This window comes from Sphaerodactylus townsendi, linkage group LG01 (genome assembly GCF_021028975.2).
Source record: "Sphaerodactylus townsendi isolate TG3544 linkage group LG01, MPM_Stown_v2.3, whole genome shotgun sequence".
Taxonomy (NCBI): domain Eukaryota; kingdom Metazoa; phylum Chordata; class Lepidosauria; order Squamata; family Sphaerodactylidae; genus Sphaerodactylus; species Sphaerodactylus townsendi.
The window spans coordinates 89,579,022-89,723,200 of record NC_059425.1 but is presented as its reverse complement, the minus strand read 5'-3'; the positions used below and the strand labels follow the sequence as shown (position 1 = coordinate 89,723,200).

Here is a 144,179-nt window from a genome sequence, read left to right as displayed (position 1 = left end):
GCATATCTCATTCTTAAAACGTGACTGGCTTGGTGTGAGACATAAATGAACTACTAATTGTGTATTGTGTATTTTCTATAAAGAGGCTGCAAGTGGACAAGCTGAACAGACAAATTTCAAAAACGATACCTTGAAACAATTTATCACCCCCGCCCTTTTTTTTGTGTTGGACATCCAAACTGAGGAAGAGTATGAAACCTTGCACACTGCTTGGTCCTAATAAAAGGAATTATATAACTGTGGTTTTTTTTTTAAATTTTCCATTCTTTATTTCAAGATATTTAAGTAGATGAAAGTCACGTAACATGTAAATTATTGGAAGTTTTGCCTTCCAAAATGGACAACAAAAATTATAGCAAAAATGTTTTTGCTTTAATATCTTCAGTCAGGACATGATTCAGCCATTCTAAAACCCACAGATATAATTAGTATCTTCAGAGTTTTAAAAACTCTAACTGTACTTGGAGTTCATCAACTGACCACCCTACTTGAACTTTTTGGTAGAGTACATGGATAAGCGTCTGTACAACTGTGTCCTTTTGCAACATTGTTGCCTGCATAGTAGTAAAAAATGTTCCCAAAGTACAGCCAGGTACCATTTACAATTGACTTTTTGTAAACAAAAAAGGATCCAGAGTGGAAAACCACCCCAATTATTTCCCCCCACCAACTTGGATAGGTTTAAAATTCCATATTACAGTAAAAAAAGGTAAAAGGCTATGCAAGCTCCATGAGGTAACATCGCATCATGATGCTTACTAGGCAGATTATGTTTTGAGGTGGTTTGCCATTGCCTTCCCCAGTAAAAGGGGTAGAAAATACTCAAGTTAAAAATGTTAAAAATTATACATTTTAAATATTTCCCTTTAGAATTCATGAACATGCCTTAGTTGTTTAATACCTTATGTCCCAAATATAGCTTTGGCTGTTTCCAAATTTTTAAAAAAAGCTTTGTGAAGTAGCCATTCTGGTTTGAGTTATTCAGTATGCAAAAGGGGAGAGTTGAATTTACACTGAAGAAACATTCTGCCTAGGCCCATGGTGGAGAACCTGTGGCACTCCAGATGTTCATGAACTACAATTCCCACCAGCCCCTGCCAGCATGGCCAATTGGCCATGCTGGCAGGGGCTGGTGGGAATTGCAGTCCATGAACATCTGGAGTGCCACAGGTTCACCACCATGGGCTTATGTTTTCCGCTTGTAAGTGTGGAAATGCCTGGAGATTTGGGGGTAAAGCTAGGTGAGGTCATGATTTGGGAATGAGAGGGACCTCAGTGGGGTGTAATGCCATAGACTCTGCCTTGGAGATAAAGCCTTGGGAAGGCGGGGTTTGGGCAAGGGAGAGACCTCAGCAGGGTATAATGCCATAAGGCCCACCATCCAAAGCAGCCATTTTCTCCAGAGAAACTGTTCTTGGTCACCTGGAAACAGAGGCGTACTGGCATAAAACTGCGCTCAGGGACAAGGCCTTGTTTTTCTGTCCCCTGACCCCTGATAGAGGTGCGGGGCACAAAAACAAGGCCTTGCCCACGTCAGGCTCCCGGCTCAATACTGGCTGTTGCCAGCCCCCCCATCTCTATCGGAGGTTGTGCCTGCTCGCGATCTCTGATAGAGGTGGGGGTGGCAGCAGCTGGCCCGGTCCAGAAGCTTGCCAGGTGCTCCTGGCCTGACGCCAGCTGCTACCGGGCTGGCCCTCCCACCTCCATTGTACTCTGCAAGCAGTTGTGGCCTCTGGTGGGGGCAGCTCCCACCAGGCTTGGTGAGAGCTTCTCCACCTCTGCTCACCCCGAAGCTCCCTGGGCTGTGGGGCAGGGAAGCTCTCGCCAGGCTCTTGGTGGCCTGGCGAGCTTCAGGGTGAGTGGAGGTGGGAAGCTCTCACTGAGTCTGGCAGGAGCTGCCCCCACTCCACCCCCTCCAAGCTCCCCAGCCCACAGAAGGCACAGAGAAAGCACCCCCATCCCAACTCAAGCCAGGCCAAGTCCGGCAAGAGCTTTCACACCCCGTCCCCTTCAAGCTCGCTGGGCTGCAGGGCAGGGAAGCTCTTGTCAGGCTCTCGGCGGCCCAACAAGCTTGAAGAGGGACAGGGTGGGAAAGCTCTTGCCAGGCTCTCCATGACCCATTGATTTTTGGAAATTTAAGGGGGGGGGATGCTTTTTCCAGGCCTTCTGCTGCCTGGAGAGCTTCAGGGTGGGAGATGGCAGGGCTGGGGTGGCTGTTTCTGGGCCATATGTGGCCCGGCTTGAGTTGGGGCTGTTGGGAGTGTGTATGGATGGGGGGAGGAGGGGTGTGGGGGTGATTTTGTGCCCCCACATGACAAAACGGCTGGCACTCAGGGTCATCTGACTCCCCACGTCCCTGTGGGCGGTACACCCCTGCCTGGAGAGAAATTGCAATAGCAGATCTCTGGGTGCCACGTGGAGAGTGGCAATCCTACTTGTAATTCTGTGAGATCACTAGGTCCCACTTGGAGGCTGGCAACCCTCATTTTATCTCATGCCCAAGAGTATTTTTAAGCTCTGAATGCTTTGGTACCATGAAACACAATGTTATTTGGTACCACACACATTTCTGATTTTGAAGGATTTTTTCTACCCAAATAAACACTGGTATTTGGCTTGGGGTAGAAATGTGTCCCAAATGTAATATATGAACAGTTTTTTCAGAGATCGGTTAAAGGGTTAAGCATTCATAAAGTTGTTATAATTGTGACTGAAGGGAGCCTACCACGAGAATTATGTTCACTGAACCTGTACAAGGGTTATGTAATTCACTTCTGGATCTGGAAAAAGATTACTTTTGAGTCCTTGCCAAAAAAGGATCTTCCCAAATATGATCACATAAAATCTGCATCTTCTTGTGGTGCTCCCCATCCCACATTATTTTTTTGTGAAACTTAGATGAGGTCAGGTCTGCACGTACATTCATTTTTGCTTACTCCAGAAACAAATAGGGCAGCTTTTTCAGTTTTCTATTTCCATGTTTACTGGAATACACTTTAGGTGAATCTACACTGGACTATACATTTCAGTTCAAGAATGTTGTTATGTACACTCTTGTACCAAGATATTAAGGTGTTTTGTTCTGTGACCCTACAAGGCAAGAGATGTTGGGAGGCAGTTTGCCTTTGCCCCTGAAGGCTGAAAATGTGTGACTGTCACCCAGCAAGATTCCAATGAGGTGCAGTGGTTAAGAGCAGTGGACTCTAATCTGCAGAGCTGGGTTTGACTTCCTGCTCTTCCACAAGAAGCCTGCTAGGTGACCTTGGATTAATCACAGTTCTCTCTCACTCCTACTTCACAAGGTGTCTGTTGTGGGTAGAGATAGTTATTCTGATTGTAAGCTGCTTTGAGACTCCTTAAGTTAGAGAAAAGTGGGGTATAAAAACAACTCTTTTTCTTCTATGGTGTGAGTAGAGAGTAGGTTCTAGTCCAACTCCTTAACCATTACACCCCACTGGCTCTCTCAAAATACTAATGAAGCCAGTTGCAATGCTGGGAGATTTATTGTTATGTAACAACAGCCATACAGTACCCTATTCCCAGATCAAGGACCTTGTACTGACGAAAAAGGGGTTTAGCCCTTCCCTTTGCACATTTTTTTTAAAATTAAGATTGCTCCCTTGACTGTTTTAGCTCTGAAAAGGGAGGGCACTCTTTCTTCTCTTGTCTTTTGTCCTTTTAATAATGGTTTTGACTGGCAGAACAATTGAGGGGGAACTCCTCTGCACTGCAGATGCAGACCAAATTGGGGTCCATTTGATGCAGTGGCCATAGCTAATGAAAATCAGTCAGGTTTGGGAAGTGCCTAGTTGACTTTTGTGAAATCAAAGTATTGTCTGTCAACTGATGGTTCTGTTCCTAATGCTGAGGAAAGTGACTTATAGCTTCACGGTTCTCATTAGAATTGTCTTAAGCTATCTGATATAAAGCATATGTTTTATTTTCTCAAAATTTAAATAATATTGTGGACAAAGATTATTTTTATACAGATTTCAGAGCAAAAGAATGCAGTATCTTTTATTGAGATTATTTCTCATTGTGTAGAAGCATGCAAGGTTCTAAGATTTAACTAATTGCAAGTGTGAATATTTAGGCACTATGTGGTTTGCAGTTGTATGGAGGACACTCTCAGATAGACTACTAGTGAAAACAGTAGGAGTTTTATATCAGAACCAATGTGATTAGTTCAAATGTTTTTGCTTTACTCCTTATGGTTCATAGTTAAACTGACTTTCTAGTCTATCTGAACAAGCAGTGATTTCTCTACTCTTACGTTAACAGAGATCACCCTAATGAAAGAAATTACCTGATTTTACTGGCCATCCTATTAGTTCAGGGCACTTGAACCAGGGTAAAAGTAAAAGCTTGTTGGAAATACTGTAGCGCTGACTTTCAAGTAAGGATGGGGATGACCATCACATAATCCATATAGTGCTATCCCATGTGGAATTATACCATTCTACGTTCACTGAAGATAACAAGTTTACAAGAACTGAACTGGCAGTGTGCATGCTAGTTGTGGAGAGGCTCTGCAGAGAGGCATGGGTACTTACAGATGGAAGCTGAATTCATCCTAGGCCCATTGTAACTTTATTTATATGCAGGACTTCTAATAAACATATGTGGTGAATCAGTGACCCTGAGGAGCCCAGGAAATCTACCCCCTACTTAGCCATGCTGACTGGTAGTTCTTGACAGGTTTTGCTTAATTTACCTCATAATAAGTTTTGCAGCCTGCAGCCTTTTATTGACTGTAAGCCTTTATGTTGGTTTGACAGAGCCTAAACATTTAGCTTCAATGAGGAACCTTCAATTTCCTATTTGACTCAGTAGTTTTTTCTCTCTAAATTCAAATCTGCTTTCTGTTATGAAGCCAAAAGAATCATTTGTACCTTAGCCCAGACTAATCACTGTTTATCAAGTCTCCTTAGAATAGTTCCTTACCCACCTGGATCTAATTTTATGAATAGAATATCTTTTCAATGGAACTGTAAGGCACCCCACTGTTGCTGACAGTCTTGCTGCTATATTGCTATCTTTTCCCCATTAGTTAATGTGTGGGTATGTGGTCAGTTCTTCCTCTGCAGTGAAAAAATGGGCTACTTAATGTAAACAGACAGTGACAGTTATGGCCCTTTGTATGGAACAACAATGGGATGGGGGGGGGGGACACCAGAGGGCATGGCAGTACACGTGGCGCCAGAAATTAGCGTGCCCCCTACAAAGGAGCTTCTTACACTAGCCCTGTTCAGATAACACTGTAAGGGAAAAGGGAAAGAGAAACTCTCCCCTTGAAAACCAGTTATCACCTTCAGTTGCAAGGATTCTGCTACTGAAACATTTCTTCCTTAACAACCTTTAAAACTTGAGCTAATGACAACATCCTTTTAAAAATGCAAAGGAGCCAGATAGCTGTTTACAACAGTAAATCATAACAACATTTATTGAGCCTGCATTAATCAGTGATATGGAGCTACTATATTCTCGCAGTGTCTGTAGTTTTCCTTCTTCAAAAAATGTACTCCACCTTTAATATAAAACATTACATTTGTTACTGTCAGGGTTGAATCTTATTTAGCCTCTTGAATTTAAGTGGAAAATAGTATCAGCATCTTCCTTTGAGTTGAAAGTATTTTCTGACTCTCAGCTTCAAATATAAACATCATATCTCAAAGAAATCAGTTATCTGGCAGGATATGGCTATGATGGAACTAGGGAGTGATTTTTACTGGGTAAGCAATATTAAAATGGATCAGCAGCAGAGAGTAACTGATTTCTTAAGTGAGCTGTGACATGTATTGAGTAATTCTCAATCTGACTCTGATGGGAGCTTCCAGAAAAATGGCTGCAGCCCCACCTTCAGTAGATAAATCCTTCCCTCCCGCACATTTTGTAAAATCTTCCCTAACGGAAGGTTACATATCTTCCCCACATGTGTATCAGACAGGACCTGGTTAAGCAGGCCACTTCAGCTACATACTTTGATTTTATCAGAATGTAATGCCACACCAAACACACACAAACGGATTTACAAAACAGAAAGAAGAAATGAGCACTAGGATCCTTTATACAGGCATTAGCAAAAGAAAAGGTATCCTGCCTTGAAATCTAAGGGTTTAATCACATTAAGTTTAACAAAGTCTTTAAGTATGTATCCTTTGTTTTGCAAAGGAAGGCAAAGCCAGCTAATAAAACAGATGTTTTCTCTTCCTCAAACCATGGTCATCACTTTCAGGGAGGCGGGTTGGAATCTCCTAATCTTCTTCTTGAGGGCCTTTGAAGCTTTGATGCGACAGAGTTTGGGCATTGGTGGAAGAGGCCTGGAAGAGGTTTGAACAACTGATGATTGCCTGACAGAAGGATTGGGCCAAACCAACTCATGCTCCTCATCTTCATCATCATAGTCAAGGGTCAGGCTACTACAGTTACTGCTGCCTTCTGAACTGCTTTCACTGGACTCACTATCTCCAAAACGATTAGCAGTATAATCACTGACCTCTCCTTCACTTGTCTCAGCAATGGTGGAGTGAAAGAGTGAAGCACATTCTGCAGAGTATTCAGAATGGTCGGATTCGCTTTTAGCATAAGTTCCAGGACGAAATGGGCAGTGCTGCTTTGAGCGAGACCTCATGCTTACAGCACGCAAGAGCCCAACTCTCTTTGTCTGGAGTCTTGGTGGGACCAAGGCAAAGCCACTAGAAAGAGTGGCAGTTTGGGTCTTTGCTGAGATTTCCACTGTGGACTGCCATTTGCGTTGTTTTCTCTTGGCAGCTGTGTCTATGTAAGCTGCTTCAAAAGAATACATGGAATTAGAAGATGCTTGGTATAATTCAGGTCCAGTGGGTACCTGAGGCACTCTAAATGGCACGTGATATAGACTGGATTCCGAGCAAGACCTTCCAGTAGCTTCCCCAGCAAAACTAGGCCTCCTAACAAGGTTCTTTCCTCTGTGCTGCCTCTGAGGGAGATTCCACTCAATAGGCAGTCTGGTGGCAACATGGTGAACACCCCTTGTCTTTTCTGCATGAAAGATCTGCTTCCCAGACCTCAACACCTTCTCGCTGTTTCTTCGCTTTGCCTTCACAGGTTTCAATTTAGAATTAGCAAACCTCACTCTGACTTGCTGGGATTCTGCAGGGACAAACTTAGCATGAACAAATTCCCCCTGAGGTAATAATTCATGACCTCCTACCTTCAGAGCACTAAGGCTGGTAGATTTCTTGTGAGATTTCTTGGCTGGGGCAACACTTGTATTGGGGGGGCTCAGGCTAGAATCATCAGTTGCTAGCTGCAAACTAGAAGAGCTGTTCTCCAAGCTGCTTTCTCCTGCCTCTGTCAGAAGAGAGTCTCTTATAGACAAATTGGCAGGAAAGCAGCTTTTCACAGCCGATGATGACTCCGCTTGAAGCATGGTAGCTGTCTGCTCTATATTCACACAGTGTACAATCCCCTGCTGTTCACCACATTCCCCCTCAGGCATTGCCCTTTGCAGCTTCTCTTCAGCTTTGTTATGATGTAGTGAGCCCCCTTGTTGTTCCAGCTGGCTGCCACTCCGGTTAATTTTCACTCCACCAGCACTAGGGATTATAATGAGTCTCTGGTGCATTGTAGATGGCTGGTTCTTTGTTGAACCCCTCTCACCAGCATCAACGTGATTGTTTCCCCTGTAGTGAGTCAGCTGGAGCAGTTTGTTGATATAACTCCCTGGCCTGGGCTCCTTGACTGGCCGACTCCTAATCAAACTGGGTCCAACTGCATTAGGCGCCACACTGTTAGGGAAAGGATGGGTTTTTGTTTCTGGTGGTGGTTCTGCCAGAGAAAAAAGTGGACTCTGTAAAGCTACAGCATGAAGTGGGCTGGGATAAGGGTACACATCATTCCCACTCTTGGAGACCAAGTCACTTTGGTATTTGGGGTCCACACAATAGTTGCGGATTGCTCCTTCTGGACAAAGCAACAGGGACTTGGGGTCAATCACTCTGGGGAATCCAGCATCTGCTGTCAGTCTTTCAAGGTCACCTGGTTGGAAAACAGAATGTTTTGAAAGTAAAGAAAAAAGGACTTAAATAACAAACATAAAGCTGTCAACATGGTGAGACCAAAACTGTTCTCATTTTACTCTTCACAATCTTACTGAAAAATGTAGGACTTTTCAAATGTTACTGCAGTGAGACTCACAGGATTACATTTTATTTTATTTATTGAAAGCATCCTGATTTTCCAAGCTGGCTGATCAAGAAGATCTTATTGGCCCGTTATAGACATGTTTCAGATCTGCTCTCTTTGAGGAAAGCAATCAAATATGAGGTAGGAGAGCAATTCCAGAGGTTTCTGGATGACTAATTTGCCCTTGACCTTTCTCAGATCTGTCCTCAGAACTGGCTATGGCATAGACACAGCTTCAACTGTTCTGGTGGGCAGCCTCCACCTTCAAGTTGATAAGAAAAACTTACGAAATCTGAATTTTATACAGTTAATATTGGAATTTCATTAAGATACCTGGAGTATGGAGTTGGCATTAAAGTTTCTGTGCTTATAGACCGAGCAACTAATGTGCCAGTTCTAAATTTGACATTTCTTGTGTGGAGACTCACAGGTTTATCTTATTGTCTATGATACCTAAGATCTATGTGAAGTCAATGAGATCCTCCAAAGCTCTCGAGTGCTTTGTCATCAAAGTGCTGATAACCAGCTATACATCACTTGAAGTAAAGCTCCAGTTGCAGCCAACTCTATGTTTGGTAAGTGTTTATAAACTGAGGTCAAGGTTACATGTGGATGCTTAATCTCGACAGGTAAGGAAATTTGAGATCTTGGAGAAAGTTGTCCTGGCCAATTTGGGTAGCATCACTTTAATGCAACCAGTCTGGTATACTATACTTTATTATTGATTAATATTGATTGCTATTGACTTTTATTGTTATTAACCACTTGAACAATTTGGTGCAGAGGCTGTATATAAATATTTTAGTTAAAATATAAAACATACAACTGAGGGTTTTTAAAACATGTTATTGGTACTGCTGCCATCCACTGGAGTTATTTCCATTTCTATCAAGTTTCATCAGGATGTTAGAATAATTACCTGTGGAAACAGGTCTTTGTCTGAACCTGGTAGGAGTCCCTGAAATATCTGGGCATGCCTTGATTTGGCATCCATCAGTAGAATAGGTTCCTTGCCTCTCGAACTGGTTGTGCACTGTGGTTTCATCTGCAGATTTGGGACGGTAATCAAAGATGCTGATACAGCTTTTGAGGTGCTGAGAACTGGGCAGCAGACTGGCATGAGAAGAGGAATTGGATTCACTGAAGACAGATGTACAGGAGTTCGATAAAGAGCAGGAGCCACCATCACTCAATTCATAGAAACCTGCAGGATTAAAAGAAACAGAAAGCCCCCAACCGGGTTCCATGTCATGCATGGGGTAGTGTTTAGGTCGTTTAGGTGGATTCTGCATGAGCCAAAAACAGTGGTGTGAAAACAGTGTGAAAACGGTGTAAAAGGATGTAAAAGGGTTTACACTGTTTTCACACCGTTTTCACATTGCTGTTTTTGGCCCATGCGGAATCCACCAAAAATACAGGTTTGGCAGTTACAATCCATATACAACCCCCAACAAACAAATCTGCCCCATTTACCTGAGCTGGGTCTGCTGTCACTGTCAAGGTAGTCAATGGAGGTCTTGCCAACATCCAACTTTAGTTCGCTAATTTGTTGGTCCAGCTGATCCAAGTGGCTTTTCAGTCCAACATCTTGTCTTCTCAGACGTGACTGTTAGCAATGGGAGAGGGCGGAGAGGGACAATTTAAGATTTAAAGACCAGCTGGTGGGTTTTGTTCATTTGAAACAATCTTTGAAGGAATGGCACATTCAAAAGATTGTCCAGTGCCCAGACAATCTAGAGGCCTTGGATATAATCAACTCAAAGGAAATAATCATCCTAGACAGAAAGTTCTCAGAGGTGGAACAGAAACCCACTTATCTGACACTTCCATATAGCAATGCTCTATTTTCTATTCTTTCACAGTTCATCCCTTTTCTTTGAATTCTACTGGTTGTTAAATATCCATAACATCCAATAATACAAAACATGCAATACAACACTCAGCATCAAGAAGAAATCATGTGGCACTTAAGAGTCACACTCCAAGTCTTCCCTGGTGGAAAAGCTCAGTTGGTGCAGTTTGGGGCTGATGTGCCCAATGAATATGCTGATGACACCCAGCTCATTCTGTTGATAGAGGGTGGGCCGGACGCTGCCCCTGCAGCTCTATAGCATTGATTGGAGTTGGTTGCTGGTTGGTTGAAACAAAGCAGGTTGAAACTGAATCCATCTAAGATGGAGGTCTTGTAGGTGGGTCATGGGGGGGGGGGGCAGAGATTTCCAGTTGCCATTGCTTCAGGGGGTTGCATTATCACCAGCCTCCTCAGCCTGGAGCTTGGGGGTTTACCTGGACTCGTCTCTATCTATGGAGGCCCAAGTGGTCAACATAGCCCGGGTGGCTTTTTTCCATCTTTGCCAGGTGAGGCGGCTGGCCCCCTACCTCTCTCAGGCTGACCTGGCCAAAATGATCCACACTATGGTCACCTCTAAGTTAGACTTTTGCAACTCGCTCTTTTTGGGCCTTCCCTTGTGGTTGCTCCGGAAACTGAAACTGGTCCAACATGCAGCAGCATGGTTGCTCACAGGGGATTCTATTAGAGAGCATATTTCCCCCGTGTCACACCGATTGCACTGGCTCCCAGTGAAATATCGGATCACCTTCAAGGTGTTGGTATTGACCTTTAGGGCCATTCGCGGCTTGGGACCCTCATACCTCCAGGATTGTTTTTCCCCTTATATTCCCATTCGGCCTCTGTGTTTGAAAGAGGGAAATCTTCTGCTGGTCCCTGACCCCTCTATGATTTGGACTCAACCTGAGTCAAAGCTTTTACTGCCTTGGCCCGCCTGGTGGAACGCTCTGCCTCCAGCTATTTGGGCCATGTGGGATTTGGAACAGATCCGTAGGGCCAGCAAAACAGAGCTGTTCCACAGGGCTTTTGGGGAGGCTGGCCATTGAGGTGCCATTCCTTGTGTGCTCTGACACCTGTATACAGGCATGCCATATGTTATCATCTGACTATTGCCATCATGGCCCAATCCCCTCCCAGGAATGTATGGAAGTGGCTGTATTAGTCACGGGTTGTCATCTGTTGTCCTTTTAATTGTTGAATTGGTTATGTTGATTGTTATGTTTTTAACTTCGATATTGGTATTTATTGGGGTTTTATAGTGTTCTATGCTAATTTATTTTGTACACTGCCCAGAGCCATTCAGGGGTAGGTGGTATTTAAAGCCCAATAAATAAGAATAAGAAGAATAAGAAAATAATCATCATTTTTTAAAATATTTAAAACTCGAAATATTTTAATTTAATACTTGGGTATTACCTTGTAGAATTTTCTGTGTTTCTGAATGGTAGATGGTGTGTGTGTGTGGTGGGGGGGGGGGGAGTACTATATTTCCCTTAGTCTAAATCATTCAGGAAGTCCCAAAGTTTTGTTTTCTTGCCTGGAATTAATTGCTTAATGATTAATGTTTTGCCAGCCAATCCCTTCTTTGTGGTTTCTGATTAATGGCAAAGAGGCCACAAAGTGTTCAACAAGGCTCCCAGGTATTCAAAGATAATTTATTACACCTCCAGGATGTCTGTGATTTTTACAGCATTTTAACCAACATTTACACCAGCCTTGTTAACCCTTTCCCTGTCCACACTGTCTCCTATCATGGGAACAGAGGTGGTTTCTGGGAATCACCAAACTTCTCATTAACTTCTGAAGACCAAACATGGCTAGTATTCATTCATCTGAATCTTGGATATTCTCAAGGATAACCCTTAAATCAGAGGTTAAGTATGATTTTGAGAAAGTCTGAGGTCTTTTTATTTCACCTGGGTAGCCCCAGACTGACCTGCTCTCATCAGATCTCAGAAGCTAACATTTTATTTGTGTGTTTATTCATTTTGTATCTGTCCTCTCCCTTTTTGGGATTTGGGTGGCTACCAACAATTAAAAGCTAATTTTACAATAAAATGTATATGCAAAGTAGAATCATAGAGTTGGAAGAGACCACAAGGGCCATCAAGTCTAACCCCCCTGCCATGCAGGAACACATAATCAAAGCACTCCTGACAAGGTGGCCATCCCGCCTCTGCTTAAAAACGTCCAAAGAAGGAGACTCCACCACATTCCGAGGTAGTGCATTCCACTGTCAAACAGCCCTTACTGTCAGGAAGTTTCCCTTGATGTTTAGGTGGAATCTTTTTTCCTTCACCTTGAACCCATTACTCCTGGTCCTAGTCTCCAGAGCAGCAGAAAACAAGCTTGCTCCTTCACCAACATGTCATCACTTCAAATATCTAAACAGGGTTATCATGTTCACATCCTACATGTGAGCTCCCAAAGGCACCTGGTGGGCCACTGCGAGTAGCAGAGAGCTGGACTAGATGGACTTTGGTCTGATCCAGCTGGCTTGTTCTTATGTTCTTATGTCACCTCTTAACCTTCTCTTCACCAAACTAAACATACCCAGCTCCCTAAGTCTCTCCTTGTAGGGCATGGATTCCAGACCTTTTACCATTTTGGTGGCCCTCCTCTGGACCCGTTCCAGCTTGTCAATATCCTTCTTGAATTGCGGTGCCCAGAACTGTACACAGTTTTCCAGGTGAGGTTAACCAATGCAGAATAGAGAGGTACAATTTCATCCCTTGATCTAGACACTATACTCCTATTGCATTGCATTGGCTTTCTTGGCCACCACATCACACAACTGACTCATGTTCAGCTTGTGGCCTACTAAGACTTCTAAATCACTTTCGCATGTAGTGTTGTCAAGCTAGGTGTCACCCATCCTATATCTGTGCATTTCATTTCTTTTTCCTAAGTGTAGTATCTTACATTTATCTGTGTTGAAATTCATTTAGTTTGTTTTGGCCCAACTCTCTAGTCTGTCCAGGTCATTTTGAATTCTGACTCAGTCCTCTGGGGTATTAGCTACCCCCTCCTATTTTGCTGTCATCTGCAAATTTGATTAGCATGCCTTCTATTCCATCATCCAAGTTGTTGATAAAAATATTGAATAGCACTAGACCCAGGACAGAACCCTGTGGCATCCCATTAGTCACTTCTCTCCAGGATGAAAATGAGCCATTGATGAGCACCCTTTGAATTTGGTCAGTCAACCAATTACAAATCCATCTAATAGTAGCATTGTCTAGTCCACATTTCACTAGTTTACTTGCAAGAATATTATGAGGCACCTTGTCAAAAGCTTTACTAAAATCAAGGTTTGTGCTGTCCACAGCATTCCCTTCATCTACCAAGCTTGTCACTCTATCAAAAAAAGAGATAAGATTAGTCTAGCGTGACTTGTTTTTCAGATACCCATGCTGACTTTTTTGTGATCACAGTATTCCCTTCTAAGTGCTGGCAGACCATCTATTTAATGATCTGCTTCAGAATCTTCCCTGGTATTGATGTCAGGCTGACTGAAAGGTAATTATTGGGGTTCTCCTTTTTCCCCTTTATGAAGATGGGGATAACATTAGCCCCCCTCCAGTCCACTGGGACTTCTCCTGTTTGCCAGGAGTTCTCAAAGTATGGCCTCTACAACTAAGCCATGGACATACCCTTAGTTAACTGACAAAGGCAGCTGTGACCTGGAAAGCCCCGGCTAAACCAATCTTGTCTGATCTCAGAAGCTAAGCAGAATCGATCCTGGCAAGTATGTAGATGGGAGACCTCCAAAAAAAAATCAGGATTGAAACCAAAGGCAGGCAAAGGCAAACCATCCTCCCTGAACATCTCTTGCCACGTCTCTTGCCATAAGTTGGCTGTGACTTGATGGCAAAAAAAAGGAGAGAGAGATGACCTTATGAAGTTGTCTTACCAATTAGACTATTGATCTATCTTGCAGAGTATTATCTTCTCACTGGTAGCAGTTCACTAGGTCTCAGGATGAGAAAGATCTTTCCCAAACACCTGCTGCTTGGGAACCTTTAACTGGAGATGCCACAAAATGAGCAGGCATACAAACATGTTTTCTCTGCCATTGAGTTCTGATTGGTCTCTCATTTTGTACTTCAGTTTTAGAGTGTTGAAAAATGTAGAATTTAGTACTGATTGTATACTTACATTTTATTTATTGTAGTAAACTGTTATTGTGAGCCGCCCTTAATGTGTTTTAAAGTGAAAAGTGGGCTATAAATCCAATAAATAAATACAACCAAAATTTATATACTCTCACTGAGTCTCAGGCTGATTATGCACAAGTTTCCACTGCCCAATGGTTGCGAATGTCCGTCTTGGCAAGATTTCTTGTACAGACATATTTCCTCATGCCCTGCTTTTACTTTCCATTCTTGCAGCAGGAAAAACCACTGCTAACATGATTTTAATTTGCTTTGCCGCCAGAATGGGACAGATGTGCCAGTGGGCACAGATATCCTGGGACATCTTGTCAAAAGCACAGATGTGCCAGTGGGCACAGATATCCTGGGACATCTTCCCTCTGTCCATGGCCAGCCTTCTGACTCCCTCGCACTGCCACTCATGCCTTCTCCTTTACCCCCCCCCCCTTACCGGCTGCTTCAAGTCACAGAAAAGAAACACACTCACATGAGTTTAGCCAAAACACACTGACCTCTAATTCCCCTATTGATAACTCAAGATATCAATATAATAATAACAGAGGGTGCTTGGAAATCACAAGCCTCTCTGTCTTCTGGTGTCAGCAGCAGCAGGAAGTGTGTCTGGGGGGTAGAGGGAGAACATATCAGCTCTAGGATGGTCTTCTTTAGCAGCCTGCAATCCAAGGAACTGCTTTGCCTCCTTCATTTAAGGGGGGAATTATTTTTGAAACAATCATACTGAAATAAGTGCAATTGAAAGGGCTAAGATGGCAATCTGGACTACTGGTTGTAATGACATCTGTATATTAAAGGATTACTTGATGGGTAGAGTTAAGGGAACCAGGCCTGAGAGAATCTTCTGCACAAAAGATCAGTGGAAGGAGTGCCTCCTCGTGTGCAAACAGTGAAACATGAGGAGAGCCCACTACAAGCCCATTGCATAGAAAAGAGCCTGTGCATAATGGGCTTCAGTGAGGAAGGTGGACTATATATTAAGTAGATAAATTAAGGGAGTAGATAAATTCTGGTTTTTAATATACAGATGATACTGGATGGAATTATTAAGACAATTACTACTCAACTACAAGCATCTATACTTGGGGATTTCTGAATTCATTAGGATACAGTTCATACTACTGTTTTAGGTCATCAGAGTTTTGTATCTAGCAAGTGAGGTAAGGATGGTGTTAAGGTTTCCATTTTCCCATCCCCATCCCTGAAGTCCCACACTCAAGGAAACCAGGAGTGGGAGAATAAATGGTAAAAAGTTGACCTCCAAAAAATGGTGTTCTAGGAATTCACCTTCCTAGTCTATATGCTGAAGAATCCATGGTAGGAGTGATGGTCTGAAGTGTTGCTACTGAATCCATCTTGCTATGTCCTTCATTTTAATTTCCCACTTTATTAATGCTATTTCTCTTCCCACACTTGGCTTTCTGGTTTTCATACCCTCCTTCTTCCAATCAGTCAAAAGCTGCCAGTGCAAATCTTTTCCCCACCTGCATATGCAAGTGAGGCACCCAAGTTAGCATATATAGAGATACTGGCAGGCAAAGACTGTTTTGAAATAGGAGGGAGAGGTGAGAAATCAGTGCAAGATCTGAAGTTCCCCCAAATATTAGGTAGAGGGGGAATGTCCTTTAAATTGTTTCCTCTGCTTGTGGCTTGCCTTTTTAAAACCAATTACCCAAACAGCAAGTTAAGTGTTAGGCACTATATTGAAACCTGGTCACATGATCACCTTAAGAGGATAACCAGTCAATCAAAATCAGGTTTGTCTCCTCTGAATGGTAACAGCGTCTTGGATTAAGGTCTTACACATCCTTCTGCTTAACTGGAGAAGCCAGGGATTGAACATGTGGCCTTCTGCATGAAAACTAGGTGCTTTACCAGTCGGGCTGGTGTTTGCTCTAACTGGTAGCAGATCTCCACACTCTCGAGTAAGAAATCTTTCACATCAACTACTCTCTGCTCCTAGTAACTAAAAATGCTGGGGATTGAAGCTGGGATGTTCTGCATCCAAAGAAGATGCTCTACCACTGAGCCACTGCCCCTTCCCAATTAGATGCTGTACAGTACCGTGTTTCCCTGAAAATAAGACAGTGTCTTATATTAATTTTGCTCCCAAAGATGCGCTATGTCTTATTTTCAGGGGATGTCTTATTTTTCTGTGTTCTGTTCGTCGGGCATGCTTCCAAACAAAAACTTTGCTACGTCTTACTTTCAGGGGATGCCTTATATTTCGCACTTCAGCAAAACCTCTACTACGTCTTATTTTCAGGGGATATCTTATATTCAGGGAAACAGGGTATTTTGAAATTACACAAACCTTACCGAGAACAAAGCGTAGACAGATGGCTGGGACAAAGGTGAGAAGAAATGAAAAGGAGAACTGGTGGTTGTTAATTGTATAGCATCATCAGTGGCACTTAAAAGAACACCTTACATTTTAAAAAGGAACCTGCCTTAAAGATAAGCATCAAATATTGGGGAAAAAAGGATGACTATCAATGGATGCAGAGTGACATTATAGGCTTCATCTCTTTCATGAAGGACAAGAGAGAGTTAGGATCACCATTTGGGTTAGACTGCAGGTTTGACTCAATATGGGGATGTATGTGCACAGCTTTTTTAGGAGAAGTGGGTTGTGACAGTGGAAGGTTCCAGATCAACCCAAATGGTCAAGGAGTAGGAGCACTTTTCCTAAAAGGAACACTGAAGCATTTGAAGGGTTTTAAGTGTGGAAGAAAGACAATTCAGAGTGGGCATGTGAGATTTATAAAATTATTGCAGTGTGGAACAAGTAATACAAGGGAGAGCTAGTGTGAGGTAGTGGTTAAAGTGTCAGACCAGGATTTGAACATCCCATTTTAGAATCCCACTTTAGCCGTGAAACTTTCTGGTTATATTTGGGCCACTCAGCCTGCCACTCAGGGTTGTGGTGATAATAAATGGATGAGGGAAGAGCAGCATACATTGTCCTCAGCCCCTTAGACAAAGACAGGATAAAAATGTGCTTAACAAAGAGAACTTTTCCTCCCATAATGCTCAAGGACTCAAGAACCATCAATGAAGTTAAACAGCAGCAGATGCAGGACAGGCAAAAGTATTATTTCACACAGAACAAATTTATGGGACTTGCTGCCACAAAGTATAATGAAAAGTACTTGCTTAGATGGCTTTATTAGGGGATGATGTCCATCAATGGCAGATTGAAGGCACAGAGGCAGTGTTTCTCTAATCAGGGTTTTTATTGGTGAGGTAACAATAGAACAAGTTGTTACACACCTGATTGATCACTGTGGGAAAAAGGATGTTCCACTGGACAGACCTGTGGTATATTGATATCGTTCCTTCAAGTACAACTCCCGAGGCTCTCTAGAATGGAGAATTTTAAGTCTTGTGATCTTAACTGGAGGAGGAATCACAGTTACTGAGGCCTAGCTGTGGCCTGGTTAATTAGTTGGCTATGGTGTTCCAAAAAACACAGCTCTTAACTACAACTGTCTGCAGAACTAATCCTTTCCCTCCATAAAGGCATAACAAGACCAACCCTGGTTCTAATGCAGCAGGGCTGTACCTACATTCAGATACAGACCTGGCATCTCCAGTGAATAGATCTCATGCACGATGCTCATGGGTGACATGGAGCCCATCAAACATTTCCTGGTGCCTGCCAAGTGGCTTTAGAAAGTGGGTGGAATCATGCAGAGCTTTAGCCCTGCAAATCTTTTGATTGGCTGTAGGAGATTTAATTGATGGAAATTTACCGTATATACTCACGTATAAGTTGACCCGCATATAAGTCGAGGCACCTAATTTTACCACAAAAAACTGGGAAAACTTATTGACTCGCGTATAAGTCGAGGGTGGGAAATGCAGCAGCTGCTGGTAAATTTCAAAAATAAAAATAGATGCCAATAAAATTACATCAATTGAGGCATCAGTAGGTTAAATGTTTTTGAATATTTATTTCAAAGAAAAACAGTAAACTGGCTCTGTAAGTGGAAAAGAGGGTCAACAAGAACAATATGGTATCAACAATAACTTTAAAAGTACAAAAACCTTAGCTCAACCAGCAACCAAGCTAAAACCAAGCTATGTCCAAATGTAACCCAACTTAGATTTTAAGAGGGATATTATCAGAAATGGAAAATCTACTATTAGCTTCCATTGTAAACAATGGGGGATGGGGCATCCCGTTTGGGGGTCAATAACTTTGGATCCCCTGACCCAAACTTCACCAAACCTGGCTGGTATCATAAAGAGACTCTCCTGATGAGACCAGCCAGGTTTGGTGAAGTTTGGTTCAGAAGGTCCAAAGTTATGGACCCTCAAAAGGGTAGCCCCATCTACTAATAGCTCCCATTGAAAACAATGGGGAATGGGGGAACCTCCTTTGGGGGTCCATAACTTTGGACCCCCTGAACCAAACTTTACCAAACTTGGCTGGTATCATCAGGAGTGTCTTCTGAGGGTACCCTGAAATTTTGGTGCCGCTAGCATAAAAACTGCGCCCCCTGCTAGCCGGCAAAGTAAAAACACACAAAAAAATTTAATGACCCGCATATAAGTCGAGGGGAGCTTTTTCAGCATTAAAAATGTGCTAAAAATTCGACTTATACATGAGTATATACGGTAATTGATTTAATTGAGGAAATGAAATGCAACAGGTGTGGGTTGTGATGTTTTTATGACTGCAAAATGGGCTCATTTGACCAGGTTGCATCATAGAACTGGTTTGTCAGGCCTAAAACAAAGATTTAAACACAAAAAGGACACACAAAATACTACTACTACTGTGGGCAGGTCAGAGTTTCTACAAATAATAGAAAGCAGTCTTTATGCTGTTGTCTTCACCACTGCACCCATGGCGTAATTATCACCCACAGGCAATACCATTCTAACAGTGAAATGAGTACATACATTTCGTATGACTCAAGTAGAAATCTTCGTAATTTCCAGTAAAAATAAGAACAAAGTGAGCAAAATTTTCCTACCCTGCCTGATCTTGATAAGATAATCTCCTATTCTGAAGTCTTATTTGGAACAAAATACACATATAGATGAGGCACTGCAGGTGTCAAATAGGAATGGATTGCTTTGGTCAGAGGTCACTGGGTGTTCCTGTTAACCCATTGGCCTTGAGCAAGCAGTAAATATCTTCAATCATATTCTACTTTGAGTTAAATAAAATAAAGTGGAGTCATTAGTTAAAATTATCAACGACAGGTAATCAAGTGGTTGGCAGTACACTTGTGCTGGCATTTGGATTCTAATCAAGATATGCAGTGTCTCACAAGCTTAAGCATCCCCTGAAGGTTAAAGCCAATTTTCACTTGGAGATGATTTCTGATAAAATGACCTACTGTTCGTGGAATAGCCTTTGTGTTTTCACGCATGATTGATAACTGATGGCCAAGTCTGACACCAGTAAGGGGGAGGAGAGAGTTCTGAATTAACTTGGTGTTTACTGAAGTGCGTAATTGCTAGCACTGGAGAGTCTATAACATTTTGATTGCATTATTTTTTTCAGGAATGAATTCCAGTCTTAATATAAGAGATGGATCATGAGGTTCCTTCCACAAAATGTACAGAAGTTAAGAAAAGTAAACCAATGCCACACAAATTCCATCATTTTTTCTCCTTTAAGTATGCATTTTATACCAACAGCAAAATATGTAAGAGTTGCCAGCTACAGTTTGCCTTAATCTTTTTAAATGTATGAGTAATACATACAATTATAAACATTTTACATGCACGTTCATTCATGCTACAAGTAACGTGTTAGATGTATGTTTCTCAATGCATATTATCGTTTATGGACAGACACATACATACAATATTTGACAGCTAGTGTGGTGCAATGGCTAAAAGTATAAGTTAAGACTCAGAAAAAACACTACTGAAATATTAACTCAGTCATAACTTAAATTATCTTTGACAAACCACTGAACCCTAGCATCAACATAATAAAATGGGGAAAATAATACTGACTTTTCTACATATTTGTTGGAATGCCAAGATAAAGGATAAAAAAATTTTTTTGCCCTTTATTCTGCAAACCTATGGTATTTGCAGGTAGCAACTCTAAATAGCTGGATGACTGATATGTAGCCTATCAATCCTAAAATCCACAAGAAAACAGTTCAGTTGTACAACTGCAGATAATCCCTAATATGGAAATCGCAGATGAATTTTCAGAGAAGAATTAACAACCACTTTAAATGTTCCAGAGAGTATAAGATGGCTTTCGGAAAGGCTTAACAGCTGGACCAGTTCTGGGTCTGACTCATCATTCTGTTTGGGTACAGAATAGGACATCTGCTTCATAGGGAATATGACTGCCTCTCTTCATACATAGCACTGACATTTGTTTCATTTGTGTATTTTTAACATTTAAGCATTTGTGTGACCTGTCCCTCTTTCCAGAAGCTCAAAATGATGTTTTGGCTTCAGAAAAACCCTACAAGGTGGGTTGAGCTTGCTAAAGTGAGCTCATGAGCTCCACAGCTGACAATTTCACACATTTTGTAGCAGCAGACTGAGGTTTGTCAATGAATACCATATATACCGGCGTTTAAGACGACTTTTTAACACAGGAAAATCTTTTCAAAAGTCGGGGGTCGTCTTATACGCCAGGTGCTAAAACACTTTGCTGTGAAATTGAGCTGCATATGGGGGGAGGGGGAGCTCAAAAACGGCCATGGCCGCATCCCTGCCATATGCGGCAACCATTTGCAGCTTCCTCCCTCCTTGTGTAGTCCCGCTGGCACAAGCCGAGTCTACCCCACGTGCACTTCTATCGGGCTAGTGTTGCACAAAACAAAACTTTCCAAAGCCCTTCCTTGTACTTCATTGGAGGCTTACTCCCAAGTAAGCCTGCTCCGGACCCGCCTCCCACACTTCTTCCCCCACCCCGCTTGCATTTTGCACCTCCGGCTCCGGATGGAGTCCAAAGCCCTTCCTTCCCCCACCCCGCTTGCATTTTGCACCTCCGGCTCCGGATGGAGTCCAAAGCCCTTCCTTGTACTTCATTGGGGGCTTACTCCCGAGTAAGCCCGCTCCGGGCCCGCCTCCCACACTTCTTCCCCCACCCCGCTTGCACCTCCGGCTCTGGATGGAGTTCCAGCTGGAGGAGAGCAGCCGCCAGGCAGCTCAGCTCCCAGGGGCAGGGCTCCGTCTGCAGCAGTTGCAGAAAGGAACTCTGCGCTGGGGCTCTCCCCCGGAGTGGGCTTACTCGGGAGTAAGCCACCAATGAAGTACAAGGAAGCGCTTTGGAAAGTTTTGTTTCGTGCAAAGCAGGCACGCGGGGGTAGTCTGCATTTGCACAGTTTTTTTAAAAACTTGCAATTGGCTACCGTTTCTTTTGTTCCTTTGGCACCAAGGATGGAAATTTCTCACATTTGGCTGAGGCTCCACATTTGAAGTTAAGGGTATGTCTGAATGGAACGTGACTGGGGTGCAAGCAGAGGGGGGGGGGTCCACATGTCACTGCCTTTTCTCAAAATTGGGAGGTTGGAGCCCCTTTCCTAGGAAAGCAGGAAGGGCTTTGGAAAGTTTTGTTTCGTGCAACGGCATGATGGAAATGCACGCTGGGTAGTCTGTGTTCGCACAGTTTTTTTTAAAACTTGCAATCGGTTTCTTTAAAGGACAGGGTTTGATCTTTTTCAGCTGCTCTGTCCCGCCCCGCAACAATCGGCATTTTATAGCTTTTTAAATAGAGAAGGTGGGATCTACATTGTTAGCGTAATAGTTAATTCATTATTGACCAAAACTCCTCCCCCTTCTAAAAATGTCTTTAAATAAATTGTTATTCTATCATTTTTTATGCCAGAAAAAAACAATGTGTATATTCTTTTAGTTGAAAATGTGGTATTTAATTTTTATTCAAATATTTCTGACAGCTGCACTAAAGGGAGGAGACGTCAGCAGTTTACATCAATATCAGAAGGATTAGGAGAAAAACTTTCCAGTATCCAGAGTGAAATATATGTAGTGAAAGGATTTTAAAATGTATCTCCTAATTATTTATAGGAAGTAATATTTTAATTTTTATTTGGTGTGCATTGGAAGAGGGGTAGTCTTGTACGGCAAGTATATCCCAAACTCTATATTTTAACTGGAAAAGTGGGGGGGTCGTCTAATACGCCCAGTCGTCTTATACGCCGGTATATACGGTATACTTCTGGCAGGGACAGCTGCCCAATCACAATATAATGATGAATTCACCTTACAGAATGTGTCTGTTTCTTTTACTTTTTAAATTATCTGGTATGCTCATAAAACATCTTAGGGGTAAACCCTGAAAAAGTCTTACATGATATATAATTGAACCCGGGCAGACTAGCTACTAAACATAACACTCTAGCCATTCTTTCGAAAATTTATTTAAGCTGTTCTGATATTTGACATTGCGATTTTGTGGATCTGTATTCCAAATGTTGAGTTTTTCCTCCCAGCCTTACCAAAGAGAGTCCTATTAGATAAACTCAATGGCCTATCTAATCCAGCATCCTGTTCCCAAATGTGGCCAGCCAGTTTCCTCCAAGAACACAACAATGCTTACAGGAAACAGTCCAAGTACTTCCTATTCCCTTGCTATTCAGAGATATCCTCCATTTTAATGTTGGGGCTCTATTTAGCTATCATGGCTAATAATGATGGCTAATAATGATTGCTGTTGTGCAGCAATCTCAGTCAGTGTCCATTCCAAAATTTTGTAGCAGTGAATTAAGTTAATGTGACATGGTACCAAGAAGACCATGATTTTGCTTGACCTAAAATTTTCTCTTAATCTACTTCAGTGTGTGAGTTCCAAAGCTGCAGATGGAATGAAACAACACTGACTATGTACACTCAAAACTATGCATTGCGAGGCATGGAGTGCACATTAATAAGTGAACATGCAAGTTAACAATAGTTATATGTGTTTTTACCTTCTTTGGATGAAATGGTCATCCTAGAACAGCTGATACTCACTGGTGAGTCAGTATAGATAATCTCTAATCCCCTCTCTGTTATACCATTTTTATTCTATCGCTGTAGTTTAATCCAAATATTTGTCAGTAGTTGGAATACTGAGGAGTGGAAAAAACAAGAGTTCCATCAGGATGTATCCCTTAGAACAGGGGTCTGCAACCTGCGGCTCTCCAGATGTTCTTGGACTACAATTCTCATCAGCCCCTGCCAGCATTGCCAATTGGCAGGGGCTGATGGGAATTGTAGTCCAAGAACATCTGGAGAGCCGCAGGTTGCGGACCCCTGCCTTAGAAGCACTCAGCAATGCTTAGTGCATAGTGTACATCCATTACATCAATCCATTTATATTTACAATTGATTCAACCTAATGGAGGTACAATATACTCATATGATGTAGTGACCTCTGCCTTATATCTATTTATACTTAAATGAATTCTGTTCAAATATAAAGTATCATGGGTCTCCTGTTTCATTTTGCTACTACAGACTACCATGGCTACCCATCTGGAATGAATATTCTGCAAGTCCATCGCTGATACACCGGATGGCAAAGCTCACAGCATGCCTTTGCCCTAGTCCTTCTCTAAAATTAAATGGCAAAGGATGCCATTTGCAGCTGTTACTATTCTAATGGAGGTCTGCTGTGGTGTGCATTGAACCCCAAATTATCCAGTTATGAGGAAGCCATGCTCCAAACATATTTTACACAAACAAGGCATCTAAAAATGCGCTAAAAAGAAGCCAAACCCTGAAACAATAAAAAATCAGTTAAAGGGTATATTTGTGACACCTCAAAAATGCTTAAAGTTGAATTTTCATTTTGTATACTAATCTGCTACTTAATTATTTTAATTTCAACATAATAGAAAACTACATTACTAGTCTGAAGGCTCATAGTCTCTTTTTATTCACAGAAGCCACCAGTTTGCATAGGAGACAAAAATAGCTCTCATATTTATACACACACATATACCTCCAAACATAATGTTTTGATTTAAGGCAGCTAGCAGTAGAACTGTTACAAGACTGAAAAGTATGCATTTGCTATAGTACTCAGAGGAGCAGCCCCATTGCTTCTTTTTGCTAGCTTCAACCATTTCTTCAGAAACAACAAATGAAGCTTCCTTTCATCTCCTCTCTCCTCCACAGACACTATAATTTGTTCCTCAAACATGCTAGAAATCCTATCCCCAACTTCTGATAACTTTACAGCATCTAAACTTGTGTAGATAAGGAGACTACAAGAGCTCACCATAGAGGTTCTAATATGCCTGAAATATGGAAATTTCCAGGAATCCCAAAATGGAAAATGTTATCTGCAGCATATGAATACTCAAAAATAAGTCTTCTTAAATGAGTCTTCTTAATTCTTAATTCTTAATTCAATAGAAAATCTCTAAGAATGCAGTTTTCTCAGTTCAATAATTTCTTCCAAGGATCATATTGTAAAAATGCTCGCAATTTCTGTTTAAATATTGTTGTAAGATTAGGAAGAATAAAACAAACAAACAAACAAACAACCTCCCCCCCCTTTTTTTTCTGTCCAGGACCAAAGAAAGGATATTTGGGGAACTGCATAGCTGCACCACTGACCTTACTGGAATCTCCACTGGACAATTTTTTGAGATTTGCAGAAGCCAAAGTGAAGATGATGTTTTAAAATGATCTGACACTTAAAAAAAATCAAACACTGACTTCAACCAGATCAAAGGCAATATGTTAGACCAGATGCAAGGCACAGTATGTAGCCACTAATGCAAATAAATTACTACACGGGGTGAGAGCTGCTTCACATTCTTTCTGCACAGAAAGCCATGTCTGCATGACAGCCACACACGTCAGCATTGTAAACTGTAACTGGGAAAAGTGTCATGACAGTGTCACCTTCTAAGGCAGAAGAATATATATATATATATATTAAAGGACTTGCGGTAAAGAGATTTATTGTGGCATAAACTTCCCTGGACTGGAGCCCACTCTATCAGATCCTGGGCTCTAGTCCACCAAAGCTTATAGCCCAATAAATCTTTGAGGAGTCACAAGATTCTCTACTGTTTTTGCTTCAGCAGACCATTGCTCCTTGTTAAAAGAAACGCCTCTTAACTCACACACAACTATTTCACTTAATTCCTTGGTTTTAACACACACTTCACACACTACCCTTCTCTGAACTGCTGCCAACTTCGCATTTTTTTCAGCAGAGGAGTCCTGTTTTGCAAAACCAGACAACCTTCCTCTTTCCCCAGATCTTAACGTGTGTGCTCGCTGTCTGAACTCTTCAGAGACAAAGGCGACCAAAAGATCATTAGATGATAAGCATACTTAACTTCGTACAAAGCGGGATATAAGTAGCAAGTCTCGGATTACAGGATACTTCTGTAATCGAGCAGCTAACAAAATCTTGAAATAGCTGATGTCTTATTTCTCAATAACAGCTATGGGGCGGGGGGGTTCACCAGGATTCACCAGAAAATGAAGCGAGTGGCTTCCAGACTGGAGACACTGTAGGGTACCGAGTCGAAACAGGCAGGAGAGGAGATATCGGGTTCGCGTCAGCCCATCCCCGTCCCGATTGGGAGACGCAGACCCGGACAACCCACTCGCCTTACCAGTTGCTCCTTCAAGGCAGCCAAGGTGGTTTCCAGCCGCTGCTCTTTGCTCCGCGCCTGGCTGCCCTCTGCCGATGGCTGCACGGCCAGGGCCCCGCTCACGAGCGCCCGCTGCCTCTCGCGTAGCACCTGGAGCTCCTGGAGGCCGGCCAGGGCGGCTTGCAACCTTTCGCTGATCCTGCAACGGTTCCAGCCGCCTGGCCGCCGCTGCCCGGCCGGGAGCATCTTCCGAAGAGCCTCGCCCGCGCTGCTCAAACCCAGGCCATGGGAGCCGCCGCAGACCGCCTCTTCCAAAGGGAATGGAGCAGAGGAGCCACTGCGGCTGGGAAGGAGACGGCGGTGCAGTGCTCGTCTCGGCACGGGGCAGCCCCGGGCTGCTGCCACTGCCAAAGCCGCCGCCGCCGAGCCAACCAGCACGCGGCCTCATTCATCGCCTCCCGGAATCCCCGCCCCCTTGTTGGGAAGGTTCATCCAGGGGCTGGGGGGTGAGCGCCGCTTTGATTGACAGCAGCAGAACGCCTAGTCGTCCAAATAGAAAGGGCGGCAATCCTAAATATTTCTGCTAGCAAGGAAGCCCCTAAGTTCAGGAGTTAAGCATGCTCAGGATGGCATTGCAAGTAAAGCCCCTCCAGCGATCCTGGTTAAGTTTTGCTCGCCTTTGCTGCACCGACGACTTGCAGCAGAATCCTGATCATAGTGTTTACTCCAGACTGGGACATCTGGATGCCCCCTCACCTTGCCCACAAGAACCTCTGGTCAGAATATTATCTGGGAAATCGTTGAATAAATATGTCATTTATGAAACAAATATGTTATTGAAGAAAGATTTCAGTAGGAGCACATCCCAGGAATGTGTTAAGGCAAAAACGTATGGGAATACATGAAGTTGCAAATTCAGAGCCTCCACAAACAGGGGCGTAGCTAGGGAAAATGTAGCCTGGGACGAAATCTGAGTTTTGCCCCCCCCCCCCCCAATATGGGCAGCTGCCCTCCACCACTACTACCAATGAATGATTTTTTGCACCAGGTCATCTCAAAGTCACCATCTCATTATAGAACATGTCCTAACTCACAAATCTGAACAGAACACAGCAATGGGCCATGCCACACAGCAGAAATAAAAAATGTTGAAAACATTCTCAAAATGCTTTCAAAATGTTTTATTACTGCTATGAAAATGTTTTATGGTGTTATATCCAGCACCCCCAGTTGCCCCCCAGCATTAGAAATACAGTACAGGAAGGAAAGGAAGGAGGGAAAGGGGCAAATTTTAACAATAACAATGTAAGGCACTTACTAACATGAATTCACAGTCTTTAGAAATAACGTGACTTAGAAAACTTGGAATAGCTTAAAATAAATTATTCTTTATAAAATAACTTAACTTGAAATAAAATACAAATATTTCTGTACAATACATTGGAATTAGTCTTCCATGGTATAGATTTGTTACAGTCACATGCCTTTATTATCTTTATACTGTGGGAACTACTCTTGGAATCATAAACATTTCAGTAAAAACACCAAGAGTTCCCATCTTGAGGATTCTCTCACAACATACTGCATAATACAGATACTAAACTCTAGTATCCATTTTTCAAGGTCCTGTCTCCACACTCAAGTCCATCTTTCAAGGACCTCTCTTCACAAATTGAGATCACAGGATCAAGACCTGGCTGGGGCTGCCCTCGGCTGCTCTGGGGGTGTTCGGCGCACTCCATGTCCGGCAGGGCCTTCTGCAAGGATTTTTCTCCTGTAAGAGAGCCTGCAAGAAAGTCTCCAGTTCTCTTACAGGAGAAAAATCCTTGCAAAAGGCCCTGCCGGACATGGAGCGCATCAAACACCTCCAGAGCAGCCCTGGGGAGGAAGAGAGTCGCCCAGGCCACCCCCACCCTCCCAAACAGCAGGTCGCCGCCTCCCCCACCCCCTCGGATCAAGACCTGGCTGGGGCTGCCCTCGGCTGCTCTGGGGGTGTTTGGCGCGCTCCATGGCCAGCAGGGCCTTTTGCAAGGATTTTTCTCCTGTAAGAGAGTTGGAGACTTTCTTGCAGGCTCTTTTACAGGAGAAAAATCCTTGCAAAAGGCCCTGCCGGCCAGGGAGCGCGCCAAACATCCCAGAGCAGCCGAGGGGAGGAAGAAAGTCGCCCAGGCCACCCTCCACCCTCCCAAACAGCGGGTAGTCGTTGCCCCCCCCCTGCCCGCCCGGCCGGATCAATCCAAGGCCAGTCTGGCTGCCTGCCAGCCAGTGCCTACTGCTTACCTGACCTGTTGTTCGTTTTCAGGCTCCGGCAGGCAGGCGCTTGGGGACTTCTGGTGGCTCACAGAAGTGGAAAGGGCTCCAGTTACAGCAGCCTTTCCGTTGCTCCTCTTCAGGCCGTATGCTAGCCACAGGTCACATGTGGTGCCTGTTCAAGCTGTGGGCCTGCCCCCTCAAACTCCCTGCCCCTCAGCCAGCCTCAGCACGCCCACGAGGAGGCCTGCTTTTGCTGCAGGTCCGCCCCAGTAAGGCCAGGCACGCCCAGCTGCCCAGCTACAGCTGGCAGTCGACGCTGCCGCCCCCCACGTGACCTGGCAGGAGTCCGCCCGGGGCGGACCGCCCCGGATGTCCCCGTTGGAGCTACGCCAGTGTCCACAAATAAGGGCTATCTTTTCCGTGGCACAACAACAGCCCATCACTCTTGAGTACAGAATTCCTCAGGTTCAGTCTCAGGCATCTCCAGTTTAAAAAGGGATGAATGAAGGCAAAGATATTAGGAGAGCTGCTGCCTCAGTAAACATACTGAACTCGCTGGGTAGTGCAAGAATCTGATTCAGTATAAGGTAGCCTCATGTGTGTTCCCAAGGGGATTGTACCCTAGGGGCTAACTCTTCTCAGGCCCCACCGTGAAATTCATGATCCCGCCAATATTTAACCTCAGATTCCATATCCATTCACAGCACTGCTCTACTGCATTACACACACACTTTCCCACTGAAACATGAACTATGCAGATTTAGGATTGCAGTCTGGATCTGTAAAATGTGAGCGAAAGAGAGAATCTGCAAAAAGCATATCTACTTTCCCCCTTAAAACTATTTTCTGTGAAGAGATCTTAAAACCAGCAAGTATCCTTGCTGTATCTTTCTGACACCTCTGAACAAGGAGTACAAAATTTCTCATTATTCTGATAAAATAGAAGGCCATTGGCACTTTAAAGGCTGACATTAAATACAGCATGAGCTTCTGTGAGTCACTTCATCAGAAGACTCCAGACAATTTATGCTGGAATACATTTTGTTAGTCTGTAGGATGCCATTAGAGTCCTGCTGTATTTGCTACAGAGTAACACGTTTACCCATCTGGAATTACAATTATTTTGAGACAGCTCCACCCCACCCCCACCCCCATCCCCATCCCCACTCCCACCCCTTGCCCTTGTCCTTGTCTAAAACAAATAAAATCCTTTTCTCCAAATGCTAAATGAAATATCCTATATAAATAGAAGCAGCAGTACAGCTGAGCTCTTAAAATACTCTGGAAGGAGGACATTTTTAAGCATTCTGAACATCTGACTCTTTTATTAAAGGGTGGACATAATCATTCAGATGAACTGCTGCAAAGTATTAAAACATAGTAATGAGGGAATTCTCTACACACCAGGTTTCAACAGATTACAGAGGAAGACCAATTTTCTCCTTGGATGCTGCTTGCATATAGAGCCTGAGTGTGCAATCATTTGTGATAGACCCACATGTGTCTGTTTTGTCATGTGTGATTCATGTATGCATAGAAAATAGTATTTGCATAAGGTGGCCATACGTCTGAGGGCCAATTCAGATAAGCATATGCACCACTCACTTCCAGCTTCCACCTCTATTAAAAAGACCACCAGAAGAAGGGCAGGCACCCTTGAATTAAGCACTGCTGAGAAAGCCCTTCCCAAGTTACAGGCTGTATTGTTATCAACTTTTGATTCCTTTGAGCTAAACCAATTTTAATCTGCAAAACAGGACAAAAGATAAAAAAAGACAGACAACTACTGATTAGTAATTTGTTCTTGAATGTGTACAGTTTGAAGACATACCAAAGTGAAATGAAATGAAAACTTGTTGTTGCACATATCTAAATTGCCCCTTAATATCGCAGTCACTGAAGGCAATATTAAATGTCAACTATTCTGTGACTGGAACACTAAATAGCTGTGTTGTTGACCTTAAATAGCAACCAAGAGGGTGGGGCACAAATTGGAGGATGGTGCTGGGAAGGCTGAGTTTAGCTTTTTCTCCCTACCACCTCCCATCTTGGGCTGTTTTTAGCCCCCGTTTTTATGGCAATGGAAAAGACCCATTTTGACTGATCTTTCTTCCATATTGGGGCTTAATACAACAGTGAGGGGAATAGTACAGGGTGATGGGCTAACATTCACTTTTCCATATCCATTTCCCAAATTCAGATCACCTATCTACGCACGTACACACCAGCTTCTTTTTAAAACTAAAACACATATTTGAGATTCTAGTCACAGAATAGCATGTGTAATTTGACCTTGTGTGTGGAACATGAATGCTTGAACTCAACCACAGGTTCATTCTGATTAAAAAGTTGTACAAGGGGTCTGGTATGAAATGGTCAGTAATAAGACTCAAGAGGTAGATTCAAGAGCTGGCTATTCAGAGCTACTGTGTCCAATGGCTTCGCCAGATAGCTTTGTAAACTGAGGTTTGGCTCTCTGGCCCCCAGTATATACCTGTAAGTTAGAGTTTGACTTATCCCAGAATCCCCCCTCCCTCGCATTACCATAATATCAGCATGTGAAAGGACAGTGAGAAAGAGACATTGTTTTTGGGACAGGCAGGCTACTCCTTCAGGAAGGCAGATAAGAAGTAGCCGTTAAGCACTATTGCTAGTTACTTTGCGAGCAAATGAAAGAGTCCCCATGGCCTTGGGTGATGATAATAATTGGGCCATCTGCTCCAAGGCTGTGTACGTGCGAGCTGCCAGCCAAGCATGGTGCAGGCCTGACAGATTGGCTTTCAGTGTCTTCATTGTAATTTTTCTTTATTATATAACATTTATATTAAAATCATTCCACAGAATAATTGGGTGTGGTACCACACCAGTTAACTGTGGCATAATTGCCATCAATCATAGGTTGATTCCCCACTTGCTGAATCGACCTAGGTTTGACCTGGGCTCGACCTTGGTACTCCCCACAGCCACTGAGTTCGACGCGGGTTCGTCCCAGCTTTGTCCCCTCTAACTGTCAAATTTCCAACTCCACCAGGGAGGTACAACTTTTTCTTTTCAGGTGAACCCTTAGGCCGAATCCTCCGAGGTCGGGAAGCAGGCTAGTAAGATGGCAGGAGATCGAATCTTCTCTTGCCACGACTCTCCCATTCAGCCAATCACAGTTCAGTGTTTTATGCATACGCAGAACAGGAGACTCGCAGCAGGGAAAGCGCACCTTTTAAAAAACATTTTCCTTCTTGTATACGAAGCGACAGCCATACATATAAACAGCGCACTTTTACATCCTGCTTTTAGCTACGTAGAGCACTGCTTTTTGGCTACATTGCCATTACATAAAAAAGCAAAAACAAAAAAGGGACGCACATTCATGTTTCCTGCTGTAGAACAGCAGCCAATCGAGAACGAGCAGCGAAGAGGCAATGAGGTGATCCCGTCCTCTGAGCTCGGCTCTGGCGGAATGACCTCGGCTGCTGTGGGGAGTAACAACGGAGTCGACCTAGCTCAATATTGTTCAGGGACCCAGGTTGAACCTAGGTCAATTCTCAAGTGCGGAATCGACCATACTGTTATAAGCCAGTTTAAAAAGGCATCAGTAACAGTTCTCATAATATTTCTTCCCTGTTATACTCCTAACTTTTCCAAGAGCTGATGCGTTGCATTCCCCCCTAGTGCTGTAAAACAAAAGCACAATTTCTGTGATGCTGTGGATCTTTGCACTTCCATTTGCAGTGCAGAAACAATAGCCACAACTGCTGCTACTTCTTTCTCTCTTTTTAAACACTCAACTGCTACTATAATACCATTGAGAATCAGGTCAGTTTTTGAACATATAGTTTTTGAGGGAAAATAAATCTGAGGATAGCTCAAAAGTTTCAAGCTAGCTGCAGTTAATCAAAATGAGTGTGCAACTTTATGGGTGAAATGGCTGCACGTTTGCTGCCTGGGAAATGAATGAAGAATTAGCAGGTTTGCTGCTTAATAGAAGTGAGGGAGATGGGGGACATGATACTAACAACAGCTAAAATTGGATTGCTTTTCAAAAGGAATGTCATGCAGGAATACCTCTGCTAATGTCAGTGAACAATGTAAGGCAAAGTACCAGAACAAGAATAGCCTCTATATAGGTGGGAAAATTCAAGACAGCAATGATTATTTCAATGGTGCAAATATCCACTAACATTTGGCTCTTCCCTTTTAATTTTGCATGCCAGTATAACTGGGAACAATGTTGACTGGTTTGTGAAGAACAGACTCAAGGTGGAAATGACAGTCCATCAGTGTGTCTTCTTCCTCTGATATGATCTATCTGTCCATCCATCCATCTGTCTGTCTAACTGCACACATCTCCTCCAGGAAAAGGGGGAAGGAAATGAAGACCGTTTATTACTAAAGCATGTCTAGGCTGAATAAATCCAGCAGAAAAAGTGATTACAGAAGGCTTCAGCTGCTTTAATCTCAGGAAGTTTCATTTAAAATACAGTAAAACCCTCCAAAGTAGAAGCCAAGAAAATAGTGGAAAAGGAGGGCAGCTGATCTACGAGGTTCATATTTTTTCAGTTTGTAGCTTTCTAGATAAGCTAATATTTTTCTGGGATGAACATCTGCTGAGTGGGTTAAAATGAAATACTAATATGAAGCGCATTTGTGGAGCCACTGAGGTTGGGATTTTTCAAGTGTCTGTCACAACTCAATCATAAAAGGGTTAACTGTTTGTGTGTAAAGCTGCTGAAGTCACTGTTTATGATCTGGTCTATTGATTAGCTATTGGTCAGTCAGACAGCCATTGCTTACATGTTAGTGAGCACATACATCTCAAGTTATAAAGTTAACTCTGTTTCTTTGTTGGGCAGATCCGACACCAGAGAGGAGACACGAGGTAGAGGACGTCATGTGAGACAGCAGTTAGGTAGTAAGATGTAACCAACCATAGTAATGTAGATGTGTAACAGGAAAGAAGGGATTTCTTATTTTATCTCCATGTAACCTTCCCTTTATGTAGTTACATTTAATAAAAACAGTTCTTTTGAATTGGAGCTTGTTTAAAGGAGAGCATGAGTCTGCTCAAGGGGAGTGCAAAGAATATAATTTCAGGGTGGAATGCAGAGCCGGTATCATCGCAATGGTAGTCTGAGTACTTTGGAGGCCACTTGATTAAACATAGCTTTCTAGCCTACTGAGAGGGCCTGATTAGTTTGCTGTTTTTATCCAGGAAAGGGGGAGCTACATTGCTAGGGGGCTGTACTCAATGTGTTGAGCCACACGTTGAGCAGGAGACACCAGACTCATGACTCCAGGCTGCCTATCTGTGTTTTGGTCCACAGTAAATGACAAGCTGGATTTGTCCTCCTCAGTACATCTCATGACACATAATCATAGTGTACTTCATTAAAAATGAGGCCCATTCCAAGTTAGGGGGTAGGATTAGAGTTGCCAACTATGGCTGTTGACAGGTTTGGAGAAAAATGTCCCATTCCTTCAGTATAGGTTTCATAGAATGTTATTTACCAGATGATGTTATTTACTCCCATGCCGTGAAAACTCTATTAACAAGTGTACGATATTTGTCTCTTTTGGCCAGCTGGCAATCCTAACAGTTTTTCTCCTTTCCTTACTCCTTTAATTGACTTACTTTTCTGGCTGCTTCCCTTGTGACCTTTGTACTATGTGTTGGTGAGATGGAATGAAGCAGGCTTAGTGGCATGACAGGAACCTACATCCCAGCTGGGAATGGGAGAGAGAGAAAAGAGGAGAGGAGGAAGAACCATACAGGATCAAGGATTGTAGGCAAGACCAGGATTCTGTCTTCCCTCCTGCTTCTGTGCAGGCACTGGAACTAATTTTCCTTCCCTCCTCTGCCCCTCTCACTTAATAAACAGCATGGCAAGACATGCATGTCCTTTCTATGCTCTCACAGAGGTTTGGCTGCAACCCAAAATGGTGGCTGAACTCTTTCAGGAGAAAGAAATCTTGTTAGAGCTTGGGAAACTCTGTTGTAGGCCATGTGTGGCTTGATATGTGGTTTGTTGAAAAGGCTTGGGGGAGAGGGCCAGGAGGGGAAAAACTAGCTAGAGAAAGTTGAACCTAATTCCTCCCTGTTAATTTACAAACTGACTCTGGCAACTAATGTAATAAAAAGCCAGCCTGGCTATCAAATGTAACCATGGGCATAGTGTATATTTATGACTTTTCTCTCACTGATTGCGCTCTAGAAATGACCAGCCACTGGCTTAATGGGGGTGGGGCAAGCCAGAACTGGTGCCCTGGAAGCCAGTTGACTGGGAGCACTTGGAGGCATCCTGGCTGTCCCTTCTCAGACAGCAGCAGCTCTTGAGCAGGACGTGGTTGCAGGGCCAGGGAACATTGGAACAAAGTGTGGAAGGAGCAGGCCGGGATGCACTGGAACAGAAAGTGGGGCTGGTTCCTGAGGGTGTGCAGGAACAGAGCATGGGAGTTGGGCTGGGGTGCACCCAGGGTGGAATGAAGAGCAGGGCAGCTTTAAGCTGATTTGAGTGCATGGTTTAAGGGGTGGGGGTGGCAGAGAGGAAGGGGTAGGTGCACATGTCATGTTGGAGCTTTTCCCTCTCTCCTCAAGCCAATCTACCTGAAAGAGCAAGAAAGGCCAGGCTAGCTCCTCTTCACCTTCTTCACCTCATCCTTAAAACTAAGCCATATCGTAATCCAGTGAAAATGAGAGGTAGTGAGGGACTTCTCCCTTTTCCTCTTCCAAAAGTGTCAGTTTTCTTCTTCAATTTTATTTTCATCACATCAAGAGAGTACCACCTTGAGCTTTAGGGCATTAGAAAAATTAGAGCTGTAATTAAGGTATTGCCTTTGCATACACAAGAGTAACAGGGTAAAGGATGAAAGGATACAGTGGAAATAGTGACTCAGTAGTCTATGGCAAATAAGAATGATCTCTTGATAGCTGGCTGAGAAACTTTTGTAAACTGGAAAAAAGTTAGAAGATACCTTTTCTTTCAAACCACTGATATATAGTGATTGACTCAGTGCAATACCAAACAAAGTTACTCTCTTCTGAAATGTCAGCTGGCTTAGAAGAGTGTAACTATGCTTACAATTGCACTGCAGTTTAAGTATTTTTTGGCAGGTGAGCATTTTTTTTTACTTCTTTGGAATACTGATCCCATTTCAAAGAAAAGTTGCTGTTGCTTGGCATGTAATCCAGAGACCAGCACTTTGCACAATGCTGAGAATATTAGTAGAGTACTAAGACAGGAATGGAATTCATATCCAAATACAAAGGAAGCACCACTGAGAGACTGTTCTGGCTCTGACCTTCATCATGGAGCAAATTTATGACGTATATAAAAATGTACCTTCTCAGAAAAGCTTGAAGGTTTGTGTTCACTGGTGTACAGAGACCTAAAACATAATGAGTTGTGTAAGGGAGTAAGTGCCCATGTTTTATCCTCCACCCCTTGAGCAAGCTGCTCCCCACATCAAGCAAATAAATCAAAGATCTGTAGCATATTGGTTTTAGAGTTCTTGACAACTGTTTCAGAAGGTTAGCAGGAAGGAAACTACATGAACAGGAGAAAGGAATATGCTGGGTGACTCTGGTTAGGCCTGATTCAGATATAGGTGTGCATTTTTGAAAAACTAGGCATGTAGTTAGCTTTCCTATACCATGTCATTTAATTCTTAGCCACAGGTACACCCCAGTAACACTACAGGTTCATACAGTAAACAAGTAATACAATCAGAGAATCTCTGCTTCCTTTTTAATCTTTGTATTAAAGGATAATTATTGCATACATTAAATCATTAAACATGCATTAATCTGCAAAACCTTGTACAATCTATCCACACAGTTACATGGAGGAGAGCAATTATGTGAGTCCATATAACTTTCTCACCTGCTATAGTATGTAGATCATAAACAAGCTCTTGATCAATGCTGTCATGAGAATGTCCACCCTTGGAGGAATTTTCCAGCTTTAGATAGTCTGTAGCTTCAGCCATGTGCAGAGTGCATTTCCTCCTCCTTCCATCATCTGTTGCAGCTGAGTTCTCACAGTTGGGAGAGGTAACCTGCTGATTCCTGTTGGGAGGGGGCAACTCACTCATCTCTTGGAAAATTTAATGAAGACGGTCCTATGATTGGTCATGGAAGGTCAGGAGGTTGTGGCCAGTGTTTACCATAAGTCAATGCAACAGTTAGAAATTTCCTTTTTTCTCCTTCCCCATACCTTCTTTCCAGAAGGAATCTTACTTTAAACTCTGAAACTTTAAGGCCTCAAGGAACAACTCCAGTAAGTAATTAGCTCTGCCATTTTTGTGCATCCTATCATTGCTGAATTGTATTTTTTATTTGTTTTAACCATATTTCTATTTTTTAATATAAAACTCTGTTTTTAAAAATGATGTGAATTTACTGATCAAACCCAGAAATAACGGCACTAGAATCAACAAGACCGTAATTGCGACAGGGGGTAGGGCACATGGTGGGCTCAGGAGAAGTGAGCATATGTGCCCTGGGCCAGCTGGGCAGCTGCGCCTCACCTGGCCTGATCACACATGATGCATGAGGGGAAGGGGTGGAGCACGCTCCCTATATATTAGGCGGCATGCGGTTGCTCCAGTCTCTTTCAACGCCTAGAGCAACTGAACCAGCACTTGTTGTTTTGGGATTCTAGGATGTAGCTCTTTTGTATGGTAGGGTGCTTCTTTTCCCTTCCCCTCTACCCTCTTTAGTTGGCAGTGGTTCAGTCAGGATATGGCACCGAAAAAATGCACCGCCCGTACTGTACGGGTTTCAGCTGAAACAGCAAGTGCACTGGGCATTCAGTCTGGCAGGGTTTCTAGGCCCTGCACCAGGTGGTATATGTCTGGCTTGGGTATTAGACCCACGGTGGCCTCTTTCCCCCACCCCCCCCACCCGAAGGCAGGGCCTTGGGATTTGGGGGTTCAGCAACAGGAAGGCGGGAATTTGACTGCGGCTGTGGGTGTTCCTCCTCTGGCTACCCCGTTACCACCAGACTTCACGGCCCTGCCATTTGTGGTGATGTGGCCAGGTTGTAGCACACAGGTGCAGTCATGGCAAGGTGAAGGACCTTCGGGTTCCATTTTTACAGGCCAACTGATGCCTGGGGGCCTCTTTTCTTATGCTATCCCCTGATCAGGGGCTTATAGTGGTAGTTCAGCATCGCCAGGGTTGTCTGGTGCTCAGATGGCCACACCTATACACCAAGGCCTGGCATCCACTTCGTCGACCATGATCCAGCCAGGGGCGGAGGGTCTTGTTACCGGCCTTGCTGCGGTGACACCCTCTGTGGGAACACCAGCTCTCGGCTGGGAGCCCAGGGTTGTGGTTCCGAATGAGGCAATCCCCAGCAGACCAAAAGGGCAGGGCTGTGGCAGGCGCTGTTCATCCCGGTGCACCGTTTTTTGCCGTCGGTCTCCCAGCTCATCCTCTTTGGGTGAGTCATCTGACGAAGGGTCTGCTCAAGCAAATGGGAATTTTTGGAGTGTTGGGGAAAGTATCCCTGATCTGGAATGGCTCACACGAAGACGAGTTTCGGTGGGGGGCGGTGTGCCACCTCCCAGGCTGGAGTCGGGTGGGTCTTGGGATCCTGGTAACCCTCCCGGTTTGCACCTCTTTAAGAAGATCAGAGAGAAGGCCCTGGATGGTTATTTTACGAATATTTTTCACTGTGTGAAGGCCGAAGGTGCCCCGGGGGTGTCAGGTTCGAGTAAGGAGAAGAAAAAGGGTGCCAAGGATGGCACGGACCACAACTTTTATAATTGGCTTCATGGTTTTGGGGAATACTTGGCCTTGATTACGGCGGCTTACCCAGTGCGGGCATGGCACTTAGTGGCCCACATGAATAATGTTCTCCGGGCTAGGGCATTAGTCAGGGATAATGCAGCGATTTCTTATGATGAGAAAGTGCAGTGCAGTGCTTCGCACAGGAGCAGATTTTGCTGGGACCTCATCCATGATCAAACGTGGATGGTCACGGTTCATGCATTGTTAAAAGGCCCAGGGGAGAGCGGCTCTCAAGTGGATTCGAGCTGCAGGCTAGCAGGTGTGGGCAAGTTCCTGGTTACATTCATCTGTTGGGATTTTAACAAAGGGGCAGAATCAGCCTTACATAAGATCAAAGAGGCTGATCTAGAAGACCTTAATAAAGAAATCTAATCAAAAGAAATTTACAATGTGATAAAAAATCTTAAAGCCAAATAAATCCCCAGGTCCAGATGGCTTCAATGCCACCTTTTACAAAACTTTCCAAAAAACTACAGGTCCCCACCTGAAAGATCTTTTCAATTATGTAATGGAAGGCAAAGGCATCCCTGAAACCTGGAAGCGTGCAATCATTTCACTAATTCCCAAAACAAAAAGGAATCCCTCAAAATAGGAGACTTCCAACCCATATCTTTTTTGAATCCAGATTACAAAATTTTCACAAATATTCTCAACAACAGACTAAAGAAAATTTACATAAACGAAGATCAGTTACATAAACGAAGATCAGGCAGGGTTTCTACCAAACAAACAGATCTATCAAAACATCAGTAATCAGTTGATTTATGTGAACCACCTTAAATTTTTGTTGTCTGTAAGGGACATGTTGGAGACCAGTGCCATATTTGCTTTCCCCTAGACTTTGGCCCTTTAAAATGTAAAGGCAGGACTTCTTGTTGTTTTAACTCTGCAAGAACACTTATTTTCTTAACAATTCGGCCTTTTCCATAGGCTGTTTCCGCACTGGTGGATAACAGAGTCCCAGGGACGCTAAAAAAGCCATCTCTGGGGTGGTGTTCGCACAGCAGGTGCTGCTGCAATGCAGCAACGCTGTGCTCAGAATGCCCAAGTTGCGCAAAGATGCCACTGTTGAACCTTGCTCCAGGAGCAAGGTTTTTCAACAGTGGCATCTTCTAACCCCTGCCATTCGACGGCAGTGGGTGGAAGACACTATTCCCCTCGCCTTCCCTGAATGCCTTACCTTTGTCTCCTGGCTTCTGGTGCATTGGAGAGGCCAGGGCACACACATACCCTGGCCTGCGACTCCAAGAAGGCTTGTCACTACAGCTCGGAGCCAGGGGTGTGTAGTCCCCTGGTCTCGATGCACCGAGAAGCCAGGAGAACGTAAGGTAAGAAGCGTTCCGAAGCGGCAGCAACTCCTATGCAAAGGCTGCGCTATTGCCTGCGCCCCTACCTGGACCGTCCATGTGAACGGTTCCGGGGGGCTGCATCAGCATTGTTTATGCCAATGCACCCTCGCTTAGGGCCCGTGCAGAAAGGGCCCCAGATACTACATACAGTGTAATTGTACAAGGCAAAACTGTTGTTTTAATAAACACAGTTTGACTTGCATAACAGACGAACTGGGAGATCAAAACAGTCTAGGTTTGTCGCATTTCTGCATGCTAATTATCTGAAAGTTTCCATTAAGAGAATGTATTAGCTGTTGCTATCTTGAAGCAGAGTGATATTTATGGGCTCACAATTAGCATGGATTTTCTGCTTTTATCTAGGGAGTTGGTCAATAAAACCATGGTTACTGCTGCAGTACAGGGCCATTTCCATTACCTTCAGAGGCTTCCACCTCAAGAAAGCAAATCTATATGCTTTTCCAATATCAGCAAAGGGTGGACACTTAACAAGAAATATTCCTTACTGCTACATACTTATGGATTGATTGAAAAATGGGATTGGATCCGAAGATTCTGTTCCCTTTAGCTAGGAAAAAAACTCACTTCCATGGAATGGTTCTTGGTGTAAATAGAATGAATCCTTTTGTGAATAGAAAACTAATTTTGAATGGAAGATTGCTCCTTGAGTGGAAGAACTCCTTTGAACCTGACTTATTGGTTGCTTTCAAACAAAGCTGCTCAGTTCACAAATCACACTGAATATGCATACAACCTGTGTGGATGTACATTTTCTTACATGAGTTGGATAATTCTTACATTATATCCAGCAAGTGTATAGGGCATGCTATTACTATCTGAATGTGTGTTCAGTAATTCTTATCTTAGTGTTGTTTTCCAGAGCCATTTGCCCACCGAGAGGTTTGCTTTATCAAAGGATTTAGTAGCATTTCCTATGAGAGTTCATCAAACTCTGGCAAGTTTTGCTGTACCGTGAGGCATTTCATTTATTCACTTCATTTATTCAACTTAAAGACTGCACTTTCCCATACATGCTTGGGGTGGCTTATAACAATAGATACAATAAAATCAACAATAACCATTGACCACCACCAAGGGGAGTAAAACATTAACAATTTAATCTATAATCCCCATAAATTCACCACTTACACTATGATTGGAAGAAAGGAAGGAAAGGAAAAGGGAAGGGAATGAAGGGGAAGGGGGGAAGAGAAGGAGGGAAGGGAAGGGAAAGGGAGGCCAGCTAATTGGATACTGTTGCTGTCTTCAATGATGGGCCTGGCAGAACAGCTCTGTCTTACAGGTCCTGCAGAACTGAGCCAAGTCTTGCAAAGCCTGGATATCATTTGGCAGAGGATTCTAGAGGATTATGTGTTCCTGCATTGCAGGGGGTTGGACTTGATGGCCCTTGTGGTCTCTTCCAACTCTGTGATACTATGATTGATCACACCAGATTGAGGCCAGAGCAGAAAAGAATAGCCAGACAACTTTGAAGCTGGGGACCAAAAGCAAGTTGTTATTCATTGAGCGTAAGGCTTTTTAGGGAACGTATTGCAAGAGGTGGTTCTTCCGATACAAAGACCCCATGTGTCCCAGCATCAGCAAGGCAATGAGTCAGAGAAGCTCATGGACAATGAAGTCAACTGCTGCTGTCAGATCGAACAATAACAACAGTGCGAACTCACCCTGGTCAAGTTATCTCTAGAGATCAGGAGAAATCTACTTCCCTTCTTCAGGTTTTTAGAACAGAAAGTGGCCACCAAATTAAAATATATTTTTTCTTAAAATGGTTTCTTTGTGTTCCACACAAATGCTTTCTGCCTTTTTTTTTTAATCTCAGGGGGTTAGTTTAATCATGAGGAGGGGCAGTGTAGAAAATGTGTTTGAGTTTCTGTTGTTGGAGGGAGTTCACAAATGTTGCTCTAAACTCCTTGAAAGGAAGTCTAGAATAAAAGAGAGAAAGGGAGGTTTGTATATTTCCATCTGTATCTCTGTGTTCTTCTTTAAAAGGAGGGAGGGTTTCATGTACTTGAGCTCCTTGAAGGAAGGGCTGGAATAAAATTGGATTTTTTTGTGACTGTGTTGATGCACATTTTGCTCTAAAATGGAAGATTTGGAAACATTTCAGATTATCAATAGAGCACCTCTTTTTAAAAAAGAAAATAAATTTTCTTGAAGTGTAAATGCTTTAATGGGCTTCTGTATTATTTTTTCTTTATGTAACTTTTCCATAGCAAATATTTCATTTAAAAAAATGCAGCACGCTGCACTATATACAGCTTTTATATCTAAAAGTATTTTGATGCTGATGGATAAGTTATTGTTTATAATACTATTCAGAAATAGTCTACTTGAAGACTAACACTATATCAACATATCAATTACCATTTAAAAATAAGCCCTGAAAAATCATCAGTAGTGGGTAGGAATGGCCCCCATGGGGAGACTGGGGCATTCAAAATGCAGTGCAAAACCACTAGTTAGACATTATGTTGTCACTGTAACTGCCTCTGCACTGGTAGCAGCAATGAGACCTTCATGGAGAATTGTTGTCACTGGAAATTCTTATGATGCTTGGATCAAAATCTGAAAGGCCTGCAAAATCATAAATGCCTTGGATTTCAGGCAGGGAAGAGGATGGCTTCCTGTCTATGGTGACAAATAGCCATGTCAACAGAACTGACAGGAAGGGGCAGGCCAGATTTTTTTTGGGGGGGGGCATAAATGAGTTGGACCATAAACGTTTGGATCCATGTACCAAGGTATGATTGGAGAAATGTGCACACCAGCACATAAGGGGACTCCAACCCAGTTCCACGATAGGTCAGGAAGAAACTTTCCCAGTGGGGAGAGTAAGAGATACTCTGTAGCATACTCTGTAGGGATGTGCACCAATTTTGGGGGCATTTTTTGGGTTCGGGTTTAATAAACTTGAATTTTTTTTAGAAAATCTGAAAAAAAAGCAAAATTCCCATACAAGAACAAAAAAATATTTTTTTTGCTTTTTCCAATTTTTTTGGGTCTATTAAACCTGATCTCCCCCAAAATTTCATGCTACCTCTGAATTTCAAATAGGTCTTTGGAGGCAGCAGGTGACCCAGAGCTGAATGCTGGGCTCAGCTTGGCCAAGCCCAGCATTCAACTTTCAATGTTATTTTACGATCTGCCTCCAGAGACCAATAGTAGAATCCAGAGGTGTAGCATCCTGAGCCCCAGGGGTTAATTTAATAGAACCCAAAATGGTATGAGAGACTGAAGTGGTTCAAAAAATCAGCATTATTTGGGATCCACTTTTTGGGTCCCTTAAAATCACCACCATATTTTTTCAGGAGAACCCCCTCCCCACAAAATACTAATTAGGTATTTTTCAGCCCCCCCCCCCCACAGTTTGGCTTTGCTGAATGCACACCCCTAATATTCTGTGAAAGGCATGCAAGGCAAAGACTGGGGCATGGAAGAGAAATGGAGTGAAGTCTGCCTTGACCAGCTTCTGTTTCAAAGTTCCAGCTTAGCTTGTATCCACTCCTTAGAACAGAATGGCAAGGTAAAGTCTGTGTCTGGTACAACTTAGTCTCATGTTATTTCCTTTGCTTCGTTTATAATGCCTCTGCTATGTTTTGATGTAGTTTCCCAGTGTTTCCCTGCTTTGATAAACAGAAATGTATTTTAATAAATAATGACCCTTTTCCTTCTAAAGATCTCAGATTGTGTTCAAAGATCTCACCCAGGCCACCTGGCTGCTTGTCCACAGATGGATCAAAAACCTCTGACTAGGTAAGGTTAGCAGGCAGGGGGAAAGTGGTAATTTAGCAGCTCACACACATATGCTCAGTCTCTAGTCATGCCTCAAATCTGATAGTAAAGGAAACAGCAGAATGAGTGGTGGCAGCTATGTAGATAAGACAAAAGGGGGGGCGGAATCCAAGCCTTCTCACACAAAGTTGGATTCCCCACCATCTCTTGGCTACTCTGCCAGCAGTAATGATGATAGCAGTTCATCACAGAAGCTACCTGAGATATTTTAAAGCTGCAGCATACATTCCAAATCCCGTATGTTCATCTTGAAATGAGATTAGCTAATTTACTTTTATTAGGATGTTCTGACTTTATTAAATTGGTGGGTAAATCAGTGGGCTTACTTATAAACCTTCTCTTTCCAGATTTCTTCACAATCTGGGCTAGTTGTTGCTTAAGACCTCTGCTGAGTGAGGGGTTTCAAATGGAGAGAGGGACTGACTATTTCCTCAGTAGCTCCCTGAAATGACACCTGTGCAAAACTTCTCCCTCCTTTTCATGACAATGACCACTACCATGATGTGCTGCTTTCCTTCTCATATAAAAATTAATGGATAAGCACTCACCACACTCACATCACAGTTCCAGTTCTTCAATGAATTAATTTACTTACTTCTGTATAGCTTAACAGTGCAGCAATTCACTGTTAAGGCAAAAGGGCTGTGCTGCCAGTGTGACCCCAGTGCCAGCATCATTGACAGTCCATGAGCCATAAGTAGTACTTATGCCATTGCAGAGACTTCTTATGCCATGCCGCTGGAAACATGCATGAATACTGTATGCCTGTGCTGTCTCCTTATGCTGCCCATCTTCCTCAACATCCCCCCCCCCCCCGGTCTACCACCCAAATTGCAATATGGAGGCATATCTACTTGGCAGCTTCCTTAGCTCCATGCTCAGAGTTCATCTTCCATTCCTAATGAGGTTTGTCTAAAGTTTCACACATTTAAGATCAAGGACTACCAGTTTCATCCTAAAACATTTACTCAGGAATAAACTACTTGGAGAAAAGCCCACTCTCTTCAGTAGGGCTTATTTCCTGGTAAACAATCTAAGGATTGAAACCTGAGTCATCAACTTTAGTTTAAAAGCTAAGGATGGATAGTGTTCATAATTATACAATTATACTGTTATACTATCAGCAGTAAAGATTAAGAGCAGACATGGACATACTTGCAAAAATATGTGTCTGAAGAATCTTGTCTTAGTGGTGCTTTTACAAAAACTTGTTAGAGGTATGGAACATTGCTTGTCAGCAAAAATATTATTGTGTTAGCCTAGCAGCATTATCTCTCAGCCGCACTTGGGTATGTGCTTTTCCAAAAGGTGGCTTGAATAGCAAACAATGCATTGTAGCTTCTTTTTCAACAGCAAGTAGGACAGCACGTAAGCATGGAAACAGAGCTGCTTCAATAGTGGTTCATCCCTACACCAATTAGCACTGTAGTAAGTTCATCCCATGAAGCTGCTTTTAATCTAATGATCTATTCACGTACTTCCTCTGTAATTCATAGTTTGATTCTAAGTTATTATTCCCATTTTACATATTGTTTCAATGATACCAACTCATCCCATAGAACCAATAGGAGGCCTGGGTTTTAAGCCCAGATTTCTGACCCTTTGAATCTCTTCTCTTCTACGCAGCAGTGGAGTAGTGGTTAAGAGCAGACACATTTTAATCTTGAGGAACCGGGTTTGATTCCCCACTCTGCCGCTTGAGCTGTGGAGGCTTATCTGGGGAATTCAGATTAGCCTGTGCACTCCCACAGGGTGACCTTGGGCTAGTCACAGCTTTTCGGAGCTCTCTCAGCCCCACCCACCTCACAGGGTGTTTGTTGTGAGGAGGGAAGGGCAAGGAGATTGTAAGCCTCTTTGAATCTCCTACAGGAGAGAAAGGGGGGATATAAATCCAAACTTCTCCTCCTCCTCCTCCTCCTCCTCTTCTTCCTCTTCCTCTTCCTCCTCCTCCTCCTCCTCCTCCTCTTCTTCTTCTTCTTCTTCTTCTTCTTCTTCTTCTTCTTCTTCTTCCTGAAGAATCTGCAAGAAACTGTTTTACTATTTTACATGAGAAAATTGGGCATAGTTTGAAGACTTTAAGGGGCACTAGAAAGGAATGTCAGCTGCAATCAAATTGGTGAGAGGAGCGAAGGAAAACAAGAGGCACTAATTTCATAAAAGGGACAATCAGTTCGAACAGATTTTTTAAAGGATAGCTAGAAGCTATCCAGAGTTCTTATGTGTTAGAATTATTTTCAATGTAGGAAAATAATTGATTTTAATATTAATGGTAGTTGACCAGATGATTTTCTGAGTATATGTGTGTATCTATACATCGATATTGATATCTATCTATATAAAGGAATGGGTGTACTTCTCACTAAAATAGGTTTCTTTTAATAGCATGTATTTGAACATCAGTTGACCATAGAAGTTCCCTGCAAAATATGCCTTCTACCCCCAGAGCGAGTCACAAAGAATGGCATCCTAACTGCAAAAAAGTGAACCTACAGATATTTGAGCATTTCTCAGACATCAGGTTTAGGTATTGTATTCCATTCTTGTCCTTGAATAAAAATAACAGCTGTTTTCAAAATGTAGTGAACAGGTTGTTTTTTTTAAATATGGGCCACAGTGACACCCAGTGGTGTGTTGTCAGACTGCACCTCAGGTATGGATAGATAGCTTGATACATTTCTGGAGGTCTACAATTTGTAGGCATCAAGCTGACAAAAGGTTTTTGTTACTCAAACAGTTGACCACTGGACAGCATGGTATGCAAATGAAAGTAATAAAAATGAATGAATGAATGAATGAATGAATGAATGAATGAATGAATGAATGAATGAATGAATGAATGAATGGTAATAATTGTCTTGGAGAAAGAACCAAGATGTTCAACAAAACCAAGAAATTAAGATCTGCTTTAAAATACTCATAGGCCATTTCTGCATGGCCAGAGCATGGTTCATGCGGATGCAAGCCCCGGGGCCATTTGCATGAATGGTCCCACTGACTGCGCAGCTGGCGGAGCAGGCTCCGCATTACTGCGCAGTCCCCCAAATGCCTCTTTACCTCCTCTTGGCTTCCATCGCTCTGTGGGGGCCAGGGGACACATGTCCATGGCCAGAGCAACAACTGCAGGGACAGAGGTCAGAAGATGTGTCCCCTAGCTTCCACAGAGCGACCGAAGCCAGGAGGAGGTAAGGAGGCATTTGGGGCCAGGAAAACACCGCCTTCCACCTGCTGCCGTTCGCATGGCAGCGGGTGGAAGATGCTGCTTTTGAAAAACCTCGCTCCCTGAGTGAGGTTCAAAAGCACCATTTTTGCGCCACTTGAGTGGGGCGAGCACGGCACCAGCTGTGTGAACAGTGCCCCAGAGACAATGTTTTTACCACTCCTAGGGCGCTGTTTTCCACCCGTGTGGAAACAATCATAGTTTTTGTCATGACCCATTTGGATGTTGTACTTGTGGACTGATTCCACTGTGTAAAAAACCACAAAGCTATATGAGAAGCAATTCCACTCATTGTTTAAGGATATTGATCAAGCCAACATGAGTATTCAGAATAAAGAGTTACATAGCTGTATTTGAAACCCACCAACTGCCTTGGAAATTACTTCATAGAAACATCTGTCCAAGCGATTCAACAGCCACATGGTTCTATTAGTGGGAATAACTAAGCCATACACTGAGCATGGGAATCAGGTCAACGTCTGTTTCTGAACATTAAAAATAAGCAGTTGGACCTTATTGTAAAGATATTTAGAAGGCAAAGGCAGCCCAATCTAGAGGCCACTGAGGACAGCTCTGCCACCGCGCTGCCATGCCATCTCCAGAGGGCTTTCAGGTGGTGCGTGGAAGCAACAGAAAAGACAAAAACCAGCCACTCTGAAAGCCTGCTATGAGGCTGAATAAAGTTACACCGCCCTTTTGGTTCCACCCCTGAAAAAGCCCTGGCCCACCCATACCCTGCACCAATGTCTAGTCGGATGCCAGTGTAGCTCTGTGGCTGGACCCACTTCCAGGATTCCCCAGATGCTGGTGCCCAGATATCTCCCCAGGCCCATTCCCCCAAATCTCCAGTAAATTCCCTTCCCCAGGGCCATCCCTGTCCTGCCGAAGGTGCTGCTGTCCTTCTGCTTCCTCATCACAACTCATTCCAGGAGGATATGGCAAAGTTATCACTTTTGCTGGTTTTACTTCCACCAGTTCCAGGGAGCATTCCAGGCTGCAGTGACATAGGGAGACGATTAATATCTGCAATGCCCCTACACTGCCCCTGCTCCATGCACACAGGGAATTTCCTTGGCAGTACACCAGTGGGTTCTGGAGCACCATCTCAGGTTTATGTCTTTGTATCTCCAAGACATGCTGGCATAGCAGTCAGGCAGTTCCCTGAGAGTCCCTCCTCAGGACTACATTGTTAACCTTTCAATTTAATCCATCAGGACACATAATATTCTATGTGTAAATCAGAATATATCTTTTACGTAAGAGTGTATTTTCTGTACTGATCCAATTAACTCCATGAAGCTTAATACTTTTGGTAGGAAAGAACCTGAAATTCTATAAAGTATGCCCATAATCCAGGACACATTCTAATATTGTGTTCTTAATCTGATGCCTGTTTTTGTTTTTGTGCTTGGTAGGTCACATTTCCTGAAACCTGTTGGTCTTTCCTGGATGGAATAATTGGTATGAGCATGTGACTATGTTTTTTGCCATCTTGGGCGTATTTTTTCATGTTAGGTTGCCTTTGTTTTGTTAGTAACTGGTAGCTTCTTATAATTCAGTCTGAATCTTGCCAGATTTAAGTTTTTTTCTGGTCCCGAGGCTATAGAAGTCAGCTCCATTTGGTCACAGGAAGCTTGGTTTTGTTTTTGGAGGAAGCTTTACATTGGGGCTGCAAGTTTGTGAACTGTTTTTCTATTGAAGGTAGTTTTCATAGTTTATATCTATTTAAGTTGTTTTTATTGTCAGTTCTTAATGTTTCAGATTATCTTAATCTTTACATTGTGTAATTTTTAATTATTTTGTACATTCTGCTCTTATTGTGTTTTTCCATTGTATTATTTTCTGACATAAGTTCACAATGTAAGCATACACACACACAATCCAAGACAACTACAAACATGATAGACCAGCCACCCAACATAGAAAAATCCCCCAGAAAATAATGTCAGTCATTATCCCCAATAAAATTACCCATACAGTGACATTTAAAAGAATAAGTAAACATCAGGATTAAAGAATAAAGAACAAACAGCAAAGAAAAACTAACTGACTTTCCATCTCGCTTCTACCTTATGTATAATATTACTTCAAAAATATCTTTTATTTTTAAACCAGCTATTCTTAACCCCCCACCCCCCACCCCACCCCCGCCGCCATTTTAATGAAAATTAGCCCCATCACTAACTTACACTGAACCAGATTTAGGTATCATATATGTTAACAATTTTTACCCAGATCTTTTATTTTCTCCTTTCTTACAATTACAAAGCCCTATAATATATCAGGCATTTGTTTTATTTTCCTGAACATTACAAATTGCTCAAAATCCTTTAACTCTTAACTTATCTTGCAGATCCTTGAATTAATATTTGTTTGTTAATATCTACTCTAAAGTTAAATCCATGCAGGCACCCCCACTCTCATGATGATTACAGATTTTCCAGTCGTGGAGGTGGAAGGAGATTCAAAGTGCCAGAATCTGGGTTTAAAATTAAGGCTAACTGTTGGTTCCATGTGAAAAATTAGTATCATTGAAATACTCCTGGAAATGCTGGTCATTTTCCTCTTCAACACTGTTTTTCCTGGACATCCCTTCCAGACTGATAAATATCATCCATTATGATCTAAAGTGCACAAGTTCTCAGTAAAAATGGCCTGATGGGAACTATACTTCCCAGGAGACCTTGTGAGCCCTGAGGTCTCCTGGGAACTGTAGTTCCTTAGGGTGTTTTTACTGCGAACAGGCCTTTTGCAGCCTGAAAAAGTTCTCAAAAAGGAAAGGAAGTAAGGGAAGTGTGGGAAGGGGGAAGGGGGGCGCCGTGGGGGAGCCACAAGGGGGACGCAGGGGGTGCTGCAGGGGGGCGCCATGGGGGAGGGGAAAAGGAAGAGGTGCTTGGAGTGATTTCCGCGCCCCCGCGCCCCCAGGCATGTGCCCGGTGCACGGCGCACCCCCCATCCCCTTGGAGCTGCGCCACTGGGATACAGAGATATCTGGCAAAGCTTATTTGAACCACATTATGATCTAAAGTGCACAAATGGGATACTTTTTTCCTTACCCAAGAATCTCAGCCCTAATTGATGAATCCATTAGTTTGTCAGTCTCTGGCAAAAATGTCTCCTAGTTGTAAAACAGATTGTAAAACAGATTGAACTACATCACATATTCTAGTTTAAAACTGAAGTGTTTTGTCCTTTCTCCTGGTACATAAGAACATGTAAACAATAAAGAATCACAGGACTCACTCTGTGGTTATTTCCCCATTTTAAAAGGTTACTGTGTAAATACAGTCTTTAAAACTTTAGATGAACAATGCAGGGTATATTTTCTGTGCAGGTTTTGCCTTATTTAAATTTATTTTAATGCTTCTTAAATCTTCCCATTTTTGGTAGTATAAATGGTATCATCTTTCTTCTCTGCATTGTTTTTGAAGGTTCTGTAAAGCACAATGGCATCCTCCCAGAGTTCTCACTGACTGGTTACATAAGTTCTCATGTGACTGGTTATGTAAGAAAGCTCAGAGGCTGTGATTTTTAAAAGTTGGTTTTGTATGTGTGTGATGAAATACTTACATCTTCTGTTTATTTCTATGCTTTAAAAGCATTAAAAAGTCTCCCGTCCAATGTAGATGCCATAAAAACAGGCAGGAAAGAACCATAAACTGATGGCTCAGGAGTTTTCAGATCGTGGATAGATGCTAGCTGGGTAGATTTGTTGATTTCTTAGAAAAAGACAAAATAAAATCATGGTAGCAGATTCAGCCAACTGTTGGCTCAACAATAGTTTGACTATTTCAGTATCTCCTGATCAGAAATTATAATAGCACAGTGGGCAGAGTACCAGATAGCTGCTTACTGCCATGAGAAAAGGCTTAATAATCCCCCTGCACAAAAGATCTGTTCTCTACATTGTGTAATTTATTCCTAAAATGTGAAAAAATTATGTATAGTTATGGAACAAGCTGGGAGTTGGATTTAAAGCAAAAACGGCCCAAGAAGGTATAGAAAAATGTATTGCCAGATGTTTCACAAATATAAAAAAATGTAGAAATGAGAGACAACTGTCTAATGATAATATTTCAATTCCTCTTCCTGCACTGGAGGCTCCCTTTTCTTGTAGGGCACGCAGGGAACTCATAGAAAGTAAACATAATGGGTCTGTGGTCCACTAGGATAGGATGGGGGTTGGGTTGACAGATCCAGGTTGGAAAACTCCTGGAGATTTGTGGATGGAGCCTGGGAGTCCACCCTTCAAATCATCTGTTTTCTCCATAGGAACTGATATCCATACTCTAGTTTTATAGCTATCTTTTCCTTGTTCTGTTTAGTGTACCATATCCAGGAACTTATTAGAGCACTAATATCATAACATTCCATGTCCCATAGTGTCCTCTTCATTCTCTTCATTCCTGAACCTTTCCATAATGATCTTTACACACAGGTAGTATGATAGTACAGTATATTAGGTGCTGCTAATCCTGCTTTATCATTGGAAGTTTGCAAAAGATCTTTATTTAGCCTAATCCCTTTATATACTCAGGTAAATCTGCTGGATATTCTTTAATTCTTTGTCAGTTGTTGATTGGAGATCAAAATGGAGTATCTTCATCTTCAAAGTGGCAATTCTGCCATATTATGATAGACTGAGTTTTCTCTAGCACTTCAGATCTTCTTTGCCTTTAAGATTTATTTGATCTAAATTATATCCTAATAAGACATCTATATTTTCACCAATACTGAATCCAAGAAATTTAATTTATTTATTAAGCCAACTTGACTGGTGACACCTGGCTTGATAACCTTTCATGTGAAAGGGATCTAGGAGCCTTAGTAGACCACAAACTGAAAATGAGTCAGCAGTGTGATGCAGCAGTCAAGAAAGCTAATGCTATTCTGGACTGCATCAACAGGAGTATTGCAACTAGATTGTGGGATGTAATACTGCCTCTCTATTCTGCATTGGTCAGACCTCACCTGGAATCCTGTGTCCAGTTCTGGCATCACAATTCAAGAAGGATATTGACAAGAAGGAGAAGAAGGAGAAGGAGAAGGAGTTAAGTTAAGGTGTGACATGATAACTGATAACCATGTTCAAATATTTGAAGGGATGTCATGTTGAAGATGGAGCAAGCTTGTTTTCTGCTGCTCCAGAGACAAGGACAAGGAGTAATGGATTCAAAGTACAGGAAAAGATAATCCACCTAAACATTAGGATGAACATCCTAATGGTAAGGGCTGTTCAACAGTGGAATAAATTACCTTGGAGGATGGTGGAGTCTCCTCCTTTGGAGGTTTTTAAACAGAAACTGGATGGTCATCTGTCAGGAGTGCTTTGATTGTGTATTCCTGAATGGCAGGGGGTTGGACTTCATGGCTCTTGTGGTCTCTTCCAGCTCTATGATTCAGTCCTTTTATCTATGATATTTCTGCCTTAACCTGACCTATAACCTACATAAAATACAACTTTACTTTCACTAAACTGCCCTTTTATTTCTTTGATAGTTCATTAACCAAGACCAAAAGACAGCAAAGCTCTCAATGACTACTTTCTGATAATGGAGTTTTCTCTTAGAGGATTTTTTTCCCAATGGCACTGTATTCTCATTAATGTTAGCATACCAAATTTTTCATTGGTTGTTAGGCAAGATGTTGAGTGAAATGGCTGTTGTTCCAGCCATCTCTCAGAGCATGTTGTAGTGAATTTGAGTAATCTTTGCTGTCAAATGTTTTTGTATGACAATCTTAAAAACAAATACTAAATATTTGTGAGTTCCTTTCATCGCTCTTCCATCATGTGGCCTGCAGGTAAAGGCTTGTCAAAATAATTTTCCAGCTCCTGGCAAACATTGGTCTGCATTTACCCCAGATATCTGGCATACCATTGAAAACACTGCTTTTTGAAAATTTACATTTTTCTTTCTTCATTATTTTCTTATATATTAGAAAACGGAATGAGGAATGCATATTGCATGCAAGCAACCTAAAGTGGTAGCACCATTCTGAACAAGATACAGTAGATATAGTAGAAAGGTTGTCCTAGGCAATTTGCACAAACATTCATGCCTGGAGCATATTAGGTGCACTGAGCCACTGAGTTAAGTCATGGCAAAATTAAGACAATCTTTGGCTAAGCGGGACTCTAATTAATCACTTTAGGCAAACTATTAACCTTGGCTTATGATGGGACTGACTTTGACTTTAGCTGCGGCATCTATGGAATATTGAACTGTACATTATTACCTTGCTGATCCCCTCTGGGGATAGGGCGGTATATAAGATTAAACAATAAATAAATAAATAAATAACTTTCAAAAACCTGACACCATCCTCTATTTCTCAACAGAGGATTAATACTACAGTGATGTAACAAGGCTCAAATGTTGCTGAAATTTTCACATGTTTGTTTGTACAGCTGCTAAGTATTAGATAATCCTTCCAGAAAACAAGAAATAATGCTCATACATAAACTGCTAAAATTCTGGTTCAAGCTAACTGTAAAATTCTCTCCAGCTTCAGACTCTTTTGATACATAAACTCAAGACTGTTATTAAAACTGCATTTATATATCACATTTATTCCCTTGTAGAAATCAAGGCAGATTCCCAAGCTGGATCCCATTCAGGCACTGACTTGCTTAGCTTTTGAAAGGCTGCTAGATCGTATGCCCAGTGTAACTACACTGAGTTTCTTATGCTACTGCTGTTTCCAAAAGGTCTGGTACTAGTAATTACATTAATTGTGAACTTAGGCAGATCATGAGAAGGAGGGCAGGAAGGGAAAAGTCAGTGCTTGACTCTCATGGGTCCTTCTTACATGACCAAGGTAATGCCACTTTGGGGTTAGAAAGGAATTTTCTTACAGGTCATATTGGCCAGGGATCCTGAAATGATTTTTCTCCCCTTCCCCTGACCAGGTGGGAAGGTGGGGTGTAGTTGTGGTGTGGTGTAGTTGTGAATTTCCTTGAGATCCCTTCTAGCTCTATGATTCTAGTTGTTGTTATGCACATGCAGATACACACCAAACAACGTAAAAATAACAATGAGTATCACATTAAAGCAAATACTATGTTGCTGATCAGATCTGGTGTTGGGAACCAGAAAGAAAAAGCCATAGGCTATGGTCGATTCCCCACTTGTGGAATTGTCCTAGAATTGACCTAGATTCGACCTAGGAACTCCCCACATCTGCTGTGTTCAATTCAGGTCCGTTCCAGCTCTGCCCCTTCTTACCATTACATTTCTGACTTCCCCAGGGAAGTACAGTTTTTTTCTGCCAACCTAGGTTGAACTCAGGTCGAAGCTGATAAAGTGGGGAATCTTCCTTGCCGTGATTCTCCTGTTCAGCCAATCACAGATAAGTGTTTTGGCCATGCGCAGAACTGGAGACCTACGGCGGGGAAAAGCATGCCTTTTTTAAAAAAAAGTCCTTCTTGTATACGAAGCAACGGCCATACATATAAACAAATGGCACACGTTTACACAGTGCTGATAGCAACGAAGTTGCAACATTTTCCCTGTGTAGCGATGTAATGGCCAATCAGTTACACTCCCTCCCTCCATTCTGGTGGCATGTTGAAAACATTTGTCATTCTGAGGGATAGATGCCATTTTGATCTGATAGCTGAGTAGAGCAGACAACAGCCAACATGTCCGGGGAGCAGAAGAGGAGGAAAAGATCTTGCCCGAGGGTGATCCACCTGCCCTCTGGAAGCGCATAGCTCCAAGCCACGATGACCTGCGGCACCTGCTGTGTAGGAGTGACTGTAGAATGGAAGCCCTAGAGTCCAGTGCACTTTCATGGACCGAGGTTCGAGACCCTAGGCTCGATTCATAAGTGGAGGGCTCAATCTGGACCTATGTGGGCTAGTCAGAGGAAGTTTGGTGTGGAACTGAGAGACAGGATTGGACAGGTTTAAAATCTGGCCTCACTTTAAAGCTTATTAAGAAGAGGGTTCCAGGTACATAGTTCAATTCAATAGGCTTTTGGAGTTCCATGAAAGTTAGTCAACCCAAGCAAGGATTGAGAATTATTTCGAGACATTCAATCTGGTTCTAGGTGAACAAATAATCTTAACAAATCTTTACATAGATTGTAAGGAATGTGAAGGGGAACTTGAAAAGGCAATGATGAAAGACAGAGCAGAAGAGATTACATAAGCAACAGAAGCAGAGTGGACAGCAGAACAAAATCTGTTTTTTAAAAAGCAGTTTATTTTATTCATGATAATCTATGCTGGTTCATTGGGTACGGTAATATTTAGGTGTGACTGACATTTGGCCCTCCAAAAGGAGGGGAAGACCTAAGCTACAGTGTAAACAGCCATAAAGTATATGACATTCAGGTTCTGCCAGATATTGTCAGGTGCTTTCTATACTTGAGAGATTGTCTGACACAATTACACTTTACCCTGTTTCTAGTTTTATCCTGAGGCAGATAACATAAGGAAAACAGCAATCAGATACAGAAAGCAAAGAAAACATTTTAGAAAGTACATCAAGATCTACTGACTACTGAGGGGGTTTCCTGTCCCTGTTATGTTTCTGGCAATTACCTTGGTTCTCAACATTCCTAATGCCACGACCCTTTAATACAGTTCCTCATGTTGTGGTGACCCCCATCCCAAACATTTATCCATTTTACAGATGGAGAACACTGATGCAGAGAGTGTTAGGCGACCTCTGTGAAAGGGACAGTCGACCCCCAAAGGGGTCCCGACCCACAGGTTGAGAACCACTGAACTAGACCATATCACACTACTTCCTAGACCTGCCACAAATTATGGCATAGTATTAGGGGTAATCTCTTTGATTTTGGAGCCCTGGGTAAAAGTCCCGGGTGCCCCACAAGACATGATGATGGACACAAGACATAATGAGTGGAAAGACTACATCCTGGACATAGCAGGCATGAGGAACCCCATGGGTGGAGTCCCTGCTGTGAGCAGGAGAGTGGAAGGAACCAACACTATTGCAAAGGGTGGAAGGCTCCACAGTATGGAATTTCTTTCTGCATTCAACTGACCCCTTCTGGCCAACCAGGACTGTATACCTTCCCTGCCCTGGGAAGAGGAGCAGATAGTGCTCCGCCACAGTCCCTCACCATCTCTCTAAGGACAACATCAGCTACAGTTTGGCTTCTTAATCAGTTTTTCCCCACTCTGTTCCCTACACTGCACAGTTGCTTACCATCCTCTTCTGGGATGTCTGCTCAGTTGCTAAAGAGACTTACTTCATGACCAACCTATCACTGTTATCAACATGTATTAGCAGATTTTTTTTGGACAGTTATCATTTCACACAAGCCCAATGAGGTTGGCAATTTCCTAGGAGATGGAGGCAGAAATGATTCTTGTGTCTCTCCATCATCCAGCCATTTCAACTTTCTGGTTGTACTCAACAACCAGTATTGTAGGCATCAACATACATTAAAGAAGCTTCAGTGAGAAGCTTCCTTCATTAGTGCTAACCTTGCATAATGAAAAATCTAACTTCAGAAGTAACTTTTAACAAGGAAGTTGTGTTCATTATGTGGAACACTCTGTCAAGACATAGTGTAAAGTATGTGGACAAAGGCCAGTAACAGTGAAATACATCAGTGGGCCTCCTCTCCCTTTCCCCCTCCCTTGTTCCTCCCCTTCTTTTCCCTTTCTTCTCTTCCCCCTTGTCCTTTCTATTTCTTCCATCTCTATTCTTTGGTGGACCACTGGTCTCCAGATCCATCATGAACTACCCAACCTCTGAGGAGTTTCTTGCTATTTTATGAGCATTGATAGGACGCCATGTTCTTAAGTTAAACTGGAAATATGGTTTTAAATGAAACATTGGGGAGGGCAGGGTATAAATGGAATAAAATTCAATTATGAAAGTATATACAAAATTCTACTCTACTGATTCTCTTGTCTGAGCTGTCTTACTAGCTCTTACCTAGTTTTTATGCTCCCTCTCCCAACAAACATCCATAAGTGCCTTCAAGTTGCCACTGACCCAGAGGTGGTTTGCCCCCTTTCTTTATAATGTCTTCCTTGCTGGCCTCTTATTTAAGTATCGACCTGCTTATCATCTGAGATCTGACCAAATTGGATTATACCATCCCATCCCACATCCCCCCTTATTCCTATTCCCTCCTTTTTGGTTCCCACTTTCTATCTCCACCTTCACTCTTACTGGGGGTTGTCTAGCAAGCATCAATCTAGCTGCTATTCTGGGTTGCTAAGCAACTATATAGAACCCAAACACCATTTAAAATGCTAGGTAATGCTACACAACCGAAAAGCAGCCGTGTACTACACTGATGATGTCCCATGCCTTGATCTTTTGTGAAGTTGGCTGAAGAGCTTAGGGCTCTTACCGAAGAATCACTTGATCATGAGCATCATTGTCAGTTTGCAATTTCCTTAAAAATTTTTTTGTGGGGGAGGGAAGCTATCCCCCATGTTTAATTTTTAAGGTAAAAATTTATTTTGGGGCTTTGCTCCTTGTGGATTTTTTTGATTTACATGAATTGCATGACCAATATTGGAAATTATATGACAAGCAGGGGATGTGTAAGATGTGTTGGAGGAAGAAATCCCATCCTTTCCCCCATTCCCTTGTTGGGCCTCCCACTCATTAGCCAGCTTATCTGGCTAAAATAGGTTTGCGTCCATTTGAGTGGCTCACATTGAAGCATGGGTAGTGGTAGTGGTTCCCACTTTTCCTGGTGAACAGTAACTATGGTCCTTTCCAGCTAAACACTGGCACCACCTACCTGGCTCTGGCAACAGATTCCCCCCTCCCTTTTGTTGCCTCAAAAAGGCAGCTGAAATTTTGCAACATAGTTCTGTGAGATGTTGTTTTTTCAAACCATATATGGATTTCATTCCTCCTTTTCCTTTTGGATTCTTGTGCAAATCTGGGGGTTGACCAGGTTTGTCCAAACATCTCCCTACTCCATATATGCATATCAGTTCAATCTTAGATACAGGATTGCCATGGTGAATTCAAATGCAATGTCTTCTGTGTTATATTTTGAAACCAAATAGGTGTCTTGGCTAAACAAGTATTAAATTCTTTTGTTTCCTCTCCTTTTCAGTCTGATCCTCTCAAAGTAAAGTTGATGAGATTATTTTAAATTACCCTGAATAAGTGTTCTTTGTTTTTAGCTATATCCCTGTGTGTGTGTGTGTGTGTGTGTGTGTGTGTGTGTGTGTGTATGTGTGTGTGTGTGAAAGAGAGAGAGAGAGAGTGTCAGGTGTTCTTTCTCATGCTCACTAACCTTATTAAAAGGCGACCTAGAGCCATACCCACAGTTCTTTTCATTCAGAGTGAAGAGAAGGCATAGAGGACAAAAAAAATGTCAAAGCACAGGAAGAAGTTTATTGCCTTTGTAGAAAAAATAATGGCTGAAAGTGAAAAGATAACACCAGAAGAACTGATGTTTACCTATAAGGGGATTTTGTATCCAGCTACTGTTTGCAGCCCAGAAGTCTTCAAAGCTCTTGAGTCCTTTGAAGCAAGAAGTGATGATGTGATTCTAGCAGGATACCCCAAATCCGGTAAATATCTTTTGTTTCATGTGAATGTTCTAAATAATTCTAAATACTACAGATGAAATGGATCAACTCAGTGGTAGAACGCACATGTCACAGGGACAATTCTTCCACTTTAAAGGAATAAGAAAATCTAAGTAATCAGTTAGACATAAGAATGTAAGAAAGAGCCTGCTGGATCAGACCAGATTCCATCTAGTCCAGCACTATGCTACTCGCAGTGGCCCACCAGGGAGCTCACATGCAGGATGTGAAAGCAATGGCCTTCGGCTGCTGCTGCTCCCAAGCAACTGGTCTGCTAAGGCATTTGCAATCTCAGATCAAGGAGGATCAAGATTGGTAGCCAGACATCGAATTCTCCTCCATAAATCTGTCCAAGCCCTTTTTAAAGCTATCCAGGTAAGTGGCCGTCACCATCTCCTGTGGTAGCATAATGACTGTGGAAGGTCTTTATGGAATTGTGAAGGGTCCTACCAGCATCTGAAATAACTTGTGTGACAACCACATAATGAAGAGAGGATGCTCTTAGCAGTTGCTAGGAGTGATCTGATATGGCTGTTTTCAATTTTTTTCATTTTACTCGTTGTCATTGATTTCAGCTCCTGCCCCCCATGCTCATTGTTGTCATTGATTATTCTGTTTTTTCCCCTTTTGAGTGGTAGTGATGAACCCCATCAGTGCAGTAGGGAAGAGTTATGGGAGAAGATTGCCATGTGAGGTAACCATATACTGAACATATTAAATCCAATTTTTCTTAAATTCAAGGTGATTTTCAACATGACAGACAATCCACAGTACGTTGAAATCCTGATGGTAAAATGTTTTTAAAAGCACAATAGAAAGGGTTTTTCTTGACAGCATAATTTACAAAAATGCCATTTAGGTGCAACAATTAGCTTTTTGATTGCCACTTCTAGGCTTTTTTTAAAATTTTCCTTGGTTTTATATTTGCATGGCTGGCCTGGAGATTGTCCCTGGTTGCCTCCTCCAGTACTTGCCTGGAATTTTCCCCCGGCTTTCAAGACTGGCATGGAGATTTATGAATAATGTTAATCTTTGGATGAAAAAAATCCTGTGGACATCCTCCCCCTTCCCCTTCTCAGTTGTTTACATACTACCATTTTTTCCATAATTATCATAAACCAGCACTTCCTAAACCATACATCAATAGGTGAGTTCCTGACTAAGCACATTTTGACTTACCCTAACACAAAAGAGAAAGTGACAGTGCTTACAGGATCTTTACTGGCATGTGGATTCATCATCCAGGGAGAAGTGTTAGCCTCTGGTAGCATTTATAGATCTGCTACCATTTGTGATGTTTTGTACCAAAGTGTATTATTTTAAAAGTTTTTTGAATTATTACTTCAGTGTTCCTTGGCATACATGCTTATAGCCTTCTAATTGAAACCATCTATCTATCTTCAGGTACAAATTGGGTTGGCCAGATTTTAACTGACTTGGTAGATGCAGCTGCAAAAAGTAATGGAGACACAAATAGTGCAGATGATGAATTTGAAGAATTTCCATACCTTGAAGTTGGAGATCCTGAGAAATATCAGGTGAACATTGAAACCATGCAGAGAAGGTCTAAATAATTTCAGTGAATTTCCTTTGCTTAAAATTTCCATGAGTAATTGTGTGAAACACAGACATATCAATTTGAATTAGTCAATTCAATTCAATTCAAAAACCTTTAATGGCATAAGTACACAAAATAGAGCAGATATTCAGGATAAGTTTAGGCAAAATACTAAAACTCATAAAAAGGGCTGTATGAGATTCACCCGTCCCAAGGGAGATGATCTGCCAGCAAGATAAATACGACATGATCCCATAAACTGGACTTTATGGCACTCTACATGCTAAGAAGTGTTTATAACTACTCTTCGTGTATTGTTTACAAGATAGTAATAAATAAAAGGTTTTACACTGCAAATTTTATTCTACATTTTTTAATACCCATGAGGTTCTAATTGCCCCAATAAGACAAACATACAAGAACCAAGCATCAAACAGTTGCTCCCGAGAAATGTTCCAGATGTGTAAACTGATGCCCAGGAAACACACACACACACTTAGTGTTTATTTACGTAGATATTTATACCTCACTTCCTTTCCCAGTGGGAACCTAAAGCAGCTTACAGCATTGTTTTTGCCTCCTCTATTTTCTCCTCAGAGGTAGGTTAGTGTGGAGGAGAGTGACTGGACCAAGGTCACCTACTGATCTTCAATGGCAGAGTGGGGATTTAAGCCTGAGTCTCCCAACCCTAGTCTAACAAAACTGCCCCACCAAACATGGTTTAAGAAAATAAAATAAAATAATTCAAGTGGCCATTCATAGGACCTTCAACAGCACATAATTTTCTTGATTGTGTGCATAAGAGTAATTAGGTTGATTTTTAAAATCTGTTATATTAGCCTTTCTGTTTTGAATAGCCTTCAAATGATGTTTGCCTTGATAGAAATTATCTGCTATGTAAGCAGTTCTTCTAACAGTTAATCATTGTTACAATAGTACTGATGTATCATTAAACTGTTGTTTAAGTTTTCTTTTTTTACCATTCTTTTTATTAAAGAGGATGGCAAATTTACCTTCCAGAAGAGTTATGTTCACTCACCTTATTCCACGTAATCTACCCACATCTATCCTCAAGAACAAGACCAAGGTGAGGATTCCAATGCCGAAGTCACTGTAAAAGATAGACTGAAGCTTTGAGCTTCTACTGCAATAGACTTCTAACTGTGCATACAGACTTCTAACTGTAGCTTTATTGTTCCAAAATGGAGGAAATGTGTACTACTTGCGCAATTCATTTCCCATTCCCTGCATTTCCATTACATTTCCATTACATTTCCATTACATAAAAACAGAAAGGTATAAGCTGCCTTTTCAGGAGGTGTCAACAGTTTATGGGGGAACAAGAAGCAAAAGCATTTGCATTGCTCAGCTTGGATCCAACTAGTATCTCCACAGGCAGAAGGTTTTCCACCTGCAGAGGAAAACTTTTTCATTTCTCTCTACTCCATTGGCAGCCTAAAATGTCCTCATGCTAGATGCTAGCGGCTAGCCTGTTTTCTGCATTGCTGCCTCATTAAAATGATATTTTATATTTCATACTGTATCCTAGATTGAGAGTTCTGTGTGCTTTCCAGTACATACAGCAAATTTCAGTGAAGGAAGCAGTCATGAAGGGAGTCCCTCTGTCAATGCTGGAACTTCAATTCCATCCAAGATCTCTGCACTGGATGAGTTTCAGATACTCTGTTTGCCAGTTCACATGTTATTGCCATTTCCAATCACAGCACCTTGAGATCATCAAAATTTTCACTATATAAGTTTTCAAGAATTCAAACTGGATTCATCAGATATGGATTGGTAACAGAATCTAATTATTGTGCATAACCATGATATTTGTCTCTACACAAATGGACACAAATCAGACATTAAGATGAAAAGGTTCAGAAACTAGTGGGGCACTATTTCAGTGGACTCTGGCTCAAGAAGTTTACCCTGCAATCAATTTGTTGGTTTCGTAGGTTGAACAAAGGGGTTATAGCCCCACACTCCCACTTGCTTTGGCTTTGGGCTGCCACCCATGTAGTCTCAGAAGGATGGAGTTTGAACACACTTGGTTCCTCCTTCTCTCACTAGCTACCTTCCCATGCAACCTGGGAGTAGCTGGGAAACTTCACTGACTTCCTTTTTTGAAGGCAGCATTACATTTTGTGCAGCAACACAGAGCACTTCTGGATTATTTTTAACAAAATAATTCATATGGAGCAACAGAATGTACAACAGTCAGCTTGCATGGCTTTTATTTAAAGTGTTTTTGAAGTTGCGTCAAACAAAATATCTTATATTATTGTGCACTTGGAAAATATAGTGGCGATACAAGTGGGCAACAACCAATAATATTAGTGCCTCTGCTTGTTCAATGGCTGTTGTATGGACAAAACTCCTGTGTGAGATCCTACTATGCATTATCTGCTAAGAAAGTAGAGTGGGAAAAATTGGCATAAAGTAGGGAAAAGTTTGCATAAAAGTGGAAGAGAACAACAGATTACATTTTTAATTGAAGAGAATAGATTAATATGCATGTGTAGGATCTTCATGCACACATCTCAATCAACATGAAGTGCTAGACTAATGAACTGACATTTCACACTCATTGATTTGTGAAACATTCCCAACATCACCATTATGGGAAACCCACTCTTGCGGAAGCAGCCCTGGTATGTCATTGTAATTGTCAGGTCTTGAAACTGAAGTCAATAAATGGACTCTGGATGCTGAATCAGAAGTGTGTATTGGTAACAGTTAATACCTGACTTTCAGAAAGTCAGTTCTGCCAGGCTAGGAAAATATAGTTGCCTTTATCCTCTCAGAGTTCCGACCATAAATCTCCCCACCCTGATTCCCATGGAATGTGAAAATAACAAAACAGAAAGAAGGATGTTTGGGAGTTGAGCATCTCAAGGCCAGCACAGTGATAGTTCTCAGTCACCCCCTCCCACTGGGAAGGCACCAGCGTTGCTTCATATTGGCTACAGTTGCTAGCATCAAAGGAAAGCAAAAAAGAGAAAGATCCACTAACATATCAGAAGGTGAAGTCAGATTCCCCCACCCCACAGCCAGGTGTGAGTCCTTGCACCTAGGCCAGTACTTTGATGGCAGGAGAGAGCTCATCCTGACAGTAATTAACAGAATTTATGAAGACCCAGACCACACTGTAGTCTTCTCCCTTTGAATCTTTTTCATCCTCACCTCTATGTCAAAATCCATCCACCCCAAATAATTTTCTGGGGGGATTTTGTGCATATTTTGATAAACAGATTTACAGTTAATACTGAGTAGCTAAGAAAAGACAACATCAGAGATTTGAAATCTGGTTGATAGTTATGTGATTAAGAATAAAGGGAAATAATTAAATTTTTGCAGATGTAGAAGATCAGATTATTAATCCTGTACTCATTTTGTGGCAGTAATTTACTGCTTTAGTTTTGTCTTCATAATCTCTTGAAATATTTACATGTATATTTTTAACTTTAGATACTGCTGCTCATTCGAAATCCAAAAGATGTAGCTACATCTTTTTACCACTTTTCCAATGGATTGTCTCCACTTCCTTCTTATAACTCTTGGGATGATTACTTCAAAGCTTTCATGAGTGGACAAAGTATGCTTTACTTTTTAAAAAATTAACAGTGAAGTTCTAAGATGAGTTACAGCCATGGAAGTCTATGTGCTTAGAAGGGTCTAACACTGTTTAGGACTAGCTTGGTGCCTTAAATGAATGAAATTGGTTCATGAATACTAGTGCCACAAAAAGGCACTGAGTACCATGAAGTACTATTTTTGATCAGTCTGAAAGCTTGAATGACATAACTTGGTCAAAGCTATCACTTTACTTACCTTATTAGTAACAGATATTCCTCAATAAGATAGACAGACAGACACCTCTTCAGTTATGCAGCTGACAGTTGGCTCTAGAAAAACTGCTTTAAAGTATCATTTCAAATTCAACTAAAATATCAACAATACTGCTTTTACTAATTTAATTTTAGTTCATTACTGTGTTTTATTGTTTGCAATCAGAGCATTGAAGAAATATATTGAAACAAATTAAAAATGAAGTACAACAGATTAAATGCCATCTCTCTAAATATTCAAGAATGACATTAGTGTATCAGGGACTAAGACAATTATACCTATATCAGCTGCTTATTTCAGATTCTTTTAAAGCAATCAAATTTGCCCCTTGACTTGGGTGATCCTGTTCTTATTTCATCAAAGTGGGGAACATCTCTGGTCAAGTTTGAAATTTTTCTCACATTGAAGAAGGCCTGGTTAGTCTCTGAGAAGGTGGAAATAGCAGGGGTGGAATGCATAAGGAATTGGAAGGGGTTGAGTTGCAGTTCCCTCTTCACAGAAATACATTATACTTTATTAGGAAACCCCATTACATTCCAATTGCAAAAGAATACTCTAATCCTCAATGCTATTTCCTTTTGGATACTTCCAGTGCCCTGGGGCTCTTATTTTGACTATGTCTTTGAATGGAACAAATATGCTGACAATGAAAATATCATGACAATCACTTATGAGGAACTGAAGGAGGTAAGTGTAATGTTGTGTGGGAGACACATTCCAATTTTGTAAAGATTTGCTATGGAACTGTGAAAACGAGTTCATGTAAGCACTGATTTAAGATGGTGCAAGTGGACTCGTATCTGTTCTGCTGCAGCCCAACATGGCTGCACTCTGACATGAAACTCACATAGTTTTAGCAGTCTTTCCCCTTTTCTTTTGTCATTTCAGAATAGAGCTTCGGGAGTGAAATGCATAAGTGAATTTTTTGAGCTGAACCTAACTGAGCAAGCGATTCAAGAAGTTGTAGACAAAAGTAGTTTCCAAGCTATGAAAGAAAATTCCCAGAAAACCCACGGTGAATTTGGAAAAGTCCTTTTCCGCAAAGGTAACCTTTCAAAGAGCTCCAAAGTCAAAAAAGTTTGAAAAATAACTGCTCATCTAAACACAGGATGACTCTTATGATCATTCATGATCACCCTTCCTCCCCCCGCCTCCAAACAATTTTAACACATTTACGTCCATTGATCTATGACCTGCCAATTTTCATGCAGGTTGGTATAGTTTATAGATCAGTTTGTATATGATACGATCCAGACCATAAATTCTTACATCTGCTCAGACATGCATCCTGATTCACACTATGTAAGGGGAGGTCTTGCATAAGTGATTGCATATTCCCTCTGGTCTGTGGGTCTGCTACTTCTGTTGAAACAAATAGGGCAGCTATTTGGAGTATGCAGCTCCAGTATCCATGGACAGTGGCATATTTGCCTAGGGGACATGGGGTACCCCATGTCCCCGGGCACCCCCTAGTGGGGGCAAAAATTTCAGGTTTGTTTGTGTGTTTTTTGTGTTTTTTAGTGTTTTTTCAGTTTTCAGTCTGCAGGGGGTGCAGTTTTTAGGTTAGCATCACCAAAATTTGAGAGATTTTTCAGGAGATTCTCCTAATAATACCACCCAAGTTAGGTGAGGTTTGGTTCAGGGGGTCCAAAGTTACGGACTTCCCAAAGGGGTGCCCCATCCCCCATTGTTTCCAATGGAAGCTAATAGGAGATGTGGGATACACCTTTGAGTGTCCATAACTTTGGACCCCCTTAACCAAACGTCACCAAGCCTGGGTGGTATCATCAGGAGAGTCTCCTAAAGATACCCTGAAATTTTTGTTGCTGCTAGCTTAATAATTGCATCCCTGACAGCAGGCACACTCCAAATTTCCCCAGATTCTCCTTTTCAATCCACCCACTTTGCCATGGACTTAAAGGGAGAATGTGAGGTCCCCAGTTTAAACATTAAAAGTGATGCTGTTTCAAGGTGGGGGAGAATCCACCCCAAAACAGCATCACTTTTAATGTTGTTTTAACTGAGATTCTCCCTTTAAGGTGGATTTAAAAGAAGAATCTGAACTCCCTAGTTTAAACGCCATTGAAAGTGGTACTGTTTGGGGGTGGATTCCACTGGAGGTGTTTTGTGAGAGATGATGCTGACATTTGTTTGGTAAATGTTTTGCTGGGGGTGATTTGTGAGAGATTTACATGCTTAACACCCACTTGCAACTGGCTTGGAGCTGTTTCTCAGGCTAACAACCTACCTCATAGGGTTGGTGTGGGGACAAAATTAGGAAACAGAGTTGGTGGGGAGAGAGCCATGTATGTTTTGCTGGGGGTGGGAGGTGTTTTGTGAGCTGGTGCAAAAAATAATTGTTTGGTCATGGTGAAGGAGGGTGGCTGCTCATATGGGGGGGCAAACTCAGGTTTTGTCCCCAGGCTCCAGTTTGCTGAGATATGCCTCTGTTCATGGATACTAAGAAGAAGAAGAGTTTGGATTTATACCCCGCCTTTCTCTTCTGTAAGGAGACTTAAGGCAGCCTACAAACTCTTTTCCTTTCAGCTCCCCACAAGGTAGGTGAGAGTTCTGAAATACTGTGACTAGCCCAAGGTCACCCAAGAGAGTTCTGAAATACTGTGACTAGCCCAAGGTCACCCAAAAGAATGTAGGAGTGGGGAAACTAATCTGGTTCACCAGATACGAGTCTTCTGCTCATGTGGAGAAGTGGGGAATCAAATCTGGTTCTCCAGAGAAGAGTTCATTTACTGCTAAACACTACACCATGCTGGCTCTGAATGCTAATGAAGAGATTGAATGGCATCATAGTAGCTGTAGATGAAATCAGCCACAACTGGCCTATTCCATTAGTAATTTCTTTCCATTTTGTACCATAGTATTATAACTTCTTTTTCTCTCATTTTTTGAAAAATAGTCTAGAATCATATGATTTTATTTTATAAAAGTAGTTGTAGTAGCAATGGTGATATATCATTGTAATTCTGCGATCAGATACACCTGGAACTACAGTAGAGATAGATCAAAATGTATTGAGAATATTATGGATAATGACACAGATATTCTGTTCAGGTGGAGTAAGTGACTGGAAGAGCCTTTTCAATGAAGATCACAATCGGGAAATGGATACAACATTTGAAGAACGTTTAGGGGGGACTAAATTAGGAGAAAAAATAAAGTATGAGGTGTATTGCAAGTCCTGAAAAGTTCATGAGAACATAACTTCTCCCAGCTTCTCCTGCTTAGCTCCTGAAATGTCAGATTTGCATTCCAGCAAACTGAACAATGGCTCAGTCCAGTATTTCAATTATGGAGAAAAGTTTAGATGGGATCTTAATAAAATCTATCAGCCATAACAGCGGTGTCAACCTTCGCCTTTGTTTCTAATTCTAATTATCTACACCTAGGGTTGTCAATGATGGCTTGTGTTATTCTTGGAGAATTAGAGATAGAACCTTGGAAGGGTGGGGTTTGGGGATGGGAAAGAGCTTAGTAGGGTATTATGGCATACAGCTCACCCTCCAAAGCGGTGGTATATTCCTTGTGTAAATATGTATGTAATAGAACATTCTGTTCCATGCCTATTATCTGTGTGATTTACTTTGGTCCTTTTGGGTGGGACTCTTGCTTTCAGTTCACAGTTCTTGCTTGTTAGCCACAGCTGATGGTTGTTAAGAACTGCCTTTCTTGCAAATAAAACGCTTCTGTTACGGACTAGCTTGAATCTGCTGAATGGTCCTGAGAATGTGTGCTTGACTATTCTAAACTAGGGATACACTGCATAAAGGGGATACCACAACAGCAGCCATTTTCTCCTTGGGAACTAACCTCTGTCTTCTGCAGATCAGTTGCAAACGGGGGAGATCTCCAGGCCTTACCTGGAGGTTGGTAATCCTAGATATCCCAGCTCTCTGCTTAAAGAGTATTATTCAACTTATTCCTATAATTATTCTTATAATTCTGGAAAAATTGTGATCACAGTTCATGAGAACAGATACACAATAATGAAGAAGGTCCTAACATCTGTCAAATTCAGAAGGCAGCTTTGCTGGGATCCGCACAAATGCTACACTGATACATTGCAACTTCCTAGGCCTCTCGGTGAGGCTTGAATTGTAATGAAAGACCAACAACCAGCTAAAGCTCTGGCAGCTTTATTGTGAAATCTACAACAACAACAACAACAACAACAACAACAACAAAGGAAGCCACAGCTGTAAATTTGCATGAAATGAGCAAGGCTATTAAAGAGAGGATGTTTTAGAGGTCATTGATTCATAAGTCAGAACGGACTTGATGGCACATAATGCACATGGACAGGCCTTCAAGTCTTGCCACCCTTACCCTCCCCAATTCCCCAAAGTGTAAAATCAGGCTCTTTGGGGAAGGCCAAACCTATCAGAGGAGGGGCAGGTCTACTTATGGTCTTTGGCAAAGCCAAGCATAACACAGCTCCAAGTTTTCAAGTGACCGTGGGGTGTGTGTGTGTTTGTAGAAGTAGCTGTCCTCTTTCCATCTGGGCTGTTCCAAGTCTTAAAGCATATCAGCACAGCACAAGGCAGGAGAGCAGGAATGAGGGTCATTAATGGTCACCAGCCCCAAAACTCTTCTCCCACTATGTATTTTAGAATGTGTCCTGAGCTCCCCAATGTCTTGTATGCCCAAATCCTACTTCAGCCACTATCAACAAGTGGTCCTTGAAAGAGGTGGGGTGGGGGGGGGGGGGGGGAAGACAAGCAATTGAAAGGTCCTGCAGGTGGAAGAGCAGAGGCCAGGGGAAGAAGGGAAATTAGGGAGGCCCAGGAAGGTTACCTGGGGATTAATGTCTCCCATTGCATAGAACTTGACATCTTTCAACATCTCTTCCAAAACCTTTAGTTCCCCCTACTGTTCACTTGCATAGGCCCCTTCTCCACAACAAATGTGTAACGGGTTCAGTCAGGATAAAGTAACCTGTTTTCCTGTTTTCGCATTCACATGACTCCATGCAGGCAGTAATTGGAGCCCACAGAAACAATCTGGGTTGATGTTGCTCCTTCGCATAGAGACATGTCTCTCTTTTTATTTACTTCCCACTGATGCGTAGTTATGCAAGCATTCACAAATTAACCCCCACAGCCATGCTGATTTCTCATGAAATGACCTGTGTAGCTATGCAGATATAAGTTGCAATTTTTTTTTAAAAAAAGGAAACAGGTGAATAAAGCGCCTCCTGTCTGACCGTTCCCTTGCGAGTGGATGCAACCTGGGATTTTTGAAAAGACTTGCTGGTTGGACAATTCTCAAAAAACCTGGTCTGGGGGAAATAACACAGGGCAGACTCATTTTAGGAAGATCTGTGTGAATCCCCCCCCCCCCATGGGTTTTTTACCAGCTACACCTGTGTTTATTGGCCCATGCGGAACTGCAGTCTCTCCTGACTAACAGCTGCAGCTTCCGTCTCATCAAAGGTTGCAACTCCCCACTGGGGCCTGGGGTCTCCCTCTCCCTCTCCCTTTCCCTACACCTCCTAGCAGCAGCTTAATTGGGGGAACAGAGCATGACCTGCAGAATGAGCCATCTCTATTGTGCTATTGAGCCTCCCCCATCACCTACTGCCACCATTTGTCTGCCCACTGCCCAGGGCACCTGCCCCCCTTGACCCCAGGATTCAGCCCTGGTGTGCCCTACATGCTTTGCTTCCTCATTGGGCTTTCAGTATACTATATCAATGCAACCAATAGTTCTCTTGGCCCTTGCTAAACATTCTTTCTTTAAAGGTTTTACCCACTATAATCTGGTTAAAACAGGCATGAACATGTTTAGTTTGTGTCTCTCATTTTTGACTCCCACAGACCAGCCTCAGTACTGAACTGTTTTTTTTTTCTACTCAGAAAGGCTGCATCATCACACTGCAGAAGAGGAAGCTGAATTACTTGATAAAACACATGTACAGCCTCTTAATGCAGAGCTCAAAAGACATGCCTGTGTTGTTGGTTGTTTAAATGTTTTCCTAGCCAAGCAAGATCTGTTTGTGTATATGTGGCTTTCACATGGCTGGGAGAATGTGTAAAAGTTAACCAAAAGGCTTTCATATTATATATGGCATTTTGCCCTTAAACTTGTTGTGCAAACTTCTACTACTTAATTCAGCTTTGCATGAGCTGATGTTTTAAAGCTTTATTCACAGGAAAAGAAAGACTAGTACAGTCTGCAAAAGACTAGGCTATAATTTTTTTCCATGTCTGCTAATGTTTTATCTGCAGGGAGTTTTTACAAGGGGGACATTTAAAACTTTACATTTCTCACCTGAAGTTTGCAGTGTATCAAGAGAAATAACATCTTTGTAAGAATCAATCTAACAGATCAAAATATTACTCCGAATATTTGTTATGCATATGGTCAAACCATAAAATTAGCGACAACACCCTGTGCGATGGGAAAGTATCCAGAAGTCCTACACCAAACTTTATTTGTGTCTTATGCATAACAGAAGATCCAGCCAGCATATTAGCATCCTAACCAAAGGGTAGGGGGGAGACCCCTTTCTAAAAGACAGGCAAAGATGGCTCTTGCTCATTCATGCACACAAGCACTCACTCACTCACTCACACTCTGAAACCATGGAACCTCCTGAGACTGTACTTATATGTGACAATTAGGAATTATTTTTACTGGACCAACTCACTTCAATTATTGTCGAAGGCTTTCACAGTCAGATTCAACTGGTTGTGGTGGGTTTTCTGGGCTGTGTGGCCATGGTCTTGTGGATCTTGTCCTAATGTTTCACCTGCATCTGTGGCTGGCATCTTCAGAGGTGTATCACAGAGGGAAGTCCACCAGATCATGGCCACACAGCCTGGAAAACCCACCACAACCAGTTACTTCAATTATGTTTGTATCTGAAACGTCTATATTTTATTGAAATACAGCCAAAAGTAAACCAGTTCTTTAAACAGTATTTACAGGACTGGTTTACTGCATGAAAGGGTCCAACTTAACTTTGGCTACAATTACCTTAAAAGTGGATTAATTCCAGGATCCAGACATGGGACAAGGGAATTAAATTACCCAGACTGGGAAGGAACAACTGGCAAGGTTTTCACAGGAGGTGGTACAATCAATTCTACCACCTCATTTTTTTTATGTCTGGATCAAGTCTGAAGTCCATTCTAGTCAGTAAGTACCGGGACTTATTTTCAAGTACATATGCTTATATGTTATATTCAAAAGTGTAACATACATCCAGACTTGGAAAATTGTTGCCTTTTTGTTAGTTTGTCTGAAACCCATTAATTAAATAACCAAGACTGATTGTTTTGTCAGTAGTTTCTGTTCAACCACAAAATGAATGGAGTAAATTTGTAGGCACAGCTATTGTGTTTGTTATGCATGAAGAACTGAAGAAATGAGGTTTAAATGAAATGCATATTGATTTCCACTTGTTTCTATGTATGATTCTTAGAGTTGCCAGCTAGGGTTGGCCAGATTCCAGGTGGTGGCTGAAGATCTCCTAGGAGTACAATTAATGTCCAAGATCAGTTTACCTGGAGAAAATGCCCCTTTGGAAGGTGGACTCTATGGCATTATACCATATTGAACAGCCTCCCCTCCTCAAACCCCACCCACCTCAGACTTCACCTCCCCCCAAATCCCTAGGTACTTCCCAACTTGTAGCTAGCAACCCCTGGAGAGGAGCCTGAAGAGGACAAGGTTAGAAGAGAGGTAAAACCTCAGCAAAGTGTAATATCATCGAGTCCACCCTCCAAAGTAACCATTTTCTCCAGAGGAATTCATAACTGCCCTGTGGTGTTTAGTTGAAATTCCAGGAGATCTCCAGGCCGCACTTGGAAATAGGCAATTTGCCTGTAAGTGAAATGGCCTCTTCATAGCCTCATTGTAGGAAGACAAGGGAGGTAAGCCCAACCTTCAAAGTTATAAAGCCTTCCTCCTCAGTGAAAATCCTACTAGCACACCAATCCTACTAACCTGTTTTGCTGCTTCTTCCTGTTTCCAACAGCAAGGCTTCTGTGTTAATTGGTACGGTAGACTTTCTAATTTGATCAACAAGGGAAGTGTTTATGCCGCTGCACCCCCATGGGACCGTTCACACAGAGGGTCCCGCTGGGCGCACCTCCTGCGGCGCTGCCTTCGCACAGGCTGAACCACTCCAAAACACTGCTTACCTCTCGTCTCCTTCAGTCATGTTGTGGAGGCCAGGGGACACGCGCCCCCAGGCCAGAGCAACGATCCTGGAGTCGGAGGCTAGGAGGTGTGTCTCCTGGCCTCCACAACGCAATGGGAGAAGATGGGAGGTAAGCAGGAAGGTTCTATTTGAACTGCTGTGGCTGCTTCCTCTGCACACACTCTCCCAAACCTAGCATAAGTGCCAAATGCACCAGTATGGTCCTGTGTCAGTTTCATATGCCAATTCACCTCCTGCCTTGGATTGGGCTGCCCATGTGTCTATTACCAGCTCTGTGCTGTCATGTATTTTCACATATATTGAGAGCTACATCAACTTTGGGCTTTAATGGCTACCCTGAACAGTTCAGAATCAGGATTTCAGAAAGCACTCTTAATCATCATTACTACTGAAGCATTTCATTTATCACTTGACATTTGTGCCCTAAACTTTTTATTCCAGAATATCAGTTTTCAATGCCCTCTCATCATTTGACATGGTTGCTTAAAAAAAGTGCTTCTCATCTGAAAGCCTTATTAATCTTAGTGGTGTGTGCATGATGCCGAAGATTTGCTGGTGAGTCCATCATAGAAAGGTTAAAAAATCATTCTGGTCCAGCTCAAAAACTACAGAAAAAAACAATTGGATGTTTGTGTTTCTAACAGTGGCCAAACCACTGGTTTATTTTAGCTCTCTGTCAAGACAACTCAGCAGCAGGGATATAATGTACTTACACAATATGTGCAAAAGGGCAAGGAGATTATGTGATAGTTCCCTGTTTAAATCCCGGAATTTTTGAGATGGGTGATAGGCAGCAAACCTAGGCTCACCAGGTCTCATCTTTGGACCTTTAAGATTATCCTTAGAATCAGTGTTCAGTGCTTGCTAAACACAGATATCTCAATAGCTAGGTTTCAAGGCTGGGGTTTATCAATTAAATGCTATGATTGTGAACAGGCCTGAATCTTGGGATGAAACAGGTACATGCAACTTTCCTCCTGTGTATACATTCCTTTCAGAGGTTTCATTATGTTTGTCATTTCATGCCTTAATTTTTGGGTTATTATTTTTCTTTTCATTTCCATTCCATGGGAGCATAGTTTTGGCTACAGCTCCATTATTTTCTGTTCCAGTTGGATGACATTTTTCAGCAAAGTACATCTCAGCCAAGGAGTTCTCAGTTTTGTAATCAACTGAAGGCAAAACACATTTCCAGATGTTATCATATTTGATGTTCATTCTCAGGCACACCCAACAGATCACCCCTTTCATATTGCAAAGAGATACAGAAAGAGCTCACAAAAGCAGAGAAGATGGTGAGCCGCTGTTTCTTATGTGACTCAGGGAAATCTCCTGTGAGGCTCCCCTATCCTCAGCCTTCTACTGCCCTGCAACCAAAGAGGGTGTATGGTCCAACAGCCTTACAATTGGGAAGGAGAGAGGCTCCCATCATCCAGGTCCTTTTCCTCCCCAAGATTGGTTCTGCTCCCCTTCCCTCCCCTCTCCTGACCTTAGTCTGTTCCTGCCTCTTCCCACTGCTGCTTGTATCCCTGCCCTGCTCCTTCCCCTTGCTGCTGCTCAAGGCTGCCTTATAGCTTCTCCCATGCTGGCCTTCCCAAGTAGGATTGCCAGCTATAGGTTTGGAAATATCTAGAGATTTTGGGAATGGAGCCGATGGAGGATGGGATTTGGAGAGGGGAGCATCTTCAGTGGTGAGCAAAGCCATTGAGTCTATCTTCCAAAATGGCCATTTGTATTTTTTAGGGCTTTGTATGTGGGAATGGCTCTGCTGTTTTTTTTTTTCTGAGCTGTTCTTGGGTTGTTGTTTTTTGTATGGGGGGGGCGGGCTTCCTACACTTCTTATATTTTTTTGGGGGGGAAACCCTTGTCTTCTTCTGGTCTGGGATTGGGTAGGGGTGGGGAAGATAGGTCATAAATCCTTGCAAGGCCTGAGGAACTGATTGTATTCTCCTATTCTGCTGCATGGCTGCTGCATTGTATTCTTCATTGATTTTAGAGGCTTTTTGTATTTGTTCCTCTTGTGTGGGAGCCTCTGGGTTTTTTAACAGGTATGTCATTTGGTTTTGTGTGTTTTCTCACCCTGTTTCAAAGGCCGTCTCCACATGGAGGCGGAAGCGGCTGGGTCGGCGCATGTCGTGCCGACCCGACGATGCTGGGACCGTCTGCATGGACGGTCCCAGACAGAGCCGGGACGACGGTGCCGCAGAGCGCCGTCGCCCGGCCGACCCGGCATATCCCCAGGCCTTTGGCACATTGCCGAGGCCTGAGAACACGCCCCCCCGGCCCTGCACGCCTGCTCCAGCATCGCAGGGCAGGGGGGGGCGTGTCCTCAGGCCTCGGCGACGCGCCGGAGGCCTGGGAACAAGGTAAGTGCAGGGAGGGAGTGGGGGGGGAGGCGCCTTGAAGCTGCTGCCGTACGAACGGCAGCGGCTTCAAGCCGGTGTTCCCGGGAAAGTGCACTTCCCAGCGCACTCCGGAAACGCCGGCTTGGCGCCGGTCGGGCGGCGCGAGGGCGGCACGGCTGCAATGGCGGCCTGGGGACAGCGGCCTGGGGACGGCGTTTTTGCCGTCCCCAGGCCACCATATTCCACCCGTGTGGAAATGGCCAAAGGTTTTTTATCTCTGAGTTTAAGGGTCGTGGTGTGTGTGTGTGTGCAGGATGAGTCAGGACAAATGTCAGTTACTTTAACTTTTTTAAAAAAGTTACTTTTCCAGGCTGGTTTTTCCTCCATTAAAAACATAGTGGCCTGGGAAAATGTTTGGCTGAAATTACATTTAATGGGAGATCTTTACAGGGCTCTGGGGATTATTTTTCAAGCTAGAGGCACTAAATTTACAGAACTCCTAAGTTTGGTGAAATTGGGGTCAGTGGGTCCAATTTTATGGACCCCCAAAGGGGATGCCCCTTCTTCTAAAGTAAGAATTGAAAACTAAATTGGATAGATGGGGCACCTTCTTTGAAGGTCCATAAAATTGGACCCCCTGATTCTAACTTCATCAAACTTGAGAGTTGTTCTAAGGTCAATCACCTACAGCTGTGCAACAAATGTGGTGCCTCTTTGTTGAAAAACAGTCCCCCCAGAGCCCACCAAAATTTCCTATAGACTCTAATAGAGCTGAATATTTTCAGGTATTTGGGGGGAAAGCTGATAACCCCAATTTACAGTTATTGGTATTAGCTTTTTTCAGATTTCCCAAAGATTTTTGGGTCCAAAAGTCTAAATCCAAAAAATATCAAAAAAAGATTCTCACCCTACATATGGGTATCTATAGCAGGGGGATTTCAAGTATGTCATCCTTATGTTTACTATTAACTCGGGAATAATCAGAAGATTTCTTGTTCCCCGCCCCTATGTACAAGCTTTGCCAAATGGAGAAAAGCATTCATGAAAGTGGGCAGGAGTGTTTGTACATCTGAGGTATGAGAACATTTGCAGAGTACATATCAAAAATTTAAGACAACCAATCCCAAATTTGCAGGATTGACTGATGTTAAAGAGGAAAACAAAAACAGCATTGCTTACCATAACTGCTTGTTCATCTAGTGGTCCTCTGTACAGGCACACGTGGGATCTGCTTGTGCAGGCCAGCCGTAGATCATTTTAGTTAGCCTTTTAAAAGCTACCCTCCTGCCGTCACAAGCCTAGGCTAGCTGCTCTTCCACCCAGGATAATGTGACCAGGTGGGAGGGGCACACTCCCCCCTCCATATTTTCCTTCACTGTCAAGGAAAGGGCAGGTCCATACTCCCTGACAGACAGAGGCGTATCTAGGAAAACTGGAGCCCGGGGACCTGAGTTTGGCACCCCCCCATGGGCCAATCACACAAACCCTTCCCCACCGCGTCCAAGCAATGATTTTTTGCACCAGTTCACAAAACACCTCCCACCCCCAGCAAAAACATACATGGCTCTCTCCCCACCAACTCTCTTTTCTAATTTTGTCCTCACACCAACCCTATGAGGTAAGTTGTTAGCCTGAGAAACAGCTCCAAGCCAGTGCAAATGGGTATTAAGCATGCAAATTTCTCACAAATCACCCCCAGCAAAACATTACCAAACAAATGTCAGCATCATCTCTCACAAACCTCCAGTGGAATCCACCCCCAAACAGCATCACTTTCAATGGTGTTTAAACTAGGGAACAAGCTATCTCAACTTGAAACGATAAAGCAAAGTAAAACTAAAACCCTCTAAGACAGTGATGGCGAACCTTTTCTAGACTGGAATTTGCCCAGAATTGCAACCCCAAAACCCCACTTGCACTTATAGCATAGAAGTGCTGCAACATGGCGGGAATTTAACCTTGCTGTGAATACTGAGGTTTTAGTTTAGAAAAGGTGGTTGGCTCCGAGGCATGCGTTACTAGGGAGTAAGCTTGGTGGTAGTTGGTGGCTTTGCTTTGAAGCAGCTATGCAACTCTTCCAATGGGTGAATCATGACCCTAGGAGGGTTTACTCAGAAGCAAGCCCCATTGCCAGCAACTGAGCTTACTCCCAGGTAAAGGATCGTGCTTTAATTCTTCGCATGAAAATCAGTGGGGTTTAACAGTACTTCCCCAAAACAGTGCTTCCCCAAAACTAAGTCCTAGGTTTACTGTTAATAATCGAGCCCAGTGGCCCAGGCCAGCCTAGGTGTGTGGGGTGTGGGGTGCGATGGAGTGGGGGGGGGCAACTCTGTTTGCACGTGCCAACAAAGAGGGCTCTGAGTGTCACCTCTGGCACCCGTGCCATAGGTTTGCCACCACTGCTCTAAGACTAGATAGTCATCCAAAAACAAATTCCTAGTCCCAATCAGAAAGCTCAGCTAACAACTCTGTAAGAACACGATCAGTCCATGTGGTGGCAAAAAGAGATCTGGAGTGAGGGAGTGTTCCCCGCCCACCTGGTCATGTGATCCTGTGGAAGCCCAGGCTTGTGATGGGAGGTAGGGAGGGGAGCACTCATCTAGTAACTAGAAGCTCTTAAAAAGCCAACGAAAATGCTCTGCGGCTTGCCGCACAAGTGAAATCCCCAGTGGTGGGATTCAAATAGTTTAACAACTGGTTCTGGTGGTGGGATTAAAATAATTTAACAACTGGTTGTTTACAAGCATCATTTTAACAACTGGTTCTGCCAAAGTGGTGCAAACCTGCTGAATCCCACCACTGGAAATCCCCCATGGGACTGCACAGAGGCCATGATGATGAACAGTTGTTCCTGAGAGAGAATGAGAAGAATGGAAGGTGAAGGCAAATAAATGAAAATGATGCAGGCAAAGGACACAAGATTAAGAAAGGGAGAGGCAGTGGTGGAAGATGAGAGAGTGGAAAGAGGCACACTAGTGCTGAGATATATAGAATTGAAGGAGAAATAGGAAGGACAGGAATAAGAGCTGTGGCTGACTATTTGTGTTGCTGATGCAGACAGAGGAGTCAGGGGGGAGTTTCATCCCACACACAGTTAGGACTACTGGTCTGGGGCACAGGTCAAACAGAGCTGGCATACATGGGCTTCTGCCTGGCTCTCCTGCCTTGGTTCCTATTGCATGATCCCTGAACCAGTAAGGCAGAAATAGAAACGCTGATAGTTCCATAGTAACATTTCCCCCCTTTCTCTTCAGTATCTGACACAAACTGTGAAATTCTTTGTAAATCTGGACAAAATTATAGATTGGGTACTATTGCAAAATGAGCAACTCTTACAACAGTCTGGTTGAAAGTATAGTTTGAACTGTTATATAAACACTAACATATGTGTAAGGAGCAGCTCTTCCAAGCACCCTAGAAATACATTCAAATGTTCCAGAAGTTTGAGCTCTAAAGGGGAGGGAGAACAGAGACAGAGGCAGGGCAAGGGTTTTGTGGGACTGGACAAAACTGTTTGTTCATGCTTAAAACATCTGCATTTCTATTTAACAGGAAGTGATCAAGTTACGGAAAGTGTTCTGAAGCCAAGTTACTTCTCTGTCTCTCTTCCCAGAATCACTTGATCAACAGAAGAGAAAGCAGCAGGCAAAGAAAAAGACAAAATGCTCCCTGTTAGAAAGAAGTTTATTGAGGTTCTGGAAAAGGCAATGGCAGAAGGTGAAAAGATGACTCGAGATGAAATGCTGTTTACTTATGATGGGGTGGTGTATTCTACTGCTCTTTGCAATCCAGAGGTCTTCAATGCTCTTGAGACTTTCGAAGCAAGGAGTGATGATGTTATGCTGGCTGGATACTGTAAATCTGGTGAGTATAATTTGTATTGTATAAAAAGAATGTTGTGCTAGGCTTGATTTAATAGACTGGTGGAAATCAGCAGGTTTTTTTTTAAAAAAAATGGCTTCAATCATTCTCTCTGCGCTGTTGTCCAGTTCTTCTTTATTCCATTTTAATGATGAGAATCTCTGAAATTCATTTCCAAATTGGACCTTGCACAGCTTACCATAGTACCCACTCCTATTCATCTCACTGCCTCCCCCCCACCACACACACTGCAATCTTACTGCGGGAGGGGGGACTGGTGAGCAACAGCCCAATCCAGAGGGCTCTGGCAGCCAGGGACAGCGCCACTACTGTTCCACCATGCTGCCTCTAGAGGGCTTCTAGGCAGCATGGGAAGGCAGAGAGGATTATAAAACCCTGGCAGCCTCAAAAGCCCCCATAGACAAAAACAGACTTTTGCCAATCTTTTGGGTGGCATAAGTCTGAGGGCTAAGCTGGGGGCTTAGTCTGAAAGCCTGGTGGAAAGCCTGGTGAAAGCGGACTAAGGTCACTTGTGCCTCCAGGGATACCCCTAGCTCTGTATGCCCTTCTTGCAAGTGTAAGTGCCACTTATGGTGGCAGGATGGGCAAATTCACCAGTGCAACCCTGTGCTGGTTCCAAGAGCCAATTTATCCCCCAATGGGATAAATGGGATGGGGCTGGCTAGCAAATGCTCATCTGAAGGACAACTTCCTTCTCCCACAACACAGGCTAACTTCACTCCTCTCAAAACATTGTCAAAAAGTCTTTTGCAGTCTGGGAACAGAACTAAGAATTCAGAGGAGATTATTCTGTTCAGCCCTATGCTGTTTATATAGATTGTTGAGATATAAGTATCTGCCTGTTGCCTGATAAGCTCTGGTAGATCAGTCTGGACAAAGGTTGATAATTCTGGCTTGTGCAATTCTTGGAGATTTGGAGGTGGTAGTTAGGAGTCAGGGATTTCAGTGGGACTGCAGTGTCTCAAAATCTGTACCCCAAAGCTGCCATTCTTCCAGGAGAACGGATCTTTATAATTTGGACATAAATTGTTAATTCCGGTTCATGTCTGCATGGCCAAGCAGGGGCACTGGGTCATATTGGAGTCTCGCGGGATGTCAACAAAAAAAACCCCTGCTGCACCTTTGTGCGAAGGCCTGTGGCATAGCTGATTTGCATGCTGTCCATGGGAAGCCTGGCCATGCAAATCCCCCGGGGCAGCTGCATTTACATCAACTGCACTCCACTGTTTTTGGCCCATGCGGAATCCACCATTTTGCAGAAGACAAAAAATGAATTGATGATTTGTAGTTCTGCAACTACAGTTTAACAGTTTAAATCCTATTAGTAAGAATAAATGAGAATTTTATAATTGTAATTAGAGAGCTAGTACATTTTAAGTATGTTTATATTTGTTGCAGATGAAATCAAGAGCTTTCCCTTTGTAATGCATTTTATGTACTTTCTCTATTTCTCTATTTTTCTGGTTTTTTGTTTTGTTTGTTTTTTTCCTTATGCATGCCTTCAAAATCTTTATTTTTGAAAATTCCAGTCCCCCTGAAACAGTTTTTGCTTTCTTTAAAAATATTTGAGACACAAGAAGAGACTATAACTGCTGTGAAAAAGAAAAACAAACCCTCAAGTCTATCATTCAATAAGCAGCTAAACCAGAAGGTTGTTCTTAATGATTAATTATTCCATTTTAACATAGCTAGCATATACTCCTCTGACTGCACTCTGCACTCTATGGAAAGATGTGGGAATCAACTGTGTAGGTATGATGACACTGGGACTTTATGTATTAGTACATATTTACAGAACAAACAAACAAAAATTTAGAATTTGCAAGGGTTTTTAACAAGTCTCATTTTAAGTAACAGCATTGAAAGCCCTTAGGGGGAGGGCGGTCTATAAACCGAATATATAAATAAATAAATAAATAAATAAATAAATAAAGTCCAAAGTTTGCAGTTAACATGACATAAGCAGGGTAATATTTAAGCTAATCAATTCTGCACTTGGAAAAATGCAAGATAAATTAAAACTGTAGAGTTGCAAAGATAAATAAAGCGTTGATCACATATATAGACCTCAGGCAACTTCAGCACTTTCAAACGAAGGGTTTCTTCCTTTTTATTTTGATACTTTTAAAATTAAAATGTGTCAAAATAAGGAAACCACCTTTTATTCCTTCTCACCCTATTAAAAATAGCAGCCCTGCTTCCAGGAAAAATAGTTATCTTTTATTTGCACAATGGCCTACTTTTTGTCATATTGATAAAAGCAAAAGATAGATATTTACAAAAATACATATTTACAAAAGAAAAAGGGAAGATGCATATGGATGCACAAAGAATCTGCATGACCAAAGGAAAAACCTGGAAGATCAGGAGAGAATCTCATCAGGCAAAAAATATATCATTGGTCTACAATTGCACAATAAGAAGAGCCAACACTTCAGCTGGGTAATAAAATGGACTATGTTTATTCAATGATTTATTCAAATTTCTAATTCGCAACTCATTAATGACATAAAAAAAACACAATGTGGTCCATAACCAATTAAACAATTTCCAGAGCATTATAATTATTGAGTCCAGATGTGCAGATGATTTCTGGTGAATAACCACAGGACATGTTCTTGGAATAAATTGGGCTGCAGCCCTTTTATTATATTTACATCATAAAGGTGGAAGCTGAGCTCACAAGAGGAGCACATCTGATCACCAGCCGGTCAGCACCCCCTGTTGACCCCGGGACCACCCCAATCCATCTGGGGGAGGACAGAAAGTCAGGGCCACCGGGACGCCCACCCTTTGTGACCCCCGAACTTCTGGGGTTTCAGGCTCAAATTCGCAGAGGCCTCCACGGCATGCCCATGAGCCTGCCCCACCCCAAGCCTCTTAAGGAGGCCCCCAAACACGAGGAGGTCCAGGTGTGAGCCCAGCCTCCCCACAAAGATGTGCTCCTCTGCCCAAACCACCACAGATCTGAGAACTCAGCTCCTGCCACAGCTTCAAAAGCCTTCCAACCATTCCAAGAGGGCCCGCCATATGGCACATAGCCAGATATCCAGTCCTTGTTCGGAAAGGTGTACGCCATCTGAGCGAAAGAGGGCTTGCTCCCGGGTGGTTATTGCAGGGTGTGGGATCACTCTTCCACCGAGTTCCCAGACCACCCGCACTGCCACTTCGCACACCTTGCGGCATGCCTCGTTCACCTTAGCCGGATACCAGGCGTGCCTCCATATCCGCCATGGCAGAAGCCGGGACCAGAATATGGTAACATCCAGCAGTATCTTCTGGACGTCTCGCAGATCAGACACCATCCATAAGGACAGTTCGATTCCTTTCAGTGCTGGGAGGTCATTCTCGCCAAGGAGAATGACAAGCCGTTGAGGTGTTCCATACCTCTGAAGCACCTCCTGGCTGGCTGGCAGTAAAGCTTCCCATTGCATGCCCTGCTGGCCAAGCCATACAACGTCTTCTCCTGTACCAAGGTTCAAGTCAGTGCCCCAAGGAGTTGAATGCGCATACACTCCAGCCCAGTGGACCTTACTATGCCTGATGATCCATACCTGGGTCTGGTTCCTTTGTAGCTCTGTGAATAGTAAAGCAAAAGTGAGGCCCCATATCCATTGTATATCCAGCGAATGCTACCCATCACCATCCACAGCGATGCCCGTAGTTGGCTGGAACTGGTGAACCCCTGGCTCCCTGCCAGGGTGTGAACATTTCCCTACATCCTACGCCCCATCCATGGGGCCCTAGGGCTTGATCCTCCGTGGAGATCCCCAGCCAATCAATCCAGCCATGCGCAGTTATCATCATATACCCTAATGGAAAGTGAAAGCCACCTCCACAGAGGCTGCCCAAAGCAGGGGGTGATGGAGGGGAGAAGGCCAGCCACACCGCCCCACTCAAGGCTGGAAGACTGCTATTGTCCAGAGGCAACTGAAATGCCCCACCCCTGTAAGAACTTACCTCGCCCCCACAGAGAGGGGGTGTGTGACAGGGGATCCAACTTCTTGGCTGGAAAATCACCTAGAAAAACCCAAGCATTGAACCCAAAGACCCTGGATGGGGCAGCCGACAAATCATTAATAGCGGTCATCGAATCCTTCCGGCAGCGACCATATCCATTCCCTCACCCGGCAAGCTAAGGTACCGCCTGACATAGTCAAACCAGGGAGGGGGGAGGTGGTGAACCCCTCTCTCCCTCCAACCTCCACTCTTCTTTAAGGACCAGGCAGGGGGTGATGTGAAAGATCTCCACTAGCGACCCTGGAGAGCTGCTGCCAAGGATTCACCAGGGACCTTCTGCATGCTGTGTGAATTCTCAGACCCTGAGCCATTCACAGCCCTGAAAAGCCCCACTCCCTTCCCCCAGGGGCCTCCATAATCTTCCATTGCCACGACCTCTCCTCTGGGTTCTGGAACCTTACTGTCCAAGGTGAACTGGGGCCAGCCCATCATGCTACAGGGGCCGTCAACGTGGCATTCCCCACATGCCACTAACTACTAGAAACTGCTGCCCACTGTCCTGAAAGGCAGGCAACTGACCGGCCCCACCGGTGTGGGGACCTCAGAAGAAAAGGCAGGTGACCCACAGGATATAATATGTCCCAATTCTTAACCAAAAACCGGTTCTCAACCAACACCAGCATATCCAGCCGAGCATTCCCCTCCCTCTTTTTTTTCAAAGGGGGGCACTAAACCCCTGCACACTTAGCCACCAGTGAAAAAGAAGGGGAGGCCAGCGCCCAGCCAAATGGCAAAAAGGCACATCCATGCCCGCTTGGTTAATACCCTGCAAATTGGTCTGCTGGATGCCTTGAAAAGCCCTGTCATGCTAGCTGTGAACTGCCCGAACCCCACTCAAAAACTTGAGGCATGTGAAGGGGTCCTGCACCAGGCCAGCTGGTGGATTCCAAGGCCAGATGGCGAGGCCCTATGGCCATGGCCAGTAAACTCCTTTGCAAATCCCTTACCTGTGGCACCACCTGGCATGTCAGCACCGCTAAGGAACTTCCTCCTTATGGGGGGCCAAAAACCCCCACACCCACTGCGACCGGCAATCCCTTGCAAAAACTGCCCGGAAGATTATTGCCCATGCTGGTGCCCAAAGCTCCCCCCTTTTGGCAATCCGGGAGCAACCCCGTGTTGCAGGGGTGGGGAGAAGAACCCACAGCTCCCAACTACCCCATGTGGCTCAATGGAGATGTTTCCTCCCAATGCTGGAGGACCCTCCTGGACCTGGGTAACCAAAAAGAACCCAAAACGAATTTCCAGAACTTATCAGGGTGGGGAGGGCTGGGAGACAAAGAAGTTACCAGGGAAAACATCCTGTATGAGAGCTCCCAAAGGCACCTGGTGGGCCACTGCGAGTAGCAGAGAGCTGGACTAGATGGACTCTGGTCTGATCCAGCTGGCTTGTTCTTATGTTCTTATGTTCTTATGAAAGGAGTGCGGGGAGACCGAGAGTCGCACGCCTTAGCCACGTCCTTTTGGCCTACAAGCTGGCACATCGACCAAGGTGGTCGTCGAACTCTCCCGCCTGGGAGCCCACCCGGGGTAACGCCCATTCAGGGCTGGGGATCCAGGCCTCTGCCAACCCGCCCGGGCCGTATTGCCGAAAAATGGCCAGAGGGACCTCCGCGATATCAGGGACTGACCCAGAGCACTCCTCCTCCTGAGTCTCAGCTGGGCTCTCCTGCCCGGGAGGTGGCATTCCCGCTCCAAGCCTCGCTCTTGCTAAGCTGTGGGACAAGTCTTCCACTGGGCTACCCTAGCTATGTTGCAAAGATTCGGCCAAGGTGGCCCCCGAGCCCTCAGATAATGTCTCTGCACAGGCTCTGCCCCCAGCCCCTTGCAGAAAGTCAGGGGAAAAGTCACTCGACCCAGACAGCTGGCCTGCAAAAACAGATCCCAGGCCTGAAGACTGAACCGTGTCTGCAGACGTACTACCCACTGGTCAGATTGCCGCCAAAGGAGGGGCCATGAAAATCAGGGGCAATAACTCCTGAACCGGTTGGATGTAAGGGGAGACCTCCACAAGGAGCATTTCTTTCAACTTCCCCCCTTCCTCCACCACAGTCATGGCCCCGACAGCCACCATAGGGAACCCGTAGCTGACTGGGTCTCCCACCCAGAAAAGTCCCACCCCAGCCGGGACCGCGAGATCCTGCCAGGCCCTGTGGGCAACCTCCTGCTCACACCCGCCATGGCTAGCTCTCCCACAACCTGGTTCATCAAGCATCCCCCGCTGCTCCTCCTCACCGCCATGTTGAGCAAACTCCTCAAGGCTGCAAGGACTTCCTCCCCACCATAACAGCAAGTTAGGTATAACAGTTAAGGGGAGGAGGGTAATCCCAACACTCCCAAAACTAGTCCTGCCCTCGCCTTACTGCTAGCTCCCTTCAGCAAAGAGCACCCTCTCAACTTTGTTCCAGGAGTCGAAGAGGCTGGAGCAACTGCGTGCTGCCTAATATATAGTGTGCTCCACCCTTCCAGCTTCTGCATACCATGTGATCAGGGCCGGGTCTGGCTCAGCCGCCTGGCCGACCCAGGGCACACATGTTCACCCACCGGAGCTCATCATGTGCCCTGCCCCCTGTCACTATTACGGCTTAGATTATTCTAGGGCCATTATTAATGAGGAAACTATCAAAATGTCCATATCAGTGTTAAAACTGGTATACTAAAAATAAATATAGCATAATATTCTGCCTGTTAACGATTTCTAGTTGGCATGTTTCTGGTGAGTTAATTCATTTCATGCAGCCGCTAAAAAGGTAGAAACAGAAATGGTAATGGTCACATCCCAATTTGCTAAAAGGAACTGGGTGAATTATCTTTTGTTTCTATGTTTGTTGGTATCTTTTAAAAGTCTATTCATCTGGAGGCAAAGGCCATTATGTGAAGAACAATCCAGGAGAATATAGTCTATTGTGTCTGGTACACCATCATCGCAGGTGAATAATCAGTCTTAAAATGGGATATACTGGAATCTTCTGGTGGTTATCAATAAAGGCAAATAATTTAACCAAGCTAACATAAAAGCTCTCCACTCCCCTGGAATAATTAGAGTTTTTAAGTAGTTAACAAGCAACCCGTAGGGGGTTGGGATGCCAAGTGCATTTGGAGAGCAGCTTCTTGGAGTATGTGGTGACCAGAATTGCCTTTTATGATTGTACATTCTTTGTATGTAAGATGTAAAATTCGTCACAAATCACTAGGTCCTCCAAAGCTTTTCCTAGGGTACGGATTTTCTCCTGAATTGCTTTGGACTAACCTGATGGATTCATTTTTTCAGGCAAGGGTGTTCTATAGGAGTCCAATGTGGTTCTAAAGCGAGTTTTTAACCAAAACTTAATTGTAAGCCAAACTTTCATTTCAACCAAGTGCTGTCAGGCATTTCTCTGTGTGCATATTTCCAATGCAGTCAATTGAAAATTGATTATGCTTCAAAGAATAAAGCCTGATGCAAGAGTTTTGCTACTCATGGCAAACTGCTTTGGTGACCCCCATTCAACCATATTAATACGATACCTCTTATTGTTTAGACAGAAGAAATCCATTTTAAGCTAATGTGATGTTGCTTAAAGGCTATCATCCCTGGCAACTGTCTTTTCAGGCTAGCCCTGTAATGAATGTCAGTTTGATGTTTTTCTTTTCATTAATTAGTAGAAAGCTCATTGGAATTCCTATTCTGCCTTTACTACTGAAGTAAGGGTTTATTTAACAATAAAGAACTTCAATGTATTGTCGAAGGCTTTCATGGCCAGAATCACTGGGGAGTTGTGTGGTTTCCAGGCTATATGGCCATATTCTAGTAGCATTTTCTCCTGACGTTTCGCCTGCATCTGTGGCTGGCATCTTCAGAGGATCTGATGGTAGTGGGGTGTCCAAGAAACATGAGCCCCTCAAAAACAGAATTTTTTGAAACATATCCCCCTGTCACTAAAAAGCAGGTTCTCCAAGTATCTTGCATAGGTCATCAGGTCAGCAATGTTCCATTTCCAGTTTTTCCTTCCCTTTGTTTTTCCAGGTACTAACTGGGTTGGCCAAATAGTTACAGATTTAGTAATAACATCGGCAAAGAAGCATGAACCACACAAGTTCAATGAAAAACTACTGTTGGCAGAATTTCCTTACTTCGAAATTGGAGATACTGAAAAGTATAAGGTTAGCACTGAATATTTTGCAAATATTTTAAAGACTGTAAAACAAAATAGTTATACAGATGCTGTACTACTATCTTTCATTTACTCTCTTCCTTTAGTTCCTATTACTTCCTCAGAAATGTTTCCATATTACTATTATCCTTCATTTGGTGAGACCTACTATTGCAGAATGATTCTCAGTTGACTGAGTTGTTATGCTCACTGTTCTAGCTTGCAAGCATTTGTGGCTTGCATTAACTGTAGTTTGTTCAGTACAGATAACCCAGCAAACTATCATTAATTACATATCAGAAACTTTGGACAGCCCGGAAACCACACAGCACCCTTTGGACAGAGAATTTGTAAGCATGGGAAGAAAGAAGATTCTTCTGTTATTTTTGTGTTAAGATTATACTGCCGTGCTGTTCTAAACTGTATATAAAAAAGTTTTTTCATTATTCCAGTGGGAGAGATGTAATAATTTTTCCAAAACATCTTGTTATTGTGTTGTAAAAGTATTTTGGTTACTTATAAGTAAATTGCTACTCCAGTGGGAGAACAAAATTTTGAAGTAATTATTGTAGCCTGGTTGGTACAAGTTTTCTTCTTTTCACTCAAGAACCAAAGGACAGCATGTTGGAAATGGAGTGGGAAACGTTTAATTTTGTACCATTTATAAACTGACTTGATTGTCTTGGTCTTGTGCCTTATTTCCAGATTCAGTGTGCCATCTATAAAATTAGAATAATAGCTGTTTACCTCAAAAGGTGGTTTACAACACATTGAAGACTGAAAAGCACTTTATACAGAACTGCTCTATACTAGTGAGAAGATGCATCATTACAGATGCCACTTCTTGGATAAAACACTTGCAGTGGCTTTTCCATTACCTTAATTGAAGGGGGTAGTTCTGTGTTCACAAAGTTGCCCCTACCCATTGAAGCAAAAAGGAGGGCAAGGGCTTTATGTGTTTTCTAGAGAACATGTGGGACTGTGGATCTGACATATATATGTATGTAGATATAAAGCCATCTGGAAGATTCACTAATCTTTTTCAATCTGATAGAACTTCTTAGTACTGATGGGACCACAGATGGATTCCCATTTACTTTCTTAACTAGAGCTTAAAAAAATTCTGGAGCTGTTAGTGAGCCATCCATGACCTTTAAATATTATGATAGAAAGCAAAAGTTGCCCCCCAAAATGTCTTTGTCTTCTAGAAGCAAAGGTGTTGGTTGGCAAATTGAAGGTACTGAAAAGAAGTTTCAAAAGGTAAGATGAAAGGCCCATATTGTTTCCTAAACAGCATTGCCAGCAGCAGACGGCCAAAGGGGCATTGTGAACAAAGAGTAAAGAAAAGTCTGTGCTTTCCTCTAATGGATTGTTTGTTTTTCATATTGTGCCTATTTATTTTGGCTGTAAAAGAGGATGAACACCCACCCCTTCAGGAGAGTTATGTTTACTCACCTCCGTGCTGATAAGCTGCCAACATCTGTCTTTGAGAATAAAGCCAAAGTAAGTAACCCTTTTATTACACTTTGTAGTCATTCAGATTACTGATAATGCTTTCAGTGGTCCATTCACATGGCCTCAGGCCAATTAATTATAATACCCTCCCCCCACACACAAAGTCATCATCACATTGTGACACTGTAACATAGCACATAATGATAACTGAGTGGCTGCCAACATTATTTATACCCATTTATTGTCCACTTACCATCTAAAGATGAACATATCAATACAACTAATATACCTAATTGTCAACTTGGCCAAATCTGTGTATACATACATCCAGAGACTGGAGCCTTGGCAGACAGGACAGAGCCTGTTACAAACTTGAGATCTGCAGAAAAATCTGAAATCTAAAAACAAACGCATTGAGGGGGGATTAAAGCCCCACAAAATGATAGAAGTAAGAAATGAATGTCCTCCATGACCTTTGCTAGGCAACCAGAGCAGTTCTGTCATTCTTCCAACCCTGATTTCTATTAGTAAAAAGTAGTGAGAGGAGCAGGCCCCTTTTCAGATCTGTTTTGGACTTATGGGGGAAGGCTCAGCAGCAAATTCCTAGAGATTGGGGGGATGAAATTTGGAGAGGGAATAGGTTTGGAGAAGGGAGGAACCTCAGCCAGATCCAATACCATAAAATCCACCTAGGGCTGCCAGGTGGTAGCTGGAGATCTCCTGTTATTACAACTGATCTCCACACAACAGAGATCAGTTCACCTGACACAAATGATCACTTTGGATCATTTGGATCATGGTATTATACCCCACTGAAGTACTTTTTCTCTCAAAACACTGCCCTTCTTCAGACTCCGTGCACAAATATCCAACCTGAAGCTGGCAACCCTAAGTCCACCCTCCATAACAGCCATTTTCTCCTAGAGAACTCATATTTGCAATCTGGAGATCAGTTGTAATTCCAGGAGATCTCCAGCCCTCATGTGGAGGGTGGCACCCTAGCAGCAACTACTGGGTGACTTGCTGTCATTCAACTTGACATCAGAGGGGGAGTCTTGCCTGGCTGTCCTGCCCCCATCATAAGCAAGGGATGGGACAGCCCAGAGGGCCTTCTCTATAGCAGCCCCTACATCTTAGAACGCCCTTCCTCCAGAGGTTCACTGAGCACCTACTGTCTTGGCGTTTCAGCACCTGGTGAAAACTATCCTCTTCTCCTGGGTATTTGGCTGACCTCCCCCTCCTCCCACTGAAAGAGCCCCTTCGAGACATCCATACACCCTTCCTTTTTTGTGGATAGGTGGGGTGAGTGAACGATATTTTAGATTGTGTCTGGATTTTTAGAATGGAGTTTTTAGAATGGGGTTTTATGTGTTTTATTGTGTCTTTACTGTCATAATTTTAATGCTGCATGTTTTATTGTAACCTGTCCTGAGACTGTTGTAAAGGACAGGTAATAAATAGAAATAAAAATAGATGACAGTGATCTGCCCCCGACAGAAAATGGGAGAGAACTCTATAGCATTATATTTGGCTGAGGTCTCTTCTGTCCTCAAACCTTGTCCTCAAACTCCACCACAAAATCTCCAGGAATTTCCCAATCTGGAGGTGGCAATCTTAGTCAGGCTTGGCTCCAGTGAGTTCTTCTTCAAACACCAAACTAGACCTGGGAAACACTGGGCCCCCACTCCCGCTGCCTTTTTACAGAGAGAATAAATCATTTGAACTCTGTGATTGCCTAGCAACAGCCACAGAAGAAATTTGTTGCTTAAAGCCACAAGAACTTCTTGTATTATTTTCATTTTTCTAATGTACCCATTTTTTTATTTTACATTTTTCTGGAAACCTTGGACCCTTTTCAGGTTTGTAGAAAGATTCATCATGCCCATCCACATCAATAGGCATCTGATTTAAGTATCCTCAGATTTGGTCAACTTCGCTATAAGAATATAAGATATGGAGACAAGAAAGATTGCAAATGTAAATGTACCCTTCAACCACAAATTGAAGCTTGTTACAATAGAGCAAGTGCCTTAGAAGTTGGGAATGTATCCATCATACATTCATACCTCACCTGGGGAAATGCATCATAGCTACGTCTATTTCAAATTCGTTACTTTCATTATGAAAGAAGTGCAAACAGAAGATTCAGATTAATTCCTCTGCCAGTATGTTCTTGTAATATGTAAAGCTGCCTTTAAGGCAGTGGTGGGATTCAAATAATTTAACAACTGGTTGTTTATGAGCACCATTTTAACAACCGGTTCTGTCAAAGTGGTGCGAACCTGCTGAATCCCACCACTGCTTTAAGGGCTTGGATATATACTTGTCAGTATAGAATTCATATAAGATTCAGTGTCAGTCCCAGCCCTGGAATAAGATAAGGGGGTGTTTCACCTTTTAGACTTAGTGCTGGCTTTCCCATCCAACTTCTATATTGTTGCTTCAGCAGCAGTGATCATTGGTACAATGTAGATGCCATCACAAAGAATAGCAGTATTGGTGATTCTGAGCCAAAGTGAGCTTCGATGTGAAAGTCGAAGTTCACCTATCATCAACAATGCAGTCCAATTATATGCATTACATAGGCCTGTTCCACACAAGCTGAAGAAGTGATTGAACACTGGCATAATTCATGCTGGTGGAGCTTTGGGACCGCTCGCACTGTCCCGTGTGGGCAGCCCCGAAGCTACTGCAGTCCGTGCAGGCACCTCCACATGGATGCACCTCTTTTTTTGTCATCCCTCACTTATCTTCTGCAGGGACAGTAGGTAAGTGAGGGAAAAACCGGAGGCGTCTTTAGTTTGGAGAGGAGACGGGTGCCGTTTGCACAGCAATAGCTGGGAAACATTGTTTCCCAAAAACATTCACACATTGGGTGAGTTTTAAACAGTGTTCCCTTGCCGATGGTGGAGAAAAAGCATAGCGCTGCCTCGTTTCAGAGGCAGCAGCCGTGTGAACAGGGCCCCAGGGACGGTGTTTTTACCGTCCGTGGAACGTTGTTTTTAGCCCATGCAGAATGGGCCACAGAAATAATTCACAATCTAATGAGTCTTACTACCAAAGAATACAGCAAAAAGACTGGGGAAAATGTGATGTTTGGGATAAAGCTAATAGGATTTGATACATTTAGAGTACCATGATGTCATCCTATGTTGCATTTTATTCCAATTTTGTTTATTTATTTGTTTTTAGATTCTGTTGCTGCTTCGGAATCCAAAAGATGTAGCTGCATCTTTTTTCCATTTTTCGAACACTTTTTCTCCATACCCCCCTTTCGACAACTTCAATGACTTCTTCCGAGCTTTAATGGAAGGACAAGGTAGATTTTTTTCTATCAATGTTTAACACACATGCATGCTCACAAAACACACTAACACATATACAAACAAGTTCAATCAAATCTCCCTTGTAATCAACTAATGTCCAATGAAAAGAAAATAGGGAATATTTCATAAGAACATAAGAACATAAGAATCAGAGTCCATCTAGTCCAGCACTCTGCTACTCGCAGTGGCCCACCTGATGCCTTTGGGAGCTCACATGCAGGATGTGAAAGCAATGGCCTTCTGCTGCTGCTTCTCCTGAGCACCTGGTCTGCTAAGGTATTTGTAATCTCAGATCAAAGAGGATCAAGATTGGTAGCCATAGATTGACTTCTCCTCCATAAATCTGTCCAAGCCCTTTTTAAAGCTATCCAGGTTAGTGGTCATCACCACCTCCTGTGGCAGTATATTCCAAACACCAATCACACGTTGCGTGAAGAAGTGTTTCCTTTTATTAGTCCTAATTCCCCCCCCCCCCCCAGCATTTTCAATGTATGCCCCCTGGTTCTAGTATTGTGAGAAAGAGAGAAAAATTTCTCTCTGTTAACATTTTCTACCCCAAGCATAATTTTATAGACTTCAATCATATCCCCCCTCAGATGTCTCCTCTCCAAACTAAAGAGTCCCAAATTCTGCAGCCTCTCCTCAAAAGGAAGGTGCTCCAATCCTTCAATCATCCTTGTTGCCCTTTCAATGTTCAATTTCAATGAACAAATCAGTGGGTCTTTCATACAGCTTAGGGGAAGAGGGGAGAAAGGATATTGTGTAGAATTATTCTGGAGATAGAGTCTGATTCAGCAGTTCCTTTGAGATCCTCAAATCTTCTTTGCTGATGCTCCCATTTTTCAATGAAAGGGACCAAGAGAAGTGAATTGCAGAGACTGTTTCAGCAGCAAAAGAACTGGATGATGAATAAGAACTGTCCAGTACAGAGAACTCCATTTCATGGTCAAGGAAGCTTGAGATGTTAATGGCATAGCTCTTGGGCAAAGATAGACTGGACTTTTTTTCTTTTATTGCTCATAATATTTATGGCATGGCCAGGGCATCTAAATAGATAGCACTTTTATTCAGACACATTATTCATGGAGCACTTTCCTTGGGGCTCTTCACCATGCAGTGGGGTTGTATTTTATTTATTTGTTTGTTTGTTAAATTTATAGGCTGCCTCCCCCCCGAAGGGCTCGAGGCAGCTCACAATGTGGCTGTACACTAAGATAGCAAATCAACAACACAAACTTAAACCCATTAAAACTTAAGCAGCAGTTACTAACAATAAATATGAGTTAAAAATTAAAACAACAGAGGTTGTTTAAAAACAGGCGCCCGATCTAAAGGCAAAAAAAGGGAGGGAATAGGCAGGCCCCGAGATGGAATCGGGGCCCAACCAAGATGGAAAAACAGGCAGCCTCAGTTTTCAGTGGGGGCAGTAGTGGGGTTTCCTCATGTTATTCTGTCTACACATGAGGAGATACCTCACTACCTGCTGCGGGGTTTGCCTGCCCCCACTTCCAGGTTACTCCCAGTCCTTACAAGATTGCTGGCTTTGTTTTTGAAGCATTAAATTTTTATATCGATATTACAGCATTATATCGATATTTTCTGGTTATAGCAATATCTTTTGTCTTTTTCACAAAAGCTGGCCTTTGATCCACTGGGATACCTGTGAGGAGTGCGGAGAGAAAAAAAGAAGTGAAACCCTGAAGCAAGGATTTCCCCACTCTCATTAACTGTTGGGCTTCTGGGTCAGCCATGACATAACACGGAGTGTGTTTGCAATGAAATCTCTGCCCTGCAGGAAACATACCCTTACTGCAGGGCAGAACTCCAGTCTGCACTGACTTTTTATAGATTGTTTAGATGAGATATGTATTTCTGTATTAATTGCTCAAAATTCTGATATGTATGGGAGATGAGATTTTAAAGTAAAACTAAATGGAAGCACTGGAAGTATAGGTTTTTTTGATTATTTCATAAGCTCAAGTAATTACCATGAATTAGTAGTATGGTCTGTAGTAGCTCTTCCTTTCCTGAATATAGTTTAAATATTTGACATTTATTGTTCCATATATGATAACAGTCTTTGTTGTAAGATTCTGAGCATCACTTTACTTTCGGGAGAAATAAATACAATAGTGCAATAGTTGCTGCAGTCTTTGACTTGTTTGGCATTGGAATGTAAATTGAGCATGAACAGATGGTAGGTCATTGTTTTTGGTTAGCATAGTCTTGTCAAGATTTTGATGAACTCAGGTTCTTTGGCTTGGAATAGCTCTATTGACCTACTCCTGGTGATTTGTTTTTCCGAACCAGCTTAGTCCAGCTTCCACTTTCCAGAGATATAGGTTCTTCATTAAAATTTTATTCTTGAAAGGAATCTGACATCCTTTCATCTCTTCTGTATAGCTCCTCAGTGTTTTGTTCCCACCTTTTCCTTATTTTGTCCTGTCAGCTAGTATATTTCTGTGTTGATTTCTCAGCATGCCTGACTATGCTTTACATTTCTCTTTGAGTTCTTGGATTTTATGGAACAGATCTCTTGTCCTTCCCGCCCCACCTTTTTGTTTCTTTTGGTATTCTCTTCTGTTTCTTTATACTGCTTATTATAATAGTTTTCTTTGCCTCTAAGTGGAAGTTGCATAGAAGCTTTTAATTTCTTCCTCATCAGCATCTGTGGTTGGGGCATAAACTTGAATTATGACCATGTTGATAAGCTTTCCATGAAGCATGATTGATTGATATTATTCAGTCAGACTTTGTATTGTAAACCTTAACTGCATGTGCTGCGTCTCACCTCACTATTAGAGCAATTCTGTTTTTTCTTTGTCATTTCCAGAGTAAAAGAAAAAAGAAACTTCGTAAATTTCTGATTGAAAATGCCCTAATGTACTCCTAATTCATTCACTTTTTGGATTGCAACGTTTAAACTTTCTATTCCTTTCTACCAGACCACAGCCACATAGTCCAGAAAACCCACAACAACCAGTTTCTATTCCTTGTTTCACAATTTCCAGCTTACCTTGTTTCATATTTCTTATTCTACGATCCTATTACATTTGTCAAACAGTTTTAGACTTTTCTTTTGCATCTATTTATGTTAACAACTGAACATTCTTTCAACTTTAGTTTAGTTTCATAATTAAGAATAATGGTATTCATAGTTCTCTTTAGCTCTTCCCTAGTAGCTGACAAAATGCCATCAGGTCTGGGGGTTTCATCTTCAAGAACTATATATTTTTTTGTCCTTTTGGATTGTCACATCACAGGATTTCTGAGATAAGAGTTGATCAGAAGTGGTTTACCATTGCCTTCTTCTGTACAGTGCTAACCAGGGTTAGCTGACATGGTACTGCCATTGTCTATAAAAGATCTTCCACCAGTGTCACTTTCTATTTCTGCTGCTGCTCCATAGCTACCCTTTAGAATTTGTCCACCTCCATCATCATTGGAACTGCTCATTCTGGTGTCTCAGGTGTGACCATGCCTCCTTGAATGACTCTGCTAGGAGTTTAGCTTCTTGAAATAATCTAAACTCCTTATGGTATTGTTCTCAACTTTACTGACACATGCAAACTCCTCACCACGTTAAGCTGGGTGTCCAAGTGGCATGAGAGGTCTGAGGGGTGAGAAATCCATTAGTAGTATTAACTTGAATTTTTTCATGTAGAGTAGGTAGAGAACCTTGAAAGCTTTGTTCAGGATTTTTCTGTATATTATCTGCAGCCTCTTCCACGATCCAAACATTTAGTGTTACAGTTAAGCCCATTTGTTATGAATACCATATTCTCTCATATGAGGACTTTTTAAAAAATGATGCTACACAAGGCCTTCTCACTCTTGGGTGCACAGTGTGGTAGATGCATCCATGGTTACTTACAGTGTAGTGCTATGCAGAGTTACTCCAGTCTAAGCCCACTGAAAAGAATAGGTTTAGATTAGAGTAACTGTCTTTAGGATTATACTCTAAGTTTTCAAGGCATAAGTCAGCTCCTTGTGACACACCACTTGGGAATCACTGGCCTATTCAGTCCAAATAATGCAAATTCAGTAGACAATCACAATCAGTTGTGTTACATTGATCAGTAACACAATAATGCATTATTATAGGTTTGTAGCCTAAAACGTAGGCAATATTGGGTTTTTAAAAAACTCATATATTAGTCCCTAATTTAATTATAATTCTTCAAATGTAAAGATATTTGGTAATGAACAATTTAGAATGAAATAGACAATTTCAAGCAACACCAAAAAAAATGAGACATATTCGGGAACAGATAACATGTAGGAGGAAATTTTACATCCCCCATCCCAGAAATTGTGACTCAAACATTTTTTGTTGTGCTTAGTCATGTTGTTTAGGAGATAGGTAAGTCTGGAACTATAGTGAATAAATGTTTAAGAGCCTGTACTGTTCATGTTCTAATCACTGTTTCATGATTTCTGATTTCCACTAGTGCCCTGGGGGTGCTACATCGAATATCTTTGTGTGTGGAACAAGTTTGTTGATAAAGACAATGTCATGCCAATAACGTATGAAGAAATTAAAGAGGTAGGATTAATACAGTTTACAGATATCAAGTTGGATCCAGCAGAGTTTTTTACGAAGATAAAAGGGTTCCTGACTGAGGAGCCTGTCTATACTGGCTCCTGCCTCTAACTGCTGCCCAAAATGCATTCTGATATGATGTTCCTCGGCATTACCTGCCCGCAGTGAGATAATTTCAGGGTTACTTTGAGCTTCAGAAGGAGGGGGAGGTAAAAAAGTCATGGTTCACCAGTAGAAATTCTTCTGTCCACAGAAGTTACCATGTAGTTCAAGCAACTTTTGCTACAACTAAACAATAAATGTAACTAAAATAACTGAAGCATTTTACTGGCAAACCTAGCCGGCTTAACCCGAGTGACAAATTGAAGTCAATGAAGGAATGCTATTTATTATTCCTGCTCTAAGGAGCTCAGTCAGGTATTGATGGGCTTTTGTTTTCATTTTACTCCTACAATCTTTGAGGAAGGTTTTGTAAAGAGAAGATAGCAAACCCCAGAGCACCCAGTGAGCTTCATAACTGGGCTGAATTCAAAACCTTGACTTCCCAGCCCCTCTCTTTAACCACTGTTTGAGACAAGCTCATTTTTAAAATGTGGGCAAAGTGCTGTATTTTAGGGATATGTACCTACCTATCTACTAATTTTTCATATTTACTGATATAGGGTCTGATTTGATATATTTACTCATACCATTCTCAGGACCCAATCTACATTTTTTTAAAGGGGAGCAAAAGCACAAAATGACACCCCCCGTACATAATATACATGTTTTTCTTTGTATGTAGTTATATAATCATTCCATATAATGATATAATATAGTATGTTGACCTCTATGAACTATTAATGAATAATTACACATTTACATTATTTTGTCAATCTATAATGTTTGCATTTTCCCTCACACACAAAATCCAACCCAAGAAGAATGTTTTTCAGCCTAGCCTTTTCCCAGACTTTTTTTATACTATAGCACACATAGTTTTGTCATGGAAACATCAAACACACCTCATACTCCTTCACAGCCTGATAAAGTACAGCCCAAGAAAAGCTTTATCTGGTAATTATGCTGCTAGAAGCTAAAATGACTGGACTGAATTGAAGCTACTTAAGTCACTGGAAAAGACTCTCTGGAAGAGACAATAATGCTAGAAAATGTTGGAGGCAATAGGAAAAGAGGAAAACACAATATGACATGAATTGACCCAATAAAGAAAAATATGGCCCTCATCAAGGCTGTTGGCAGAAAGACATTTTGTTGGTCATTGATTTAGAAATCAGAAGTGACTTTAATGCACATAATGCATGTGAACAAGCCCTATGTTCTTGTCCCCACCTTTTCAAGGTGAAAAAAAATGAGGTTCTTTGGGGAAGACCAAGGTCAATTCCCCACTTCAGAAAAGAATGAGATACACACTGGGTTGGTTTGCTGTGGGACCTTTTGAGTGCGGTTTCAAGGTCCCCACCGCAGCTTCTGTCCCTCAAACAATCCTCAGGCAGCAGCCACCAGGATTCCCCAGTGCCCCTCCCGTGCAGAATGGACCCCCGGGTTTCAGTTGGCCCAGCATGGTAATGGCCTCGCTGAAAGGGCTCTAGGGAGGAAAGATGCCAGCTCATCCCTTGCCAAGATAAGCCAGAAGGGCAGAAAGGGGGAAAGATCATCGCCCCCTATCAGCATAGGGTGGGAGGGGTGGGAGGGGGCAGCAAAAAGCAATATCCACTCTCCTCAGACTCCCCTTACTTCTTGAGGTGAAGGAAAAGAGCGCCTCTGAGCATGTAGTGTGGTTCGGTTGACAGCCTCCAGTTGACTGACCCCACATTGGCACAAATAGACGTCGATCTCAGCTCCATGATTTAAAAAAAGCTTCCTTATTGGGCAAAAGGCTCCACGTCACTACCAGGGGCGGGAAACTCAATCCCGGAGTCACCCCCGAACTTTCCCACTGCCCCGCGCTCTGTGCAGGGTTTTCAAAAAGGTGCTCTTTCATCCAGGAGCAGAAATGACGTGCAAGGGGGGGGGGGAGGAGAGCAGCAGAATCAGGGTGGTTGCGTTGTCGCCGCTGGTATAGTGGGGAGTGCTGCTGGACCCCGGGTTACTTGCCACGAGTAGCCCCCATCAAACGGTGAGTGAGGAATCGACCCAAGCCTATCAGATGCGGGAGCAGGTCTACTTGTGACCTTTGGCAAAACCACAACTCCCAGTTTTAAAGCAGGGCAGAAGGGAAGAGCTCACACTCTTCCCCTCTGTCCCATGTGACTCCAGACTGCTCTAGGGCTTGCAGTGCCTAGGCAGAGCCCAAGCAAGGGGGGTGGGGGTGGGAAATCAGGCATTCTAAACAAGTAATGGTCACCAGCTCCCAAACTACTCCTCTGCATATGAGTATTTAGAACATGCCTTAGGAGCACTCAGTAGTCTCACATGCCCATAGTCTCAGTAGTCTCACATGTCCTTCTACCCTTCCCCCCCTCCTAGCAGCAGTTGAGCCCTCCTGTTTCCTAGCAGCAGCCTAATAGGAAGAATGGGGTGCATACACTGAAGAAAGAGCCATCTCTTCTGGGCAACTGAACCTCCCCCACTTTCATCCTCCACCCAATCTCTGCTTGCTAACCCTAACCCCTTGCCCTGCTAGATCCAGCCCTGACCATTCTCCCTAAGGCTCAAGGTTCGTCGTGGCAGAGCAACGAAATTACCTTCAGCTTGTAGTAGACTGAAAACATTGACTCACTGTGCAATGATTATAAAAAGGCAAATTCTGTGCTAATGATCATCAGAAAAGGGACAGAAAATAAAACTGCCTGTGTAGTAAAACTTTATTCAAGTATCGCCCCATAGAGTGTGCAATTCTGGTTACCACACGTAAAAAAGAATTGAAGAGTAGGAAAAATGCCAAAAAGGGCAAACAAAATTATTATGCGGTTGCATCATCTGCTCAACATGACAAAACTAAAGTTTTTTGCTTTAGAAAGGTGGATGAGGGTTGACATAAGTAAGATCTACAAAATGATGCATGGTGGAGATAGACAGGGTAAAGTCTTTTCCCTCTTCCAATATGCTAGATGGTCATATTCTGGGGAGTAGACAGCAGGTGAGGGCTGTTGAAGGTGAGCCCTGCTTGTGAGGTTCCCTGAAGCATTTGTCTAGTCACTATTAGGCGGTAGATGCTAGATTAGATGGACTATTGCTTTGAACCCCCATGGCTACTCTTATGTTCCTGCATTCAAGATATGTAAAAGTGTGCCTCTTTGCTTTCATCAAACTGCAGTGTCTTCAAACTACATTAATCAGAAAAATGGTTGCAAATGAAGCCAACAAGTTCTGCATCATCACCATGCCTGAACAAGCCAGATTCTTCTTTTGGTAGAATATAAATTTACATAAGACATGGCTTACTTCAGCAAATACATAAACTGATTATAAATATTGCTTTACTTTTCTTGTTACAGAACTCTGCTGCGGGAGCCAAAAAGATAGCTGAGTTCTTGGGCCTGAACCTGGATGACGAAGAGATTTGTGGTGTTGCAGAAAGAAGCCAGTTCAAGGCTATGAAGGAGAACTCCAAAACAACTCATGGTGAATTTGGAAATGTCCTGTTCCGAAAAGGTAATGTTCTGAAAGGGCTGCTGAACAACTGGGAGGCCCTTTCCACACATGCAGAATAATGCACTTTCAATTCACTTTCTTTTAAAAAAAATGTTTTTATTGATAATAATCAAAAATATACATAAATATAAAATAGACATATTGACATAGAACATAGACATACTGCATAGACATAAAACAAACTTAACAAACTAATATTTCTTCCACCCTAACCCTAACCTTCCATCACCACACACCCATACACACACACGTTAAAAACACACACACAAAAAAACTACAAAGAAAAAAAATATATAATACATATACATATATAAGCGAACTTCCAAATAACTCTATTTGTATTAATCTAATATGTAATTCTAACTATTACAACACAATTTTCTGGATATATTGAGTCCATTTTTCCATTGTCTTTGAAAATTATGATCTAGCTTATAATCAGCTTCATCTGCTATTTTTGAAAACTTTGCCAATTCTAGTACTTTGCTTTGCCATTCAAATTTGGATGGATTATGATTAGATTTCCAATATTTCGCCCATACAATTCTGGCTGCAACTATTAGATATTGAAACAGTGACATTTGGGTTTTACTCATTTTTAAATCTATCATACCCAGTAAATACCTTTCTGGTTTTAAGGAGATCTTCCTATTTAGAATGATATTAATTTCTTTATGTATCATTTTCCAAAATTGAGTGGCTTTCTCACAAAGCCACCATTGGTGGATAAATGTCCCCGTTTGTTTGGAACATTTCCAGCATTTATCTGATGTATGATACATTTTGGATAATTTTATTGGTGTAATGTACCAGCGCATCATCATTTTATAGTGATTTTCTTTAATATAATTGCTTTTTGTAAGGTTCAATGTATTCTTCCACAATCTTTCCCATGACTCTAACATTACATTGTGGCCAAGATCTTTGGCCCATTGGATCATATAATCTTTTATATAATCTGCTTCTAAGTCAAGTTCTAGACAGAATTTATAGAGGTTACCAATTAATTTTTTCGGAGAATTTTGTATCAAAAATAGTTGATCAGGTTGCAGGTTGGTTTTGAATCTATTTTTATCCTTTGAAAAACAATTTTGTAGTTGCATATAGAGCCACCAATCTATCTTCATATTATGTTCATTCAAGGTTTGTATCGATTTTAATTCATATGTATACTTGCCTTCGGTCAACTTAATATTAAGAAGGTCTGCATAAGCTATCCATTTTTCGATATTGTGGAATCTTCCAAAGAATGCCTCTTGAGGGGATGTCCAGAGTGGTAGATAATTATAGAGTTTATGTTTGTATTTATTCCATACTTTAAATAAGGAACATCTTATTATATGGTTATAAAATTGTTTATTAGCTATAGTTTTGTTGTAATGTAAGAACGCATGAATTCCGAATTTTAAACCATCTAATTCCAGTGCCAACGGTTTGGGATTTGAAAGACAAATCCATTCTTTCAGCCATGATAAACACGCAGCTTCAAAATATAACTTAAGATTGGGTAAAGCCAAGCCACCTTTGACTTTAAGTTCAGTCATAACCTTATATTTAATGCGTGGTTTTCTTCCTCCCCACAAAAATTTGTTAAGTTGCTGTTGCCATTCTTTGAATGGTTTGTCTGTTTTAATTATTGGTATGGTTTGAAATAAGAATATAAATTTAGGTAACAAATTCATTTTTTCAATTCACTTTCAATACACTTTGCAGCAGTACAGAATAGAAAAATCCACTTGCAAACAATTGTGAAAGTGGAGTGAAAGTGCATTATTCTGCATGTGCAGAAGGGACTGGAAATCTCCCTATCCTGATTTTATTAAATTAAAGTAGTATCTCAATTCTTCTTTGTTTTTCAAATCAACTAGGAGTATTAGGAGCCTGAATTTACACATTTTTAATTGCCTAAAATCAAGGATTCATTCAAAATCAGAGAAGGCACTATGAAGTTGTTCAGCATTGGATTGTGTGATACACACACACACACACACACACACACACACACACACACACACACACAAATATATATACATATACATACATACATACAGATACATATATATTGTATATACTTGAGTATAAGCCGAGTTTTTCAGCCCTGTTTTAAGGCTGAAAAATGCCCCCTCGGCTTATACACAAGCCCTGTTTACCAGCTGGCTCTTCAGGCCTCTGCTGAGGCTGGGAGCGCGTGGCCAGGATGACCTCCCTGCAGCTGCACAAGCAGTTTGTTGCTCCCTCCACCTCCCGGCTGGGTTTGAGGGGGAGTCACTGCCCAAATAAGGAGCTCCCTCCACCTCCCGGCTAGTAAAAATTAGGTGCCTTGGCTTGTCAACACAAAAGTCCAATCATTGCACCTGTCCCTTGAAGCCTTATATATGCTGCCATCTAATGAGATATTCTGCACCGTAAAAACAAGACTTCTAGATCCGGAATATCAATTATTACTATCACAAGCCAGAAAGTCATGTTCCCAATTATATCATAATATCCCTCTTATCCACAGGCATATAGCCAAGTATCTCAATCTTCTGACATTGCCCAGGCAGAGATGGATCCTAACTAGGGCAAGGTTTAATGTCTTCCCATCAGCCATCGTCCTTGCCCGCTTTAAGTCAATTCTGCCTCAGGATGGAGTCTGTGAATTTTGCCCAAATCAGCTGGAATGGATCAGCCATATATCATGGCACCAGAATCAACAGGGGCCATAATTGTGGCAGGGGAAGGTTGTCTGCAAATCCCTGGCAGCAAGGCAAGCATGCGCAGGCACGTTGCCAGGCAGAACCCCCGGTCTTGCAGTAGAGACGGAGGGATGTGAAGCATGGGGGGAAGTTCCTCCCCCCTTAAAAGGTGGCATGCACCTGATCCTGGCCTCCTTGATCGGCCAACACGAAATCGGTCCACCCATCCCTCCCTCTGTTTCAAGGTTTTTGTGAATTGCTGTTTGTTATGTTATTGTTGCAGCCCTGGTGGGTGTGGGCAGAGGATCACATCTTTGGAGAGGCCGAGCCTGCAAGCCAGACCTCTCGCGGTTGGGGGTCTCATTAAGAGGCTGGGGGTGGGGCGGGCTTATGGCGCAGGCTGCGGTGCCTTGCAATCGAGCTCGAAACTCCAGCAGGAAGGGATATCATGAATGGGCTTGGGCCCTGGTGGCATCCTTAACTTCCTGTCCTATCCCCCACTGGGCGGGGACAGTTCAGGTCTCAGCAAGGGTGCTATCCCGATGCTTGATGTGTCCTCTTGCCTCCCCCAGCTTCCCGCAGTTGAATGAAATGGGCTGTGGCCCAATTTCATTCCAGCCACGGAGGTATGTTGTTATTGGTATAGTTAAGTTAATATGATTTGCAACTGAGGAGCTCTGAACATCTGCCCACAATTTATTTGATTGTCTGAAATAAACAAAAGCTAGAAGCCCCTTGCTTTGCATTGTATTCACTTACAAACCCGGGGTCACAGTAGCATCTAAATTGGCTTTTTTCCTCAATAGTAGTGATGTTGAGATTCTTGAAGTTGTTGCGCAGTTTCTTTTGCAGGTAACTGCATTTTGTTTACAAGAGATATAACTTTGGGCCTTTTAATATCTATATTTATATTTTTAGTATTGCAAATTCATGTCTTTACATACACACACACACACACACACACACTCACACTCACACTCACACAAACACACCATATTTAAAGAGCATTTTGGAGGAACTAAACTTTTATGTATATCTTTACAATTAACTAATTAATTTTAAAATTAATTATTTTTAAAGTAACTAATTTTAACTAATTATATATATATTAACTAATTAATAACATATATATTTAACTAATTAAGTTTATTCATTTATCATATTGTAATTATTGTGTTTAAAAATATTTTATAGAAGATTAAATTTTTTAAAATTTCCTTCTGCTAATCCGTTGCTATTTTGTCAATTTGTTGCTGCCCCTGTTCAATGGTTCCTGGTCACGCTGTAAACAACTTTTAACTAATGCCCAATAAAGGTTATTGTATTGTATTGTACAAATTCCTAAATATTCAGCCACCCTAATATATTTTTTTGATTTTCAGGTGGTGTAAGTGACTGGAAGACACTTTTTAGTGAAGAAAACAATCAGGAAATGGACACCATATTTAAAGAGCGTTTAGGAGGAACCAAAGTGGGAACTAAGATAAAATATGACATTTACTGCAAACCTTGAAAACCTAGGAAGATCCACAGCATCCTGGAGGAGCTCATAAATAATCACACGTTCTCTCAGAAAACAGCAAGAAAACAGCAAGATCTAGACCTTCTTGAAATGCATTTAATAATAATCACATTTTACTCTGTGTGAAAGGGCAATAGAAATTATATCTTCGTTTTCCTACTAAAACCTCCAGCATGATTCAGTATACATATATATTGAGACTATAACTCTAATCAATAAATGCCAAATTATTCTTTCAGAAATAGTCTAATTAATTTTAAAGTATGTATATTGTTTCTGATCAGCATGTTGTAATGTTATTCACAAAATTCCAGAAGCTAAAATTGTGATCTTCTGCTATACTTTCAGGTCTGCTGAACTATGTAAAGGATCACTCAGTAAAATAAACAAATGCTTGACAAAATTTGCTTTCCTTGTTTTGTATCTCTACCTCCTAGACAACTGTGACATCTTTGGCCAGCATGTGCCAACCATTGCTACCTCACTGTATAATCTTGGGTTGAAAATATCGTATCTCATCAACACTGTTCTGCTTGCCCAGATTCTAGAGTGTAATAGTTTTTACAAAACATTTTATAAATTAACTGTGTGTCCAGCTGTCTGAGGAAATGTGATCCCCACATAAAACAAAGCTAGAAGTAAAATTTTGGTTCAGTTCTAAGAAACTTCGGGAAAAGAGATACTCAAATCTGCAGACATAATGGTGGTCTAAAAGAAACATTTTAGAAACATCTCTGCCTTTGCCTCTGCTACATGCAATGTATTTCATTATTTCAAACATCATAACAAACCACCACCACCCCCCCAATCACAAATTACTTTAAAAACAAACATATGCACACAAATGCAACTTCACCCAAAGGCCATTAATGCTGACACCATTCAGCCTTGCAACTTTGGAGCCACCATTGTAGCTGCACTCTAAGAAAAAAAGTATCATTATTTCTGAACCAAAATTGGGATGGTGGTGGTGGTAGTGAAACATTTAGCATGTATTCCTGAATTTTTGGCAGGATAGTATCAGTTCAGAAATTTTCTTCTGGGTTCCACAAAAAAGAAGGACAGGAGCAGACATTAAGGACAACTGGCTGGTGACCCACTTTCAGAGACTTCATGCCCTACTTTTGGTTCCTGAACCACAGGTTGGGAAACACTGGTCAATTGATCACCTATTGTATTGTTGAAGGCTTTCATGGCCGGATTCAACTGGTTGTTGTGTGTTTTCCAGGCTGTGTGGCCATATTCTGGTAGATCTTGTTCATAACATTTCACCTACATCTTCAGAGGTCCAGTGTGTAACAGACTTCCCTCTGTGATACACCTCTAAAGATGCCAGCCACAGATGCAGGCAAAACATTAGGAACAAGATCTACCAGATCATGGCCACACAGCCCAGAACACCCACAACAATCAGTGATCACCTATTGTTTGTGTGTAGCATGTAATCCCTTTGTCAGTGCAAAGTGGGAGAAGGTAGAGCCCCAGAAATCAGTTGCATGGGGCAGTCCTCCATAACTTCCCTAATAAAAAGAAGGAGCAACTGCAGTTGGGTTTTCCTGGTCAGGGGATTCCAGTACAAATGCATATGGCTGTTGAAATGGTGAGAGAATTATTGTGAAAAGCATCCAAACTGTTGCCTCAATAACATCTGGTATGGATAGTGGACACAGCATTACCACCATTAAGAGGAACATGCTGTGGTTTACAGCAGCATGGTGGTGAGCAGAGAAAATGGAGAGTAGGGGCACAATTCCATTTTGATAGTTTCCAGACATTTCCACTGCAGATGGTATGTCTCTGAAGCCCTCAGAGAATATCTCAATCATGGAACAAGATCTACAAATAAAAAATGAATCTGCCTTCATCTCTTCCAGCTATAATGGCAATGGAATAGTATTACAATGATTATACATATTGTATAGAAGCTGGCCACTAAAATCATCATCTATATACTATCAGGCGTAGGAGGTTAAGAGTGGCGTAGGAGTGGCGTAGGAGGTTAAGAGCTTGTGTATCTAATCTGGAGGAACTGGGTTTGATTCCCAGCTCTGCCACCTGAGCTGTGGAGGCTTATCTGGGGAATTCAGATTAGCCTGTACACTCCCACACATGCCAGCTGGGTGACCTTGGGCTAGTCACAGCTTCTCGGAGCTCTCTCAGTCCCACCTACCTCACAGGGTGTTTGTTGTGAGGGGGGAAGGGCAAGGAGATTGTAAGCCCCTTTGAGTCTCCTTAAGGAGAGAAAGGGGGGATATAAATCCAAACTCAAACTCAAAAAAACTTGAATTCAGTGACTGGAACTGGGAGCAGCAAATCAGAACTTTTTGCATACCTGAAAAGGGCCCAGAGTTGCAGAAAAATCTGAAATCTAACAGGAAAAAAAAGAGGGAATAAAAAACCCCAAATGATAAAAAGAATGTCTGTAGCTTTAAGGAATGGAAGTCCTTCAGTGACAGTTGCTTGGTAACCAAAACCTTAAAGGGCAGGGGAGGAGATATAGTCCTTTTCCAAGAATATTTTTTGCCACTCATTGTAGCCAAACTCAGTTCAGGGTATCAGTTCCAGGTTGGGAAATTCCTGGTCATCGTAAGGTGGAGTCTAATGGGACAAGGTTTGAAAGAGAGGGGCCCCAGTGGGATAAAGCCATAAAGTCCATCCTTGAAAGTACTCATTTTTCTCCAGGGGTAAATATCTCTGTTGTCTGGAGTTCGATTGTAATTCTGGGAGTTCTCCAGGCCCCACCTGGAGGTTGGCAGCTTAGAGTTGGCAACCCAATGCCTGGAAGCAACTTCTGCATGATTTAATACTGCCAAACTTGGATGAATCAACTAAGCTTGGCTGCTTGCTTGTTCAGCAGCATCCACCCTATGAAGTCATTGGAGTATAGTGATCAGAGCTTCAGAGTAAAGTATAGGAAACCCAGTGGGAGCTCCCTGGGATATTTTGGACCTATCACATACTTTCACAGAGTTTTTTGTGCAGATAAAAAGGAGAGAAAATAATGTAAGGTGCTTTAGTCCCCCCTGTGGAGATAGTTGGGGTATGAAGGAAGTAAACAATCAACATAGCAAAAGATGGAATGTAGATAAAGGTTCAATGGTGAATGGCTGGGAAGGAGAGAATGAGGTGGGAGAGCTTATGCCTTGGCATATACTGCTGGAAGGGGAAGCTTAAAACAGAGGGACAGATTATTTTATTTATTTATTTATTTATTCAACTTGGTATACCGCCCTATCCCCGAAGGGCTCAGGGCGGTGAACAACACAAAATCATACATAAAACATAAAAAATTCTTAAAACAAGATAAAAGTAGGCTGGCTGTTGGATGAGAAAGAGATATGATTGCCAACTTTAAGGTAGGAAATTGCTAAAGATTTTGAGGTGGGGGGGCATTGAGCCTAGGGAGGGACCTCAAGGGGGCGAGAGATCACCTGGAATTACAACTGCTTTCCAAATGATGATTAGTTCCCCCTGGACAAGATGGCTGGTTTTGAGGATGGACTTTGTGGCATTATACCCTAATGAGCTCACTTGACTCCCCAAACCTCACCCTCCCAAAGCTCCTCTCCCAAATCTCCAGGAATCTCCCAACCCTGAATCTGGCTGGGCTAAGAGGGAAGTGATCAGTGGTGGGATTCAGCAGGTTCGCACCACTTTGGCAGAACCGGTTGATAAAATAGTGCTTGTAAACAACCAGTTGTTAAATTATTTGAATCCTACCACCGGAACCGGTTGTTAAATTATTTGAATCCCAACACTGGAAGTGATCTTTGTAGTTGAGAGATCAGTTGTGATTCTAACTGCTCACATGCTATAATCTACTCAAAGTGCTTCAGAATTTGTTGCATTGCAGTCTTCAGATATTTAAAATACACTTTGTAATGATTTCATTTCCATTCAATAGGTGGAAATTTATTCTGCTATGAAGACTGTTCTAGTTTATTTATTCATTTGTTAGTTTAGGTCAGTAGTTCTCAACCTGGGGGTCAAATGACCCTTTCACAGTGGTCACCTAAGACTCTCTGCATGAGTGTTCTCTGTCTGTAAAATGGATAAATGTTAGGGTTGGGGGTCACCACAACATGAGGAACTGTATTAAGGGGTCACGGCATTAGGAAGGCTGAGAACCACTGGGTTAGGTGATTTATTGGTTGTTTGTACTCTGCCTCAAAATCACCTTGAAGAGGCTAAAGAGATGTAAGGAGAAGTGATTCCACTGGTGGAATATGGTGGCCATGGGGTGTTTCAAGCTATAGCTTCTTGTGTTTCAAGTCATGCCAATAAAAAGGTAAGTGACAAAGCTAAACATTGTATTCAGTTTTTATGATGGATTGCATAGCCCAACTGTGGGAACAGCAGTTGTTGATTTGTGAAGTCGTGCCACAATAAAATTTTCAGGTTTGAAAAGTGAATTGCTGTTGTACACTAGGAAAGAACCAACTTCCGGATCATATTGTGGCACTTGACTAACAATAAAAAAGCAGATAATCTTGTTACAAAAACGCCCCATGGTGGGTGGATGGAGGACCCTGTTTTAAGAATGGTGTCTCAACCGATCCTGCCAACCATTGGGGTGCCTAGCAGTGCAGCACCATATTGGGGAGCCCATTCTCTGCATTGGCTAGTAAAATCCTGTCTCAGCTTGCCCTCACCCGCATCTGCCTTGCAAATAGCCACCACACCCTTGCAAAAGGGATTAAGAAAACACAATGCTTCTGTCTTGGAAGCTGTCACTTCCCATCTCCAGCCCTGGACTATCCACCTTGTGAAGACAAAGGACTTGTTAATGTATTGGCCCCAAGTGTTCCTGCCAATGTTGTAATAACCCAGAACTTTCTCCTCTCTAAAAACCACCTAACAACCACCTCATTTACATTGTCATTGTTATAGAAATGTTAATTTCATCAGTTTCCCCTCCACTTTCAGGCATTCCCAAATTTGGCTAATTCCTCAACCATTAGAGTAACGACTCAGCACTTTGATGTTTGTCTTTCGTCTTTCCCTAAAAAGGCAGGACTCCTCTTTGTCCTGGGAGATTAAGGGTCATTTTGCATAACCCCGAGGGTCCCCTTTTCCCTATAAGAAGCCTCCTTTCCTAATAGTCATTGGTCAGTGTTTCTGGACAAATCTCTGAACGATGACATTGCCCCACAACACGTTGTTCTTTCTTCTACCAGACCTAAGTGTGGATCACTCAGTTCTGTTCATCAGACCTTTCTGCTTCAAGATCAGGTGACTATAACCCATATTCCCGCCCCCCAGTTCCCTTCATCTATCCCAAACTCATCCACTCAGCACTGCTTATATCCTAGGACTGTGTGTGTGTTCTGCTGCTTTGATTATTGAATGCTTATGCACCCCTATTATCCCTACATAAAATTAACTTTATTTCGCTCTCCTGCAGATTTTTTTGCAAAAGCTGACTTTTTTATACATAGATCTTGAGCTTGCCTGACCTTTTGCTGAGCCAAGAGTCTGCTCTCACTAATTCCCACGCTCTAAAAGGGATATACGCCAGTGGCGTAGTGCCCACGGGTGGGGGGAACAATGCCCCAGGTGGAGGTGTGGAGGAGGTGTGGCAGGGGCGTGATGGGGCATTCTGGGGCATTCCATGGGGTGGGGGCAAGCTGTACCACGACAGGGGTGCAGGGTGCACATACACCCTGGTGCAGTTTCCCCTTGCTCTGCCTCTGATAGACTCCCACCATTTTGGGTAACAGTCTGGTCCATAATTAATAATTTTAAAATACATAATTTACCTTTCAAAATGGAAGGTTTGCATATGTTGAGTTTTATGGAAACTGTTGTACTATCACAGCTGCAAGTATGTCATTGTGATTTGGAGTTCCAAATTTAAAACACATACACACACACACACACACACGCACGCACACACATTTTGGAAGTTTACCCACAAACCCTCATGGGTAAAAATATAACAAGAGAAGTCTCCTCTATGTTTTTGAGCAGTTCTGGAACACTGGACATATTTCAAGAAACTTGTTTTATTATTCAAGCCAATATTCTTCTTTAAAAACACAGATTTCTCAGGAATTTCCTGTCTAATAAAGGATTGGCTACCCATTCCACTACAGAGAGAGATTCGAATCTGTTTGAAGAGAAAGAAAAGCTAGATTTACTTTGCACAAAACTAGTTCAGGAACTGAAGTTAATCAGTAACACAAGCTCTTTTCCTTGGGATTGTAAATTTTTTTTCTTTCAGCTCAGATTATTGCTCTGTGATTATATTTGCTTATTTCAACAAGTCAGCCAAGATTTCTTTTGATTCGTGTGCCAGTAGTTTCATACTTGGAAGAAGCACAGTCATGGCTCAGGCAGGAATGCAAGAACTTCTTAAGAAGACATTGGCAGAAAATAAAGATATTGTGCCTTCAGATCCACTGTTTTTGCATAATGGAGAGTTGTATCCTACTATGATTTGTTGCCCAGAAACATTGAAGATTCTTGACACCTTTGAAACCAGGAGTGATGATGTGATTTTAGTGGGATACCCCAAAACGGGTGAGTAGGTCTGTCTTTCAATGAATCTCTGTGTTCATAGAAGTGTGAAAATTCATTTATTATTTATATCAAAGTTCCAATTGATGTTAGTAGAGAGACTAAAACTTAATTGTGACAGATTAAATCTTTAACACCATAGCAGCATAAAATTTGAATAAATATAACTGGGGGGAGGTGAAATTACACAGTATGTAGTTTCAGAACTATACAGCTCATGAAAGGGTTGCTTGCTATGACTTAAATAAAAATATAAGCATTACTCAGATGCAAAGCAATGTCTATGTTACACTTTCCCTAGTAATATTCAGTCTGGATTACTGTAATGCAATCCACATGGGGTTGCTCTGAAAGACTATTCAGAAGCTTCATCCAGTGCAGGATATTATACTATCTACAACAAAGCAGTAAGGATTCTGATGTGAACCCACTACAATGGTTTCATACCACTGAGTTTGTGTCATCAACACCAGCATCCAGGCTGCAACTGAGCTCTGTTTGAGGTGCTGTTTTGACCTATAATTCTGTTTATGGTCTCCAAACCCCACATCAGTGTACAAAAGCCCACCAGGGTATTATCGTTTACATGATGGCTGGCTTGGCCCAAGCATGTGGACAAAAAAAAATCTGCACAGTGTGGGTTATTGCCTGACTGACTCATGGTGCGTGAGTGGGGGCTCTGTTTTAAGACAGTGTTGACTGTATTTATCCTGTCTACCCCTTGGGGTGTCTAGCAGCGCAGTGCCAAAATGGGGAGTTTATTATATGCATTGGCTAGTGTACCCACAAGGTCACAGAAAAACTTGTCTGGACTTGTTCTTCCCTGCACCTGTCTTGCAAATAGCCACCACACCCTTTCTGAAGGGATTAAGCAAACACCATATTTCTGCCCTGAAAAGCATTCTCATCTCCAGCCCTGGACTCTACACCCTTGTAGAGACAAAGGACTTGTTAATGTGTTTGCCCCCAGTTTTTCTGCCAAGTATTGTATTAACCCAACAAATTCATCCTCTGACTGATCTCCCTAACCACCATCTTATTTGAATTGTCAATGTTCTATAGCTGTAATTTAACCAGCTACCTTCCCCCCTTACAGGCATTCTTAAGCTTGGTCCATCGAACTTATGCCTCAACCCATTAGATTAATTACCCAACCCTTAACATTGATGTCTGCCTCTTGTCTTTCCCCTCTTTATTCTGGGAGATTAAACTCTTTTAGTATGGCTAGAGGGCCCAATCTCCCTGATAAAATAGGCCCTCGCCTAATACTCAGTGTTAAGTGGACTGCTGGTCTGGCCACACTGTTCCACCCAGTACTTCTGAGCCTGCCTTGTGGTTCAGTTGCTGAGGCAAGCTACCTACTTTCTTCCCTGCTTTTTTGGAGCCTACTGCAGGTCACTGGACTCTGCTTCTCAGATCTTAAGCCACTTCAGGATCTGGTACAATATCACACCTAAGAATTCCTCCAATTCCCTTCATCTATTCCAAACGTATTGACTCAGCACTGCTTATATCATAGGGCTTTGTGTGTGTTCTGCTGCTTTGATTATTGTGTGTTTGTGTACCCCCATTATCCTTAAATAAACCTGTTAAACTTTATTTGCTCTCCTGTGGAATTTCTTGCAAAAGCTGATATTGGTATACATAGGCAACAAAGATTCCCGAGCTTGCGTGACCTTTTGCTAAGCCAACATTCTGCTCTCACTAATTCTCCACTCTAAACGGGAGAGACTCCCACCATTTTGAGTAACAGAGCCACCTGGGAACTGGGTAGATGTTTCTGCCAACCTGTGGGAGTTTACATACTACTGAAGGGAACAAAGAACGGAATACTGCATCTGCTAGGGGCCAAGGTTTATTAGTGAAGCAATAAGCATATTTCACATATGTAGAACACAATGGCTGTAATACAGTTCTTACCCTAATTCACTATGACACAGTCTGTCTATGGTGAAGAAACACTTTACAGTTTCAAATGCAAATAAATCTTTTGATACTTAGCTGCAACCTCCCACCCAGTATTGAATTCTGCTGCTGATAAGCATCCTATGCCAATTAAATTATAGTTGAAACCATCCCACTTGCACACCATCAGAACTCTCAGATAGTGTGGTGTGGGCCTCAGTTTTGAGACTGCTATGGCTGCATATATGAAGAGTCTGACCTATTATACATAGAGCGGTTTCCTCCAGGCTCTTTGCTGCACAGTGGGGCCATAGTGGAGTCTCCTTGCATTTCTATGTTTACACATGAAAAGGTGCTCCAGTGCCTGCTGTGCAGCTTGCCTGCTCCCATTTCCAGGTCGCTCCCAGTAGTCACAAGATTGCTGGCTTTGTTAAAGCCTTTCTAATTGCTGTTATTTCAATATTACTGCTGCTGTTATATAGTTATCATTATATGATATTGCTGTGTTTTTGAAACAAGCAGATCCAGCTGTTATCTGAGTGAGGAGGCAGACTCACCTTGGGGGTCTGCTGGCAGGCTGCTTGTGCTCCCTATGGGATCCTTCTCTCTGCTCCCTCCCAGCTCTTTCCTCGCTGCTGCTTGCTGCTGTTGCCTCCCCCTTCTCTCTTTCTCATTCTGTCCCTCTGACAGTTCTCTCTCTGTCCCTCCCTCACAGAGCAGGGAGCAAGGAATGTATGTGGGGGTGGGGGTGGGGGATACTGGAAGGAACATAAACTCTGAGGTGAGGCAAAACATTGGGGTTTCCCCACTCTCACCAACTGCATGGCTTTCAGGCACTTCGGCGCTGTTAAGTGTAAGCACGACTGTACAGAAATCTCTGCTGCAAAGGAATCATTTCCTTGCTGTGCAGGGGAGCAGCACTGTATAATTGACCTCACTTTTTTTGTGTTCTCTAACAGTAGTTTCTGCATTGCTTCAGGTACCAATTGGGTTGGCCAGATTTTAGTTGAGTTGGAAGCTGCATCTGGCAAATATGACGAAGAAGAAAGAAGAAAGCGGAGCATGCGGCAAAGAGAGCGAGAATTATCACTATTCCCATACTTAGAATTTGGAGATCCAGCAAAATTTGAGGTCAGTAATTGAAGACGTACATTACAACTTATTTTGCCATCCAAAATATTTAAATAATAGACTGGGATACTAACAGTGAACACCACTGATAGACTATATCTTTCATACTACCTGAATAAATGTGTTCATGAGGGTTAGGGCACTTGACAGTACTGCATAGAGTCCAGAGGACTGACTACTGTGTGGTGAATCACAACCCCTCTCTTGTGCAAGTTGGAGTGCCTTCTGTAATATGCTCCCCTTTTCCCGTCTCTGTATAGGAGAGGAGCGAGGAAGTCCCCTGAATAATTTACTGAATAACTACTGAATAATTCCTTTTTTGAGATTTCAGTCACACTATACTTTGTTCCACCAAAAGATCTCAGGAGATTTGTGAATTGATCTACCATTTCCTGGACCGTCTTTGTACTAGAGTGCTCCACTTGGGTCCTAGAGCTTAGGGGACAACATTAGGTAAGCACTAGGTCCAAGTGAAGCACTCTTGTACAAAGATGGTCCAGGAAATGGCAGATCAGTGAAAAAATCTCCTGATTTTTTTTTGGTGGAACAAAATTATAGTTCTCTTTTTGAACAAGTTGGGCTATAAAAGGCTACCACCCAGAGACAGGAAATAAAATTAAACATGCTGCACTACAAGCTGCCCCCAAGCTAATGTATGTATGTATTTTAACAAATAGTGAGAAATATAAGTGAATGAACACCTAACTGCACCTGCCACCATGAAAGAAGAAAAAAGGAAACTTAACGTGCTCTATATTCTAGAAGCTCAGTGAAAGTCCTAAACAATGTCTATGAAGTTTCTAATATATAAATATAATAGCTTACAAAAGCAAAATACAGACATTAACATCAAAGTTCTGAACAACTATAGTCAGGAATAGTCCGATGTACTGTTAACAAAGTCTTTCTTAAGATGTAATATCAGGCCACTTCATATAATTATTAAAGTGGTATACCCAAAGGTTCTTAATTCTCTTGAGACGATAATGGACTGTAGTACCAATATTATTCTCCAGACACGATGAACAACCTTCTATGAGGAGATATGCAAAGTTGGTGCAGGTACCCTTGTTCTGGAAACCTGTCTTTAATCTGGGTTACACGCTGCTCCCAAAGTAAAGTAGCTGATGAAATTGCTTCAAAACGCCACATGCGTTTACCAGCATTTTCGAATAATATTCTTCATCAGTGAACTATATTCTCAACATTTATGAATAGCCATCTCATAAATAGGGTTTTAATGACCATACAATGGTGTCTTGACCCTATGTGGCTTAATCAGGTCACTGGGCTGCCGAGACTGAGCCTGGCAAGAATTTCCCTGCCCTGCGGCCTGAGGGGCTTGAAGAAAGGCAGGGCAGGGAAGCTTTTGTTGGGCTCTTCGTGCTCCAGTTTGAGTTGGGATGGGGGGGGGCTTTTCTTCAGGCCTTCTGTGGCCTGGGGAACTTGGGGGTGGAAGAGGCCCTCCATGCCCCCCACACACCCTACTTATCTTAGGCGGCAGTCCACAGAGCATGGGATGTTTGATCATGGTGTTCAGACATGTTGCCAGGAGCATGAGCTGGGATGCGCAGGTGATTTTGGGGTGACTAAGTGGAAAAATCATGAGGATCCACGAGGATCCATGTTTTTCAAGCAGGTTTTTTGCACCACTGTGGCACCATGAAGCATGGGATATGTGATTGTTTTGGTGGTGCCTGTAGACTAAGACATGTTCTATAGCTTCATGGTGGTTTCATTTCATTCTCATGCAAAAATATATGAATTCATGAGGATCTGTTTAAAATCATCTGGATCCGGCTTTTACCCAGATTTATGAATTGGGGCATGTTCTATAATGTGATGGTGACTTTGAGATGACCTGGTGCTAAAAAACTTTGGTCATGGTGGGAGAGGGCGCTTCCCATAGGGGGTGGGGGGGGGACACTCAGATTTTTCCCTGAGCTCCATTTTCCCTAGCTATTCCTCTGCCACAGTCAATCAGGTGATATCTCCTTTTCCCTCACTCTGTATGTAAGCAGTGCTTTTCTTCAGACAGACCTGCACTTTTAACTTTTATTAACTTTTCTTCTGCTGTCCATCACACTGGCACACATCAAATTTCAGATCAGATTTACTCTCTGACTGAAATCCTCTCAATGTATATTTTCACACATAGCAAAGGGACTTGATGTTAACATGCCAGAATCCAAAAGATCTTCAATCTTTTACCTGTCAGAAAGATACCCCCTCCCTCTGTTTGACAGCTGGTTGTACCACCAATCAGAGCACAGGTCAGCTTACCTGATCAGAGCACTGTCCAGTTCCCATGTAGTTTTTTTCTTCCTGCATTCTGTTTGTGACTGTACTGTATTTTTGGCTACACTTCCAAACCTTATTTATTTGTGCATTCCATCACAGATGCCAGCTCTCTTGTTCTTGCAAGGCTCCTGGGATTTTGCAAATCATACTAATACTAGAGTTGCAAGGTCCTCCCCGGCCACTGGTGGGAGATGGAGAATTGCCAGCTCCAAGTTGGGGAACTCTGAGAGATCTGGGGATAGAGTTAAGGGAGGACAGGGACCTCAGTGGGGTACAATGCCATAGAGTTTGCTCTCCAAAGCATCCATTTTCTTCAGGGAAACTGACCTCTGCAGTCTGGAAATGAGATGCAAATCTGGGAGATCCCCAGGTTTCACCCGGAGACCGGCATCTCTAAACAGGCTATAGAATTTCAAGGAGTCATCATAGCACACCCATGATAGCACACCCATGATAAGCATAACTGTGACGGTCCAACAACTGTTTCTTAAGTGGAATGCAATAGTGCAGAAACCCAAAAAAGGAAAAGAGGGTTGGTAACTGCACAAAAAGCATCTAGATACTGGTCACTGCAGTTCCTGCTGCTGGTGTAGTCTCTGAAGACAGTTAGAACTGCACTGTGAATGAGCATCCTGGCCTCTACCCCTATAGAAGGATCCTGGCCTCTACTCCTATAGAAGGATTAAGAAGTAGTATTAACTGATGGCACTTTGTGAACACTTTTGCGATTGCATAGAAACTGGTCTATAAATATTTTAATAAATGAAAATAGTATTCACAGAAAGAGCTGTTTACTATTTCTGCCTTATTTTTTTTAAAGAGGATGAAGCAACTACCTTCCAGAAGGGTGATAAAAACACATCTCGCGCCTCAAAGACTACCCAAATCAATTTTCCAAAAGAAGGCAAAGGTAAGGGCTCCACTTAAGATTTCATTCGTGCATAGTGGAACAATGTGACTACCACAGAAAGATGAGAAATGGCAAATCATGTCATGAGAAAGCTTGGAGGGAAAACACTTGAGTTTTGCACTTAAACTGAGGGAAAGACTTTGTGTGAAAGACCCCTCATAGTTTAGCATTCTGTCCTATCATGGGGATGACCTCCCAGCCCAAGTATTCCTGTGCAAACTCTGTTTGAGAAGAATGGAAGGAGAACTAGAACACAGTCTGATGAAGTGGCCCAACATTATTTTTTAAAAACTTTCCCCTCTGACTACCTGTTTCTTGGAACATATCTTTACATAAATGTTTGTGTTTTATAGATACTGGTTTTGTTTCGGAATCCAAAGGACACAGCTGTCTCTTACTTGCATTTTGCAAATGGCCTGAAGTTGCTTCCAACCCCAAAAACCTGGGATGAGTTCTTTTCAGACTTTATTAAAGGAAAAGGTGTGTTTGCTTCTATTTTTAGCCTTTCCAGTCAATCCCAGGAAAATTGCAACAGGAGTAACAACAAAAAAGAGTTTCATTCTTTTTCACTATGTATATTGCAATTTACAATGATTCTGTAAAGAATCCTAAAGAAAATTTAGCAGAAGTCTGATGCTTCTATCATGCTTTTCTATTCCATATCTGGAAAGTGTGATGACCTTTTGTGTGCTTGAGTGTGTGTGTACCTCATTGGCTGCCCTCTGAATGCAAAGCCTATTTTGGTTATCCTTAGCAGCTTCATAGCTCTGTCCAATGCACATCATGATAACCCTACTTAATGGTCACATCACATGTTATTGTTGTCAGGTGGTTGTGAGGAAATCCTCAGGATAATAACATTATGTGTGAGATGTGATTGTGAATGCAGACTCACATATGAAATGTGGTTTGATATGTGATTTGTGATTCTGAGGCATTTTTGCATGCACAGATTTTCTCAGTGGTCAAACCTTATGCCTTAGAAACATCTTCTGTGAAATCATTCCATACACTTCCATCCCCCCAGCTGTCATTTCCCCCCTTGTTTCTTCAGTTGCATTTTTTCACGTGCTATTACTGAAAACACATTGTTAATGGTGGTGGGTTGTCATCCATGACACTGAACAACCCCCGCCCCTTCAGCCATTTTCTCCTCCCTGTCATCTTCCACTTTTTAAAAGATTTTTTAAAAGAAAATGTTTTTATTGGATTAGTGATGTACCATAAGGGCACAGATACATGCCAGGTCAATTGTAACAGTTTTGTCAACTTCACACAAAATGAGCATGTTATGTTAAAGCAACCATACCACTTGTCTGCTATTGGGAGTGAGTGAAATTGACAAGAAAAATTCACTTTGCAGGAGGAAATGTCAGTTTCCTAATGCAAAAATAGCTTCCTTTGTCAATTTCATTCACTCCTAACTGAAGACCTGTTGTATCTTTGTCTTAACATGACATTGCTCATTCAGAATGAAATTCATGAAAGCTGATAAAATCAATCTGGCTCGTGTCTCTGCCCTTACGTTACATTGCTAATGTGATAGAGGAAAAAAAATAAAATAAAATTTAAAATGGGGGAAGGAAAAATGGCTGAAAGGAAGGTTGGACAACTACACGGGGGCATGGATAAAGGTTATATGTTTGTGGGGCAGAGAAATAAAGACCACATGCTGAAGGGAAGCTAACTTGGAAATGGATCAAAATTGTGATAAAAGTGCTCAGGAAACAACAAAGGAAAACATTTCTGTAATCAGAGGAAAAGACATAGAATTAAAAGAGAAGAAACATAGCATTTGGTGACAAGATATGTTGTAAACAACTCATGCAGAAAAGACCTGAAGGTAGACTCACCAACAAAGTATGTTTTTAGTGGATTCCAAGTTAAGAAACTGGGATTATTAGTCTCAGTTTGTAGCAAGCTTGTGGTTTGTTGTGATGCTTGAATGTAGACATCCTAGCTAGTTTTGTAGCTCCACTCCTCTCAGATTCGTACATATAGAGGGAGTGTCACAGAGCAGAAGAAAAAAAATGTTGGGTTAATTAACTTAGTATTTAGCAGAGTAGCGGAATAAGAGACCATGCGACAGTTGCTGGTTTTATATAAAAGAGTTTACTTACTAATAGGAAGGGTTTACATGGGAGAAAATAAAGAACAGCTTTCTATCCTAACACTAACTTGGTTACATTGCTTGGCGCCATGTGATACCACATGGTTCCTATCTAGCAAGGCAGAGATTCACCTCTTGTGGTGATCTCAACAATGTGGCATCGTGCTAGAAAGTGGTGTGAGACAAAGAAACATACTTTACTTTATAACTTCTGTCTACGTGACTTGTCTCACATAGGTAAAGCCGGGGTTAGCTGACCAATAGCTTAATCAACGAACTGGTCATAAAACTCTGACCTCAGTATCTAATTAGCATGCACATAGTTAACTCCTTCATGTCTGAATTGTGACAGCCTCTTGCAAATCCCAACAAAAAAACCATGTTTGTTTTAACTTCAAAGAGCAACTGAACATTTTTAAAGAACATTCGCTGCTTTTTTAAAACTTCTGACTTCCCTCTATTCTCTCCCACCCCTACCCTCTGAGTAGTTGAAGAGGCAATATGGAAGAAACATTGCAAGTATCCCATTCAGCTCAAAAGAAGCTCAGCTCTTTAAACTTTGGATGGGTATGCAAGGGAGAGTTGCACATCTCTCTTTTGAGAGCTGATGCGTGATCTTTGATCTTCCATGCAGAATTTACATCAGAAGTATGATTTATACAACTCCTTTGTAGGTGCTTCCGCATGACAAGAGAAACTGCTTCATGATCTTGTGCATGCAGGGCATGACCATCAAGTCGAAGGCCCCACAGTGGAAAGTTCATTAAGATTCTACAGAAATCCTTGAACATTGACCTTCTGAAGTTTTGTGACATGAACATGTTCTGCTGTTTTCCTTTTAGTGCCCTGGGGTCTTTATTTGGACCATATTATTGAATGGAACAAGTATCTGGATGACAAAAATGTGATGTTTATTACCTATGAGCAAATAAAAGAGGTACTATTTTTTAACATCAAATGCAGCATGTTAATCAAATGCTATCTAAGAAATGATGCTAAGAAGATTTAAATAAGAATTTCTGCTTGATGGTTTTATGTACTGTTGAAATACCAGAAACATTTTATTTAAAAATTCAACCTCTTGATCTATTAGTTCAGCCTTTCTCTCTTCTCATCTATGTAATCAGAATCACTTATCAATAAATAATCAAACAATTTCAGTCTATTGACCATTGGAATGCTTTTGCAAACTACATAATACTTATCTGTATGCAAATAAAGAAATGCCTTCTGAATGATGGTAAAATGGGGTTTTTTAAAGAGTTCCATGAGGAATACTTCATTCAATAACAATGCACTTGTTTGTTTTCCTTGATTCAGAATGCAGCTCTGGAAATTAAAAGAATGGCTGAATTCTTTGATTTTACTGTGAACGAACAAGAGATTCAGTCCATTGTGGAGAAAACTAGTTTTAAAACCATGAAAGATGAAGCTTCAGAAACTAATGAAGGAATTGGCAAGTTTCTTTTCCGTAAAGGTAAATTCATATATTGATGGGATTGGTCAGCTAGCTGTCTATAGCTTATTGCCCATCTTAGGTAGTTCTGTTCATAAATATCTTACAGTATGTAGCAAGTCAAGTAGGGAAGACATCACAGAATATCCAGATCTTGTCAGATCTTGGAAGCTAGGCAAGATCAGTCCTTGGGAGACTGTGCAGAGGAAGGCAGTGGCAAACCCCCTCTGCTCCTCTCTTGCCTTGAGAGCCCCTAGCTGGGGTGGCCATAAGTTGACTGCAAATTGATAACATTTTGCACACACACACACACACACACACACACACACACACACACACACACACACACACACACACACACACACACACACACAAAAATCTACTAACTAAATAAGTTAGAGTGGATATACATGTGCAGCTAAAATGCAAGTTACAACTTTTCCTGGACTCTCCTGGGTCTAATGAAGAACTGGCTTTGGTATCCTGAGCAGAGCAGCACCTATCTAAATCCATGGGTTTTCATGGATTTAGAAGGGTTTAATTCCACACACAATTACACTGTAATTATTTCACAATATTTGCTGACAGGAAGCTCCCTTGAATGATGGGAAGAGTACCCATTCATTTCAGAGCTGTTCCTCCACTGGGGTGAACTACTTGCAATGGTTTTGGTGTGCACATGCACCTTTATGCTCCTGGAGTCCAAAGGAATCATTGGCTTGGGTAGGTTTCTTTTTAAAACTGGAATCCTTATGACACAGCATTTCATAATATTTAGCTTAATAATGAGTGTTAAGTTAACTTTCAGTGGCTGATTTTCAGATCAACACAAACCTAAGGTTTATATTTACAGAGAAAATACTTATTTTAGATGGATTCCAGAGCACTTTATTGCAGTAAAACAACAAGGAGTTCTGAGGTCTTTTAAAGATCTCAGGGAGCGAGGTTTGGAAACAGCGGCTTCACGCCACTGGTGGGGAGCGAGGGCGGTGCGGCTGTGATGCAGCTGCGCCCCCCATGCAAACAGCTCCCTAGGGATGGTGTTTTTGCCGTCCCTAGGGCGCTGTAAATGGCCCGTGCGGAAAGGGCCAGAGGGAAATACCATTTTCACCATTGGAAGTAATACCCCCACCCCAAACATTCCCTTCCCAGCAGGAAGCAAGAAACTGTAGCTGAGTGCTCAACTGAAGCTGAATATGCATCCACAGCATAAGCAAAAAGAAATCTTAAATGGATGTTACAGCTAATGCAAGACTTTGAGATACACAAACACAGTCCAGTACAACTCTTTGAAGACAACCAGGGATACATAAAACTTGCACAGATGGAGAGTATAAACTCAAGAATTTAACACATGGATGTGAAGCATTGATTAGTAAAGAGAGAGAGAGAGTGTGTGAGAGAGAGAGGCTTGTTAAGTTACAATACTATCCTACAGAAGAAATTATTGCAAGCACACTCACCAGTTTATTTTCTTGAGAAAAGTTACCCTCTGTTGACAGAGATATTTTCATAAACCTATAAACCTGGGAAGGTGGGGGGAGAGGAAGTTGTTGCCAAAAAATAAAGTCAGAAAGACCAGTTTTCCATCAGAAGGGTGTGCTTCATGTATTGCAGAGTATAAAACAAAATCCAGTCAAAGGAGGATTCAACACAATGGTGGGGGAGGGGGGGGTATGAAGGGAAAACTGTCCTAGTCAAGAAATTATAGTATTATTCAAGGAAGAAACATTTTTGTCTTTCACCATCATTTGCATTTGCAGGTGTTGTGGGTGACTGGAAGAATGTCTTCTCAGAAGACCAAAATAAAGAAATGGATAGAAAATTCGAAGAGAGTGTTGCGAAGACAAAGCTTGGAATGATGATGAAGTATGATGTGTACTGTCAGTACTGAATGCAACAGTGATATAGATTTCTCATGGCAGGATGGTAATAGATTAATTTGAATCAATCAGAATCGGTGTGTGTGTGTGTGTGTGTGTGTTTGCATTTAATTTTTTATGTGTGTGATTTCTTATATTAAGATTGTGTTTGGCTATCAACAGTAATCAAACCTGAACCAGTTTTGCTGAGTACAATTTTTTTCTAGCATATCACCTCTTTTTACATTGTTAATTCAATGTAGTTTTTCATGTAGTTAATTCAATGTAGTTGAAGATTTTTCAAATTTTAATAAATGTTCTACCTTCATAACAACAATCACCTGACAACCTTATGAACTATGAGTTTGCTTTGTCTTGCCCACTGCCCATTGGGCAGATCTAACGTGCCAGGTATTGAAAACATCTCCTCAAGTAATCTAGGACTTCTGGAACTGACAGCTGCCTATAGGCTTGACATTTTTTCTAATTGACACTGATCTAACTTAATAATGAGCATGACGCTATCTTTATAGATATTTCTAGTTGACTACAGACAATAGAACCATTATAATTGTTTCCTGAAACACAGCCTGATGGCACTCTCAACTAGCTGATGAAAGTTTTGTTCTGTATTTAAAGTAATTTAAGATCATCCTGCTCCAGGAAATATTGTGCCAGGACCCTTCATCCCCTACTCTACGTGGATTTTAGCCACTCACCTTGCCTGCTACAAAACTTAGCTTATATGGGCATGCTAGCAGTGGTTTTGCAATCCTCAGATCTTCTGATATTGAATTAAATATATCTACACTGATAGAAGACTCTTCAGGTTCTTGAGGAAACATTACTCTGATACTAACGTTAGGATTATAGCAGAAGCATTAGGCACACTTAAAGAAATCATTCCATAGAGGAAAAGGGTTAAATAAGGTTGCTTGCTGGCTCCTTTCCTGTTTAAGTCTTATATCAATGTCATAATTCAATTTCTAGATTCCAGAGGCAATCTTCTCCCTATTCTGGCTGGTGCGAGGATACCCATTTTGCTTTATGCTGATGATATGATGATTCTATCCCTTACTAGGGCAGAACTCAGAAGGATGCTAGCCAGATTGGCTACTTATTGCTATACGGAGCGTCTAAACATTAATTATAATAAGGCAAAATTATGGGTTTTGTGTTATTATTAGAATTAGAATTAAACATAGATGGTTCATCAATAATCATGAGATTGAACAATGTGGAACCTTTAAATAACTTTGAATTACATTTCAAGCATCATTGTCTTGGCAAGCTCACCTACAAGCTAGCCTCACAATAGCATACTTCATGATGGGAGCCTTACTGAAATTCTATTATTCTAAAAGTAGGCAAATTGTAGCTCAATCTTTCAAAGCTTTCCAGAGCAAAATAATCTTTCAGCTTCTTTATGTGGTGGAGATGTGGGGCCCAAAAATGAAGATCCCAGATAAGCCAGAGACAATACAAAACACTTTTATAAAGAAAATTCTTGGTCTCCCTTAGGGAATCTTGGCTGCCTACATAAGGATAGATTACAGAAAAAAAGACTACTATTAAACAATCTATAGGCTAATTAAGATAATAGAAAGCATTTATGATGAAATAGTATAGATAATTAGTTATTTCATGGCCTTATCAGGCTTTGATGATATATTGGTACTTTGGGTTATTCTTTTTCTGTAATTGATTTATGTACCTGTCCCGGCCTGGCTGGCAACTATCTGAGCACTAATCTACTACTGATCATGGCAAGATAAATGATAGCATTTGTGACTGAAGCTGAGGAGGACAGAATGGTTTGCTTGTGTCCACAGATATGTGGTGGCCTCAGTGAAATTTATGTTGACATGAGGCAGGAAGAAACATCTGATGATGGACTCTTCAAAGAGAGAATCAGGGTACGTTTGGGCCTGACTGCTGAACAGAGCAGAAAGACCTTCAGAAAACCAAAAGAAAAGCTGATGAAATCTTTTCTCAGCTGGGATGCAGGCTGGACAGGGCCTTAAATAGATGGATAGAGGGAAGCAAAGTAGAGACATTTGAGGAACTGAAACAATTAATAGGTTTGTGTTCAGATATGCAGATGCTTTTCTGGTGAATAATCACAAGTCACATCCTTGGAATTAAAATGGGCCAAATCCCTCTTTATTTTTACAACATCCTTAAGGCAGAAGCTGGGCGATCAAGAGGAGCACATCCGATCATCAGCCAGTCAGCACCCCTGGCTGACCTCGGCAACAACCCCACTCTGTATTAGGGAGGACAGAAAGGTATAGGGCCACTGGGGCGCCCGCCCCTTGTGACCCCCTAACTGCTGTGAAGGGTAAAAGGTGGAGGCTTGAACGGTAGAGGCCTCTTGCAGCATGCGCCATGAGGCTCAAAGCTTCCACCCCAAGCTCTCTTGCAAGGGGAGAATGACCCTCAACCCACGCAATAGTTCATATTGCGTGAGCTCTCAGCCTCCCCACAAAGGATGGGCTCCTCTGCTTCAAACCACGCCCACAGAGCTGGACTCCTTCAGGCATCCCCCGGCCTCAGCTTCAAAAAGCCTTTGCAGCCAATCCAAGAGAGGGCTCCATCGTGCATCGCCCCCGTAGCCACATCTCCAGTCCATGTTCAGATAGGTGTACACCGTCCGAACAATAAAGTGCACGCTCTCGTGTGGTTATCATCGGGTGCAGGATGACTCTTCCACAGAGTTCCCAGACCACCTTTGCCATTGCCTTGCACACTTTGTGGCATGCTATATCCACTTTCCTCGGGTACCAGGCGTAACGCCACATCCGTCGTGGGAGCAGATGTGACCAAAACAGTTTGACATTCAGAATCAACTCCTGGATTTTCCGGATGCTGGCTGCCATCCGCAAGGACAGTTCCAAGCCCTTCAACGCTGGCAGGTCATTGTTGCCCAGATGAATTACAAGCCCCTGAGGCATTCCAAACCTCTGAAGTGCCCCCAGATAGCTGGCAACAGTGACTCCCAGCGCATGCCTTGCTGGCCGAGCCACACCATATCCACACCCTTGCCAAGGTCCAGGTTTGCGCCCCAAGGAGTGGAGTGCACATACATGCTGGCCCAGTGGACGTAACTATGCCCGATGATCCATATCTGGGTCCGGGTCTCTTGCAGCTCTGTGTCAACAGTAAACAAAATGTGAGGCCCCCACGTTCATGATGCAAGCCAACAAGCCCACAGATTCAATGCCAGGCTCCCTCCACCAGAAGCCAATCCCTGGCAACATCACCAGCATCTCCCACCATGTGCCATGAAACCAGCTCCCATACGGAGAGCCCAACTCTGATGCTCCTATGGGTACTGATCGCCCCATGTTTCCAAAGAGCTACTGCCCCTGTGTCCCAGCAGGCTCTGCCATAACGGAGCATCTGCCAGCCTGAGGCTGGAACCTCAAGGACCACCTGATCACCTGAAGGGGGAGTAGAAACCCCAGATGCCTTCCTAAATGCCCCTGTGCCCGGGAGAAGCAAGCTCCAGGAAAACTGTCATGCTACCATTACTAGAGACACCTCAGACCCTGAAGTGAAAAGGTGGGAAAAGTTAGAGTCAGCGGTTTCTCTGCCTTGGTGTCGTCGAAAGCTGAGTTGGTGTCTGTTGCACCCTCTGTACTTTCGCTCCTCTTTGATGCCATTATCACTACAGTAAATGTGTTTTTATTTTATTAAATTTATATCCTGCCCTGCCCAACAGTAGCCCCAAACAGTTGCTCTCAAAGCAAACTAGTGATAAGCTGCTTGTACAATCAAAATTGCAATCTTTGTCCAGATTCATTCCTCCATCATCATCATCATCATCATCATCATCATCATCATCATCATCATCATCATCATCATCATCATCATCATCATCATCATCATCATCATCATCATCATCATCATCATCATCATCATCATCATCATCATCATCATCATCATCATCATCATCATAATTCCTTTTAGTGAACCAGTGGGGACCCTTTCCGTGTAACATTTATTCACACCACACCCCGACAGACAGCCAGACAACAGAAAACTATTTACTCCCAAGGACAAGTGCTTCAGATTGCAGTGTTGACTGATTACAGCAACTACAAATAAACTGTACACACACACACACACACACACACACACACACACACACACACACACACACACACACACACAGTAATATGATGGTCAAAATAGTAATGTTGATTTGGTTAAAAACACCCACACCATCAAAAGAACAGGCTCTGAAAGAACAAGACCAGAAGTGACTTAGTAAAGAATATTCTCACTCCCATTACTCAAATTAAAAGTTTGCATTTAAGGAACTGAAAATCCAATTACTTCACTGAAATTTGAATGTGACTGAGGTCTTAAATACATGTCCTTATGTTCTTCCAAGGTCAACATGACCAGACAGATGTGTGAGTTTGACATCTGATTCTTATTGGCACTGCAGCATGGAGGGAGAGGGTTTTAAACTTCCTCTTCCATAATTTTTCCAACCTGAAACTGCCCTGGGCATCCACCATTTAGAGAAACTTATGTGCAGCATATCAGTATTCATGGTTTCCTCAATGGGGCAAATAGCATTCCAAGGGCTTTCACAGGTCAGGGCTATGGCACAAGGGAAAGCTTATCCCTCCCTACATTTTTATCTTACTAGAAACCACATTTTATAGATATTTCAAGTATAAACCTCATTTATTTGTTTGTTTATTTATAGAATATTTCATCTCATCTTTCCCATCAAAGCCCCTTCTAATATAACAAGATCTTTTCCATCAAAGCCCCTTCTAATATAATATATATATTACAGGCCTTGCTGAAGCCCACCAGGGAAACTGACATTCTGATTTCTTATTAAATGCCACCTATTCTGTTTTTGTGGTCTGTGTTGCTTTGACCATAGTTATGCAGAACTTGGTGTAATCAAGATTGTTTCCCAATTCTGCCAGGAAGCTAGATTGGAATCCCCTTTTACATGTCTACCCCTATAAATTCATGAATTCAAGATATGTAAACTTGGGAAAGAAGAAGAGCACATGGCACATGTTTAGAATCACTATCAGATTTCCAGAAGACAAACAATGAAATAAATAGGTAATACTCTGATATCAAATGTGCAAGCTGTCAACAGTTTTCTTGCAATCAAAAGCTGGCAAAACTATCATAGCAGGTATAAAACTGAATCTTGAACACAGTAGTGGCAAACAACAGATGACCATGTGTTAGTCAGTGCTAACAATGAGAAAGGAGACAGAGTTTGTTCCTAGGTTTACCTACCAGCCTTCAGGTGAGGCCCGGAGTTCTCCTAGAATTTCAACCAGTCTCACGCTACAGGGGCCAAATTTCCTGGAGGATATGGTCGCTTCAGAGGGTGGACTATGGCATCCCATTCATACTGGACTCTTTCCTCTCCTGAAATTTGGCCCTCCCCAGGCATACCCCAATCATCAGGAATTTCCCAAGTCAAAGTTGGCAACCATAAATGTTTCTTCTAAGGTCTGGAAACCAGTTGAAGACTGGGAAAGTGGGGACATAGGAGCAGCTATTGGCAATGGCATGATGTCACTTCCAGAAAAACCTGAATGTTACATGACATCTATCTAGAAATGTCTATGGTAAACTCCAGCATTTCTGGCAATGGGCATAAAGGATTCGCATCACTTCTAAGTGTTCACCAGAAGTGAAAGCTCACTGTTGGTCCAATGGCCTTGGTTTTCTTCTGCCAGCAGAAACGTGAGGCACTAGCAGCCCTGGACTGTTCCCAGTGGCTTCACATAATGCATTATTTCACCTGTCATTATAAGATTTCATTAACTTTTGCCACAATTAATGAGAAGTCTTTTTGTCTTCATCTTTTTTTCTGACTCCAGAAAAGTTTAACATCCTAGAAAAAAATTGCTGCTTCAGAATTTCATAATACTGTTCCTTCCAAGAGAAACAGCGCAGCAATCCAGATGTAAGGAAATGCCAGGTCACTGAATCTGCAGTGAGGAAAACAAAGGCTAACTTTATGATGGCTCTTTCAGTTAAATAATAACTTTTCTCTCTCGGCACCTCCCTCAGCACACATAGCAGCCACAGTGGGTAGATTTAGTATCTTCTGAATGACCTTTATACAAATATTGGCCAGTTCAAAAATATCACAACTTAAGGTCAGGCAGCATCTGGTTCCTATTGTAAGAGACACAAAAATACCTAAGAACAGGAAACTTGTTGAATTTTTAAATAAGATACTAGCTAAGAGTGCCTGGGTATTCCCAGAAGGTCTGATGTTTTTCCTACAAGGAAGTGTTGTATCCTCCTGTTATTTGCAACCAAGACACTATCCAAGCTCTTGAAATCTTTGAAGCTAGAACAAATTATATAATCCCGGCAGAATATCCCAAAACTGGTGAGTCTCTTTCCCTCATAACAAATGTCCAATATAAGCTGAGCAGATATGAAATTCATTCAGTTGAGAAATTGAATGCCAATTATATATTGGTATCAGTACTGAAGTGTCCATTTCTTAAGAATTTTTGCTATGGTTGTCTTCTTCTTGTCTGACCAAATGTTCAAGGCATAATCCTTGTAGTATTTAGAACTTCTGTGTCTTTCTCTCAACCTGAACACACATTTATCTAGTCCAGGGGTAGGGAACCTGCGGCTCTTCAGATGCTTCAGGGTCTGAAGGTTTATCAGTTTTCTCAGCATGGCCAATTACTACGCTGAAAGGGGCTGATGGGAATTGTAGTTCCTGAACATCTGGAGAGCCGCAGGTTCCCTACCCCTGATCTAGTCAATAAAGGGTAATGGAAGTCACCTAACAATACTTTCTTCTAACTCTGGCTGCCTGCCTCATTTCTTTCTTCATTTCAAGGTTACCTTCAGAGTTTTGCTCACATGGGTGATAGTATGTCCTCAGTGGTAAGTCATCTTTTGTGCCTCACATTTCTGCCCAGACTAATTGTATGAGTTCACTTGTCTGGTAACGCACCTTTCCGCTGAGAAAACGCACACTCTGTCAGGTTATGGGCCCAGAGTTTGGCGTTACACGAGAGTAAGGTAGTGCTGAGGAGTGTTGTTGGCGTGAAGAGCACGAGCTGTGAGTGGAACAAAGGCAGTCATGGCGTTTACAGCATCCAGTTTGCCTTTTGAGAGGCTGGACGGGTCGAACTACATGCCGTGGAGCTGTAAGATGAAGAGTTATCTTATCAGAGACGACCTGTGGAGCATTGTTGAGGTACCCCCTGCCGCTGGAGTTGCAGCCGAACGGAGAGCCGATGAAAGAGCAAGAGCTACCATCATCCTGGCAGTGGCTGACTCTCAGCTGGTATACTTGCAGAACGCCGCAAGTGCTCATGATGTCTGGGAGGTGTTAAAGAGGCTGTACCAGAGAGACACAGCGGGTTCCAAAGTCCTACTCACGCGTAAGCTGTACAACCTGAAGCTGAAGGCTGGTGAGTGTGTCTCAACTCACTTGCAGGCTATGCAGACTCTTTTCGCTGAATTGGAGAGCAGAGGGCTTGCATTCCAAGAGGCTCATAAATCTTATCTCCTACTTTCGTCCTTGGACAGTTCTTGGGAGCAGCTTGTTTTGAGTCTACAGAATGTGAAAGAAGACGAGCTTACTTTCGATTTCGTAACAACCAGTCTGCTGGAGTGGCAAAAACAGAAGGATTACCAGCGTGCTTGTCGCTCGGATGAATGTGCCGTAGAGAGCAGTTCTCGGCCTGTCGGTGTCCGAAGAGGAAGAGCCGTGCCGGAGTCTGTGAAATCCTTTGCTGTGCGTCGTTGCTACGTTTGCGGGTCAGACAAGCATCTAGCCCGAAATTGTGCAAGTTCTGGATCTAGCCAATTGAGGCAACAGAAGGGGAAATACAAAAAGAAGTCTTTTCCTGAGAAGCAAGTCAGAGATGAATCTGCTTTGCTGGTTACGTGTGCTGAAGATTCTAAGACTGTATCCTGGTTAATTGACTCTGCTTGTACTGAGCACATCGTAAATTCCAGGTCCCTGTTGGAAGACGTCAAAGAATCAACAGTTGCTCACGTAAGCCTTGCTGACGGCAGTCCAGTGGAAGTTAGTTTACAAGGAACTGCGTTTGTGCCTTCTTTAGGCAAATCTCTTAAAAATGTCCTGTTAGTGCAAAATCTGGATTTTTGTCTGCTATCAGTAGCTAGCCTAACTCATGATGGTTATAAAGTTGATTTTGTTGATGACAAGTGTTATGTGAAACTGAATGGCATTGTCTGTGCAAAGGGAAAGCTTGAGAATAAGTTGTACAAAATGATTCCCAAGAAAACAGGCAGTGAAGAACATGTTTCTTGTCTATCTAACCGTCCTATGCATGACAACTGTGTCCATGCTTTACACAGAGTATTAGGGCATTCCAGTTTTTCTACTTTGAGGCAACTTGCTAAAGTTTGTGATGTAAATGTTAAGCCTTGCCGCAAGTACCTTGACTGTGCAGTGTGCAGTAAAGCTAAAGTGAAAGCCTATCCCTCAACTACAGTCAGTCAAAGAAAAACAGATAAACCGTTTTCTCTTATTCATGTTGACCTAACTGGCCCGTTTTCACCCACACAAGGAGGTGCCAAGTATTTTATGGTGCTGGTGGATGATTTCAGTAGATATACTTATACTGTGTTGTTAAAAACCAAAGCTGAAGCTTTTGAAAAGTTTAAACAATGGGTGGCAATGATTGAACGTAACTTTCCTTATCGTGTTGCCAGATTACAATCTGATAGAGGAGGAGAATGGTTGAGCAATGATTTTCAACATTGGTTGGCTCAAAAAGGAATAATTCATAGAAAAACTAATCCTTTCTCGCCCTTTGAAAATGGGGTTTCTGAAAGAAAAATTTCTCATCTGCAAACCATGCGTGATTGTTTGTTAATGGATGCAAACTTGCCGTTTCATTTTTGGGGTGAAGCTGTCAGTACAGCTACCTATCTCATAAATAGATTGTGGAGTGTGACAATCAATGAAACACCCTATTGCATGCTTTTTGGTAAAGCGCCTTCTTTGAAGCATTTGAGAGTGTTTGGAAGTTTTGCAAATGTTCTCATTCCAAAAGAACAAAGAAGGAAGGGACAACCCAAATATCGCCATTTGAGGTTCATTGGCTACCAGCCAGAAACTAAAGCTTATAGGTTTTTTCTTTCTTATGGCCGTGTAGTAATTTCGAGAAGCGCTAATTTTGAAAGCCATGCGGGTTGGGAGCAAATCCATGCTAACACTGAGGTGTTTTTGCCCTTGTTGTCTGAGCAGCCAGCTGCTAGCAGCAGCAACCAGTCAGAACCGGTTCCTCCTTCGCCTATTCAAGGTCAGGCTCGCTCACCTCCTGTAAAAACGGAGACTGTAATAGAAGGGGAGGACGAGACTGAGTCAGAGCAAAATGGAACTGACATGCAAAGTCCAGTCGTTCCAAGAAGGTCTGAAAGACAAAATAAAGGTGTTCCTCCTGATAGATATGGGTTCACACAAACAGTTAGAGTGTGTCATACTTGGGTTGAACCAAAATCTTACAATGAAATGTTAACTAGAGATCCTGAAGAGCAGCAAAAATGGCAAGAAGCAATGCAAAAAGAATATGATTCTTTGCTTGAGCAGAAGGTTTTTGAGGAAGTAGAAAAGCCTCATGATCGCAAAATCATTGGTTCTAGATGGGTTTATAGGAGAAAAGCCTTACCTGATGAAAGTGTCATATATAAAGCACGTGTTGTTGCACAGGGCTACAGCCAAACCTATCTGCAAGATTTTGAAGAAACTTTTTCTCCTACAGCTAAAAGCGAATCTTTAAGGCTGTATCTTACCTTAGCTGTAAAGAATGGTTTGAAAGTGCGCCATTATGATTTTTCTACTGCTTACCTGAATGCTCCTTTAATTCAGGAGATTTATATGCAACCAATTCCTGGCTTTAAAACTAAACAACAGAACCAGGTGCTACTTCTGAAGAAGTCTTTATATGGGCTTCGTCAATCTGCAAGAAATTGGAATCAGTGCTTAAATGATTGTTTGTTAAACCTTGGTTTCAATAAAAGTGTTGCTGATCCATGTGTGTACACAAAAGGTTCAAATGACAACCAAATCATCTTGTTAGTGTACGTCGATGATTTATGTGTTGCAGCTAAAACTGATGAAGCAATTAATTCAGTTTATACTGAGCTAAGCAAGCATTTTAAAGTAAAAGATCTAGGATATCTAAAGTCCTATCTAGGTATTGAAATAGCTCACAATCCTGAAGGTGGTCTTGTGTTGCTACAATCCAAGAAAATAGGAGAGCTTGTAAAAACATGTGGTGTAACAGATGCTAAAACATTTGATACTCCTATGTCGGTTGATTTTCTTAAAACTGAATGTGATGTTTTATTTGACAAACCTGATCTCTATCGTTCTGTAATTGGAAGTCTTTTGTTTTTGAGTAATTGGACAAGATTAGATATTGCTTATGCAGTAAGCGTGTTAAGTAGAAGAGTTTCCAAACCAACACTACGTGACTGGCAATGTGTCAAAAGAGTTGTCAAATATTTGAAAGGAACAAGCAATAAAGGATTATTGATTTGTCCTGATGACAGTAACATCCTGTCAGCAGTAGCCGATAGCTCTTTTGCGGAAGAGAATGACAGAAGGTCATGTTCTGGGTTTTTAATTAAGTATGCAAACTCTGTCATTAGCTGGAAAGCTAGGAAACAGAACACAGTAGCATTGTCAACTGCGGAAGCTGAGTTCTGTTCACTTTCTGAAACTTGTTCAGAACTTTTATGGACACAACAACTGTTAACTGATCTGAATGCAATGTATGAAAAGCCTGTGAAAATCTTAGAAGATTCCCAAACATGCATTCATATGGCTAATATGGAAAGCTTGAAAGCAAGAACCAAATACATAGCAGTTAAATACCAAAATGTCAGGGAGTTAGTTCAAAAAGGTGACATTAAATTAGAGTATGTACCTACTGAACGTAACTGTGCAGACATCTTAACCAAAGCAGGTACTTTGCACAAGTACAGAAACCTATTACCTGAACTTGGTATTGTGACTGTATCCAATGTGTTGCATGATGTGTAATGTAACCATTTAGAATGTATTGTAAATGTTTTGTAAATAGATGATCTGTACCCAAGATGAGAAGGGGTGTCAGGGAATCAAAATAAAGAGGTGTGCATCTTGTGCACAGATCATGAAGATCTAGATGACAGCACCTGTCAGCCAGAGTCAGTTGGCAAAAGCCTGGTGTAACTGAATCAAACCAGTCTGATCTGGTGCTGTGGCCTTCAATGTGATTGGGCAGTGTTTGTATAATAGTAGAGCACTATCTGTGCACATGAGCTGTTAGGGTTATATGTTTGCTGCGAAGCATGCTGCCGGATTGTTCTCTGATATTCACTTGTATATAGCTTGCACCTGTGAGTAAAATTCCTTCTTTGAAGTGAAGCTACTGTGTGGTGGAGTTATTTGTCTGCTGTGCCAAGCCGTCTTCAACTGCACTTATCTTGTCTGGTAACGCACCTTTCCGCTGAGAAAACGCACACTCTGTCACAGCCATGCGGAAACGGCCTATCTTAAAAAGACCAAAGAACAGTATTTAAGACACTGAAACTGTAGCAATCGATGTTTTTTGTGTTGGCTTTATATCTTTTCTTTTACAGGATGTCCAATTGCATTTGCTTTCCATATACTGTGGGGAAGATACAAGTAACCTGGTGGGAATTTGCAATTAACAAGAAGTACCAACTGAAATTATGGAGGGAATTGTTTTAATTGCATCCCTCAAGCAACCTGTTCCTAAGCTGTTTTAAAGCACACATGATTCTGAGCGGTATGGCAGAATAATAAACCATCCATATCAAAGCAGGTGTGCTTCTGTTGCACTACAGACTGACTTGTAGAAAAATATTGTATAATTTGAGGAGAACAGGAAAAATGAAAGTTGGCACTGTAATCCTAAGGAATCACTATTATTATTGCATGTGCAGTTATAATGGCAATTGTGCCACAGATAAACCATCTTTCCTAATCATCAATGTCTTGTATCTTATCTGCTTTGGTGTCTGTGTATTTGTTTTCTTTTTTTACTACTGGGGGCATAGACTTAGCTTTTACCTCAACTCATGTCCCCAGACTGCAAAGCAGATAAGCTGTCATAGCAAGCTTCTGCTTTTGTTTTTCTCTATTCTCATTCTGCAACCCAGCCAACTAGTGTAAGCAAAGACTTTACCATGCAAAGCCTACCTATCCCTAGGGTGGAGGCAAATGTAACTTAAATCTCTGCTGCTATCCCTTCTGAGTCTATACTGACATGCCTGTTTCATCCCAGAGATCAAGATAGATCACATCAATGTGGATATAAAAACCAGGAAGTGTGTCAGGCTGGAGCCTGGCATACATCAGGACTACACCAAGGGGTGGGGAGAGATGGATATGGTGATAGAAAGTTACTTTCGCTTTTGGCTAGTGTAACAAAGTAGATGTGTCTGGGGCCAGGTGGCGGCTTTATCTCTGTACTGCTGACCTTGAGTCTATCTTGCATTCCTTTCTATAGAGCTCTGGGCAGTGTGGAATGGAGGTGTGGAATTGGGAGGGGGGAAGGAAGTTTGATATACTTGGGTTATTCCAGACAGTTCTCAGAACTGGCTTCTTTCCTCTGGCCAACTGATGTCTATCAATAAAGGGTTCTAAACCCAGAGTTGCAGTCTGAATTGGTCCATAGAACCGGGGCTTGACAAAGTGCTTTAATGGCTATTCAGATGGTACAATGACTTGTGACTGAAAATGACAATCAGAACAATCATGAGGTGAGGACATTGGCAACCTGTTCTTGTTGGATGACATTCCTGTCAGACAGATGTATTCTTAGCCACTCTATCTCTCCCCATTATCTGAATGTTTCATGCATTGTTAAACTAAAACAGAAACACGGCCATTGACAATATTCTTGCATTATTTCTGAATGTTATTTAGTCCTATTTCATTGTTTGCTGGATGTTTTAATGTTTTATACTGTCTTATGAATTATACAGAGAGCGAGAAAGACTGAGGCCCCTTCCGCACATGCAGAATAATGCACTTTCAATCCACTTTCACTTTGGTTTACAAGTGATATATATCAGTATATCCAGTATATCCAGATCCAGTATATCCAGATCTAAAAAATACCATGGGGGGGTGTTTTGGTTTTGTTTTACTGTACAACCCTATCTTAGGCCAGTTCTGCACAGCAAATGTATAACGGGTTGTAGTCTTGATAAAGGAACCCATTTTCCTGTTTGCCTATTCACATCCATCCCATGCAGGCAGTGACTGGAGCCCATGGAAACAATCCAGGTTGCTGTCACACCTTTGCATGGAGATGCTTCTCTTTTTTATTTCCAGCAAAACATGTATAACTATGCAGGCATGCAGAGATGAACCCTCACAATATGACTGCATAGCTCCTCAGATGCAACCTGCAAATTTGTTAAAAAGGTAAAGGGGCCTCCCTGGAAAGACTGGGCAATGGCAGGTGGCTTCTCCCTCACCATGGAGGATGGGAGGCAAATAAAGCACCTCCTGCCTGACCGTTTGCTCCAATACTGGGTTGGAGCTGTCCCCTGTTGCAATTTTCCCTGTCCCCTGTTGCAATGACATCCCAGTTGAGTCTAGTGCCGTTATTTCAAAAAGAGCCTGTCACTGTCTCAGGACATATTTGTGGAGAATGCAGTTGCAGGGACCCAAAACACTCTTGGGCAAAATGCTTTTCTCTTTGGCAAAATGCTAATGGATCAGGACCCAAAACCCTCTGATTAATCACTGAGGAGTCTGATAGGCAAGTTTTGACTTCATTCTCTAAGTGTAAAGGAATTCATCACAGCCATACTCCTACTGGCTCCCTTGTCTTTAATGTAATGGACTAAGACTTGCTCATTGATTCAGACAGACACAGAAAGAAGGGAAGCTAGTCCAGGCCACAACACAGACAAAGGGAAGAAACCAAAAAGGAGGATTTTGGACAGTCATTGCCACAGTGCTGCTGTTCCCTTCCAGAGTCTTCTGTTATTCCATGACAGCATGTGTTCTCCTGAACTCCCTTTAATTCATGTCTATTAACACAGCCTTTGAAATGTTGTTGATCATAAAAATAAACTTTCTGTTACCACAGTGGTACTATTCGTTGCCTAAATATGTCCTTAAAAATGGTATTCTCATCATCTCTGAATCATTTGCAGGCTGAATTGTTCCTGGTTTGTCCTGTAGTAGTTGTAATATAGTCGAACACAGGTAGGTGAAGAAACGTACCAGGCTGCTAGTAATCTTGTGGGGGACTACAGTTTCAGAAGGCCTTAATGGACTGATTGGGGAGGGGGAACCATATGTGGCCTTTTGGTATGAAAAATAGCATGTATACATTGGCTGGCATAGATGTGTCATGACTATTTGTATTCTTTATAGGAGCTGAAGATGGAACAGAGAGAAATTCTCTGGTTACTAGCAGTAATCTTTACCCCAATCTGATTTCATTAGTTTTGGAAAATGGACCTCCCAAGGATTCTTTGTTTTAAAATAAACCACCCGCAATGGGAGTTCTTGGCAAACTCTCTGAATATCTGAACTTATCCAGGCAGCTGCTTTTCATTTGACATTTGATCTGATTGGGGGTGGGGGTGGGGGGTGGGCATATGAAGTGGCTGCAGGATACAGCTCAGCTCCATTGCTCATTATTCCAATCCTACCTCTATCCTAAAGGAACAGCAAGGATCAGGATAACCACATTATTACCTGTGCAGGTAACCACATTATTACCTGTGCAGCAGGTAAACCTGCATCCTCAGGGTCTTCTGTGTAGGGAGAAAAGAAAGGAATTCACTAGCCAAAGAAAACCCAATAGGAGAGAGCAACAGAATCCCAAATGGAACAAAACTTGAGAATATTGCTAGGCAGGACTGCTGTCACTTCTGGTTTTCCTGGAAGTGATGTCAATCCTCTTTAGGATACACTGAAAACACTATGGTTTTACCATATATATTCCAGCAATGGAATGAGAGAGGTCTATTACAAGTAGATCTGTTTAGGATTGCTCCCATAAATACTCTCTAGGGCAGTGGTTCTCAACCTTCCTGATGCCGTGATCCTTTAATACAGTTCCTCATGCTGTGGTGACCCCCAGCCCTAATATTTATCCATTTTACAGATGGAGAACACTGATGCAGAGAGTCTTAAGAGCCCTCTTGAAAGGATACCGTTCCAGCTGAGGTAAGAGCCTGGGGTTGAGAACCACTGCTCTAGGGGTTAGTATAAAATGCAAAATTGAGACTGCATCACCAGACTTAGGCCTGTTCTGCATAAAGACCGGTGTGGGGCCGGTAAAAATGCTGTTGTGGAGGAGGACTTGGCACAGCAGCCGCAGCTGGAGCGAAGCCACAACGGCCCACCTCCCCCACAATGACACTTTTCTGAGTCTTTTGAAAAATGGCAGAGTCCACCCAGTGCCGAGTGAACGGCACCGGGTGGATGCTGCTGCTTCCCCCACGCCGCTTTCTTTTCCCTCTTACCTTCTCCCACTGCCTGGAGGCATTGCCATGGTCATGGGGGTATGTTTTCTGGCCTCTGCAGAGTGACGGCAGCTGGGAGAAGGTAAGAGGGGACTTGAAGTGGTGGGCCCCATGTGAAGGTGGCCCCATGGGCTGCTGGGGCACCGACGCCATTTGCAGGACAGCATGCGAACAGCCCCGGGGAGTGCACCAGCATCAAATATGCCAGTTCACTGCTGCTCCTGTGGCCCATGCAGAATGGGCCTTAGTCTCTATGCCCTCTTCTCTGGCCATCCAGTGAACCAGTTGGCAGCTGAATGAAACAAGTTGCTAAACTGGATGGACTGGTGGTCTGATCTAGCAGGGATCCTTTTATAGTGGGTTAATGAAAACCAAGAGATCTTTCTATTGCCTAAGCAACTGATTCCCAGGGCACACTAATATGTGGTGAGAAGTTGTTAGTGAACTCCACCCAGACACAGGATGTCTCCAGGCAGGAAGCAATCAAATGGATTAAAATGCCAGTCAACTACTATGCAGATGCCCTCACTAACTGAGTTTGCAACTTCATTGTTTCTTACACATACTAAAATGGATGGATTCCACTCAACACATGCAAATCACACTTGCTAATTGCACCTTTTACACTTGTTAACCAATGCAGATGGTTCTTTCTCCCACCCTGGACATTCCACAGGTATATATACTCCACTTGCTTTACTACTATCAGATCCTCTGAAGATGCCAGCCACAGATGCAGGTGAAATGTCAGGAGAAAATGCCACTGGAATACGGCCATACAGCCTGGAAACTCCACAACACCTCAGTGATTCCAGCCATGAACGGCTTCAGCAATACAATGCTGCTCTTTTTTTTTTAAAAAAAAAAATCTCCCTCTGCTTAGAGTGGTAGCAGGCAACACGGCTGCCAGTTGAATACCTCCTTCCATAGTGGAGGGGCTGGCAGCTGTTCTAAAGAAGATGGCTATTTGTTAAAACTATCCCTGTGGTATCAGGAAGTGGAGGCATCCAAGCAAAGCTACCACATGCTCAGTGCAACTATATATGTGAGGAGAACATTTAGTTACAGTTATTGTAAGCAGGAATTAATATTTGATTTCCTATAGCAGTGATTCCCAACCTGGTGTGCACATCAGAGCATTTGGAGTACAATGGGGTATAATGGGTCTGCTAATATGGGGCTACAGTTTTAGGGAAATGAGGTGTCAAGAGGTACACAAGTGAAAAATGGTTGGGAACTAGAGTCCTACAAGTTTGTCCTCAGTTGTTTGAACAGAAGTGACCAATTCTCTAGCAGCCTCTTGGGGGAAAAGGCAGCCTTTCATCAGAATACACAAATACAGCATCATATACATAATGTAATTCAAATTCATTTGCGACACAAATAGGCTCCCACCAAACTATCAAGAGACATACCCTTCACAAATTATTTCACAAATTATTTCACTTATCCTAAGTTTAATAACTGAAAATATATTACTTTCTGAAGTATAGATGTTTCTTGTATACTCAGTCATAATAATATTTTTTCTATAATTCATCTGTAGCTTCTCTCTTCTCCTCTACTCCTTGAAGCTTGTCAACATTGATTTATTCTTATATATATTTTCAAAATAGTTTGCTAACTGTGAACATTCATCCTTAAATTTGGGTAACATTCTTTCACTACTAATTTTTGTTAATTTTGCCATTTGGGCAAACTCAGCTATTTTAATATGTCATTCCCTGACAGTCGGGAATTCACCTAATCTCCATTTTCATGCCCAAACAATTCTAGCAACCAATGATAAATACCAGAAGACTTCACCAACTAGTTTCTTCAACTTCTTGCCTATGAAACCCAACAAATATAATCCAGGTTTGAATTGTATTTTCAATTTTAAAAAGTTCTGAATTTCATTACGTACACTTTGCCAGAATGTTTTTGCTTTTTTACACAACCACCACACGTGATATAAAGTCCCTTTATTTTTTTACCCTTTCAACATTTATCTGAAGGTCCCTGATCCATTTTTGACAATTTCTGTGGGATCATATATAATACATTTATAGACATTTTCTCTAAAATTATAACTAGCCATGAACTTTAGTCCTTTTTTCCAAGTGTATTCCCCATGTTCCAATGGTATATTATAAACTAAATTCATTGCCCATTTTATCATGAACTCTTTAACTGTCTCAATTTTTGTATCTGAGTTCAACAGCAGATTATAGATTTTACTTCGAAAGTGATCTTCATTTTTTGCATTATTGTTTTTCAAAATTTGCTCTAGTTCGAATCCTGTCTCTCTTATCTCTTTCTAATCTATCTTTCAGTTGATTGTACATCCATTTATGTTATATTTTGAATGTTAATAAGTTACTGATTAATTGTAAGGTGTTGATTAACTGTAACTGCATTTTTTAAGACGAATCAATAAAACCATCTGTCTGTCTGTCTGTCTGTCTGTCTGTCCGTCAAACATACAATTTCATTCACTTTCCCAAATACATGCAATCCTCCTCATATTTCTGCAAGTAGCGGCAGGAAGAAACAAGTAACAAGAGAGAGAGAAAAAAGAGAGATGTACAGCTGGTCTAAGGTGACTGATGGCTACATTCCAGACTGAGGGAAGAAATCACATACTTCGATGTGTGTGGTATTTTCTCCTCTCTCTTTGTGTTCACATACAAATGAAATACACTGTCAAATGTATAATTTGAAGGTGGAGATATTCCATAGCTTATCATTCCATTGGTGCCTTCCTGGAAATTGCATGCTGCAGAAGAGTTGCATTTCCGCAGTCTTTATGCAGACTGCTACCTATATTCTGTAGGGCAGAACAAATTGAGATGTGGAAATCCTGCCAGTTGCATGTTTGGAAAGGAGCATGGATTCAACCCCTCTCTTCTCCCAACTTTTTCTGGACAATGGAGGTCCACCCAGGACTGCCCAGCAATCCCTGCTGATCAGTGGGACTTTAGCTTTTTTCTAAAAGACAAAGTGAACACACCCACCGTTGGCTGTTCCACATATAATAGAACTGTTAAGTATTTCCTGCATGAAAAAAAAATCCAAGTTGGAAATAGCACAAAATCTACAGGTAGAATTATTTTACAATGATATTTCTCCTGACAAAGCAGTTTCTTAGTGGAATGGGCTTTCTTAGGAGGTGGTGGGCTCTTGTTCTTTGGAGGTTTTAAAGCATAGGTTAGATGGCCATCTGACAGCAAGGCTGATTCTGTGAATTTATGCAAATCACGAGAGGGAGGGCAGGAAGGGATGAATAAGTGCTCAGCTCTCACAGCCCTTTCTTACAAGGCCCAGGGCAATATCTCTCACCATTTTGGTGTCAGAAAGGAATTTTCTTCCAGGCAAGATTAACCATGGATCCTGGAGGTTTTTTGCCTTCCTCCAGGTATAGAGCAGGGATTGCTGATGTGTATGGGGCGGAGGTGGGGGGAGATTGCTGTGAATTTCCTGCATTGTGTACAGGGTTGGAATAGATGAGATCCCTTCCAACCCTATGTTTCTATATTACCATTCTTGTAAAGAGCCTCCTTTCCTCCATCTCATTCTCACAACATTCCTGTGATGTAGCTGAGAGAGAGCGATTAGCCAAAGCTCCCCCTATGAGCTTTGTTGTGTGCACTGAAAGTCACTGCCAAGCAAAGTGTATGATGTGCATGCTATAGATAGCTTTCCTTCTCCTTGATATCCTCACAAGAAACCTATCATGAAGGTTAAGGTAAGAGGCAGTTTAGCTGGCTAAACTTAACATGCAAACTTCATAGCTGAGTGGGACACAGAAGCAGGGTGTCCCTTGTCCTAGTCTAACACTCTGACCACAACACCACATTGATAACTTCACATATGCAGGCATTACAATATGCTATCTGGGAAACTGTATTCAGTATTCCTTTTGCATATTTTAATTGAAGTAGCAAATACATGGCAATTGTCATGCAGGTTTCCCACTATTTCATTTGCAGAAGTGTGCTCTATGTGAAACATATAATCGATGAAGTGACCCTTTGCAGATATGAATGTTATTGTTACGTGGTTAAATTATTGAGAGTGTTTTGTTCTTTTCTTTTTTAAAAAACTACTTAAGCACAGTCCAGCTAAGCCATTCATAAGATTTACAGCACTTGCTCCCTATCACCACTAGAGGGCAAATGTTTCCTGTCAAACAGAGACCCTATCTGGAGGTCGATCTGCTGAGGTGCCCTCTGCCCAGGTGCAAGCCCTGTGGCAGGTGTTTTGGATTATGCTGAAATAAAATGCTTGGACCAGTGTGAGCAAACACACTTTCCCTGGCTCTATTGCTGTGGGCTTCTTTTGTGTTGCCAGATTGAAAGCCTCTCCCTCCAGCCCCAGCTAAACGAAAACCAGATGGTACCTCCCAAAGTGAACAAATGAGCCTTTCTTCAGGAATAGAAGAATAGTCCACATGAAATGTTGTGTGTGTGTGTGTGTGTGTGTGTGTGTGGTTTTTTAAAATCTCAACTACAAAAGCAAGAAGAGAAATGGGGCAGAACTGGATTGTGGAAAGGATTTCTTCCTCCAAAGGGAGAATACTAACAAGAAGATAACAAGGTCATAGTAACAAGAAGATGCATTGGAAAGGAATACAGGCAGGAAGGTAGAGCTGTCTGTAGTGGAATGTAATGAAATGCACACCTCTGTTCTGCTGGTTCTTCAGATTTCACTTTATCTATTGTAAAATGTTTTCAGAAGGATTACTTTGGGGTGGAAAGTATCATGCACTTTTTGGAAACTTTCAGAACAAGAGGTATAAAATAATCCCCAAGTCTTTGCTCAAAGCAAAACTTCATATTTTGTAACAGTGTAATGGGACTCGTATATTCCCTGATAGTTATACATGTTTTGGATTATGCCAGAAGAGAAATGAATTTTGGCATGGGGAGTGGGGACACATAGTTAATGCATCCTACAGCACTGAGGAAATCTGTTGTGAAGTTAAGGCACAATCTTTCTTCATAAGTGGGCACAATGTTCACAACGGAGCCCTGCATTGTTCCTTTGAGACCTGCATTTCCTTAACCACCTTCAGTCCAATGTGCACAGAGATGTGTGCACAAAAGCAGCTGACTGAATGAGAGGTCAGTTCTGGCTTTCCATACTCCTGGTCCAGCTGTGCCTCACAACATGGGGGGGAGGGGCGGATTATCTCACATGTTCACATATTCACATTCACATATAAGGTACAGATATGTCCAATGATAATATTTTTGTATGTACTATTTGTGGGGGGAGGGTCATCCTACATTCAGGTTGCCTTCCTTTTGAGTAAAGAAAAAATATTAAAAGAAAATGAATAAGCACATTTTGGGTTTTCAAACAAATTGGATCAAAAATTACTAAAAACAGAAGGTCACACTGCCTTTTACAGCAACGATGTTTATTACCAGGACTCTTCATTCTAGAAAATTGTTAGGTCTCACAACCTTAAGCCAATAAACAGACTCTGAAGTATTGATCAGAAGCGTTTATTGAATAAGCATTGAAACACCACACTTGGCAAAGCCAGTTCTGATGAAACTGGCAATCCCGGTCCCCTTTATTCCCCATGGAGAACACCCCTCCCATTTTCCCAAGAGCTTGTGAAAAACTTTGGAGCTAAGGTGCCCCAAGGTCAGTGGCAGGTAGCAAGAGAAAGCCTTCCTGCCCTACAAGATAACGGATGTAACACAGTTCACATGGGACAGGAGTACCAGTGGAAACCTAGTTGTCTACAAAGCATGTGAAGTCATAAAGTAAAGATCAAGAGAAGAATGCACAGATGGCAATGGATACATATTGCCCCACATTGCCCTCAAAGGTCCCTCCATTCATCGGAGGGGAACCTTTTGATGATCCCCGGCCCAAGAGACATCCAACTGGTTTCCACAAGAGCCAGGGCTTTTATAGGCCTGGCTCCAGCCTGGTGGAACAAGCTGCCAGGTGAGGTCAGGGCCCTGTGGAGCTACCACAATTCCGTAGGGCCTGCAAGACCTGGTTGTTCCACCAGGCTTTTCCATCTAGCCAGCCGGATTGAAATATCATCTCCTTTTGGCCTCCGGGGGATGGGGGAGAAGTGGTGACAGGGATTTGTAATATCTGTAGCCATCTGTTGCTATTTTTTAGGCGATTTTAAACTGTTTTTAATATTTGTATTTCTATTATAATGGTTTTATTGATTGTATATTTTTGTGTTGTGACCCACCCTGAACCCTGCGGGGACAGGGCAGGACACAAATGTAATAATAAATCAATAAATAAATAAATAAATATAGTAGGTTCATTACACCTCTTTCTGGCGGCAGACGCCGACAGTATTTTGGCAGTTGCACAGGTCACGGAATGTATCTCAAACACCCAGATAGCATCCCCCTGTCAAAAATGCTCACTGTGACATGATCTGACTGTTATGATAGAACTCATAATTTCAAGTTGTTCCCTTATTTTAGTCCAATGTGTTACTCTGAAGACCTTCCTTGAGGCCACCTGTTCAAGTAGGGAGCTCAGTTAGTGAGTGGGTTGGCATGGACCTGTTTGAGTTGCTCCTTTGAACTACGGTCGATTCTGCACTTGCGTTATCAACCTAAGTCCGAGCTGGGTTCGACCTAAGTGCTCCGCACAACCACTGGGATCGACGTGGGTTTGTACCAGCTTCGCCCCATGTAATGGTCAAATTTCCAACTCCAGTTGGGAACTACTACTTTTTCAGGGAACCACGCTCGAACTCAGCTCGATTCCAGTAAAGTGTGGAATCTCTGATGCCAGGAGTCCCCCCATTCAGCCAATCACATTTGGAAATTGTTTAGGGCATCAATGTCGTGCAGCTGGAGAACATACATGAAAATCGGCGCCTAATTTACCCCCCCCCTCTTCTTTCTTGCGTTCAAAGCCATGGCTGGTCGCACAAACGGCGCACAATTTCTCGGCGGTACCAATGTAAGCGGCCAATAAAAAAATGCCACCTTCATCCCTCCATTCCTGTGGCAGTTTTTTTTTCAGGTGTGGGAATAGATGGAACATGGCCATAGAACAGTAGCCAATCGGAATGGAGCGGCGAAGAGGCACAGGATGATTCCGCCCTCCGAGCTGGGATCGAGCTGGTTGCAGTGGGGAACAACAATGGCTTCCACCTAGGTTAGTACCCTTCTCAGGGAACTGGGTCGAACCTATTTTACTCGTGTGTGGAATCTACATTATGGGACACTAGATGTCAGTGTCAGCTAGCACAAATAGCTCTGTATTGCAAGCATGAATGGGGAATTTTTAATGTTGTTTTAATCCTTCCAATTTCATTCCAATGAGAAGAAGAGCTCTAGAGACATGAGGCCAGGACATGTCTCTAATGACCAGTGGAAATCGCTCTTATGAAAGTTCTCAGTCTTGCCTGCTTTGTCTTGCTTAGCTAGAAAGCAAGTTTGCTTTCCAAAATAAACAGTAGACAAGGCAACCACATATTTGGATATGTGCAGAAGGATGCATGGCAGAAACAAGCCATTAGTTAGAAAAGGACTGATCTGGCCTTCCTTGATGTTATCATTCAAAAGACATACAATAACAATTTCACTTTCACATAGCACTGTAAAATTTTTAACAGGTAATCTTACAGGCTACTGCTGGTAGCATTGTGATGCTGAAATCCTCATACAGTGCTGGATACCTGTATG

General features: G+C 42.3%; 4 protein-coding genes across 4 annotated transcripts; 3 read left to right on the top strand and 1 right to left on the bottom strand.

The window, feature by feature from the left end:
- Window positions 1-5,411: 5,411 nt before the first annotated feature.
- On the bottom strand, window positions 5,412-26,180 carry DACT2 (dishevelled binding antagonist of beta catenin 2). The gene is made up of 4 exons (XM_048487151.1): window positions 25,761-26,180; window positions 9,640-9,772; window positions 9,086-9,370; window positions 5,412-8,019 (listed from the first exon to the last, which is right to left on the bottom strand). Exons 1-4 carry the CDS (start codon window positions 25,983-25,985, stop codon window positions 6,212-6,214), a joined length of 2,451 nt encoding a protein of 816 aa, XP_048343108.1. The 5' UTR covers window positions 25,986-26,180; the 3' UTR covers window positions 5,412-6,211.
- Window positions 26,181-57,457: 31,277 nt separating this feature from the next.
- On the top strand, window positions 57,458-66,830 carry LOC125427561 (sulfotransferase 6B1-like). Its single transcript, XM_048487127.1, has 7 exons — window positions 57,458-57,688; window positions 59,111-59,244; window positions 60,262-60,351; window positions 62,736-62,862; window positions 63,709-63,803; window positions 64,005-64,161; window positions 66,189-66,830. The coding sequence occupies exons 1-7, from the start codon at window positions 57,487-57,489 to the stop codon at window positions 66,317-66,319; spliced, it is 936 nt and encodes a 311-aa protein (XP_048343084.1). The 5' UTR covers window positions 57,458-57,486; the 3' UTR covers window positions 66,320-66,830.
- A 10,266-nt stretch (window positions 66,831-77,096) lies between these two features.
- On the top strand, window positions 77,097-103,205 carry LOC125427553 (sulfotransferase 6B1-like). Its single transcript, XM_048487114.1, has 7 exons — window positions 77,097-77,510; window positions 85,555-85,691; window positions 87,095-87,184; window positions 90,329-90,455; window positions 94,914-95,008; window positions 98,446-98,602; window positions 102,663-103,205. Exons 1-7 carry the CDS (start codon window positions 77,309-77,311, stop codon window positions 102,791-102,793), a joined length of 939 nt encoding a protein of 312 aa, XP_048343071.1. The 5' UTR covers window positions 77,097-77,308; the 3' UTR covers window positions 102,794-103,205.
- Window positions 103,206-108,917: 5,712 nt separating this feature from the next.
- On the top strand, window positions 108,918-121,358 carry LOC125427546 (sulfotransferase 6B1-like). The gene is made up of 7 exons (XM_048487103.1): window positions 108,918-109,324; window positions 112,206-112,357; window positions 115,479-115,568; window positions 115,922-116,048; window positions 118,521-118,615; window positions 118,999-119,155; window positions 120,898-121,358. The coding sequence occupies exons 1-7, from the start codon at window positions 109,129-109,131 to the stop codon at window positions 121,026-121,028; spliced, it is 948 nt and encodes a 315-aa protein (XP_048343060.1). The 5' UTR covers window positions 108,918-109,128; the 3' UTR covers window positions 121,029-121,358.
- Window positions 121,359-144,179: the final 22,821 nt, after the last annotated feature.

What these genes read in the sequence shown, in the direction of transcription:
- DACT2 (XM_048487151.1), bottom strand. Translation starts at nt 25,985, where the DNA reads ATGCTCCCGGCCGGGCAGCGGCGGCCAGGCGGCTGGAACCGTTGCAGG. An exon ending in TGACAGCAGACCCAGCTCAG is followed by an intron (nt 9,371 to 9,639) that starts GTAAATGGGGCA and finishes TTAATCCTGCAG; the next exon opens with GTTTCTATGAATTGAGTGAT. An exon ending in ACAAAGACCTGTTTCCACAG is followed by an intron (nt 8,020 to 9,085) that starts GTAATTATTCTA and finishes TTTTCCAACCAG; the next exon opens with GTGACCTTGAAAGACTGACA.
- LOC125427561 (XM_048487127.1), top strand. Translation starts at nt 57,487, where the DNA reads ATGTCAAAGCACAGGAAGAAGTTTATTGCCTTTGTAGAAAAAATAATG. An exon ending in GAGATCCTGAGAAATATCAG is followed by an intron (nt 59,245 to 60,261) that starts GTGAACATTGAA and finishes TTTTTATTAAAG; the next exon opens with AGGATGGCAAATTTACCTTC. An exon ending in AGCTTTCATGAGTGGACAAA is followed by an intron (nt 62,863 to 63,708) that starts GTATGCTTTACT and finishes GGATACTTCCAG; the next exon opens with TGCCCTGGGGCTCTTATTTT.
- LOC125427553 (XM_048487114.1), top strand. Translation starts at nt 77,309, where the DNA reads ATGCTCCCTGTTAGAAAGAAGTTTATTGAGGTTCTGGAAAAGGCAATG. An exon ending in GGCTGGATACTGTAAATCTG is followed by an intron (nt 77,511 to 85,554) that starts GTGAGTATAATT and finishes TTGTTTTTCCAG; the next exon opens with GTACTAACTGGGTTGGCCAA. An exon ending in AGCTTTAATGGAAGGACAAG is followed by an intron (nt 90,456 to 94,913) that starts GTAGATTTTTTT and finishes GATTTCCACTAG; the next exon opens with TGCCCTGGGGGTGCTACATC.
- LOC125427546 (XM_048487103.1), top strand. Translation starts at nt 109,129, where the DNA reads ATGGCTCAGGCAGGAATGCAAGAACTTCTTAAGAAGACATTGGCAGAA. An exon ending in AGACTTTATTAAAGGAAAAG is followed by an intron (nt 116,049 to 118,520) that starts GTGTGTTTGCTT and finishes TTTTCCTTTTAG; the next exon opens with TGCCCTGGGGTCTTTATTTG. An exon ending in CCTATGAGCAAATAAAAGAG is followed by an intron (nt 118,616 to 118,998) that starts GTACTATTTTTT and finishes TCCTTGATTCAG; the next exon opens with AATGCAGCTCTGGAAATTAA.